Source organism: Melanotaenia boesemani, chromosome 10, assembly GCF_017639745.1.
Source record: "Melanotaenia boesemani isolate fMelBoe1 chromosome 10, fMelBoe1.pri, whole genome shotgun sequence".
NCBI lineage: Eukaryota > Metazoa > Chordata > Actinopteri > Atheriniformes > Melanotaeniidae > Melanotaenia > Melanotaenia boesemani.
Genome location: NC_055691.1, coordinates 37,276,005 through 37,403,531, shown reverse-complemented (window position 1 = coordinate 37,403,531; position 127,527 = coordinate 37,276,005). Strand labels below are relative to the sequence as shown.

The 127,527-nt window shown below is 45.2% G+C and overlaps 3 protein-coding genes across 9 annotated transcripts; all 3 read left to right on the top strand.

The window, feature by feature from the left end:
* Positions 1-5,552: 5,552 nt before the first annotated feature.
* Positions 5,553-21,228, top strand: chst6 (carbohydrate sulfotransferase 6). 3 transcript variants are annotated; one of them, XM_041997592.1, is made up of 2 exons: positions 5,553-5,729; positions 16,630-21,228. In XM_041997592.1, exon 2 carries the CDS (start codon positions 16,691-16,693, stop codon positions 17,906-17,908), a length of 1,218 nt encoding a protein of 405 aa, XP_041853526.1. In that variant the 5' UTR covers positions 5,553-5,729; positions 16,630-16,690; the 3' UTR covers positions 17,909-21,228. The 3 variants fall into 3 exon arrangements, with proteins under 3 accessions (XP_041853526.1, XP_041853525.1, XP_041853527.1); XM_041997591.1 differs by having other exon boundaries at positions 5,554-5,699; XM_041997593.1 differs by lacking the exon at positions 5,553-5,729 and adding an exon at positions 7,488-7,557.
* Positions 21,229-23,625: 2,397 nt separating this feature from the next.
* On the top strand, positions 23,626-74,525 carry spire2 (spire-type actin nucleation factor 2). 5 transcript variants are annotated; one of them, XM_041997521.1, is made up of 15 exons: positions 23,626-24,057; positions 47,009-47,052; positions 47,654-48,028; positions 50,866-50,946; positions 51,041-51,205; positions 53,663-53,749; positions 54,270-54,387; positions 55,351-55,511; positions 63,801-64,023; positions 66,508-66,638; positions 67,191-67,462; positions 69,137-69,164; positions 69,528-69,540; positions 69,759-69,856; positions 73,269-73,405. In XM_041997521.1, exons 1-14 carry the CDS (start codon positions 23,760-23,762, stop codon positions 69,854-69,856), a joined length of 2,094 nt encoding a protein of 697 aa, XP_041853455.1. In that variant the 5' UTR covers positions 23,626-23,759; the 3' UTR covers positions 73,269-73,405. The 5 variants fall into 5 exon arrangements, with proteins under 5 accessions (XP_041853455.1, XP_041853457.1, XP_041853458.1 ...); XM_041997520.1 differs by lacking the exon at positions 69,528-69,540 and having other exon boundaries at positions 23,633-24,057; positions 67,191-67,328; positions 67,395-67,462; positions 73,269-74,525; XM_041997519.1 differs by lacking the exon at positions 69,528-69,540 and having other exon boundaries at positions 23,632-24,057; positions 73,269-74,525.
* A 2,331-nt stretch (positions 74,526-76,856) lies between these two features.
* On the top strand, positions 76,857-119,972 carry sntb2 (syntrophin, beta 2). The gene is made up of 7 exons (XM_041997567.1): positions 76,857-77,828; positions 103,153-103,372; positions 109,881-110,091; positions 113,694-113,836; positions 114,942-115,138; positions 116,027-116,217; positions 117,880-119,972. Exons 1-7 carry the CDS (start codon positions 77,105-77,107, stop codon positions 117,970-117,972), a joined length of 1,779 nt encoding a protein of 592 aa, XP_041853501.1. The 5' UTR covers positions 76,857-77,104; the 3' UTR covers positions 117,973-119,972.
* Positions 119,973-127,527: the final 7,555 nt, after the last annotated feature.

Here is a 127,527-nt window from a genome sequence, read left to right as displayed (position 1 = left end):
ACTCATTTCCCTTCCAGTGACTCGCTGACTGTCCCAGGAGGTGTTTGGCTGCATGTGAATGCTGGCTTGCTGGTCTTGGTCAGTCCCTCTGTATTAGCTCATTTAAAATGACTCATTGTGGAAAATGACATAAGAGTTACACCATCGATGCATGTTTTGGCTGGTTGCACACATCCTTGTTTTAATTTAACTTGCTATGCTGCGTGACTCCAGCTTGGTGCTGTTTACGTCCTTCAGAGAAAATAACACAGCTTTACTCATGATCAGTACTACAGCTGTTTGTCAGGTCATCTGTTCTCAGATGGATTTCCCCCTAAAAAACCTTGACTTAGAGTATTAGTTGAACATTGTTGGATTCAGCATTTCAGTCATTTCCACAATTTTCCCGTCTGTTCATGACCAACTCTCACCACAGCCTCCCAAATACGTTTCCTTCCCTCACTAGACCTCATGTTTGAGAAAGAAGTTTAACCAGATAAAGCCACCGTCTTTGGGCTCTGCAGGTTTAGCAAAGCAGTGAAATTCTTGTGTGCATGTGATGGAGCATAGTCAGGCTTACTGTTCAAGGCCTTTTTGGATATTTGTGATTCCCTCCTGTACTGGGCTGTTGGTTTAGGTTTTCATCGTGAACATGAGTACTTGTGTTGTTCATAATGGTACACCTCCACCATCATGCTGGTACCGGACTTGAATTGGTGCATTGTGTCCACTGCTGTACATCTGGGTACTTCAGGGAAGTTACAGTTCCTAAATATGGTGATACTATTTATCAACATGGGTTAGATGTAACATTCCTGCATGTCCTAAACTTTGTTTACTGGGTGACCTAAGTGACATCAATATAGACACTAACAAAGCACACATGGTCCTCATGGCCTTATGTATCTGAAGAAAACTATTCTAGATCTAGTATCGACCTTGGGGTCTACCGGCCCTGGTCGTTTCTCTGGGTCGGTGGTCGGGTGGGTCATTGTGTGGGAGGCTGTGTGTTTGACCAGATCCGGGGCCTTGGTGGCCCGGGGACTGTTGCTCCCTGGGGGGCACGTCGGGGGGCGGCTGGAAGTTCGGGCTGTTGGGGGCTGGCTTTGGACTGAGTGGCCAGGCCGCTGTTGTGTTGGGGGGCCGGGGTCAGGGGGCTGCCTCTCTCCGGGCCGGGGAGACCTGGGCCTAGGGGGGCTTGGTCACCCTGGGCATGCCATGGGGGTAGGGCTGATCTGATGCCCGGCAGGTGTGTCCGCAGGGGTAAAGGGTGGGGTGGGGAGGAAGGGGACAGCGGGGGGCCTTTGTGACCTCTCTGTCCCCGATTTTATTTACATGTTAGACACTACCACATTTAACACTACAGCACTACACACACACTGAGGGGGTCCTGCTGCCTGGCAGCAATGGTACCCACCACCATCTCATGGCTCCTTCCAGCTTTTAATTGCAGTATAAATAGCCCACACTCATACACACACAACTCAGGCGGGGGGCAGAGGGGCGGGGGTCTTCCTATGCCCTCGTGTCCTGGGACATGCTCAGGGTCCGGGGTGGGGTGGGTGGGGGTTTTCTGTGTGGGGTGATACTGGGCACTGTTTGCCCTGGGGGGCGGGGTCCTCGGTGCTGCGTTGGGGGGCTGGTGAGACCTCTAGGAGGATGCATGTGTTTGTGTGATTCTGTGAACGTGGAGAGGGTCGTGTATGTGGCCCACCTTTCTCTGACCTGTCTGAGCTGTCCCTGGTGGAGGGGGGAGGAGGAGAATGGGGAGAGGGAGAGGGTAATAGATGGGTTTGAGAGGGGGGGTAAGGGTTGGGACCGCTGCTCTTCCTGCTTTGGCTGTCCTGGACTCCGTGGACCCACCGGGCTCCTTCCTGTCGCCTCCTGATGCTTCGAGGTGCGGCGTGGTCACGACCCCCTCGCACACATTTCATCCTGGTCGCATGGTCACAAACGTGCTCGTCTCTCCATTCGCTTCCGACTAGATGTTGCTGATGTTTGTGTGTTTGTACATTTGATGACTGCTGTGCTTTTTCACATCATCATTATCCTGTTTTCTTTATGTATCGTGTAGTACTTTTGTAGTTTATATTGTTTTTGTGAATATTGGTGTGATTTCGGCAGCCTGGACAACTTTTACTTCCACATTTCAATTCTGTCCTTTTCTCTTCGTTCCTTTAACTCTTCTGTTCTTTTCTTTCTCTTCCTCTGTCTCACGTCAGGTTTGGCACCAACATATCAAGACTACAGAAAATAAGATTACATTAAAGATAATAAAAATATTTCAAACATCAGGGTAAAAAAAGGAGGTTCTAGAGGGTCTTGGGCTCCTGTTGGCAGCCATGTTATATGGGGGGGTCTAGTAATAAAGAAAACCTTGTGGTCCTCTTTCTAACTCTGCTGTGATGACTGCTCACACCTGAGATAAAACATCTTTACTTTAATAACCTGGATCGGTTCTGGTCTACTGCCTGGTGGTGGTGGTAGACTGGACCTGGTGTGGTAGTAGGGGGATTGGTTCTGGTTTATGATCCAGGTTCCTGGTTTCTGTGAGAATTGGATCAGCAGGGTTCTGGACTAACTGGAGCCGTCTGACTTTATGGAGACCTGTAGGACAAGGTTCCAGTGAGATCCAGGTCTGAGGACTAGTGCAGAAGGCTGAGGTCCTTCGGTGTGTACGGAGCTCTGCTCCAGACATGTTATGGCGCCGTTGTGGCCTCTGCAGCCTCCTGTACCATCATGCTGGGGAGGAAGGAGCACACACAGAGACAGGAAGAGACAGAGCTGGGTCTGTCCTGGGCTGCTCCCTGGACTCAGACAGACGGATGCTGACCAAGCTAACATCCACCATGGACACCTCCACCCACCAGATGCATCCTGCTGTAGCGGCTCAGAGCAGCTCCTTCAGCGGGAAGAGCTGCTGCAGGTCAGTCCTTCCTACAGCCTGTTTAACACCCGGTGCAGAGTTCCTGCCACCCCAGCACCCCTGTTGCTTCCCAGCTCACTTATCTGTAAATAACTAATTATTATTTTGTAGTTGCTAATATAACAGTGGAGAATATGTGAAGCTAGCTAGTATTACTGCTGCTGCAGAATTCCGGCTGATCTGGTTTTTAAAGCTCTAATCACCAGGGCCCGGTTGTTCAAACACGATCCGATAAGACTTCCGTTATCGGATAGAATCAGATCTTGAAAATGGGTTCAAAAGGGAAAGCCGGAGTCCGAAATCTGCTTGAATCACATAGTCCAGTCCTGGTTTTTATCCGGATAAAACCCTCTGTTTGGGCTGTTCAGAACTTCTGAGTCGGATCCGGAAACCAGGCTTACTCTGATTGCAGCAGAGGGAGGATTACAAGGCGGATTTTAGGAGGAAACTGCAGTAAAACCTCAGATTTGAACAAATAACAGGTGCATATGCTAATATTTCTATGTTGCACCGGACCCGTGGATGCAGTAGCAGAGGCTGCTGTTAATGCTGTCAGCACCGTACAGCAACAACTATGTAATAAATAAATGTTTGACTTCCGATGGGAAAACATTTACACAGAAATGGTTAATGGTTCCTGTGTGTTGTCAAAGTGAAACTAAGCCCATACCGGCTGTTCCTCATCTAGCCGGAAGCACACCAGTTTTAAATGCTGGAATTCTGGATTTGGTGGATCCTAAATCATGATGCATGATTCTGGTAACAAAGGAAGAGGATTGATCCTGTAAACATCTACATAATAATCAGACACGTTCTGCCTTGCCTTCCATGCTGACATTTTATTTCCAGCAAGCTTTCGGTTGGGCCTCGGCTCGTATTCCTGATCTCACATGTTAAACTTTCTGCTTTCATTGGTTGGGAGTTTTCTTCTGTGTGAAAGGTACAACTTAGTGATGGATGTTCGGCTCTTTTGGCTCCCGAACGGCTCTTAAATTAGCATCTTTTTTAGCTCCATTAATTTACCTTAAATTCTCAAAAATGAATCAGTTGTGTTTTGAAAACCCTTTTGTGTTCAAAATTTTTACGAGAAGCCTCATATTTGCCTCCTTCTGTGCAGTTATTCTGATACAAAACCACTGACTTTTGTTTAATATTTCAACAAAACTTTTATATTGCACAAATGAACAAAAAACAGCAAACAAATCCACAAAACAGAACAAGAAGCAAACTCAAAGCAGTCCTCAGTGCAGGTTGGTGTTCAGAACAATAAGGTGCCTCATCTTGGATGGCTGATCCGGTTTCCCCCCTCTGTGAGTCGGGTTTGATGACACAACCACTCACTCACGTCCTCTCCTCACAGCTGTCTCACCTGCAGTGTCCGTATGATCCTAGATCCTCACGTAGGCCATGCCCATCCAAACAAAGCAGTGCCATGGACAGAGCTGGGCCGAGCACTGAGAGCTAAACATGCAGCAAAAGGGAAAAAACTGGGAACCGGCTCTTCTGATTCACCACCAAGCATCGGCTCTTTCGTGCATGGCACATCACTAGTACAAATATACTTTCCTGACCTGTGATGGGCATGGATCTAGACGTCTGATTTCGGACGGAAAAGCAACTTCCTGCTGTTTCTGACTTCATGCACATCTTCCGTTTACCGTGAAGTCCTGCTTTTATGCCCTGAAATTGTCTGTAAATCCTCCAAACTGTTGGAAACCACATTAAAGCTACACAACCATAGCAAAGCATTTAAATTAGCAACATTAACATTAGAAACGATAACATTTTCCACCAAATGAATTTTGACCTGCTGATGGTTGAAGGGGAAAACTCCGGCTTGGATTTATCGTCTTCCCAATATTTCTAACGTGTTTGTATAAAACCTCCTGAAACTCCGTTCTGGGGGGAAAGAAAGAAACATGCAGCTGATAACAGTTGTGATGAGAACTTATTGTTTTCCTGTCGATGTCCGGTCAGTGCTCCCCCTGCTCCTCCTTTCTCTGGTGACCACAGTGTGTTTCATCGGGACAGGATATGAGTGGGCTTCACACAGGAACCAGGTGCATCCTTTTCATTCATGGCTGAATATCTCAGCGTACAGTTCATCCACCACAGGCCTGGAGAGCCCGGCTCAGTTAGGATCTGTAAGGAGGCTTCTCAGACCCGGACCTGGTCTGGCCAGAGCATTCCCACTGTTGCAGCCGTTGCTGTGTCGGGGCAGGGCATTAGCCCCAGATCCAACACAAGCTAGGACCGCTACTGCTCTATTTTTATGATCTGGCTTTGATGAGACTCTTCCATTCTTTTTTTTAGTGTTTATCGCTTTATTTCTAATTTCTGTTTTTACTTTGTGTTTTATTTGACTTTTATTGCTTCTCTGCTGCGTTCAGCTGCTGTTAAACTTCTATGAGTGAAGCTGAGTTTACCAGGAGGTCTGAAAGCTGTGGATGGTTCACGGAGGGCCTCCGACACTGAGCAGCAAATACAAACGGCAGGAATTAAACTAAAAAAATCAAATCCACTTCAGTTCGCCCTGACTCAGCAGAAGTCTTTCAACCATCACAGGTCTGGTTGCAGCACCTGCCTCCTCCATGCTGACGGACTGAGGTCCCGCCTGCTCCTCAGCACCCCCCCGCCCCCCCTCCCCGCCTCCAGCCTCGGTCCATCCCACCGCCAGCCCGCTGCTCGGAGACCCAGGCCACGTCTCACACAGAGGACGGTACCCGAGCCGCTGGTGGCGAAGACGGCGGAGAGGAGCGGAGCACCGCGGGGGGGACGACACGACAGCCGCTCGGTAAAGTCTTTTTTCATGAATTAAATGAGGGTAAATGACCTACCCGGTCCTACCCGCCTTCTCCGCGAGGACCGTTTTCTTCTGTTAATCTTCGAACGGACTTTTTTACGAGGGACAAACTTTCCAAATTCATACAAAAACGCGATGAAACTAAACTAAAACTAAACGTACTGCTTCTTATTGATAACTGTGTGACCAGGTGGGCAAAACGGCTTTAAACACCACATGAATCCCGCTTCAGTGGGCCGGGGGTCGCAGCGCGAGCAGGGTGTTACACCCAATTCTGTTACCCATTACATTCTGTTCCTGATGGAAAAGTTCAGCCACAGCTAAATCTGAGATGTTTCACTTCTCCCTGCAGTTCATCTCGATCATACAGTTAAAACAAGTAAAGATGAATTAAATCTAGTGAGGTTGTAACAGATAAGATGCACACCAGGGGTTAAATGTGGCTCGTTTATGGTTCAGGCAAACAAGCTTGTTTATCATCTGTTTTTAGAGATGCAAAATAATAAAAGTTCAGAATAAGTATGAGAACAGATGAGCAACGAATTGCATGTTAATAATTAATTAAATAATTGTTCATTTAACTGAATAAAAGTTCAGAGTAAAGAGGAAAACTTGCCTCGTTTTATTGGAAAAGGGGGAATGTAGGTCCTTATGAACTGTTATAAAACGTGAAGCAGAGACCTCAAGTGTTCAGGAGCAGCAAATTCAGCTGGAACCAACACAAGAAGAAAACTTCCTTCATCTTTATTCTTCCCAGATATGCTTGGATTTCGGGACAGCAGACATTTTAGCATTCAGAGGAGATGGAAAGATGGAAAGTAGGGACATAAACTTAAATGACTTTCCTGGTGGGATCAGGGTCAGATTTTTTTGGGTTAAAGCCAGAAAATGTGTGACTGTGTAATTAAAGTAAAGTTGTGCAAATAGAGCCGTAAAAATGAACAAACACCTTGAAAAACTGTTGTCTTTGTAAAGAAGGAGTTGCCAGGAGCCTCCAGGACTCCTCACACACACCGAGTGGCCGATAATAAACCCTGCAGAGGAGGTAACATGAGTCCGAGCGAAGGAACAATGGGACCAGTTTACAGTCGTGTCCACACACGCAGGAAGAAGGAAAACACGTCTGTTTGACGTTTTTAGTATTTTCTTCCAATGTGTTTAACAATAAAGGAAATATAGTGAACACGGTCCATAAAAACTGTGTCAGCTGTTTTCTGTCTTATTCTAACCTACTCATTCAGGTATCAAGAGCATTTGTCTGTATTATAAAAAGAGAATTCTTTAACTCATTTTACTAGCAGGTTAAAAACTTTTACTTATATGTGTATTTAAAGCTCCTCACATCCCACCGTGGTGAAAAGATGCAGCATCCTCACAGATTTATGGAAATAATCTTGAAAAAGATCTTCAGTTGCAGTTCAACATTTGTTCCCAGGTCCAGATTCTGATGATTTCCTGCATTTTGCCATCTGAACGGCAGGTATTACAATCATTTGTTCACATGAATTCTCCTCCCAGATTTACTTGAAATGTGAAGATTGATGGAAAGAAAACGTCCTGTAAACGCGTCCATGATGCTCCTCACAAACACGATGGAGGCAATGCAGAGAAATCATGTTTTAATTAAAACTGAAGGTTTGTCATTCATGTAAAAACACTGCTTAGCTGGCTCAGAACAAGTCAAACATGAACCATCAGAATGACTAATGCGCCACCAAACACACCCAACATGCCACCGTGCCCGCTCTGCGTTAACGTGCACGCGGCCGGACAAGCTGCAGCTCTTTTGTTCGGCAGAGAACCTGCTTGTCATCGTACCAGCTGATGTCTTTGCTTGGGCACGTAGTAGGTCAGTGTTCCTCCTCCATCTTTCTGGTGACGCCGGGGCAGCGCTCACCTGTGATGACGTCGGGTTGACGTGCTGGTGTGGCTGTTTCTGAGCTTCCTCATCAGGCTGCAGGACTGACTTTGAAACCCAAACATGAGCAGTCTGTTGGTCCTTGCTCTCTTTGGCACGAACAGGTGATTCCTGGCGGGTGGATTGATCACCTGGTGGATTCTCGTCCCCTCACGCTGCTCATGTCAAAGGTGGTGCTGATAACTTTGTTAGACGATTTCAGGTAATTATTAAATGCGCTCCGGCCTATTGCACCGCCCCATCAGCCGACAACCTCCCTCCTACTGCGCGACTGCTCTCGCATAACGGGTTTATTTTCCTCATGAGAGGATCAACTTGCACCTCAGTCTGTCCAGTGATGACATCTGAAGCGTTCATGACCTTGTTTCTTACAAACTGTGTTAAATTCTCACAAACCGGAGCATGATTTTATCATGAGAAAAATTCCACGTGGCCACTAGGTGACGCTATACTAATTTTTCATGTATAACCATGTTCAGGTTGGAACTCTAATGAAAACAGGAAAATATCAGCTCAATTGGTCAACTGACATCAGGGTCAGAGCCACTTCCTGTTTCATGGCGAATGATTTAACCATCACAGGAAGCCATTTTAATCATGACGCTGCAAGAAGGCAGTCATATTTTCAACCATGAGTTCATGAAGGATGATATTAATGAGTTTTAATTGGTTTTACAGGTATTAAAGGGTTAAAATGGTGGGACTTCTTGTTCCCAGGGGGCGGGGCTATGGCGTTGACAACATCAGAACATGAAGAGGCTTTTTTGTTTGTCCTGGCATGTTATATAAATATGCCATATTTTATCAATGTCGTTCAAAGCAGTGGTTGGAGCTGATAGATTAAATATTTATAGGGGGCGCTATAGAGCCATATTGCCAGCATATGTCTAGTTGAATCAGTTCCAGGCCTGACCACTGTCCTCCCTGCCGAGTTTGGTGGAGATCGGGAGTACATTGGGTCAGTTACAAGTACTTCCTGTTTCCTGGCGGTGGGCGCCATTCGCTATGGTTTTGCTTGAGGAAGGAACTTGAGTTTTTTTTTCTGTAGTATCATGAAAGGGTTTGACCTGATCTGAAGCACTGTAGAGTGTGTGAAGTTCATTCCTGGGAAGAGGGACCCCGGTGTCTGAAAAAGGCACTTCCTGTTTCAAGTGGGCGGGGCTTAGGCCAAGACCAGAAGTAGTAACATGTATCTGTTCAGGAGCAGACCCTGATTAATCACTGTAAGTGTCATATTGATTGGATGAAAATTGAGGGATTTATACTGATTAATGATGTCATGGTGTCTTATCCAACCTTGTCATGGCGCCACGGTCTCGCCATGCAGCGTTGAGCAATGTCCAGATGACAACATCTGGACATGTAGATGTGGTCGGCATGGAACTGAAGTGAAACATGTGCAGTTTGGTGCAGAATGAGTGTTGTATGTCAGAAATAATGGATTCCGTGCTTGATGGCGAAACATCAAAACTTGATGAGGCAACACCACCTCCTATTACAAAATTTTCAATATCGAAGTTCGCCATGGCGCCACGGTCTCGCCCTGCAGCGTAGAGTAACAGTTTTCACCTGGTTGTGTCCAAAACGCCAGAGAAGTGGGTCTTCGAGTAAAAACCATGACATCCTGTCGCCAAGGGGCGTGGCCAATTCATAACCTAAATATTGACATGTAGCTGTGTTCAGGATAGGACTGGCATCATACATGGCCATTTTGGTTCAGATATATTGTTTTATGTGGAAGTTATATCATTTTCATTTTCATGGCGAGACCTAACACTTTGAGGCCCCGCCCCCTCTACGCCCTTTCTCCTATTTCTTTCAATAACTTTTAAAGACACATGCCTTTTGAACATCCTGAGCTATTTTGGAAGCAGTGCGATAAAATCTCTAGGAGGAGATAGATTTGAACAATGTCAATAAAACGCCAAAATGGCGACTCTGACCCAAAATGGCCGACTTCCTGTTGGTTTTAGGCTGTTGCTCCAAGCGGATTCTTTGTTCGCCCGAGCATTTATAATATGTGTAACGATTTTCATAAAGATTGATGACGTGCAGTGGCGGGGCATCAAAAATAGGTGGCGCTCTCGTTCAATTTTGCCCGAACAGTCCAGAGCACCCCAAAATACCAAAATTTACGCATTCCCTTGGGGGGGAGCATGTTCAGGTCCCCTCAAATGCAATTTACTTTTAAGAAGAAGAAGGAAGAAACGGAGCAATTACAACAGGCCTTCGCACCGCCGTCGGTGCTCGGGCCTCATTAGAATCGTATGGCCTACACTAACCCTACACTTCCTGAGGAAGTTGATTATGTGGCCCTGCGGACACAATGACACTGAGTGTGTTTGTCACCAAGAAGGCGTGTAAAATACAAACTGATATCTGAAATCCATTTTATTAAAAAATGAAATGTTGCCACAAGCAAAGAATCACCCACACCAGAACACATGGAACCTCACCAGGGGCCTGATTCCTAAAGCCGGCGTTGGAACACAAACCAGCGAACGCCAAATATAGTCAACTTTTTGGGATTTATGAAAACCAGACTTGGTGGGAGAATGTTCCTACCTTCATTAGTACTCTGACGCAGGCGTACGCACAAAATCTAGAGAAACGGGAAACGGCGACGCCAACGGTCCAGAATAAAACCAAGGAAATGATGTGAAATGTGAGACATTTGTACACAATCTACTATCACCTTCCACACCACATGTTAGAGATTTAGAGAAGTTTGACGTCTCCCATTTGCATCCGTGTTAGGTTTGATGTTATCTTACCACCATCTGCAGAACTTTCTGCTGCCTTCGATAAACACCAGAATGCTGACGTAAAGACGTAATGTTGACATGTGCAGCTGATGGCAAATATCAGGAATGATGACATCTATTCTAAAGAATAGACTATTTTCTCGAATTATCCTGTATTCTGTTGGCTGGAGGAGGTTTGACAGACAGCTCGTTCAGCAACACAAGAGAGAGGAAAAATATCCCAGAGCAGAAGTTTTGAGAGCAGAGAAAGTTTCTGAGGGAAAGAGACCAAGTCTGAGCAGAGTTTTGAAAGGAAGAACTATATATTTGACAGCATGAAGGGACTTTCTGAGTTTTGAGAAAGAGCAAGATGGTATTTGAGCATGAAAACCAGAAATCAAAGCAAACAGTTACGCTCTTGATTAAAGATAGAAAAATACCCCAGAACGAAGTGGTTTAGATGGATGGATTCATTTCTTGTATGACTGATGCTGTGGTTTTGGATCTTCTTTGGTTTTGAGCATCCTGGAATGAATGAATGATGATGAGTTTAACAGCTCACAGACCTTCATTCACACCCTAAATAAACATATTGGGCACATTTTACAGCGAAGGTTAGAGAGATCTCCTGAAGAAATTGTTCTGTTTGGATAGTTTAGGATGCTGTAAATCCTGGATGGAGAAAGGCTGGACCTTGTGACAGAAATAATGTCGTTCTTAGTGATGATTGGTGTTCCTGAAAGTGAGTTAGATTTGAATCTGTTTGCTCTAAGGTGTTTATCAAGGGCAGGTTCTATTTTCACGTTTTTGTTGAAGTTGATTAATGGTTTTTCTGGTCTCGGGATTAGAAGACAATATAAATAACCTTTCACGCAATGACAGCAGCAGAAATCTATAAGTAAATAATAAAACAATAGAACCAGGATGCTGTATGTGATTTGATAAATAGCTGCAGTGGAGAGATTGGCTGAGGGAGAAGAAGGATCTGTCATGAAGTCTGGTGTTTACCCAGAGGGTCTGACGGTGAGGAGCTCATGTCTGGGCTTGTTCACTAAGCACATTATGTTACGCTTGCATGGATCAGCTTGGTTAGGCATTAGGTCTAATCTCTGTTGTGTATGATGCTAAATTCATAGCAGTCAGAACTTTATGTTCTAGTGCAAAAAAGAAAACATAATGCAAATTAAAAATGCATCAGTTAACTATGAATATGAGAGAACATCAAGGCATCCAGATTATTTCACTTCTGAATGCCTTTAGTTCCACCTCAGGAGTTTCCTTCATCCCATTCAGTTCTACCTAACTACCTACCTTCCTTCATCCCGTTCAGATCTACCTAACTACCTACCTTCCTTCATCCCGTTCAGATCTACCTAACTACCTACCTTCCTTCATCCCGTTCCATTCTACCTAACTACCTACCTTCCTTCATCCCGTTCAGATCTACCTAACTACCTACCTTCCTTCATCCCGTTCAGTTCTACCTAACTACCTACCTTCCTTCATCCCGTTCAGATCTACCTAACTACCTACCTTCCTTCATCCCGTTCAGATCTACCTAACTACCTACCTTCCTTCATCCCGTTCCATTCTACCTAACTACCTACCTTCCTTCATCCCGTTCAGATCTACCTAATTACCTACCTTCCTTCATCCCGTTCAGTTCTACCTAACTACCTACCTTCCTTCATCCCGTTCAGTTCTACCTAACTACCTACCTTCCTTCATCCCGTTCAGATCTACCTAACTACCTACCTTCCTTCATCCCGTTCAGATCTACCTAACTACCTACCTTCCTTCATCCCGTTCCATTCTACCTAACTACCTACCTTCCTTCATCACGTTCAGATCTACCTAACTACCTACCTTCCTTCATCCCGTTCAGATCTACCTAACTACCTACCTTCCTTCATCCCGTTCAGTTCTACCTAACTACCTACCTTCCTTCATCCCGTTCAGATCTACCTAACTACCTACCTTCCTTCATCCCGTTCAGTTCTACCTAACTACCTACCTTCCTTCATCCCGTTCACTTCTACCTAACTACCTACCTTCCTTTATACTGTTCAGATCTACCTAACTACCTACCTTCCTTCATCCCGTTCAGATCTACCTAACTACCTACCTTCCTTCATCCTGTTCAGTTCTACCTAACTACCTACCTTCCTTCATCCCGTTCACTTCTACCTAACTACCTACCTTCCTTTATACTGTTCAGATCTACCTAACTACCTACCTTCCTTCATCCCGTTCAGATCTACCTAACTACCTACCTTCCTTCATCCCGTTCAGTTCTACCTAACTACCTACCTTCCTTCATCCCGTTCAGATCTACCTAACTACCTACCTTCCTTCATCCCGTTCAGTTCTACCTAACTACCTACCTTCCTTCATCCCGTTCAGTTCTACCTAACTACCTACCTTCCTTCATCCCGTTCAGATCTACCTAACTACCTACCTTCCTTCATCCCGTTCCATTCTACCTAACTACCTACCTTCCTTCATCCTGTTCAGTTCTACCTAACTACCTACCTTCCTTCATCCCGTTCACTTCTACCTAACTACCTACCTTCCTTCATCACGTTTAGTTCTACCTAACTACCTACCTTCCTTCATCCCGTTTAGATCCAATCTGGGGTATACTGCTGAGACTGAAACACCATATAATAAAATCTTTATAATATCTAATAATAAATAAATAAAAAAGATCTTTCAGTGTGCTTTGGACAGTGTTATTAGTGACCTGGACTGTAGGTTCCAGACCACAGCAAATATTTTTGCTGTTGGGCAGATTAATGGGGACAAAGTCTCTTGTGTGTGCCAACCACTGATCACAAAGTATTGTAGTGATCTTGCCCCAGATTTTGAAGATGAAGTAAGACACCTAAATAGTGTGCATGCTTCCAGTTTCCCTCCTAACGTGTCCCCTCATGTACTCTGGAATATAATTTATAAGCTGCGGCTGCACAGCATCTTTGGAGAAGTGTGTATTGTTTTGCGGGTATTTTGCACACTGCTAGTCACTGTTGCTGGTGGTGAGAGAGCTTTCAGTTAAAACTAATTAAAAACTACTTGAGTCAACTCTGTCACAGGACAGGTTTTGCAGTCTTGCCATGTTGTCCATAGAGAGTCAGCTGGCTAGAAAGCTGGACTCCCAGGACTTGATAAGTCGTTGGGCTCTTGGTGGAGACGGCTGAGCAGGGGCCAGTGATTGTGAATGAGATTGCAAGAGCTTGACTCAGCAATAGTGCACCTTTACCACTCGTTGATATTTTATTACACAAAGTTCTACCTTTTAAAATGTGATTATTTAACTTTAAAGACGCTCCCAGCCGTTGTTTGGCTGTAAATCTCCACAGTAGTTTGCTTGTGTACTGCTATCTCTTGTTTTTGAGCCTACTTAATTTATTTTACCATTTGCTTCAATTTCTTTCAATGGGATCCAAAATCCCTGTCAGCGACCCTGACCATGTGTATGTTTTTTTAATGCCCAAAGAAACTCGCTTGACTAACGGCTCACTCAGGCAAACTGACTAACCCAAGCATTACACATGGTGCCTACATTCACTGCGTTTCACGCTGCGTTAGACGTAGTTCATACGTTGTCGTTACAGTGTTACAGGTGGTGCGTATGTTCACGTGTTACGTGTGGTGCGTACGTTCACGTGTTACAGGTGGTGCGTATGTTCACATGTTACAGGTGGTGCGTATGTTCACGTGTTACGTGTGGTGCGTATGTTCACGTGTTATAGGTGGTGCGTACGTTCACGTGTTACAGGTGGTGCGTATGTTCACGTGTTACAGGTGGTGCGTACATTCACGTGTTACAGGTGGTGCGTATGTTCACGTGTTACGCGTGGTGCGTACGTTCACGTGTTACAGGTGGTGCGTATGTTCACGTGTTACGCGTGGTGCGTACGTTCACGTGTTACAGGTGGTGCGTACGTCCACGTGTTACAGGTGGTGCGTACGTCCACGTGTTACACGTGGTGCGTACGTTCACGTGTTACAGGTGGTGCGTACGTTCACGTGTTACAGGTGGTGCGTACGTCCACGTGTTACAGGTGGTGCATATGTCCACGTGTTACGCGTGGTGCGTACGTTCACGTGTTACAGGTGGTGCGTATGTTCACGTGTTATGCGTGGTGCGTACGTTCACGTGTTACAGGTGGTGCGTATGTTCACGTGTTACGCGTGGTGCGTACGTTCACGTGTTACAGGTGGTGCGTATGTTCACGTGTTACGCGTGGTGCGTACGTTCACGTGTTACAGGTGGTGCGTATGTTCACGTGCTACAGGTGGTGCGTATGTTCACGTGTTACGCGTGGTTAATGTGTTACAGGTGGTGCGTATGTTCACGTGTTACACGTGGTGCGTATGTTCACGTGTTACAGGTGGTGCGTATGTTCATGTGCTACAGGTGGTGCGTATGTTCACGTGTTACGCGTGGTTAATGTGTTACAGGTGGTGCGTATGTTCACGTGTTACACGTGGTGCGTATGTTCACGTGTTACAGGTGGTGCGTATGTTCATGTGCTACAGGTGGTGCGTATGTTCACGTGTTACGCGTGGTTAATGTGTTACAGGTGGTGCGTATGTTCACGTGTTACACGTGGTGCGTATGTTCACGTGTTACAGGTGGTGCGTATGTTCATGTGCTACAGGTGGTGCGTATGTTCACGTGTTACGCGTGGTTAATGTGTTACAGGTGGTGCGTATGTTCACGTGTTACACGTGGTGCGTATGTTCACGTGTTACAGGTGGTGCGTATGTTCACGTGTTACGCGTGGTGCGTACGTTCACGTGTTACAGGTGGTGCGTATGTTCACGTGTTACGCGTGGTGCGTACGTTCACGTGTTACAGGTGGTGCGTATGTCCACGTGTTACAGGTGGTGCGTATGTCCACGTGTTACACGTGGTGCGTACGTTCACGTGTTACAGGTGGTGCGTACGTTCACGTGTTACAGGTGGTGCGTATGTTCACGTGTTACGCGTGGTGCGTACGTTCACGTGTTACAGGTGGTGCGTATGTTCACGTGTTACGCGTGGTGCGTACGTTCACGTGTTACAGGTGGTGCGTATGTTTACGTGTTACGCGAGGTGCGTACGTTCACGTGTTACAGGTGGTGCGTATGTTCACGTGTTACGCGTGGTGCATACGTTCACGTGTTACAGGTGGTGCGTATGTTCACGTGTTACGCGTGGTGCGTACGTTCACGTGTTACAGGTGGTGCGTATGTTCATGTGCTACAGGTGGTGCGTATGTTCGCGTGTTACGCGTGGTTAATGTGTTACAGGTGGTGCGTATGTTCACGTGTTACACGTGGTGCGTATGTTCACGTGTTACGCACGCCACCTACATTCATTGCATTACATGCCGCGTAAGTTTACTGCGTTACAGGCTGCCTACGGTCACAGTGTCAAACGTGGTGCGTACGTTCACTGTTACACGTGGTAAATTTATCTAAATTTAGGTGTGATTTCGGTATGGTCTACATGGCCGGTCCCGGCCAGTAAGCAGCATGTCCAGAGAGCAGCATCTGGAAAACTGGTTGGGTCTCGTTCTGGACCTCTGCTCCCCCAATCAAGTTCCTTATCAGAAAGTAGAGTTGCATTACAAAAGCATCAATAAATATTTAAAAGAGATTAAACATGAGTTAAAAAAGTAAAAAGTTGCAGTTAAAATTCACAAGTTCAGCGTTTATAAAGAAAGGAGAACAAAGTGTGTTACTTCCATCCAGCTCAGCTCAGTGCAGGTTGTACATACAGTTCAGATGGAGGATGGTCGGGTGTGAGGTGGGGTGGGGCCAGTTCTCCTTAGTCCGCAGAGTGCATGAGGCCGGCGCAGAGTGCACAAAGCCGCACAAGAGAAGGGATTTTCAGGACGATCTGGATCCGGTTCTTCATCCTGCTCTCAGCCGCTGTCTCCAGACCAACCACTGAACCGGCCTCCCTCACAAGTTTGTTGGTAAAGGTGGCCTAGGAGATGCTATCACCTCCGCTTGTCCCTACTAAGAAGAGGGCGCTGGCCACCACAGACTGGTAGAATAGCTTTAATAGTTTGGTTTACGCGCTGAATGACCATTAGTCTCCTCTGGAAAAACAGCCTGCTCGGGCTTTTCTTGTAGAGGGCTTCAGGTTTTGTGCTTCCAGTCCAGTTTGTTGTTAATATTTACTCCATGTATTGGATCCTGTTTTGGAGAGTAAGCGTCCTACTGTAAACTCAACATTTCTCTTTTTTCTTGTCTTTTTCTGCAGACTCGTCATCTCTCTTCTTCACAAAGGACAAAAAAGAGGCAGATCTCCAGTAGCAGCAGCCATGGCCCCCCGCTGCAGAGTCAACGTCAGTGCTGTGTTTTTCCTGGTGGTCCTGCAGGGGGCAGCAGTCGTCCTGTTCTGCAGCTGGTACGTTCAGCTCAGTCCCTGTGACCTTCCTCCTCCCAACAGCAAAGTTCACGTTCTTCTTCTGTCATCGTGGCGATCAGGCTCATCCTTCCTGGGTCAGGTCTTTAGTCAGCACCCATCTGTTTTCTACCTCATGGAACCAGGCTGGCATGTGTGGACCAACCTCCAGAAACCTGGAGCACGGGTTCTGCGTATGGCTGTGAGGGACCTGGTGCGAAGCATATTCCAGTGTGATTTCTCAGTGATGGATGCCTACCTGCCTGAGGACCACAACGTGTCCTCCTTGTTTATGTGGAGTCACAGTCGAGCGCTGTGCTCGCCGCCGGCCTGTCCTCTCACGCTACGAGACCAGTTCAGCAACCAGACTCAGTGCGCCCAGAAATGTGATGCTCGAGGGCTGCAGAACGTGGAGGAGGCCTGCACCACCTACAGTCATGTGGTGTTAAAGGAGGTACGGTTTTTTGAGCTGGAATCTCTTTACCCCCTTCTGCAGGACCCAAACCTGGATCTCCGCATCATCCATCTGGTCCGAGACCCTCGGGCCGTGATGCGATCTAGAGAAGAGTCAGCCACAGCCTTTGAGAGAGATAACGCTATCGTTCTGGAGCAGAGAAGTACTCGAGCACCCGAGGTTCAGTTTCAGGTCATGCAGGAAATCTGTCGAAGCCACGTGCGCATCAATGAGAGGGCCATCCTGAAGCCGCCTCCGTTCCTAAAGAGCCGCTACAAAATGGTTCGCTACGAGGACGTAGTGCGCAACCCGCTTAAGGAGATAAATGCTATTTATGAGTTTGTAAGTTTAAAGATGACTACACAGCTGGAGGATTGGATCTACATGGTGACCCACGGAAAGGGCAAAGGCTCCAAGAAGGAAGCTTTTCAGATCACCTCTCGCAACGCTGCTGACGTCTCCCAGGCGTGGCGCACCATGCTGCCTCACAACAAGGTCAAACGTGTCCAGGAGCTCTGTAAAGGAGCCATGTCGCTGCTCGGCTACAGGACAGTTAACAGCGAAAAAGAGCAGAAGAGACTTGACATAGATCTGCTGGTGCCTCAGGAGCCGTATCAGTTCAGCTGGGTTCCAGCTAAAACACAGCAGCAAGAGTTAAAACAAGAGACGAGGCGCGTGTGAGGCCACAAGCTTCACAGACTGCTCAGCTCTGTGAGGGAACACTGGCATCATGTCCACGTTAAAGCAGGAATTTATGGAAATAAAGGCCCACATTTTGGCAGCAACATTCACAAGATGTGAGTTCAGTACAGTTTGAATTTGCATGGCACTGATGAAAAGCAGATGAAGACCAGCAGCCATGTGGCCTGGTTCCACGCAGAACTAACCGTCTCTGGGACTGAGACGACTCTTTCCGGCTGTAGGTTTATGCTCTGCACATTTTCTGCTAACAGGAAGTCAGACACAACGTGAAAACGCTTCTCTAGATGCCGTTTTAAACCTGACATGGTGCCAGTGTCCCAAAGCCCTGATCACGATCCCCCAGAGGAGAGGAGGTCCGAGGTCTGGCTGAGGACGCAGGATCTTTGCTCATGTAAAGGATGAACTTTTAGGATGGCCAGAGTAACCGAAGCCCTTTCTGGTGCAGATGTTTTGGACTCGTTTCTCCATGTGGATGATGTTTATTTATAAGAAACCAACTGGTTTTAACACATCTTCCAGCTGTGCCGGCGCGGATCATAGTTGTATTAAAGTTTCTTGGTTCAGGTTTATTTTAGTATTTCTCATCAGTGCATTTCCACTCTGCGTCTCCGCCTCTGTTGTAGAGATTGAGGGAAATGAGCTGTGCAAACGGTGGATTTCAGGATTACAATCCAGATGAAGCAATGTGCCTTGATCCCCGATCTTCCAGCCACACTCAGAAGTCAACATTTAAATAATTCATGTATAAAAACCTGGAATCTGGTTTTTCTCCCACCACAGGAGGTTTATGCCTCTCTTTTTCTAGAAGATGCAGATTCTGGCGAACAGGGATTTATGGGCTTTCATTTCAAGACAAAAACCATCACGCTGCTGCTTCCTACCTATTCGGCTCCTACAATCTGTCCTATGTTTTGACCTGGAAACCTTTTTGAAGGATGTCTCAGTGGCATCACCTCCACCTGGAGGAGAGAGGAGGCTTTCTGGAAATGCTAGAAACAACGATGCACCAGTAAAGTTTGCAGAAGGAAGGAAGTCTAAATGAGGCACTTTAGTTAGAAATAAGATCCAACTGTATGTTAATGAAATAATTATTAGAAGATGCGAGTTTAAAACCCAGATGCCTGTTTATTAAATGCTGGTTTCCTCCTTTCTGCTGGTACATCTGATATGTTTCTGTAAGCGATTCCTTCAGTCTGAATAATGGAGGTGGAGAATGCAAAGTTAGCAACACTTACAGATTCATAAGTCCAGGTTTAGATAAACCTTGAGTTATGCACAATCACAAGGTTACAGTTTATGTTCCTGCTGTTTTCCCCTCATCGGCACAGCTGGATCCAACTCTTCTCTTTTTACTTAGAAGGTACTTAGCGCTACCTCAGCTGGAGTTCCCGTTAGCTTGAAGCTTCTGCTACATGGTAAACCCTGCAGACCAGGAAGTGACCTAGAAACTCTTCATTCTAAGCGTCTCCAGCAGCATTAAAGTCCCATGCAGCTGTTTCATCCTGCACATGGACAGCCGAGTGGAGACGTACATCTGGTTCATCCACTTTCTGAGACCTTTTCCCTTATTTTATGGTAAAGACTTTGTTCAAAACCCTGTTTAACACAATCTGAAACTTGTCTTCTGCCCCCTGGTGGACACCTTTTGCACTACAAGTATTTTGGAATATCACACAGTGATAAAAAGTAAATCTATCTAAATTATTTTTATTATTTTTATATTATTATTATTAATAATTTTTGGCTCTTTTTCTGGGGTTAGGGGTTTTAGGGCTGGGATATACTTGCTGTTAGTGATGCGTCTGCGTACGTATCATGGCTGCCACGTGTTCCTAGCGTTCGTTTGGCACATTGGCCGCTTGCGTTGACGCGAGGTAACGTGTCACCTGCACGAGCTGCAATATTGACTTGAACACTAGACTCGCTCATGTGAACGAGAGCCTGAATGCGAGGTCGGAGGCAAACATGATGGCGGCTAGTTTTGAAGACTGGTTCTCGGACCTTGTCCTCAGCTCATCTTCCCTCCCCGTTGCGCTGCGACTCCTGAACAGCTGGCAGCAGACGGAAGCGCTTTGGAAGTTGATGCCCGCAAATACAAAGTGACCTTTTCACTTTTTCGAAGTGCTGTGTACTGCCCCTAGTGGTGACCTCCGGTATTGAGTGTTTTTCCGCGCCATGCTTCCGTCGTTTGTACTCGGACGTAGAGGAACGGTGACGCCTGCGCTGGCGTTCCCAGCAGGTAAATCCCAGTCCGGAAGGCTTGCTGTTGTAACTGGGAATTCTGCTTTCATCTACCTGCATTCTGGGGCCATTTGAAGCTTGTAAAGTTGTTTTCTGACGGCTGATGTTCAGGATGCAGGAGAGACATTAAGATGTTGTTTATGTTATTGATTTATTAGTTATTGATTCCGTTTTCAGTTGCTTCAGTTTGCTGGTTCTCGATCGAAGCATTCAGTCAGTAGATCATTAGTCATGTTGTTCTGCATGTTCAGAGCTAAGTTACATAACTTTACTAATTAGTAGTTAGTATTCAGGTACTTGGAATGTTTTATGTGAATATATTGATCAAGCTTTCTTTTAAGGTATTAATTGATCAGAATGTGGACGCATGAAGGAAGAAAAGTTTTATCCAACATAAGCTCGAACTTATTTTTCCTTCTCATGGGTTGAATTGGGTTGGAAATCTCCCATTTCCACCGTTCTACTACAACAGATTGTGTTCCTGATAGTAATGTTTGCGTTTTAGGAGCTGAAAGCTGCAGTAAATTATATGGTCTTAATGAAAACTGTGCAGGTTGTTTTATTCTAATAAGATTTTATCTGTTTTCTAATCCGTCGACAGCTCGGTAGAAAGTAGAAACTCCACATATGAAGGATTTTTTTTCTTGTCTGGAAGATGTTGAAGTATTTAATGAAGCTTAATCCTAAGTGTTTTATTCTGGTGAATGAAACGTAAAATCTTTAGTTTCATCACTGAAAAGCATCAGCAGGCTGATTTTAGGACCAAGTTTAATCTAAAACTGGAAGTAATAATTTAACTGATGAGTGAAATTATTGATTACCTTCTCATGCTTTAATCGTAGCTTTCAGCTCGGTTCTGTTCCTGATGTGAGATTTGCAGGTTTTTTTGGGTCATAAGACGAATCTGAAGGGAACCCGAAGCCAAAGGAAAGACGGCAGGATTTTCTTTTATTTATCAGAAATCAAACGTTTCCACACCAAGACGCGTCTGATTATCCTGGTCTAGTTTCCTTTGTTAGAAGATGGTACTCATAACATCAATAAATACTCACATTTGACCTTTTTGTCCTTTTTCTGCTTCCAGAAACACACACACACACACACACCTGTGTGTCATTAGCAACAACAATTACTGAAGAGCAGGGGGGGCTGCTGTGTGTGTGTGTATGTGTGTGTGTGGGGGGGGTCCTGGCTGCTGTGTGTGTGTGTATGTGTGTGTGTGTGTGGGGGGGGTCCTGGCTGCTGTGTGTGTGTATGTGTGTGTGTGGGGGGTCCTGGCTGCTGGGGGGGGGGGGGGGGGGGGGGTCCTGGCCTCCTTCCATCCAGCAGGATGTGGGATGACAGCAGCGTGAAGCAAAAGCAGTCAACAAGATCTCAGCATGTGTGGAAGCTGCTTCAGCAGCTCCTGGTTGAAGAATGAATTTTTCTGATAAATTACAAAGAGGACAGCGCCCCCTGGTGTCTAATATCAACAATGCAGTCAAAGAAATTTCCATTAAAAGACTTTTTCTTTTCTTTTTGCTACAAAAACAGAAGTGATATTTTATTATTGTTGTGAAACTCATATTTCTGATGTGACCATGATAAAACAAAATTTTAGGGCTGCAGTCATGTGGCCTCCACATGATCAGTACAGCATGAACTCAGATTACATGTGCAGAAAATTTCTGTGTGCAGTAATTTCATTAATTTATATTTGTTTTAGCAGGACTGGAGACGATGGGCAAAATCCACAAATAATCAAACATATTTATTGTGTTAACAGATAAATGTTTCCTCATCCTATTTGGGAAAACCCACGCGTGTTGACTAAAAAAATAACTGATATAATACAATTAAACGATAATATTGGGATAGCTAAGTTAGAAAATACCACCATGACCTTCTATTTGCTGGTGCTGATGAAAAGAAAAGAGGAGGAAGCATCTCTGAAGTCAGGAAAGTCTCCACAGAAGCTCGACGACCACGATGGAGCAGAAAATGATCCAGTCGGAAAAAAACACCATTAAAAAACGTCAACATTTAGAGGGACGGAGCAAAAAGGATCGTAATTATAAAAACATGCTAAATGGCCTCAGGGGGCCCAGATTTACTGGAGTCACCATGAAGAGACAAAATCAGCCAAATAAGAGCTGGAATTATTACAGCTGATTCTGAGCCAAGAATGATGAAGTCTTCATGGAAGCAACTAACACTCCATTTACATGAAATCTGATGATTTAGCTGCGTTAAAAATGACAGATAACGTCTGAAAAAGAAAACATTTTGCTGCAGTTTGGGTCAGAGTTGATGTGACTGGAGGGAACCAGATTGAAAAATAAGAACAAATAAAGACAGAGTCTGAACTTCAGGAATATTTCTGACTTAAGAAGGTTTAGTTCACTTTCCCTCATTTAAAAGCAAGTTCAAAAGTAACGTGCTAGAAAAATATAGAAACACGAAGAAGCGTAATGATGAAAATAATGAAGTATTCTGGATTATTGTTGTAATCCGGCTTCCAGGATCGGCGAGATAAGCACGCGCTTCCGCCAAAACCGCTTTAGCTTCGTCTCATTTTCTTGTTTTTGTGGTTTCATTAAAACATTTTAAGACTAATCAGTAAAGAAAATATCTAGACGTGAGAAAATGAGGCGAAACTGTTGCTTTAACTGAGTTAAACCAAGAAGCTAAACAGAGCAGCACGAACATCGACCTGGACACACAAAAGTCCAACAACGCAGACTGAAATGTCTCGAGAGCTTTAACACGTCAGCTCCCGCGTGCACAGGGACGACACATGAGCGCGTGCACAGAGGTGAACGTCTCCTCTGCAGGTGGACGATGCGACAGCTGGAGGACGTTTCTGATTGGTCGACATCTTCCCGCAGATCCGCTCCGCTTCTCTCATTTGCTGATTCAGTGACGAGCGGAGTCAAGTTAGCGCGGAAACGAGACCGTAACCGGAAGTTGTCCCGCTGTTCGATCAAAATTAAAGCACAGAACGTGAACGTGAGGAAACGCGCACAAAGTAATACAAATTCATTATGTTAACGCTTAGTAAATTCCCTAAACATACTTTTTTGTTTAAAAGAAAAGTTACTATAAACGCCAAATTAGAATAACAACACTTTTATCACCAGATTCTATGGAAGCCAAGAGTGGCATGTTTTGTTTCTGTATACAGCATTTACGAGCCGGATCGTTTATCTCGTTGTTTCCGCAAGACAAATTTTGTTTTCTGGGGATAACGCGATAAATTAGGTCGTTATCACGGGGAAAAAAATAAAATAAAAAAACACTCGCGCACGGCCACTCTCGGCTTCCGTAGGGTTAGTGGGGGTCCGAGAAGAAACCTAAAGGGGTTCATTTACTAAAAGTTAAAAATATTAGAACCCAAATTCCCCCTCCCTCACGTTGAGCCTTCAGGCCACTAATAGTTTTATTTTTGAAAATTTCCAACCGGAAGTGCTGCGTTCGCGACCTTAACAACGCGAGAGAACACAAGGTGCAGCTGCGGCAGTTGACAAGCCGGAGACCCGAGCGAGCGGCGGACAGCATCCATGGCCTCGCTGCTCTGGGAGTGAAGCATGGGCTCCGCGGCGTCGCCGTCATGGCCAGATCCACCAACAGAAGCACCGAGAACGCCGATCCGCGTGTAAGCGCCCCCACGGCGCGCGGAGAGGCGCGGGACCTGGCCGAGCCCCGGGAGCTGTCTCTGGAGGAGGTGCTGAAGTCCTACGAGCAGCCCATCAACGAGGAGCAGGCATGGGCGGTGTGCTACCAGTGCTGCAGCGGCCTCAGGGTGCCCCGCCCGCCGGCGGGGAGGGTCCGCCGCGTGAAGGACCCGTCCTCCATCCTCCTGCACCGCGACGGAACCGCGTCCGTACAGCCGGACCCGCGACTCGACGGTAGGGCTGCTTTTTACCCACATCCTCCCTCCCAGGACTCCAGACGAAGCGCGTTTTACCAACTTTCACCAGTTAAATACTCTGGAAGCAGATAAATAAACTGAAGCCATTTTTAATATTTGCTGTGAAATAAAGCTTCAGGTTTTACAGCTACGGGTCCCTGTTGGCTCAAAACAATGTGAGAGCAGCTACTAAACTACCAGGCTGATCAGTTACAAATCACCTGGAAAAGGCCTGAAAAGTTTCCTCTCCAGCTAAAGTTTGGACAGTAAAACGAGACTTTGGTAACTTGTAGGACAACCAGGCGGATTTGGGGACAGAGGAGACGTCGGTGGTTCGATGTCCCGTCCCAAACATTTCACCTGCAGCCGCGTCGTTGGGGGTTTGTTTTTCCTGATTAAAGCAGCTTTCTGCACGTCGTCCCGGGCCAGCGTGGTTTTATTAGAGCCTCTTACAGCCTAGACTGCAGCTTTCTTGTGGATTTTCATCCCCTCTGAATTTAGCCGGAACCTGCATAAAATCCTCCCGCATGTGGACTATTTTTGTCCCACAGCGGCCGATGATCCTGCTCCAGTCTGCAGACACAGCTGGATGCTTTTATTCCACCGTTTGCGTGTTTAAAACTTGACATATTAAAGAAAGAACTGATGTCTTATTTAAAGCTTGTAGTGCAGGAAATCAGAGCATTTTAAAAACAGCTGACCGAAGAGCTGGAGACCAGAGCAGGTCCACGTGGACATGAAGACAGCACGTTAGGATCCTTGTGGTCCGGTTTGAGGGTCTCATTTTAAATCCACGCCTGAGCCCAGGCAGCATCTGGCTGTCTGTGGATGGTGGAGGTGAGGGTGCAGCAGCTGTGTTTGTGCTCCATCCTGTTTCCAGTCAAACATGATGCTGATCCACTAATCCCACCTGGATGGTTGGGGGTCTTCTTCTTCATGGTTCTGGTAGATTGTTCGCTGGCTATACTGGAGTGTTAAAACTAGGGTGGATGGTGGTTTCACTGCTTGAAAAGCCTGAACCTGAAAACTGTGGTTGCATGGAGACTGCTTCGATCTGTAGATGGAGAAGTTGCTGGTTTTCTGTGGGTGGATTGTTTACCTCCCTGCAGCGAGTTTTTACTGTCGATGGCAAAGAAAAAGCAGGCGGTGGTCTCTATTCCACCGTGTGATGCGTTGAGACGGCTGCTCTGGTGGGTGTGAAGCCTTTTTAATTTAAAAGGGCTGGTGCACCTAAGATGTGTGTTTTTTAGCTGTAAACCACAGTGTTACTGAATTGTGATGGAAACCACATGTACTGTTGATAAAGTAAAACCAGGTTGTTTTTCATGATGTGGAGCCGTTCTGGTGCTTCTCTACATCACGAGAACATTTAAAACCCCTCCAGTCCTCTCCGAGCCTGCATCATTAACACATCCACGGGTTTCCGCTGTCTGCAGCGTAGCCAGCGTGAAGAAACCAGGAAGTCATGAAATATTATACAAAGAAAGAAAAACTCTGTTTAGAGCAGGGGGGTCAAACTCTGGTCCCAGAGGGCCGGTATCCTGCAGGTTTTCATTGTTTCTCTGATTTAACACACCTGAATAAAATCAAATGGACCCAACAGCTTATTTTCAACTTCTTCACAATAAGCCATTAATTTCATGTGTGTTGGATCAGGAAAACAATGAAAACCTGCAGGACACCGGCCCTCGAGGACCGGAGTTTGACCCCTGTGGTTTAGAAAGTCCATGTTCTAAACTGGGAGTGGTTCTCTTTGGTTTGGCTGCAGTGGTTTAGAAAAACAATCTTTTCAGGCCAGAAGGGTGGAGCTGAATAACAGTGTCTGCTGGAAGATGATGGGTGGAGCAGCTCTGCAGAGATGGGGGTGATAAGGTTAGATGAGCTAATACAACCCGAGTTTTAACAGGTAAAACTCTACAATGTTTGATACATATATGTAAATACAGGTAATACTGCAGGTAATTACACAAGTAAAATACACTAAAATACATATTACAGCTAATACACATAACAATACAAATAATAATAATACGAGTAATAATACAAGTAATAACACGCTAATAAAACAAGTGATACTAGACTAATAATACAAGTTCTAACATACTAATAATACAAGTTCTAACACACTAATAATACAAGTTCTAACACACTAATAATACAAGTTCTAACACACTAATAATACAAGTTCTAACACACTAATAATACAAGTTCTAACACACTAATAATACAAGTTCTAACATACTAATGATACAAGTTCTAACACACTAATAATACAAGTTCTAACACACTAATAATACAAGTTCTAACACACTAATGATACAAGTTCCAACACACTAATAATACAAGTTCTAACACACTAATAATACAAGTTCTAACATACTAATAATACAAGTTCCAACACACTAATAATACAAGTTCTAACACACTAATAATACAAGTTCTAACACACTAATAATACAAGTTCTAACACACTAATAATACAAGTTCTAACATACTAATAATACAAGTTCTAACACACTAATAATACAAGTTCTAACACACTAATAATACAAGTTCTAACACACTAATAATACAAGTTCTAACATACTAATAATACAAGTTCTAACACACTAATAATACAAGTTCTAACACACTAATAATACAAGTTCTAACACACTAATAATACAAGTTCTAACACACTAATAATACAAGTTCTAACACACTAATAATACAAGTTCTAACACACTAATAATACAAGTTCTAACATACTAATAATACAAGTTCTAACACACTAATAATACAAGTTCTAACATACTAATAATACAAGTTCTAACATACTAATAATACAAGTTCTAACACACTAATAATACAAGTTCTAACACACTAATAATACAAGTTCTAACACACTAATAATACAAGTTCTAACACACTAATAATACAAGTTCTAACATACTAATGATACAAGTTCTAACACACTAATAATACAAGTTCTAACACACTAATAATACAAGTTCTAACATACTAATGATACAAGTTCTAACACACTAATAATACAAGTTCTAACACACTAATAATACAAGTTCTAACATACTAATAATACAAGTTCTAACACACTAATAATACAAGTTCTAACACACTAATAATACAAGTTCTAACACACTAATAATACAAGTTCTAACACACTAATAATACAAGTTCTAACATACTAATAATACAAGTTCTAACATACTAATAATACAAGTTCTAACATACTAATAATACAAGTTCTAACATACTAATAATACAAGTTCTAACACACTAATAATACAAGTTCTAACACACTAATAATACAAGTTCTAACACACTAATAATACAAGTTCTAACACACTAATAATACAAGTTCTAACACACTAATAATACAAGTTCTAACACACTAATAATACAAGTTCTAACACACTAATAATACAAGTTCTAACACACTAATAATACAAGTTCTAACACACTAATAATACAAGTTCTAACATACTAATAATACAAGTTCTAACATACTAATAATACAAGTTCTAACACACTAATAATACAAGTTCTAACATACTAATAATACAAGTTCTAACACACTAATAATACAAGTTCTAACACACTAATAATACAAGTTCTAACATACTAATAATACAAGTTCTAACACACTAATAATACAAGTTCTAACATACTAATAATACAAGTTCTAACATACTAATAATACAAGTTCTAACACACTAATAATACAAGTTCTAACATACTAATAATACAAGTTCTAACATACTAATAATACAAGTTCTAACATACTAATAATACAAGTTCTAACACACTAATAATACAAGTTCTAACACACTAATAATACAAGTTCTAACATACTAATAATACAAGTTCTAACATACTAATAATACAAGTTCTAACACACTAATAATACAAGTTCTAACATACTAATAATACAAGTTCTAACATACTAATAATACAAGTTCTAACACACTAATAATACAAGTTCTAACACACTAATAATACAAGTTCTAACATACTAATAATACAAGTTCTAACATACTAATAATACAAGTTCCAACACACTAATAATAGAAGTTCTAACACACTAATAATACAAGTTCTAACACACTAATAATACAAGTTCCAACACACTAATAATACAAGTTCTAACACACTAATAATACAAGTTCTAACATACTAATAATACAAGTTCTAACACACTAATAATACAAGTTCTAACATACTAATAATACAAGTTCTAACACACTAATAATACAAGTTCTAACACACTAATAATACAAGTTCTAACACAGGGTGCAAACCACAGGGGAGCTTGGGGAGCTATAGCTCCCCTTAATGAAACATGAGCTCCCCTAGAAACAGGATTTATGAAATGTTGGGGGAGCTATATAATACTGACAATAAAATGTATGCTGATTGCTCACAAATTCACTGTAGCCTAAAGTATGACTATGGATGCTGTAATTATTGTGACCACTGAAGCGTGGCGGCGCTCCAAGTTAAACTTCCTGTAGATCTACGTTAAATACAAAATAAAAGAAGTAAATGCGTAAAATGTAAGGTAAGACCTGCTTTAACTATTTACAATATGGGAAACTATCATTGCTCATTATATTGTGTATGGCAAGCATCACTGTGTACGCTTGTGATATGTGGGGAATATTAACTATGTAAGTTGATCTTCGCAAAAAGAGTGTTAAAATTTTTTTTGCAAGGGACATTTGCACCTGTTATGTATTATTGTTGCATAAGAGTTGTTAACCATTATGTATTGGTACGCTTATGTTCTATGGGGCAAGCTGTAATATCAGCTGGCATCATGTTCTTACTTGCCAAAAAAAGATAGGAAATGCAAAAAAGCGGCTCCCCCTAAGCCCACGGTATGGTTCGCACTCTGTTCTAACACACTAATAATACAAGTTCTAACACACTAATAATACAGGTAATAATACAGGTTGCTGGACACGATTGGCCACAACATTTAATTGTCAAAGCTGGAAAATGTTGGACCAGGGTATGGCCCAGGGGCAGGAGGGGTGTAGGGGTTTGAATGGGGGCTGAGGGGGTTCAGAGGGTCGTAGGGGGAGGTGCTGACATGTTTAGGGGGTGAGACTGAGAGGTTTGTGTGTATGTGCCAGGCTGTGAGTGAGGGGTTACAGGGTGGATAAATAGGGGTGGAAGTGTGTGTGGATGGGAGTGGGTAAGAGGGGGGTAGATGGTGCCCTGGTTCACGGGGTGTACAGCTGGAACATTGGGGTGGGTTTTGGCCGGTGCCTGGCGGGGTCGGTGGCTGCCGATCTTGGCTTGTTGGGGGCTGTGCCCCGTGACCATGGGAACTGTGGCTGGGACCTTCGCTGCTGCCCTCTGGGTGGGTTTGGGATGGTCTTCATGGTGGGGGGGCTTGGGTTGGTGCACCAGGATGCTGCTGATGGCCCGGGTCTCTGGGCCGCCCTAGTCTGCCTCTAGCCTCCGTAGAGGTGTGGCTTCATCTCTGATTCTCCTCTTCCTCATCCTCTGCATGCTGACTCAGCACTGAGGTGTCCAGTGTGTTTACACACTCAGAGATGCTTTGGTTCAGGTGTGTGTGTTTCTGGTTCTTTGGTTGTTGTTGTGATATATGTTGTTGCTGTTGTCTTGGTTATTTTTTAGGAACTCCTGATGATTGTCTGCTTAGTTTACCTGTAAAAGCTGTAGGAAATTCTCTGTTGTTTCTGTACAGGTGTAGCAGCTGCTTGTCGGCTGTTAGGTTGGACTGAAGCTCGTTGCTTCTATCTGCTGGATCTTTGTCTCCTCTTCCTGTTTTCTACTTTCCTTTTTACTTCTCTTCATTATTCTCCTTTTTCTTCTGTCCCCTCTGGTCAGGTCCAGCACGATTACATAAATTCCAAAATAACAAATAAATAAGATAAAACAATGTATTTAAAAAAAATAAAAAAATAAATTATCAAGAGGAGCCTTAAACCCATAAAGCTCCTCATGGCAAAGTTAATGTGTTCAGCGCAACACAGCAACCAGACCATCATTCTGCCACCACAGTGCCGGACAGGACAAGGTAAAAAAAAAAAACAGGTCATTAAAACTGCTTTCTTTCATCTCTTATTATAGCAAAGATCAAAGTGATACAGAAAAAAAGAATCCATGTTCCCTCCAGATTGGACTAAATGCTCTAAACCAGGGATGCCTTGTTCGGTCCTGGAGCGCTACTATCCTGCAACAATAGATGCATTTCTTCTCCAACACACCTGAATGAAGTGGCTGAATTCCCTCATGCACGTCATCCAGCTCTGTAGAGGTTGGTAACAAGACCTTCTTTTAGGTGGAGAAGGGATGCATCTAAAAGTTGCAGGAGAGGAGCTCCCAAGGACCTGAGCACTGCTGCTCTAAACAGCCTTCAACTGCTGCTGCGAGCGCTCTGAAGGCGGGAATACATTTCCCCCTAGAGTACCTCTAGAGAGAGAGTGGCACCATCTCCGCTCACTGCAATGGTTCAGTTTTTTCACAGCAATGGCGGCGTATGGAGCCCCTCAAAAGTTCCCGGAAGTTAGCAAAAGCTAAGCGACGGTCAATGTATTTCAATGGAGCAGATTGTCGGAGCTACACTTCTTCAAGGTAAGATGTTTTAATAGTCATATTTACATATCAGTTGTGCATCGAAATCAACTTGACAGGAGTAATTAAATATGTTGACGGATTGTCACCGTCTAGATTAATATATTTAGAGATTATAAACCGATAAAAGTTTATGCTAGCACACTGATAGCAACAGATGCCACAGGCTGATGAATGTAAATTCTGTTCGTCAGTATAAACTCATCCAACGCCGTTGATAGCGAGGTTAATGTGTAGGGAGAGCGATTGTAGTTACATTTTTATTTAATTTTAATGTATTTATAAGGCTGTGGAATAATGGACAAAGATATGAAAATGAATACACAGTATTAGATAGCACAATACTCTTAGTATATATGTTTACAATCTTTGCAACTATAAAACCTGTTAAATGTAACAAACATGTTAACCTTAAGAACTTAACAAAATATACAAAATAAGTGGCTGGTTGTACTTGAGTGCATTTGCTGCACTAGACAGCACTCAGCACTCTCCCAGTGTGCAGGATGAGAGCAGAGAAGCAGAGAGATGCTTAAGGGAAGTATATCACTCTTCCCTCGTGCAGCATTGTCCTGAAGAACTTTCAGCAGTTCTGGGGTTGCCTGACGTTAACTGGGATACTGTTCTTCTTCACCTTCCTGGTTTGGCCACTTTTAAGTGTTTCCTGTCTTTTTTTTCTACATTCTGCAACCTCAACCATATAAATCTCCCTGTGATGTGTTCTCTGTGTTTAATTTAAAAATAAACTTCCCAATGATATGGTCTTTGAAAATGTGTAAATGCATTGTTTTAATATGATTACCTCACATATTTTTTTGTTTTTACAGTCCCTGATGGTGGTCAAATGTATCCTGCTGACTTTGGCCATCCATATTTTCCTTCTGTCCCTGTCTTTGGGGAAGCCATACATACGCACGCCTTTCTCTGAGCGGTTGGAGCATCCCCATGCAGCACAGCATACCATGGTGAAGACTGTATTCAAGGATAGCAGAGAAAAGAAACGGCTAGACATGCTGATCTAGTCGAGTTTTATGCTATTGTAAAGGAATTCTTTTAGGTATTAAATGCATTTGGAAAACAAAGGGTGTTTGTCTGATTTATTGTGTATATGTAGGGAGTAAGTCTTGGGATAGTTAACAAATAGTGATAGAAAGCCATGTATTTTCCATGAATTGAAATCCAAATTTTATTTATTTGCCATGGATTTTCTGTAAGAACACATTATATTGTGAGTCCAGACTTGTGTAGTTATCAGTCTGCCTCAGTCAAAATAAGTCTTAAGACTTAAAAGCAATTCACACAAGTAGATACTAATAAGTAAGAATAGATAACCCATTTATTTGAAATGAATTGGGATCTAAATTTTATTTATTGGATATAGTTTTCCTGTAAGAACAGTTATCATTATGCTGTGAGCCTAGATTTATTGTGTAGTCACTTGGTAAATCATTGTCGTCACCTGTTGGTATGCCTCAGTCAAGTCTGAAAGATAAAGTTAAAAAAACAGAAAATATTACGATTTACATTGCTGTTGATGTCATACAGGTTTAGTTAACTTAACATGATTCATATCAATGAACACAACTATAAAAATATTGCAAAGCAAAGCCTTCATTGATCATTATTTTTGGGAGTCTTTCTCACCTATTGAGTTGGGTAAAAGATGGCGCCGGTGTACGTGGCTGCTCGTCTGTTGCTCTCCCTTTGGTTTAAGTTTTTGCTGATTTTATGCTTGGGCTCACTTCTTTCGGAATGTCTGCTGATGTATGATCGTAAGTTTCTTCTGGAACTTCAGTATAATGCTGGAGTTCCATCAACGGTCTGCTACAGCCATCATACAACTCTCCCCCCGTTGCTATCGGGCATTCCGGCTCACCTGTTCAGGGCGTCGGCCCTCCTCCTGCGGCAGAGACGCTCCCGCAAACGCGGCAAACGCGGTGGTCATCTGGTGAGGCTTAAGACATCCCTGGCTCGCTTCTCCTCGCTTTTCCAACTGGGATCTGGATCGTATGCGGTGCCCTGGCGTTCCCTGGATCCTCCTGATGTCTGCCTTGTACCTGTCGCTGGCTTTGTGGGCCAACCCCGCCGCTCCTCTTCTCCTGGACTCCGTCGGCGCGGGGTGAATCCCGGGAATCTGAGGATTTGCCGTGCAGCTGATCACGCTGTGGTAGCCCGCCTGGCTAGGTTGGCTAACCCCGTCACCACACTCCACCTCGGTCTGCTCAACATCCGTTCTCTTACAAACAAGGGGGATCTCATCCAGGATCTCATCTCGGACTGTAAGTTGGATTTTCTCTGTTTAACTGAAACATGGCAACAGCCCAATGACTTTATTCATCTGAACTCATCCGCTCCACCTGAGTTTGTTTACATGTGTAAACCTCGCGGCCGGCAGGGGGGGGGTGGTCTCGCGATGATTCACCGCCAGCAGTGGAAAGTAAAGCCACTTGAGGCTCTGGCGCTTAATTCGTTCGAATACATGGCCTTACAACTCTCTGGTTCATCTCCTATTATTCTATGTATTGTGTACCGACCACCTAAACCCAACAAGGACTTTTTGAATGACTTTGCTGCTCTTCTGGCCCATCTATCCTCACTCTCTCCAAATCTGATAATACTTGGTGACTTCAACATTCATATGGACAAGGACAATAATCCTCTTTCCAGAGACTTTGGTTCCTGTCTAAACAGTTTTGGACTGCACCAATATATAAATTTCTCTACTCACTCCAAAAATCATATTCTGGACTTGGTTTGCTGCTCTGGTGTAATTCCTACAGATTCTATAGCCCATCACATTCCATTCTCCGATCACAAATTAATCTCCTTTAAAATAAGTGTGTCTCTTTATAAAACCTACCCTCCCCGTTTAATTTCCTTCAGGAAAATTAAGGATATCAATCTTGACACACTGTCTTCTGCCATAAATAACCTCCCAACTCCCTGCAATGTTTCCACTCCTGATAATTTAGTTTCTCAATACAATGGCAACCTCAAGAACCTTCTAAACATCTTTGCTCCACTAAAACACAGATGTGTCTCCTTCTCCCGCTCTGCTCCATGGTTCACTCCCGCCCTGCGCCAACTTAAAGCCGAAGGACGCCGGCTTGAACGCCTTTCCAAGAAAACTGGACTCACCATTCACAAGGACATGTACAATAGCCACATTCTTCTATATAAGGACTGTATTGCTTCAGCAAAATCCACATACTATTCTGGTTTAATCTGCTCTAATGAAGGAAATTCCAAATCTCTCTTTTCACTGTTCAATAATATCACCAAACCTCCGGACATGTTCCCTCCTCATCTTTACTCAACTGACGTCTGCAATTCCCTTTTGTCCTTCTTTACCTCAAAAATCTCTGACATCCATCAACAGCTTTCCACTGGAGGAGCTGCTGTCTCCATCACAGACCCTCTACCTCCATTTCTTTCTATCCCACACCCGTTCTCAGATTTCACTCTTCCATCCCCATCTGATATTTCTGAACTGATTCAGAAATCCAAACCTTCCACCTGCCTGCTCGACCCTCTCCCTACAGTCCTAGTCAAAGCTTGTCTACCTTCATTGGTTCCTCACATCACTGCCGTCATTCCTTCCTCCCTCAACACCGGATATGTTCCACTAGCCTTCAAGACTGCTGCTGTCACTCCGATCATCAAAAAACCTGGTGCTGATCCATCTGACTTCAATAACCTTCGTCCCATTTCCAATCTTCCCTTTCTCTCCAAAATTCTGGAAAAGGTTGTCGCCTCTCAGCTCCACAAACACCTCACTAACAATAACCTTTATGAACAATTCCAGTCTGGCTTCCGTCCTTTTCACAGCACAGAATCTGCTCTGCTAAAAATCACCAACGACCTGCTGATGGCGGCTGACTCCGGTCTCCGGTGACTCCTTACAATCCTCATCCTCTTAGATCTCAGTGCAGCATTTGACACCATCTCACACAACATCCTCCTAAATAGACTGGCAACCCTCGGTGTTTCTCATACTCCTCTCACTTGGTTCTCCTCCTATCTCTCTAACCGCACACAGTTTATTCAACTCAAGACCCACACTTCAGAGTCACTCCCTGTCTTAGCTGGTGTACCCCAGGGATCAGTCCTGGGCCCCTTCTGTTCATCACTTATCTTCTCCATCTTGGCTACATTTTCCATAAATATAATATCAACTTCCATTCCTATGCAGATGACACCCAGCTCTACATCTCCTCCAAACCGTGCTCCTCTCTTACTCCTTCCTCTCTCTCTGACTGCCTCCAGGAAATTAAAGCATGGTTCTCTTCCAATTTTCTCAAACTCAACAGCAGTAAAACTGAAGTTCTACTTGTCGGCACTTCCTCCACTCTAACCAAATCTCACAGTTTCTCCATCAACATTGACAGTTCTACCATTTTCCCCTCCCCTCAGGTCAAGAGTCTCGGCGTCATTCTCGACAGCACCCTATCATTTCAAGCCCACATCAATAGCATTACTCGGTCTGCTTACTTCCACCTTCGTAATATCAACCGTCTACGCTCTTCACTCACGCCACATGCTGCTGCAATCCTTATCCATAGTCTTGTCACATCCTGCATCGACTACTGTAACTCACTCCTCTTTGGTCTTCCCAATAAATCACTTCAGAACCTGCAGCTTCTCCAGAACTCTGCTGCTCGTATCCTGACTTGCACCTCTTCCTTTCAACATATTTCCCCTGTCCTTCAACAACTTTACTGGCTCCCAATAAAATACAGAATTAATTATAAGTTACTGGTCCTCACTTTCAAAGGTATTCACCATCTGGTCCCTCCTTATCTGTCTGATCTCCTCCATATTGCCCCTCCCTCCCGTGCTCTCAGGTCATCCTCCTCCATTCACCTTACTGTTCCCTCTGCCCGTCTCTCTACCATGGGGAGCAGAGCGACTGAAGGCTCTGCTCCCCAGCTCTGGAACTCACTTCCATCCGAGATTAGGAACATCAACTCCCTTCCATCATTCACATCTGCACTCAAAACCCACCTGTTTAAACTGGCATACTCCCTATAACCCATGTATACTGACTGTTTTGTGTAATTTTTATATCATGTCCGTTATCTCTTTTAACTCTTATGTAATTTATATTTTTATTGTCTTTTTATTTATTTTTTATTTTTGTGTACGGTGACCTTGGGTGTTTGAAAGGCGCCAAGAAATAAAATGCATTATTATTATTATTATTATTATTTACCGATTATCATAGTTTTCTTATTATATTTTCTTATTGTATTGGCCGCCAAGCACTTCCTGGAACTTTTGGAGGCTACATGGACCACGTGATCGGCAAGTGTTTTGAGTTTCCGGTGGTGCCGCTCTCTCTCTAGAGGCCCTCTAATTTCCCCAGTCCTGGCTTCTCTTCACTGGCTTCCTGTGAGTTCCAGGATCTAATTTAAAGTTTTATCTCTCACATATAAAGCTCTAACCCACCTCGCTCCATCATACCTTAAACTCTAGTTACCTGTAGGTTCCCCCTGTTCCTAGAAGCAGATGGGGAGGCAGGGCCTGCGGTTTTCAGGCTCCTGGTGGAACCACCTCCCATTCGGTGTTTGGGATGCAGACTCTGTCTCTACTTTTGAGACCAGGCTTAAACTTTCCTTTTTATAAAGTTTGGGCTCAGCATGGGTCAGAGTTTACTTTGTCTTTTGCAGGACTTTGTGGTCAGTTAGTTTTATTATTTTTACACTTTTACTTTTTAATGTACTTTTGATTAATCACAAGTAAATGAAAAAGTCGCTGCCGTGTACATTTACTAATACATTTTAATGTCATTAACTCGTAGCTGTTTTAGATCTCAATGTCTTAGATTGTTGTAACGCTGTTTTTTTAAAACTGTTAAACAGTTGTGCTTTTAAAGGTGCTGCATAAATAAAGTAATGATATCCACCATGAAACATTTTAGAAAGAATTCTATCAAATGCAATCAGCTAAGAGAAAAATAAACAGGAAGTTCCTCCTTGTTTAAATGTCTGCCAGCCAGCCACAACATTAAAACCACCTTTCTAACGCTGTGCTTTGTTGTGTTTGGATTTACGAGCGTTTTTTGAGGTCTGGTCTCTCTGAAGACGACAGCGAATGAGGTCAGCTGATCTCATTATTTTGCTGAGGACCCACAGGAACCTCCGGGCGCCACTGATCCTGGTGAAGTTCAAACACTGAAGCAGTGATGCACTGAACTAGGATGAGTCTGCTTGCATCGCGTCGCCTTCATGTGGTTACGTTTTATTAGAAGACCTGGATACTGGACCTGGTTTCCACAGCTGGGCTGAGGTCTGAATTTAAGTAAAAGACTAATTTATCTGTACATCACATTTCATGTACAAGACACTTCAAAGTGCTTCACATCAAACATTCCAGCAGGTGCAGAAAGCAAAACAAGCACATTAAAAACAAAGATTAAAAGAAATAAAATAATTCAATAAAAACAGAAATAAATAAAATGCAAGAAATAAAGTTCCAGTGTGGGTAAAGACAATATTAAAACATGATTCCAGCTTAAAGAACCAGATCCAGATCTGGACTCTAAATAAAAACTAGTCCATGCAGCAGAGAACAGGTGGGTCTTTAACCTGGATCTAAATAAACTGAGTGTTTCAGCTGATCTGAGGCTTTCTGGGAGTTTGTTCCAGACATGTGGAGCATAGAAGCTGAATGCAGCTTCTCCATGTCTGGTTCTGACTCTGGGAACTGATAAGAACCTGGATCCAGATGACCTGAGGGTTCTGGTAGGTTCATACTGGGTCAAGAGGTTTCTGATGTATGTTGGTCCTAAACCATTCAGATCTTTCTAGACCAGCAGCAGAACTTTAAAGTCTATCCTCTGACAGACCGGCAGCCAGTGTAAAGACCTCAGAGCTGGACTGATGTGGTCCACTTTCTTGGTCTTAGTGAGGACTGGAGCAGCAGAGTTCTGGATCAGCTGCAGGAGTCTGACTGATGTTTTAGGTAGAACCTGTAAAAACACTGTTACAATAATCAAGCCGACTAAAGATGGAAGCTGGACTAGTTTTTCCAGGTCCTGCTGACACATCACATCTTTTTCCCTTGATATGTTCTTAAGCTGATAGTAGGCTGACTTTGTGGTTCCCTTCATGTGGTTCTCAAAGTTTAGGTCTGAGTCCATCAATACACCCAGATTTCTGGTCTGGTTGGTGGTTTTTAGTTGTATAGAATGAAGCTCTGTGGTGACCTTTTAATCGTTTCTCTTTGGCTCCAAAGAGCAACAGCATCCATAAAATTTAGCATGTTAGCATTAAAACTAGCAACACGCTCATTGGCTGAAGCCCCTGATGGGACAGGTGTTAAAGAGAAGACCTGGTTAAACATCCCACTCCTATTTTCAGCTATACAGTGTTTTGTGATGACCTCTGTTGAGACATTAGTGTGAACAGGAATCGTATCTCAAAGATGGTCTGTACTTATATAGCGTTTTTATCCAAAGCGCTTTACAAAGAAAACACAGTAATGATCAGACAGGCCACATCACACACAGTAACCATGGAAACGTCCACACCCTTCCACACCAGTAAATCTAGAGTGTGTTCTTTAGTGTGTGTGGGCTCTGTTATATGCTGAGTCAGCCCAACGTTGTCCAGACTGTGACTCAGGTCTTTAGTCCCTTTAGTATAATGAAGTGTGTGTGTTTAAACATTTGTTTTTATTCCACTTGCATGAACACTGCACATAGTTTCATGTAGGAAGGTTTTGTTTCAAACAAGTACAGTATCTCACAAAAGTGAGTACACCCCTCAAATTTCTGCAAATATAAAATTATATCCGTTCATGGGACGACAGAAACGACTTTGACCCAGTGTAAAGTCGTCTGTGTCCAGCTCATTTAATGGAGTAAATCCACTTTCCCCTCAACATAACTCAACACACAGCCATTAATGTCTAGGCTGCTGGCAACAAAAGTGAGAACACCCCTAAATGAAAACGTCCAAATTGGGCCCAAAGTGTCAATATTTTGTGTGGCCACCGTTATTTTCCAGCTCTGTTTAAACCCTCTCGGCAGGGAGTTCACCTGAGCTTCACAGGCTGCCATGGAATCCTCTTCCACTCCTCCATGACGGCATCACGGATGTCAGCGCCTCCTCCTTCCGCTTGAGGAGGCCCCACAGATGCTCAGTAGGGTTGAGGTCTGGAGACACGCTTGGCCAGTCCATCGCCTTTACCCGCAGCTTCTTTAGCAAGGCAGTGGTTGTCTTGGAGGTGTGTTTGGGGTCATGTTGGAATACTGCTCTGCGGCCCAGTTTCCGAAGGCAGGGATCATGCTCTGCTTCAGTATGTCACAGTACATGCTGGCATTCATGGTTCCTTCAATGGTGCTGGCAGCACCCATGCAGCCTCAGACCATGACATTCCCACCACCATGCTTGACTGTAGGCAAGACACACTAGTCTTTGTACGGCTCACATGGTTGCCACCACACACGCACGACACCATCTGAACCAAATAAGTTTATATTGGTCTCATCAGACCATAGGACATGGTTCCAGTAATCCTGGTCCTTAGTCTGTCTTTAGTAAACAGTTTGCAGGCTTTCTTGTGAATCGTCTTTAGAAGAGGCTTCTTCTGGGACGACGGCCGTGCAGACCAGTTCGATGCAGTGTGTGGCGTCTGGTCTGAGCACCAACAGGCTAACCCCCCCCGACCCCTTCAACCTCTGCAGCAATGCTGGCAGTTCTCACACGTCTATTTTCCAAAAACAACCTTACGGTATGACGCTGAGCACATGGACTCAGTGTCTTCAGTCTACCACGGCGAGGCCAGTTCTCAGTGGACTCAGTGTCTTCGGTCTACCACGGCGAGGCCGGTTCTCAGTGGACTCAGTGTCCTCGGTCTACCACGGCGAGGCCGGTTCTCAGTGGACTCAGTGTCCTCTGTCTACCATGGCGAGGCCGGTTCTCAGTGGACTCAGTGTCCTCGGTCTACCACGGCGAGGCCGGTTCTTAGTGGAGTCAGTGTCTTCGGTCTACCACGGCGAGGCCGGTTCTCAGTGGACTCAGTGTCTTCGGTCTACCACGGCGAGGCCGGTTCTCAGTGGAGTCAGTGTCCTCGGTCTACCACGGCGAGGCCGGTTCTCAGTGGACTCAGTGTCTTCGGTCTACCACGGCGAGGCCGGTTCTCAGTGGACTCAGTGTCTTCGGTCTACCACGGCGAGGCCGGTTCTCAGTGGACTCAGTGTCTTCGGTCTACCACGGCGAGGCCGGTTCTCAGTGGACTCAGTGTCTTCGGTCTACCACGGCGAGGCCGGTTCTCAGTGGACTCAGTGTCCTCGGTCTACCATGGCGAGGCCGGTTCTCAGTGGACTCAGTGTCCTCGGTCTACCATGGCGAGGCCGGTTCTCAGTGGAGCCTGTCCTGTTAAACTTCTCAATGGTCGTGGCCACCGTGCTGCAGCTCAGTTCAAGGTGCTGCAATCTTCTTACAGCCCGTCCATCTTTATGTAGAGCAATAATTCATGTTTCAGATCTTCAGAGAGTTCTTTGCCATGAGTGGCCATGTTGAACTTCCAGTGACAAGTATGAGAAAGTCTGAGAGAGACCACTAAATTTAACACACCTGCTCCCCAGTAACACCTGAGAACTGGTAACACTAACGAGTCACATGACACCAGGGAGGTAAATGGCTAATTTAGGGGTGTACTTACTTTTGTTGCCAGCAGTCTAGACATTAATGGCTGTGTGTTGAGTTATATTGAGGGGAAAGTGGATTTACTCCATTAAACGCTGTACACAGACTTTACACTGGGTCAAAGTGTCGTTTCTGCAGTGTTGTTCCATGAACACATAAAATTAAATATGTGCCGAAATGTGAGATACTGTAAATAAAAAAAACAATACAATTTCAATAGTTGGTATTTTAAATGTTGTATTTGCAGTTTTCCCAATAAGACATAGAAGGAATTACAACTCGTTCAGGATGCGGTTCATAAAACATTTTTGAAGCTCCTCTGCAGGCCGGCAGCTTTTCCACGTCGGCTGTGTGAATTCAGCTGATTTCTATGAAGGGTGCCATCAGCGCTCACGCGAGCCGGCTCGTCTCTCGCATCACTTCCTGTTTGCTGGAAATGGAGGGAGGGGGAGGAAGTTAATGGATCGTGGTTTAAGCAGCACTTTTCTCTAAAAATTCATGTAAAAACCAAAACTAAGTGCATTTAGACCTTTTTTTACCCACCACGCTGCTCAGGGGTGAACCTGACTGACGGCCCCTGATGGTGAACCTGGTCTGAGGATGCAGATCAGCTGACCCCCCCCCCCCCCCCCCCCCCCAGTCCCTTGATGAATGGAGCTCAGCCTTCACCTTCATTAATATATTTATGACTCGGTGCATCTAATGGAAATCTATCATGAGTTGATCCTCCTCCTGCTTGAGGAGAACTTTTTCGTTGGTGGTTTTTCATGTCTGGGTCTGAACAGGACTGAGGCTGAATCACCAAGCCCTCGCGGTCCCAGCAGGAAGTCAAAGTCCAGATGCTGGCTGATAAAAAGCTTCCACACCCACATCTCGACCGCTCTACTGTGAGAAGAAAAACAAAAAGCAGAAAAACAAAAGCAGCTTCCAGCTCGCTGATCACCCCAAATGATGCCAACGTGCCACTTCACAGATTTAACCAAAAGCTCCTCATATAAATGATTATTTTTAGTGATTTAAACATATTAATGAGAGCATTCCTGCATGAAGTTAACTGAGGAGGACAAAGGTGCAAAGGCCACACCCTTTAAAAGCTGACGTGTATCTTGGCAGGTGGAAGCAGATGAATGTGTCACAGGTTGAAGGATATCTGGTCCCTCTGCTGATACCACAGCTGTATAAGGAGCTAATCATCTGGACAGTGATAACAGTAACAGGGTGGTCCATGAAATCACCACAAGACTAATCCGGCCTTATCTGACACTGCATCCGTCCTAACTCCTGGTGGAGGTTGTGGTTGTCTCGGACGAGACGCCTGTGTACGCTGCGCATGAGGTGCACCATTATCTGAACCCTGTCACATCTCCGCCGCTCGGTGCCATCGTCTGATGCGTTTTACTGGAACTTAAATTTACTGCCAACTTCTCTGAAGTCTGTTATCTTATACAAACACAAAAAGAGACACTGCTTCACAAATACCATGTATTCATTTGTCCAGTTTCCATATTTATTCAAAACCAAATGGACATTTGGTGCATTTTGACTGTGTGTTTTAACAGAAACAGTTTCCATCTGAGCTGCAGGTGTTAGAACATAAATAAAGCTCAGAAATCTGGAGGCTTTACAACAAAAGAACATTCATGTGCGACTACATCTCTGCAGGATTTAGTGATTCAGACATTCGCTCCACTACTGGATGTCCTGCCCCGGCTTTTACCTGCTCTGTCTCCGATCTTCAGTTATCAGCCCTGCTCTGACTCACTTTTCCTTCTGTCACTGTCAAAGCTCATTTCCATGGCAACAGAAGGCAGAGTCTAGTGTGTGTGTGTGTGTGTGTGTGTGTGTGTGTGTGTGTGTGTGTGTGTGTGTGTGTGTGTGTGTGTTTTTGGATGCAGGAGGGTGTCAGGCGTCTGAGGAAGCAATATTAGCCAGAATAAATACGTCAGAATGAAACTGAGAAGCGGCTCTGTGGGGTGCAGGGAGGGTTCCTGCAGTCGGCTCAGGAATGCGATTAGATATTTGGTGGCTGGTTGGCATGGAGACGCTCGGGATGGCCGGCAGATGCTGGTTGTAGTTTCTGTTGTAAACAAATGCCGGTTTGCCAAACTGAAGACACCCTGTATAAGAATGCAGGAGGATCCGTGCAGCATCAGTAGGCCAGAAGGAAAATGAGACTTATTTCCATCCATCTGCACCACATGTGACAGCTTCTCTGTCCAAACTGTAGTAAATGTAAACTGCTAATCATTTTTGAGGAATTTAGACACCAAGGAAAGTGAAATCTGATGCAGCATCCTTTAAATGACCCGAGCTGACCTAATGCACCAGGCCGTCGGTCCTGCAGCCGGTCTCTCTGCTAACTTTAGCTGCTACTTCCCTTTAGAGTGCTTGATGAGCATAAATCATCAGATGATGCAGAGGTTTGTATTCCTGAGCAGTGGGATTTTAAAATGATGATTACCTGGAGTCTTGTTCTGCTCAGTGTGCTGCTTTATGTTCTGAAGTGGCTCATTAGCATAAACTGCTGCAGCTGTGAGATAAAATGGGTGTTTTATTATATTCATGGCTACTCCCTGTGTTCAGTTCATAGTAAATATGTTGAAGTTTGGTAGATAAAGATGTGTCCCAGCTGCCCTCCCTGGCCTGTCTGTGTTGGTGGATAAAGTCCAGCCGAAGGTTCTTGCTTGCAGATTTGTGTTAGTTTTACGTCAGCGTTGACAATCCTGGTACATCCCAAAGTTCATTTTCCATCCATCATCCATCCATCCGTCCGTCCGTCCATCCATCATCCATCCATCATCCATCCATCCATCCATCATCCATCCATCCATCCATCTATTTATTTTCTACTGCTTAGCCTAAGCAGGGAAACCCAGACTTCCCTCTCCCCGGCCACATTCACCAGCTCATCCAGAGGGATCCCGAGGTGTTCCCAGGCCAGCCGAGAGATGTAGTCCGTCCAGCATGTCCTGGGTCTTCCCCGGGGCCTCTTTCCGAGCCCGGACCACCTCACCAGGGAGGCGTCCAGGAGGCATTCTAACCAGATGCCTGAGCCACCTCATCTGGCTCCTCTTGATGTGGAGGAGCAGCGGCTCTACTCTGAGCCCCTCCCGGATCACCGAGCTTCTCACCCTATCTCTAAGGGAGAGCCCGGCCACCCTGCAGAGGAAACTCATTTTGGCCGCTTGTATTCGGAATCTTGTTCTTTCGGTCACTACCCACAGCTCGTGACCATAGGTGAGGGTGGGAACATAGGTCGACCGGTAAATCGAGAGCTTTGCCTTTTGGCTCAGCTCCTTCTTCACCACGACAGACCGATGCAGAGTCCGCATCCCTGCAGACACCGCACCGATCCGCCTGTCCATCTCCCGCTCCATCCTTCCCTCACTCGTGAACAAGACCCCGAGATACGTGAACTCCTCCACTTGGGGCAGGACCTCATTGCAGACTCGGAGAGAGCACTCCATCCTTTTCCGGCTGAGGACCATGGTCTCGGATCTGGAGGTGCTGATTCTCATCCCAGCTGCTTCACACTCGGCTGCGAATCGCTCCAGTGAGAGCTGAAGATCACGGCCCGATGAAGCCAACAGAACCACGTCATCTGCAAAGAGCAGAGACCCAATCCTGAGGCCACCAAACCAGATCCCCTCAACACCTCGGCTGCACCTAGAAATTCTGTCCATAAAGGTTATGAACAGAATCGGTGACAATGGGCAGCCTTGGTGGAGTCCAACCCGCACTGGAAACGATTCTGATTTACTGCCGGCAATGCGGACCAAGCTCTGACACCGGTCATACAGGGACAGACAGCTCGTACAAGCGGGTCCGGCACTCCATACTCCCGGAATACCCCCACAGGAGTCCCCGGGGGACACGGTCGAATGCCTTCTCCAAGTCCACAAAACACATGTAGATTGGTTGGGCTAACTCCCATGCCCCCTCTAAGAACCTGAAGAGGGTGTAGAGCTGGTCCACTGTTCCACGACCGGATGAAAACCGCACTGCTCCTCCTCAATCCGAGGTTTGACTATCCGACGGACCCTCCTCTCCAGCACTTCCTCCTTGCCTTAGCGACCGCCAAAGCTGCTCTCCGCTTAGCCCTAGCATCATGCCCTTGACGGCATCTCCTACTGCTGGTGTCCACCAACGAATTCAGGGGTTACCGCCACGACAGGCACCGATGACATTACAGCCACAGCTGCGGCTGAACTCTGAACTGCTATTTGGTGCATAAGCACAAACAACCGTCAGGACCCGTCCCCCCACCCGAAGGCAGAGGGAGGCTACCCTTTTGTCCACCGGGATAAACCCCAATGTACAAGCACCAAGTCGGGGAGCAATGAGCATGCCCACACCTGCTCGGTGCCTCTCACCGGGATCAACTCCAGAATGGAAGAGGGTCCAGCCCCTCTCAAGGGCAGTGGTTCCAGAGCCCAAGCCGTGCGTCGAGGTGAGTCCAACTATATCTAGCCGGAACCGCTCAACCTCGCACACCAGCTCAGGCTCCTTCCCCGCCACAGAGGTGACATTCCACGTCCCTAGAGCAAGCTTCTGCAGCCGAGGATCAGGTCGCCAGGGTCCCTGCCTCTGGCAGCCGCCCAGCTCACACTGCACCCGACCCCTATGTCCCCTCCTGCAGGTGGTGAGCCCACGGGAGGGGGGGCCCATGTCACCCTTTCGGGCTGAGCCCGACCGGGCCCCATGGGCAAAGGCCCGGCCACCAAGCACTCGCCTCCGTGCCCAACCTCCAGGCTTGGCTCCAGAGGGGGGCCCCGGTGATCCACGTCTGGCAAGGGAAACCTTCGTCTGGTCCCTCCCCTAGACACCTGTTTGCCATGGGTGACCCTACCAGGGGCATGAGCCCCCGACAACAGGATTGTCAGGACGCACAAACTCCTCCACCATGATAAGGTGGCGGCTCAGTTTGTTTTATTAGCCTTAAATCAGATGTTTGCATGGACGTTGTTTTTTTGCAGGACATAGTTGCACATGTCCGACGCATAAACGCGACATAAAAGCGTCTACGATGTCGGATTTCTATTTTAGCCTAAAGCAACAAGGCGGTCTGCGTTGTTTGTGATGCGACCAGAGTCTGTCCTTCAGCCATACACAAACTTTCTTAAGGCTTTTCTAGAAGTTTATAAACCAACAAAGAGGGAATCTAATGACAGCGATGTCAGTGGATGCGCACGTACCCACTACCAAGTAGAAATCTGTTTTCATTCTTCCTTCTTCTTCTTTGCTTTTAATTAGATTTTTTCATATCTTTAAAGGATATAAGCGCTATAATAAACTATTTATTTGTCAGCAAACTGATGAGCTTACTTCTAATGGGGCTTTGGCCTTCAATGATCATAAAAACCACAACATGCTGGAGAAGCGTTCACCTCCAAGTCAGGAAGAAGTTCAAGTTTCTGGAACTTTTTAAACTAAAAGCCCCTGAAGGTGCAGCATCAGTCAGCTGTTAACTGGCTGAAAGGAACCTGATTCCACTGATGGCTGCTGGGCTCCAGGAACGCAGAATAAAACAGAATAAATGCTCCTGTGACACGTAAGAAAAAAACCCCACATTTTTCCTGAATCTGAAATCTGAGCATCAGATTATTTCTACTGGAACTCTTTGATCCCCAGACCTCCAGGACCTTAGAAACCGGCAGTTTGCGAGACTCTGAGATCAGAACGAGTTGAATCATTAACACAAAAACTGGCTCAGTATTAGAAAAATGCGCCTGAGAATGAAAACTGTGATAATCTGAACACCGGCCATGAGGAGAGAATAATAGATGTCTTTCAGTAGCGGAGCTGGAGGGTCATGTTCACTGGGCGGCAACCATGGGAACTGGTTCAGTCTTTCAGGCCAACCAGTCTGACAGGTTTCAGGGCCAGGTGTGGAGGGACGTGTGGAGGACCCGGTATGGAGGGCCGGTGTGGAGGGACGGTGTGGAGGACCCGGTATGGAGGGCCGGTGTGGAGGGACGGTGTGGAGGACCCGGTATGGAGGGAGGTGTGGAGGGCCGGTATGGAGGGACAGTGTGGAGGGTCGGTATGGAGGGACGGTGTGGAAGGTCGGTGTGGAGGACTGGTCCTTTGCAGCGTCTGCGTTGTGCTGAGGTTCATCCTGCTGCTGCCTCCACCTCCACCTGCACAGTGAAAACATCCTGTTCGTTAAACTGTGCACCTTAACCTGCAAACACGAAGAAGCTTTTTCACATCTTGTATTTCTGAAAACATCACTGTGTTAATTATGTTCATCTTAGAAGCACCAAAGTGTCACACATTTTCTTTCATTGTTGCTTAAAGTTGCTCAAGGTCTTTAAATGAGCTTCATCTTCCCATCAAAGCCACACAAATATAATTTAAAATAGTTAAATAAAATTAATTAAACCACCACGAAGTGTAGTCTGGTCCCCAGAAAACTGATAGAAACCGGATCTTTGCTGAGAAACAGGACATCTCATCTTTTTCCTGCTGATCCGTCTCGTGTCCGTCCTCCCTGATCGTCTCCGTCTCTGCCACGTCTTCAGTCCTCACTTCTGTTTCTGCAGCCGGAGCTGCTGATGGAGGAGTTTCCAGCCTCTGGGGTGTCATTGCTGACATCTGAGCCTGGAATCTTACCAGCAACCTGGAACACCAACCTGATCAAATGTAGAAGTTAATAAAAATGTTTAAAAGCTCTTCTTGTCTCTGCAGATGAAGCTGATGGTCCTCCTCTTCCTCCCAATGCAGAGCGCCAGGTGAGAAGGACATAAGAGACATTTTACTGTCAGAAGGACTTCAGGTATCAGATCATGTAAAACATTCTAAGATCAATAAATTTCCCTTCAAATTCAGATGTTTATTGCAGGCAAACACGAGTTAACAGCTTCCTCTAAGCAGGTTTAGGCAACGATAGCAAAAGAAAAGGAGGATGAGAAGTGAGACGGAGTCCGCGTTCTGGTCCCGTCGTGGATCTTTCTGGCTTTTCTCTGCAACTTCAGTTTGTCGCAGTTTAAGCTGCAGAGCCAGGAGACGAAATCCCAGCTCTCACACACCATTTTACTTTCTAAGTAGTGGTAACATGATGTTGACCTGGTATTTAAAGGGTTAAAGTACTTTGAAAAAGCGTTTTTGGTTGTTTGGATCAGCACTGAAGTGGACAGAAAGATCTGAGGGACAGATCCGTTTGAACTGAGGTTTCTGGGAGATGGTCCTCCACCTGAAAGGTAACTTAGACGGACCGACAGGGAAAGACCAATGGTTTGTTGACCAAGCAGCGTCTTGTTAAAATTTAGTTTGAACAGATGAGTCTGCATCTGTTCTGGACTTGGTCCCTGAATGCCTCGTGTTTCAATGCAGCTGGTCCAGTCGCTCGGCGTGGCCATCTACCGAGCTCTGGACTGGGGGCTGGACGACAGCGAGGAGCGGGAGCTCAGCCCACAGCTGGAGCGCCTCATCGAGCGAATGGTCGGCGAGGACCAGGACCGCGAGGGCAGCGGCACCTCGGAGAACGGTGCCACAGACGAGGGCTACAGTGGTCAGGAGGAGGAGGAGGAGGAGGAGGAAGGAGCGACAAGGCCGGTGTGGACGTTCCGCCAGGTGATGGTGCTGTGTGCGTCGCGCCTGGCCAACCCAGGTCTGGCTCCGGAGCACTACCAGGCCGTCTGCAGGGCTCTGTTCGTTGAGACGCTGGAGCTGCAGACCTTCCTCATCAAGATAAGAGATGCGAAGGAGGTAAGTCAGGCTGTCACGTGCACGTCTTTTAACCACATTTATTAGACTCTTATTAAAGTAAAATAGGCAACAAGATCAGAGAAAAATGGAACGAAAGCCGAGAAACTTGAATAATTATTGAATAATTCATTAGAAAATTTAAAACTCAAACTATTCAGTCTAGGATTTTTAAGGGGCCCCCACCATGCCGTGGGCCCTGGGTAAATACCAAATCATTTTATTTCTAAAGCTCTTTAAAAACAACGTACCAGCTGAACAAAGTGCTGCGCAATAAAATAAAAAGAGAAAAAAGCATAAAAAACACACAAATGAAGAACAAGGATAAAAATGCAAATGAGACCAAAGAGGAGCTGTTAGAAATGTAGAATAACACAGGAACATAAAGGGTCAAAGACACAGATGGCGACTCGTACTGGAAAGCCAAAGAACAGAAGTGTTTTTAAAGGAGAATTAAAAGCAGCCAGAGAAGGAGCCGGTCGGACCTGCAGGGGGCGTCCTTCCAGATTTTGGGAGCTAAAACTGAAAAGACTGTCACCCTGGATTTATAAAATGTTTTCAGGACAGTTAAAAGCTTCTGGTCAGCTGATCTAAGAGCACGTGGTGGCATGTGTGGGTGAAGCAGCTCAGACAGATAAAAAGGGGTAAAAAAACAAATAAAAGAATCTTTAAACAGATCGCTGGATGAAACCAATGAAGGCGCGCTAAAACCAGAGTCACATGCTCTCGTTTGCTTTTAATTCCAGTAAAATCAGAGTTAAGCATAGATAACCGTCTCTAGGTGGCGTCTTAACAGGGGGGGCTGGATTTTTTTTACAGCCACCTGACCTGAACTTTACCTCAGCACGGACTTGTGAGTCGGGTTTTAGGCTGGGGTCCGTTTTTACACCGAAAGTAGTGATGCTGGATTTTTCGTGTGGAAAAGTCAAAAGAAGGGGTACGGCTGGAGCCAGTGGATTTTAACAGCATGACCTCTGTCTTCTTTCCATTAAAACTGAGGAAATTCAGAGCCAGCCATCCGCTGATCTCACTGAGACCAAGGAGAGGCTGAACAGAACCACCACGCTTTAAAGGAAACAGACCTGACAGTCATCAGCGTATAAGTGAAATGGCATGCCATGCTTTCTAAAAAGAGCTCCAAGTGGCAGCAAATAAAGACAGAACAAGAGAGGACCGAGAATGGATCCCTGCAGCGCCCCCCAGTGGAGGGCAGCAGAAGCAGAGGTAAAATCATCCATCATGACTCAGAAACTCCGATCAGAGGTAGGACCTGGACCACGGCAGACCTGAGCCAGTCATGCCCACCCCCTGCTCCAGCCTGGAGACGAGAATGTCCCGGTCCAGTAAATCTGAAAGCACAAAAAATACATAGAACCTAAAAATCTGTCATTAAAAACCTGCTGCTTTGCATGTTAAACAGCAACGTGGCACGAAGCCCGTTTACATGCAGATGTTAAATATTCTGCTTTTACCAGACGTCCAGTTAAGCTGATTCACAGTAGCACACAGACGGCTCACTGTCGTCCCCGTGATGAGATTTTCCTGTAATATAGAAATGTTTCATACCTTTTCAGGTAAACATGACAGCGTTCATAACAATTACAAAACGACATAAAGTCATCTGTCCCACAGAAGCAGAAACTCAACATTTTTAACTTAAAGGTGAAAACAGTTTTTCCTTTTGCTTCCATCGTTTTTCTTTTGTTGATGATGGAAACACAATAATAACTGACGCTGGTCATTTTGAATTTTTAAGGCTATAAACAGATCCAATGTCAATGTTAAATATCTGCTGCTGGCAAATCTCCATCCCTGCAGAAAGAAAGCTGTCCTCATGTTTCACGCTGTGATGCAGACTTTATGCAGCTATTTTAGGCAGGTAGAGTGTTGCTGGTGGCCCTTGTAACCCGGTAATGGGGCCATCAGTGCAGGGATCTATTTTGCTTTGTTTTGCTGGGTCAGTGCAGAGTAGCCATCAGTGACTCATTGATGCCGAAAGGATTTAAGCTGTCGAATGATTTGCAGCTTCTGCAAAATTGCATTAAAGTTTAAAGTGGAGGAGTCTCGGGGTCTTGTTCCGGAGTGAGGGAAGGATGGAGGGAGATGGACAGGCGGATTGGTGCAGCGTCTGCAGTGATGCGGACTCTGCATCGGTCTGTCGTGGTGAAGAAGGAGCTGAGCCAAAAGGCAAAGCTCTCGATTTACCGGTCGATCTACGTTCCTACCCTCACCTATGGCCATGAGCTGTGGGTAGTGACCGAAAGAACAAGATCTTGAATACAAGCGGCCGAAATGAGTTTCCTCTGCAGGGTGGTCGGGCTCTCCCTTAGAGATAGGGTGAGAAGCTCGGTGATCCGGGAGGGGCTCAGAGTAGAACCGCTGCTCCTCCACATCGAGAGGAGCCAGATGAGGTGGCTCGGGCATCTGGTTAGGATGCCTCCTGGACGCCTCCCTGGTGAGGTGTTCTGGGCACGTCCCACCGGAAAGAGGCCCCGGGGAAGATCCAGGACACGCTGGACGGACTACATCTCTCGCCTGGCCTGGGAACGCCTCGTGATCCCTCCAGATGAGCTGGTGAATGTGGCCGGGGAGAGGGAAGTCTGGGTTTCCCTGCTTAGGCAGCTGCCCCCGCAACCCGACTACGGATGGATGGATGGATAGATGGACGGATGGATGGATGGATGGCTAGAAAAAAAGTAAAATCCAGATTAACATAATGAAGCCGGAGCGGTTAAATGAGCGTTTACATTGTGGGGGGTAAGGGTAAAGGGTAAAGGGTTTTTGTCTGTGGAGGGTAAACGGCTGCTGGTTTTTAACGTGTCCTGCTTTCTGTTGCTCAGACGCTAAAAAAGATTTCAGCTGAAGAAGCCGTGGAGGACCGATCTACAGCTGAGCTGGATGCCCTGAAACACAGAGACTGGGTGAGATGAGACAGACTTCCCTCTGGGGCAGAGACGATCCGACAGTGTGTTTTAGGAGAGAGAAATGCTGATGTTGCTGTTGTTTGCATGCCAGGCTCGTCTGTGGGTGCAGCTGATGAAGGAGCTCAGGCAGGGGGTGAAGCTGAAGAAGGTGCAGGAGCAGCCGTTCAACCCTCTGCCCACCGAGTTCAGCCTCACGCCCTTCGAGATGCTGATGCAGGACATCCGGGCTCGAAAATTCCAGCTACGCAAAGTCATGGTGAGATTCCTGCCCTGTACATGTCCATCAGCATGAAAGCAGGTTGACTTTATCAAGGTTCAAGATTTTTATTGTCATTATGCAGCACATTGAAATTTTGAGGAATCTGACTCGGCTTAAGCACAAATAAGAGAGCAGAAATATACCAGGCATACATGAATAAGTAAAAATAAAGATATAAAAGATGTAAGAACATGTCTGTATTTACAGAAAATGAGAGAATTCCCAGCAGACAGTCATATTTACAGGCTGGATAAAGTTCATTCTGCTGCAAGGATGGAGGTGTGTGTGTGTGTGTGTGTGTGTGTGTGTATACTGTAGGGGGTGTAGTGATGAACTACAGGGGGCTGCTGGGGAAGAGAGGAGCGTGCTCAGTCTTCCTGGACCTCCTGGAATCTACTAGGACCTCCCTGGTCTTGTTGATACGAACCAGATTGTTCCTGGACCAGCATTATCTGAGACTCTGGACCTCTTCTCTGTAGTGGTCTCATCATTGTTGGATATGAGACCCACCACGGTGGGATTGTCTGCAGACTTCCCAGCCGTGGTGGTGGGTGGATGGCAGAGCGGGGCCGAGCACACAACCCTGCAGCGTTCCAGCGGTGAGGATCAGTGGTGAAGATGCTGACTTCCCTATCCTCACCACCTGGACCTGAAGGTGAGGAAGTCCCTGATCCAGGTGCAGAGTGATGCTGGCAGACCAGGTTGTGGAGCTTCAGGACCAGCAGGTCCGGGAGAACGGTGTTAAAGGCTGAGCTGAAGTCCACAAAAAGCGTCCTAACACGGGTGTTGCTGTAGGTGATTCAGGACCATGTGAAGCGCTATGGAGACAACATCCTCTGTAGAACTGGTCTCCCTGTAGGCCAGATGCAGGCTGTCCAGCCCGGCAGGGATGGCGTCCTTCATGTGCTTTAGGAGGATCTGCTGGAAACCTTCATGATGACTGGGGTGACGGATGGTGATCATTGAGGCAGGAATGCTGGTTTTCTGGGCACAGGAACAAAGATGGAGGACTTCAGGCAGACAGGAACCCTGAAAAGCTGCAGGAACAGGTTGAAGACGTCCAGAGAAACTTCTGCCAGCTGGTCTGCACACGGTTTTAGTGTCTGACCCGACACCTGATTTGGACCTGCAGCCCTGTTGACGTGGATCCTCCTCAGGGTGGAGGTGACTTGGTGCAGCTGCAGGGTAAGAGGCTGACTCTGCCTCTGGCTGTGGAGGTGAGCAGGACTTCTGCTGCTGGAGAGGCGAAGCCTGGAAGAAGCTGCTCCAGGTGTCAGACAGAGTGAGGTCCTGCTGACCTGCTGGTCTCTGGGCTCGGACTCTGTGATGGTCCTTTCCACATGTTACTGTGCTGTTGTCATTGAGGCGTTCCTCAGCTGCTTGGACCTGAGTTCTGCCAGCTGGAGACCCTTCTTCAGGTCTTCGTGGGTCCTGCTAGAAGCCGGTTTGTCTCCTGCTCTGTAGGCTGCATCCCGGCTTTTAACAGGACTAGACTGTGCTGTCCACAGTACTACGACTTGTACATACGACTCTTTACTTGTACACAGTACTACGACTTGTACATACGACTCTTTACTTGTACACAGTACTACGACTTGTACATACGACTCTTTGCTTGTACACAGTACTACGACTTGTACATACGACTCTTTACTTGTACACAGTACTACGACTTGTACATACGACTCTTTACTTGTACACAGTACTACGACTTGTACATACGACTCTTTGCTTGTACACAGTACTACGACTTGTACATACGACTCTTTACTTGTACACAGCACTACGACTTGTACATACGACTCTTTACTTGTACACAGTACTACGACTTGTACATACGACTCTTTGCTTGTACACAGTACTACGACTTGTACATACGACTCTTTACTTGTACACAGCACTACGACTTGTACATACGACTCTTTACTTGTACACAGCACTACGACTTGTACATACGACTCTTTGCTTGTACATGTTGGGCTGGATGGAATCGTTCTTGCAGGAGTTAAACCTGCATGAAGTTGCTGAGATCAAGTCCTCATCATGTCTGAACGTTAACGGCTGAGGCCTCAGGAAGGTTCTGGATGCGGTAGAGATGTGGCGGGAGGACTCTGAAGGAAGACGGGAGGGAGACGTGCGTCTTCCTGTCCTCCTTGTCCTTGGTGTCTCAGTCCATAGAGTCAAGGCTTTGCCTCAAGAAGAAAATGATGTGTATTTGTCGGCATTTGGCTCCATGACTCAGGTTCATCCCGAACATTGACGAAGGCCTCCGGCAGCCTTCTGTTTATTTCTCACACATTTCAGCTCAAGCTTAGAAGACATGGGTAGAGTTTAGATGTTGTCTGACTGGATCATTCTGCTGAAGTCTAGTCGCTACGGTTGATGTTTCACTGATTAAATATGCTAACGAGGTGTTAAACTACAGCCGGGATGTATGATTTCTGTCCTACCCAGGTGGATGGAGACATTCCTACCAGAGTGAAGAGGAATGCCCATGAACTCATCCTGGATTTCATCCGGTCCAGACCTCCACTTAAACCAGTGAGTGGATGTTTTCATCCCAGAGTCTCCACAGCAGCGTTGCCATGGTGATCGTACATCTGGATTCTGTGTGGAAGAACCGGGCTGTGTTTGGTTTTCTTGGGCTGCTTCCACTCTGGTTTCCACCAAAGCTGCCTTCCACATTTATTTGCTCCCAAAAGAGATTAAAAGGCGACTATTTTCACCATTTTTGAATCGCTGGCCAACAAGGTGCTTGTAGGGCAGAAAATGCAAGAATAAATTTTTGCATTTAATTAATATTATTTTAGCTAAAACTAATATTTCAGGAATCCTTCAGTTGTCCTGTTTTTACCTGCTGTGTGAACCAACTTCTCATGTTGCGTAACAGTTTGGTTCTTTATGTCTGGAGCTTTTTATCCACGTAGACGTGGTGGCTGCTGGAGTCCTCATCTACAGACACTGTTATGCTTGATTGCATCATATTTCTAAGTCATGAACGATGAATAGTTGAGCCCTGCAGAGCCAAAGGTGGCTGGTTTTAATGTGTTTTTCCCGCCAGGTGTCCGAGCGCAGCCTCCCCCCTCCTCCCCCGCAGCAGCAGTGCCTCCATGACCGGGTCCTGGCGGAGATCAAGCAGGAGAGGAAGCTCAGACCTGTAGTTCCTCACGGCACCAGACGTAAGATGAAACCCAGAGAATGCGCACATTTCTTTGATCAAACCAAAGTTCCAGCAGAAACAGCTGATGGGATCAGATAAACACAGAAACTCTGCCGTGGCTACGCCATGAGCAGCTTCTGTCTCTGTCTGTTGAACCCTGACAAGCATCAGTGGATCCAGCTGGACCACTGAGGCTACCAGCTGGTCCTCCAGCCTCCAGCACAGTCCACCTCCTACATGGAGCCGTGATTCGGACTTTATGCAGCCAGAAATCGCCTCCTGTTGACCAACAGACAGAAAACACGTTTAGCTCACATCAGCTTCATTTTTCATGTAACTAAAAATAATAACCGGCCGATGGAACATGGAATAAAACTAGTGGGCAGGAAATATTGTTATTCAGAGCTGGGATATAAGGGAAAGGGAATAAATCTGGAGAAACAGAAACGTGAGGGAGCCCCGGGGTCCAGTTTCATAGGTGGCCCGTACATGTTAAGCACACTGGAACTTAGCGGATCACTTCTAACATACACGCCAAAGCTTTTGGGTTTTTATTTTCTAAGCCAGTTTTAGTCTCTTTAATGCCACTTCCCAAACAGAGAGACCATGCATTATGCACTCAGGTCGTGGGATGTTTGTACTCTGTGTGTTTGCTGGGCTTACAGTGTGTGTTTGTTGCTCTGAGCTGAGTCAAACATGTCTGTAGAACAACCCTGTGAATGCCGAGCGAGTCCAGCCTGGGGTCACATTCAGCAGATCAGGCTCAGATGATGCTGATAAAGCAGAAGTCAAAGAATCAGATATCTCAGCCTTCAGTTAAAAGCACCTGCAGTCAGGTCCCAGGTGTGCACCCTGATCCTCTGTGTTTGTGAGGTGTGGTTAGTAAAGTCCTGCCAGTATCCAAGGTCGGATCAGATTAATGGACATAAGATTCTCACCTGGGCGGCTGCCTGCTGATCTGATGCTGCTTTCTCTTCCTCAGCGTTTGGCTCTCTTCCCTGTTTGGCCCAGACGTGTCCCTGTAACGTTAAATCCACGTCATGCATGGACCTGTCCCTGTCCGAGCCCCGGCCGCCATCCCGGCCTCGCGTCCTGCTCAAGGCCCCGACGCTGGCTGAGATGGAGGAGATGAACGTATCCGAGGTGAGGAGCACATGGATCACATTTCTCCATCAGGCACCATAATAACACCACTTTTTAACTTTTAGCTTTTCAAAGGAAATTTTTTAATTTTTTTTTTTTTTTTGCGATCAAATTTTTATTAACTTTTATCAAAGAAAGAAACAAACAGATCCCAGTTTCTACAAACATACATTGGTCCAGGACATGGAACGTATCATGGGAAAACAGCATATTTATGCATCAAATGAACACCTTGACAGAAAGACACACATCCACAAGACAGACAAAAAAAAAAAAAAAAAAAACCTATGCAGATGTACGCACACACACATATACACACACACAAAAATAATAATGATAATAACAATAATAATAAACAATAATAATAACAATTTGGTGGAGGGGGGGACTTTACATCTAATGACAAGAATAACAGTGATACTGTTATGAAATGAAAATCTTACAACATGTTTTTCAGGGAGTCAGCAGTGCAACGCCAGATGTTAAGAGTGCTGTCATTAGCACCATTAATTCTGGCGGTTGAAAGTTCCATAAACACAACATCCAGAAAAGAGAGAATCCAAGCTGATGTACTGAGAGAATAAGGTGCCTTCCAACGTGTGGCAATCATTTTCTTGGCTGCTGTAAGGCCGGCAAAGAGTACACGCTTCTTCAGTTTAGAAATATTAAAGGTTGTCAGGTCATTCAGAACCAAGAGACGCATATTGACAGGTACAGTTTCTTGGGTCAAAACAGATAATTTGGATGCAACATTGCTCCAAAACTGTGCAACAGGAGGGCATTCCCAGTACATATGAATAAATGTGCCTGGCACTTTTAAAGAACATAGGCTACACAGGTGGTCATTAATAATTTTCATCTGATGAAGTTTGACAGGGGTGAGATATGTTCTATGTAAAAAATTAAAATGAATTTGCTGATGGTCTGGGTTGCGTGATGCCTCATAAGTGCTAGACCACACTTTGTTCCAATCAAAATTTTCAGCTATATCCGGGCAGTCTCTTCTCCAGATCCTCTCTATCGGAAGTGTGGAGATGTCCGTTACCAGTAAAAAATTGTATAATTTGGATACCATTCCTGTAGTTTTAGCCTGCTTAGTAAATAGGTCTCGGAGAGGGTGAACCGGTAAAGAATATTGCAATGGGATACCATGTGCCTTCAGCGCCGATCTTAACTGCAAATAAAAAAAAAAGGAAGAAGCTGGGAGATCAAATGCATCCTTAAGATCAGAAAAAGAGAGCAGGCCAGAGGCCCCATAGATATCTTTCAGATAGTGTACACCCCTTCGCTCCCACTGTGGGGCAGAGATAGGTCTTCCACCTATCAGGAGTGCCTTATTGCTGAATACTGGAGAAAGGGTGTGCCACTTGCAAGTGAGACCACAGTGTGATTCAGCTAACCTCCATGTTAGTAAAAGGTGGGAGACAATAGGGCCGAATCGAAGCTGACATTGCTTATTAGATATGCTGACAAAAGGGACATCCTTAAGCACCCACGGGTATACTATGTTGCTTTCTAATGTGAGCCAAGGAACAGCAGGGCGTAAGTCAAACCAGGACAGCAGAGGTCTAAGCACAAACGCCCATGAATAAATTTTAAAATTAGGAACGGCTAGGCCACCATTTTCTCTTCTTCTCTGTAAAGTAGACATTTTCAAACGTGGTCGCTTTCGGTTCCAGATGAACTTAGAGGTTGCAGATTGGAGTTTGCTCCAGTAGTCCGGTGGAGGAGGAAGCGGAATCATAGCGCTGACAAAATTAATCCTAGGCAAAACACTCATTTTAACAAGAGACACCCGAGCCCGAATAGATATAGGAAGACCATTCCATTGCTCCATGTCCCTCAGAACCTTACTTAGAAGATGAGAGTAGTTGTGTTTAACAATTTGATTTAAAGAAGAGAAAATCTCAATTCCCAAGTATGTAAATTGTTGCACAATAGGGATCGTAACAGGCAGAACTGACATTCTGGCCGAGTCATTTAGATGAAGGAGAGACGATTTCGACCAGTTGATTTTAAAACCTGACATACTTCCAAACCTCTCACAGATGGACAGGAGGTGTGACATAGATTGAGCAGAATTCTCTAGAAATATTAATATATCATCCGCATATAAAGACAGCTGATGCCGCGTATTATGAATAGTGATGGGTGAAATCATACTGGATTGGCGAATCAGCTGAGCTAATGGTTCCAAAGATAGGACAAATAAAGCAGGGCTTAACGGGCAGCCCTGGCGAGAAGATCTTGAGACTGGAAAGGGAGGAGAGAAAATTTGACCAGTTAACACCTGGGCTGAGGGATTTGAATATAAGGTTTGGACTAATCCAATAAAGGGTTTACCAAAGCCCATTGCCTCCAAAACAGACCACAGGAACGACCACTCCAGCCGGTCAAAGGCTTTCATGGCATCAAGTGACAACACAGACATAGGTGTGTTTCCGTTTGGTGCTGCATCAATGACATGAAGAAGACGCCTTACATTGTCTGTTGCCAGTCGTGATTTTATAAAGCCTGTCTGGTCAGGATTAATCAATAACGGCATGTAACGTTCAAGACGGCGAGCAAGGAGTTTGGCAAAGATCTTAAGATCTGAATTTAGTAGACTAAGGGGGCGGTAACTAGAACAATCAGTGGGGTCCTTATATCTTTTTAATAGAAGTGAAATAAGAGCTGTGTTAACATCCCGAGAAAATTTGCCTTTTTCAATGGAGAAAACAATCATATCCATAAGAAATGGCCCCAGCTGATCCCAAAACCTGACATATAATTCAGGAGGGATCCCATCATTACCCGGCGATTTGCCTTTCTGCATGGCCTTTGCTGCGTCTCTCAACTCATTAAGTGTGATTGATTTATCTAAATCAGCCGAATTCATCCTCGAAAGTTTTGGTAAACCTAATTTATTCAAAAATTGATCACATTGCTTTTTGTCTGGGAGCATCTCTGATTTGTATAGATCAGAATAAAATGTTTGAAATATTGTATTTATCTGTTTGGGATCAGTGCAGATACTGCCATTGGGAGATTTGACGGCTTGGATGTCTGAAAAGTTTTCACTATTCCTAATCTTCATAGCCAAAAGACGGGATGGTCTGGCACCATGAAAATAATACCGTTGCCGGGTCCTGTGAATTTGAAATTCCGATTGCTGTTTCATTATGTTATTAATTTCTTTCTTGACTAACGTGCGCTGCAGTGCCACTTGATCCGTAAAATTCTTTTGTAAAATGGAGTCCAACCTGGTGAATTCTGTTTCAAGATCTTGCAACTTAAGGGACCTGGTTTTACGTAAGTTAGAGCTGAATAAAATGGTGTTACTTCTGATAAAGCCCTTAATTGCATCCCAGAGGATTCTGGGATCCTCCACAGAGCCGGCATTGAAACTTATAAATTCTCTGAACCCTGCAACAAACTGATGACCATATGCCTCATTTTTTAACAAAGAAGTATTGAAACGCCATCTAGGTGCGCGCATAGACAGTTGGCCCATGGTTGCAGAACAAAAAACACCTTTGTGGTCTGAGAGAGCAATTGGAAGTAAAACAGCTGTACTAATGGAGTGAAAAAGTTGGGGGGAAGCAAAAAGAAAATCTATTCTGGAGAATGATTTATGTCTACCAGAGAAAAAAGTAAAGTCCTTAATAGAGGGGTTGACTAATCGCCATAAGTCAATAAGTCCCATATTGCCTACCCAGCGTTTTAGAGCTTCTGTGGCCTGCCCCTGCTCCCCCGAGGATGTTGCATTGGACCTATCAAGAGCTGGATCCCACAATTTTTTAATTTTTTGTGTTTTCTCTTTTGTAAAAACTCTGAACCTTTCGAGTTGGTTAGAAGAACAATTTAGTTTGACCCCCACTCACACACTCACACACACTCACACACTCACACACACACACACACTCACACACACACACACTCACACACACCGTGACTGCCTCCTGCCGTTCGTCTTCTCAACCAGCAGCGCCAGCTCTTTAAGAATCAAACTTTTGTTGTAGGACATAGTTTTGTAAGTTCTGTAGGACTGAACATGGAAACTTAACCTCCATCATGAGTTTTTGAATCTGTGAACAGTTTTCGCCGTCAGAAGTTTTTCTTCCTGAAGCAGCGAAGCGTCACATCCTCACAGATGGAGGCAGAATTTCTCAGATTTTAGAGTTAATTTAGTTTGGGTTAGTTTAGTTTAGTTTAGTTTAGTTTAGTTTAGTTTAGTTTAGTTTAGCTTAGTTTAGTTTTTAGTTTAGTTTAGTTTAGTTTAGTTTAGTTTAGTTTAGGTTAGTTTAGGTTAGTTTAGTTTAGTTTAGTTTAGCTTAGTTTAGTTTAGTTTAGTTTAGTTTAGCTTAGTTTAGTTTTTAGTTTAGTTTAGTTTAGTTTAGTTTAGGTTAGTTTAGGTTAGTTTAGTTTAGTTTAGCTTAGTTTAGTTTAGTTTAGTTTAGTTTAGTTTAGTTTAGTTTAGCTTAGTTTAGTTTAGTTTAGGTTAGTTTTTAGTTTAGTTTAGTTTAGTTTAGTTTAGCTTAGTTTAGTTTAGTTTAGCTTAGCTTAGCTTAGTTTAGTTTTTAGTTTAGTTTAGTTTAGCTTAGTTTAGGTTAGTTTAGTTTAGTTTAGTTTTTAGTTTAGTTTAGTTTAGTTTAGGTTAGTTTTTAGTTTAGTTTAGCTTAGTTTAGTTTAGTTTAGTTTTTAGTTTAGTTTAGTTTAGGTTAGTTTTTTATGCTGCTGCTTCGCAGGTGAGGCAGGTGTTATAAATGTCCAGGAGAGGGGGGGTGGGACACCGGTGATCTTCCCCGCTGTGTTCTCTATGCCCTGGAGGGTTTCTCTGTTCTGTACGGGGACCCAGCTGGTCAGGATGCTCTCAGTGCTGCCTCGGTAAAGTGATCATAATGGGGGGGGTCCCTCTCTTCAGCCTGCGGAGGAAGTAGAGGCGCCGCTGGGCTTTCTCCACCAGTGATGTGCAGTTGGCTGCTCGCTCTCTCCACAGCAGCGGCATTGATGGTCAGGGTGGGGTGGTCGGTGAGGCCTCTTCTGAAGTCCAGAACAATCTCCTTGGTCTTGTCCACATTTAAAAGTAGATTGTTGCTGCTGCACCTCATGGACAGGTGGCTGACCTCCTTCCTGTGGTTTGTCTCATTGTTGTGTGAGATGAGACCCACCACGGTCGCATCATCTGCAAACTTCCCTCTGTGGTTGGTGTGCAGTCATGGGTCAGCAGGGGGAAGACCAGGGGACTGAGCACACGTCCCTGCGGGGCTCCTGGCTCAGTGTGATGGAGCTCGAGGTGTTATTGCTGACCCGTACTGCTTGTGGCCTCTCACTGGGGAAGTCCAGCGACCAGCTGCACAGTGAGGTGTTGAGTCCTCGTTGGTCCAGTTTGGTGAAAAGCTGCTGTGGGACGAAAGTGCTGAATGCTGAACTGAAGTTTATGAACAGCACTCTGGCTAGTCATGCTCTGAGCGCTGTACTCCCTTCAGGGACACAAGCTGAAACCCGAAGAAGTGAGTCCAGCAAGATCTGTCCAAAGACAAAACCTGGTGTTAAAGGCAGAGGAGGAGTGTCCCTTTCTGGGACCCCTGCAGGAACTGGGCCCAGAGCCTACAGGGTCTCACTGCTTCCATTCATGTCTAAACTACTAGAGCGTGCCGTCTCCAGTCAGGTCTCACAGTTCCTCCTAGACAACAACCTGTTAGATCCATATCAGTCTGGCTATAGGCAAGGCCGCTCTACTGAACCTGCTCTCCTGTCAGTTACTGATTCCCTACGGGTTGCCAGATCTGCTGGTCAACCGTCAATCCTTATGTGGTGAGGTGGTAAGACAACAAAATAAATTATCAAAAAATATGCAGGACAACACCAACTGGGGGAAGTCAAACCCTCAGTAAAACAAACAAAAAAAAAGGTCCAAACAAATCCACCTCGGCAAATGGATTCCCATAAAAAAAAGTTACATTTTATGCTACTTCTCGTGTCCATACATCCCCAAGATGAGGAGGGAGAGAGGAAAAGAGACCAGGAATATCGCAAAAGGCCCTGATGAGCTGCCCTGGCACCAAACTCAGTCCCGACCCAGAGTACAACGCAAAGGTAAAACCGCTCGTCATGCGACTTTCCACACAGCTGCAACAATTGACACACCGCAACAGATTGCAGGGTAAAGCTGACACTCTGGCACGCTAGCCACCCGAACCGTCAGCGTACGGCGCATACCAAAGGGACAAACACCTGCCCAGATATAACAGCGCTCTACTCCACCCCGCAATTACTGCCATTATCAGGAGGGAGAGAGGAGCTAAGGGAAAACCTACTCCACCACACTTATACTGCTGGACCTGTCTGCTGCCTTTGACACGGTCAACCATCATATACTGTTCTCCACACTCTCGGAGCTTGGCATCTCAGGATCTGTCCTCTCGTGGTTTACGTCCTACCTCACAGGAAGATCCTTCAAAGTATCTTGGAGAGGGGGCGTGTCCAGATCACATGGGCTGACAACAGGGGTACCTCAGGGCTCGGTGCTTGGCCCTCTTCTCTTTTCACTATACACCTCCTCACTCGGTGCATCATTAGCTCTCATGGTTTCTCCTACCACTGCTATGCAGATGACACTCAGCTTTTCCTTTCTTTCCCACCTGACGACACAACGTCTCAATGTGAATATCAGCATGTTGCTGATATCTCTGCATGGATGAAGGATCGCTTATTGTCTTTCCAGCCAGTCCTTCCTTACCGCCACAGACAAGTGTGCAGCTTGACTCTATCACACTTGTGCCTACGTCTTCTAGCAGGAATCTTGGTGTCATGGTAGACAACCAGCTGACCTTTAAGGACCATGTTGCCTCGGTTGCTCGATCTTGCCGATTTGCTCTCTACAACATCAGGAGGATCAGACCCTACCTGACTGAACACACGGCCCAGCCCCTGGTCCAGGCTCTGGTCATTTCACACATTGACTACTGCAACTCCTTACTGGCTGGCCTGCCTGCATGCTCAGTTAAACCTCTGCAGATGATCCAGAACGCAGCAGCACGTCTGGTCTTCAACCAGCCCAAAAGAGCTCATGTCACTCTGCTGCTAATCGCTCTCCACTGGATTCCAGTTGCAGCGCATCAGATTCAAAGCTCTGCTTCTGGCTTACAAAACAATAACCCAAACGGCTCCGGTCTACCTCCACTCCTTAATCCAGAGCTACACTCCCTCTCCACAGTTACGCTCTGCCAGTGAAAGACGCCTAGTGCTCCCACCACAAGGTGGCGCCACATCAGTAGCTAGACTCTTCTCCTCTGTTGTTCCCCGGTGGTGGAACGATCTACCAAACTCCGTCCGATCCGCAGAGTCCTTATCCACTTTTAAAAGCAAGCTAAAGACTCAGTTGTTTAAGGAGCATTTCGACATTTAGCTTAACTCTTCTACTCAGAATGAGGTAGAAAGATTTGTCCAGCTCTTTAGCTCAACCAGGTACTGAAGAAGCTGCTGCACTTATGCCCAAGATGATATTGTTTGATGAAATCATGATCTTGTATTTAAACAAAGGACTTTACAAAAACACTGCACCTAGGTACCTGACAGCACCTGAGTCCAACTGGACTCCTGCAGTCTATTTAACTATGATGTCTGTGAGGGCGTATACATAACGTATACATAGAGGGAAATACATAACCATCTTCAGCTAACTTAATAAACTTAACTAATTCAAAACAGAACTTAAACAATTTAGATTCATAACTCATTAGGTAAAACAGAAATCTAAATAATCATACTTCTACATAAAGAACAAATAAAGTAATACAAAACAATAGAAAATCTAAACCCCTCTCCCACTATCTTTTTGCAAGATGGATGAGTCCAATTAGGCTGTAGCCTCGTCAAAGGAGATCCACCTCAGCTGGGACTCTTAGCAGGCTTGGGCCTCCCACACAGCAACTTCCCCAGGAACTAGTAACTCAAAGAAAATGCATAATAACTGAAAATAAACCAAAGTAACAAGGTGACAAGAATGAGTGAGCTAAAAGTGAGCACCCAGTTATCCCCCCCCTGCCAAACTTGCTAAGAAAAATGTGAAATATAAAAGAAATGGTAAATATTACAAATAAAATGATTTAACTGAAATGAAGAAAAAGGTTACCAGACCTGGCTCAGTGCGTGGCTGCCTAGGCGGCGAACAGACGTGATGACGCTTCGTCCCAACTTCTGATAACAGCTTGAATAAATAAATAACTTATTATCTGGGGTGATTTGTTTTTTGTCTTGTCTCCTTTTCCTCCTCTTTCTTCTGTGTCTGACCTCGAACTCCACCAGGAGGAGGAGTCTCCTGAAAACATGGAGCTGAGGAGAGCAGAGAGCTCCCCCACCCCTTTGAAAAGGGATCGATCCTTCTCGGAGCAGGACCTGGCCTTGCTCCGCGGGGAAATGCTTCCATCCCTGTTGCAATCAGCCTGTTTGGAGGAGACGGTCAGGCTGCGGGATGTGAGACCTCGGTCCAGGACGCTGGCTAGTTCTGGGCCGCCTCCTCATCACCGAGGTCAGACTGATTATCCTCTACAGTCGGTCATAAAGTGTAATTACATAATTCATAGAGATCCATCTAGAGTAGGATGTACAAGCAACATGTGCATTTATGTATGAATTCATTCAGATGATTGAGTCGGTGTGGACAGTCAGATCCAGTGTCTCTGTTACATCCCGGGAATCATTTCTGGGTAAATGACCCTCCAGCAGCATCATCTCATTTACAGACTTGTTTTGGTAGTTTTGGAGGCTCAGTTATTTTCATCCTGACGTCATCCTGAGTCTGTTTGACTCGGACTGAAAGGAAGCTGATTTGCCACGTTCATGAGCTCCAGCTGTGCTGACAGTTAATAACTGCACATAGATGTGAGGTTATTAAATCCTTCCTTCAGTCCAAGTCAAAGAGAAGTAGTAAAAAGAACATCAGCTGCTGTTTTCCAACCAGAATGAAAAGATTCACTCTGGATTCTTCTTCTCTTCCTTCAGACGGAAACAATCAGCCAGAATATTAGTTTAAAATTTTACACTGACATTTGTCAGAGAGGTGAAGCTGGTCATGAGGCTGCAGAGGAGAACATTTTTTAACTAATGTGTGTGTGTGTGTGTGTGTGTGTAATATATATATAAACTCTTTCTTCATCCTCCCATCTCTCCTGGGTAGGCTGGGTCCATCTCCAGCTCTGGGAGCTTGAGGGTCCTCCAGTTTCTTAGCTGTTCCTAGGACTGCTCTCTTCTGGATGGAGATGTCTGATGGTTCTCCAGGTTTCTGTTGGAGCCACTTCTCCAGTGTGGGGGTACTACTGTTGCCTTCACCTTCCAGGCTTTCTCCAGCTCTTCCTTGAGTCCTTGGTGTTCCTCCAGGTTCTCGTGTTTCTTTTCCTGATATTTCCATCGGTGGAGATGCTACATCCATCACTACAGCCTTCCTTTGCTGCTTATCCATGATTACAACGTCCAGTTGGCTGGCCACCACCATTTAGTCAGTCTGTATCTGGAAGTCCTGCAGGATCTTAGTCCTCTCATTCTCCACCACCTTGGGAGGTGTTTCCATTGTGACCTAGGGGTCTCCAGTCCATATTCTGCTCAGATGTTTCTGGACACGATGCCAGTTACTTGGTTATGGAGTTCCATGTATTCTTTGTCTGCCAGTATCTTGCCCGGTGCGGTAAATCTGGGGTCCTCCTGGTGTGGTAGACCTGGGGTCCTGCTTTGTGCGGTAGATCAGGACCTCCATTGCCCTGGTTCTCCTGTGCTGCCATGGTTACTGCCTCTGTGCTGTCCTTCAGTCCAGCCCTCTCTAGCCACTGGTAGGACTTGTTCATATCCACCACTTCAGCTCTCTGTCGGTGGTACATCCCATGCAGGGCTTGTCCTCCATGATGGTTCCTATATGTGTGTGTATACACACACATACATGTGAAACATACAATTTGAATATCATGCAAAACTTAATTTATTTCAATAATTCATCTTAAAAAGGGAAACTAATTTATGATATGACACATTACATATTTTAAGCATTTATTTGTTAGAAATATGTTTGTGTGTGTATGTTTATATCTACACTGCTGGTCAAATGGGATCAGTTTCTCAATGGATATGGTTGTACACATATTTATATGTGCATACAATATTTATACAGGCCTCTGCTAAAAATAACACATGATGTTTACTCTGTGTACAACCTTCAGAGCCATGTAATGGGTTGGTGGCTGTGGGGACATCATGTCGCCACTGTTTCTCATCTCTACCGCGGTGCAAACTTCATCTAATGTTACCTGACTGAAACAGAGCGGCGTCAGTCCTCTGTGGTGCAGCACTCATGGACAGAGGGTTGACATCAGCCTTGTGATGGATTCTAATTAGATATAAAGATGTGCTGATGAAGTCTGACTTGGTGAAGGAGGGTAGAAGCTAATGGATGTGAGTCGTGTCTGCAAAGCATATTATCTGTTTTTATGGCCATGACTGCTGCATTAGCAGCTTTGCTGTGCATGTGCAGAGGTAATGGTTTGAAAATTGATCCAGACTTCTGTTCATTCTTGGCCTTTAGACGGCTGCAACAGAATCCACAGAATCCACAGCGCTGCATGCCTCATACATCAGACAAGGCTGAGTAATGCCAGGATGGAGGTTTGTTATGTAGTACACAGGTCTGCCAACAGGGGGCTCTCATGTCTGAACCATGCCTGTGTGAGGATGTACTGATGTCTACCAGCCTGGTCCAGCTCTCCTCCCAGTTTGTTTACTTTCCATTAGAGCCACATTGACAGCTTCCATTTGCAGGATGGTCTGATGGTCAGACGCTTACAGATGTAGCAGCAGGAGCTGAAAACATGGCAGCGTTGGAGTCGACGAGGCGCTGACAGCTGAGACGGGGCTGATGTGGAATTCATGTCCTTGTTAGGCTGGGATGTGTGGCCTCTTGTTCACTCTCTGCTTGTCCCCATTTGATCCAGTCTCACTACATTCACCATTTCTTTTCTCTTGACCCCAGCCTCCTTCCCAGTTCATGGCTGGGTGCCGCCCTCTCCCGCCCGCCTGTCTCTGAGTTCAGTCGACGAGGCCACGGAGGGACCTGAGACGATGGCGTTGGGCTCCAGACCTGAAGACAAGCACCAGTGGATGGTGAGTTAAAACAGCAGCATGGAGGATGTCACCACAAAACCATTCATTCATTCCTCCCGCCATCAACAGGTCCTTAAAATCTGATTTACTTTAAGTGTCCCGAGATAATTTCATCCCGCTTCACTGTGACAGAGCTACGTCATCCAGGAAGATGTGTTGTGGAATTTTATTTATCAAAGATCACACACTAAGTGAGAATCAAACAAAGTATTTTTAATAAGAGCTGATCAGCAATGAGAAATCCACAGTCAAAGACATTTTGGCTGTGCAAGTCTGAACAGATGCATTTGGGTTTGGTTTATATAAACTAACATGAGCTGATCACATCAAGACAAATCATTAGTCCTCTGTTTCAAAGGAATGTTAGAAGATTGGAAGGGGAGGTAAATGAAGCTCACTCAATTCTTATCTGGGTACAAGTCATCCTCCTTCCTCAGTAAAACACAAGACAAGGTTTTGTAACAATACAAAGTGCATGTGTATAAAATTTTCCATTACAGATGACGTGAAGCAGATCAGATTAAAGATGGCGGTTTTCTCCTGGTTGTTTAGGAGGAATTCAGCCACCCGGTGGAGAGTCTCGCCTTAACGGTGGATGAAGTCATCAATGTGCGGCGAGTGCTGGTCAAAGCAGAGATGGAGAAGTTCCTTCAGAGCAAAGAGCTCTACAACAACCTAAAGAAAGGAAAGGTAGCAGAGCTCCGTCTCTCTGCTGTTTACACCAACGTCTTCAGTAACTCTCAGTCTGTTTTTCAGCTTTGCTGCTGCTGCAGAGTCAAGTTTCCTCTCTTCTCCTGGCCGGCCACATGCTTACTGTGTAAAAGGTAAGAAAGGAAACTTTCTGGAACATCTTCTCAGCCTGTTTTAGCTTGAAATGTTAGCTGGAGGACACAGAGAACACCCGCTCCTCAAACTACCACCTTCAGGGTTAATTTAGATTTTACATCGTCTGCTAGTCTCTGGAGATTTTATTTTACGATACGAGGCCGCGGCATGGAAAGATGACATCATTAATAATCATTTTTACTTAATGAATCCTGATTGGTAACCAGAGCACAGTGGGTTTCCATGTTCCGGTGCCCAGTTGGGAGGATTAAGGCAGTGGTTCTCAAGCTGGGGGGGCACATGGGATTGGGAAAATGAACCTGACCAGAGGCCCGAGCCTCCTCATCTGGCTCCTCTCGATGCGGAGGAGCAGCGACTCTGATCTCCTCCCGGATCACCGAGCTTCTCACCCTGTCTCTAAGGGAGAGCCCGGCCACCCTGCGGAGAAAACTCATGATCTCATTGATTCATGGGCTGGGGGGGTTCAGGCTGCAGAACAGCAGCAGAGACGGAGCTTCTCATTGGTTTGTACCACATCTGATGGAGACTTGTGCAGCTGGCTTGAAGCTGGCCTCCAGGGGGGTCTGTACAGCCTCGTTGAGTCTGCAGTGAAGGCTCTTAGTGTTGATCTTGTACAGATTCAGGCTTTCCAGGATCATGTATGGCACTGAGTCAGAGGTTTTCTGGTAATCAATCCAGGCAGTAACAGGTTGGTCTGTGTTGGGCTCCTCTGGTACCTTTGCCAAAGCTTTCTGTATCTCACTTATCTTTATCTTAGCCGCTATGGTGCCCGACAGCAGCGTCCATGCGGTGGAGAGACGGGTTATCTGATAGCTGGATGGGACAGTTCCCTTCTGTCCGTCCCTTGGTCAGCCATTCAGGCCCCAGGTGCTCTTGGAGTGAAGTTATCATCTTTAACCAGTAGGTGTGGATCAGGTCCGGTCCAGGTGCTGACCAGTTCTTCATACCTGAGTCTTTGCTGGATATCTGCCACTGTGATGGTAACTGGACTTTTTCCAGGGAGGGAGATGTGGTCCACTCTTAGTTCTTTGAACCACTGTGCTTCACTGTTACGTGTTATGGAGAACAGCCGGTTTATTTTCCTGGCCTCTGGTTCTCTGGCAGGTTCCAGCCCTGCTCAGGCCGAACTGGTTCAGGTCCAGGCCCAGTGGGAGCTGTTTTTCAGGCCTTTTTGAGTCCAGCTCTCCAGTTTGGTAGAAGAATTTTTTCAGTGCTGAATTTTATGAATAATTTGTGGAAATAAACGTGAAACCTGAAGCGTCTCGGTTTGTGTTTGTTAGCCCGTTTTTATTCCACTTCTTTTATCAGCTGTTTGTTAGAAAACTTTGATTCTTGTGTTAAAGATTTTTTCTTGCATTTGTTTTTCCATCTGTTAGTAAAATCACAGCTTTCTAGTTTATTCTAAGTTCTATTTAAAACTATTGTGTGCATCATGAGGCTTCTGCTAACATCAGTTATTCCTCACTGGTTTTATTTGTTAGTAAAATAGATTTATTGGTAATTTGATTACATGAACTGGATCCAGAGACGCCATTAATTTGTCCATTTGTAGTCTAACGTAAAGCGAAGTCTTCTCAGCTGCTCTTTTCTTGCTTCTTTCTGCTTCCATGTGATGAAAGAAGACGAGTGTTTTCTTCTTGTTCCTCTTGCAGGTCGGTCTGCGGCTCCTGCAGCGCCAAGGTAACCTCCACCTTCACCTCCACCTGTACGGCTGTTTCTTCAGGCTGCTGTAATCAATTAAACGTCTTCCTGCAGTTTGACTTTCTATCAAACATTTGGCTGCAGATTGGATTATTTTCTAACAGCTTTGTGTCAGTTGTTCTGGATTTCAGATTATTAATAAACGTGTGTTTTCTTCTGAGTTGAATGTGCCAGTTTTTCTTCATTTAAGCCACAGTTGCTGTTTTAGTGGTGTTGTCATGCCGTTAGCATAAGAAACGGGTTAAAGTGCATATTTCACCACTTTTTTTCCACTTCCCTGCCGGCTGGTTTCTCTGTTGGTCTTCTTCTTTTTTCTTTTGGCGGTTTTGCTTGTGGCTTCAGGCTTGTGGGTTCTGTAGGTTTGGATTTTGCATGTTTTTGTTCATTCTGGGGTGATGTGTCGTGCTGTGGCTCATTTCTGTGTTCTTTGGTCAAACATGTGCATTTGTTTTAGATTTCCTGTTTCTTTGTGTGTGATTCATGTCACGTCTGGATTAAATGGTGATAAATTGTCTGTGGACAGCTGGATTTTAGTGAAATTGTCACTCTTTTCCTCCTGTTCCTCTCCTCCAGATGAAGATTCCCTCCAAGAAGATGGCCCACATTCCCGTCTACACTGTGGGCTTCCACAGCGCTCCGAAAGGCCACGGACACAGAAGCCAAGTCTATAAGTGAGTCTTTGTTTAAGTCCTCTTCTCCAGCACTTGAGTCAGAGAATTGATTCTCGTGGTCAAATCTTACTCAACTACAAGTAAAAGTTACTCGGTCAAACTTTCCTGAAGTACTTTTAAAAGTACACTTTGTAATATCAGAACATTGCTGTGTTGTTCTGTAACCCTCTGAAACCACCTGCTATAAACTCTGCACCACCTTTAAAAACAGCAGCAAAAAACATGGAAATTCCAAAAGATGAAGCAGTTTAGTCTTTTTCCTCGGCTTCAGTATTCTTACACAGCACTGCGTGTGTGTGTGTGTGTGTGTGTGTGTGTGTGTGTGTGTGTGTGTGTGTGTGTGTGTGTGTGTGTGTGTGTGTGTGTGTGTGTGTGTGTGTGAGCAGTAGCACTGATACCTGAACATATGGCCATAATTCAGCATCTGTCTGTCTGTCCATCCGTCGAATTTTGATCCTTTGAACTTGTATTTTTAGTGTGATGTTTTCTGTTCTCGTCTTTAATGTTTTATCTGCGTAAAGCTCCGGAGGGTCGCTGGAACGCGGATTACAAATAAAATATTAATTATTTAAGTATTCAGAGAAATTTCAGCATGAACCAACAGTTCAACATCAAGGAAATCTGTTCATATTTATTCCAGAAATCTCTCCTGTTCTCCTGTTTAATGCTAAGAAGGCTGATGATTCTGCACAGAGCAAAGCTGAAGTATTTCTGATTCAGCTTGGCCCAGTTTGCTGCTTCTTCCAGGGACGAATGCAGGCTGGACTCGGGTTCAAGTCTGGTCCTCCAGCCAGTGATTGCTAACCTGGAACCGGCTGTTTCTGCTTAGGATGGAGATTGCCTTCTCAATCCAATCACCAGCGTCCACCCACCTCCCCCACCTCTTCATTCTGCTGTTGCGTAATCGGAGCCACGCCTCCTCCACGGCCTCTAAGCCGTCATTATGCAATAATTACCAGCTGTCGTTACCATCCCCACTTCTCATGGAAGACAACAAGCTGACGTGTTGCCCAGCGAACACCTGCCATCTGAACCGGAAACACTCGCCTTCATGATGACAAACATCGTCTTTTATTCACAGCTGACCTTCGTGTGCTCATCAGAGCCCCCGCACCACGGTGGCTTTTAGTAAGCTGAAAAACTCAGCTTCCTTTTTCCAGATGTTTGGCTGGTTTACTGTGGAAAAAAGTCGGTGTTCAGAACTTCTGATGAGAAACTGCCATCAAAGACGAAGGGAAGACAGAAAAGAGAGACACAGGAAAGAAAATAAAATAAAGATGAACATGTTTTAGGTGGAATTCGATTCATTTAGAAAAATAAATAAAATGAAATGCTATCATTTAAAATCAGGACGGCTCAAACACTGAAACAGTTAAAATAACTCAGGTCTGTTAGGTTGGTGTCTTCAATGATCAGAGACAGGAAAGTCTTTCAGACTCTGTAAAAAGACTCAATATAGATAAAAATAGTTTTATTATCTTCAGAATTTCATTGTCTGCTTTAAAAATTGTTGAGCTGAAAATTCCCAAAACATTTCTATTTTAATTCAGTTTCTCAGCTGAGTTCAAATAAAAGAGGCGAAGCGACACATTTGGTAAACATGAGCTTTTACAAACCTTTTAAATGATTTATGGTTTGTTTTTTCGTTTTTTTTTTTAACTTGTCCTGTCCATCACGCTGGGGGGCGTGGCCTTTCTGTGTGAAGCCTGCATGTTCTCCCGTGTATGCGTGTATGCGTGTATGCCTGTATGCGTGTATGCGTGTATGCGTGGCTTCTCTCCGGCTTCCTCCCACCGTCCAAAGACATGATGTTATGTTAACTGGTCTAAACTCTCCCTAAGAGGGAGCAGTTATTTTTCTGTATTTATATACATATAGACATATATTTAAATATATATATATATGTATGTGTGTGTGTGTGTATATATATGTATATATATATATATATATATAAATATATTTGTGTGTGTGTATATATGTGTATATATATATATATATATATAATATGTGTATATATGTATATAATATGTATATATATATATATATATATATATATATGTGTATAATATATGTATATATATATATATACATATATGTATATATATTATATATATATATATATATATATATATATATATATTATACCTCTTCAGATTTAAAAAATCCTTATGTGTCCCAGGCTTTAGCTGAGCATCTTGTTTGAGCTCTTAGGTTAGGTAAAAACAAGTATTAAAAAATATAATATAAACCTTTAGTCCTAGATGCATTATGGAGTTTATTAGATTGGGACTGAAATTTGAACTGGAATGAGGTATGGAATAATATTTCATCTTCTAGAAACGCAGATTATCAGATTATTCACTGTCAGTTTGTGTATAAAACTTATTTGACACCCTACAGCTTTACCAAATGAAATATATATCAGAAGCGTAGCGCCTAAAGGTGGAATTACACTGTTTGTGCCGCAGCGTGTATCAGAAGCGTATCAGAAGCGTATCAGAAGTGTATCAGAAGCGTATCAGAAGTGTATCAGAAGTGTATCAGAAGTGTATCAGAAGTGTATCAGAAGTGTATCAGAAGCGTATCAGAAGTGTATCAGAAGTGTATCAGAAGCGTATCAGAAGTGTATCAGAAGTGTATCAGAAGTGTATCAGAAGCGTATCAGAAGTGTATCAGAAGTGTATCAGAAGCGCGTTGTCGTAGCACTCCGCTAAATTTATGCACCGAGTCTAGTTTGACTTTTCATGCACCCAGAATGCGTCAATTCTGCAGTTCAGATAGGGGCAGTCAGGAAGTCAGACACGGGTGCAGCGTTAAAGCTTCCGGTATTTTTCAAAATAAAAGCCCCTGTGCAGATTTGCGCTGCTGAACCATGAAAATATTCCGTGTTTAACCGGTCAGGGGGTCTCAGTGTTTTTTTTTTTTTTGTTTGTTTTTTTTTGTCATCATGGACGAAACGTTTATCCTGGAAATGGAGAATGTTGTGATTCTCCACTTCTCCTGTGATTTTGTGATCTCGCGGTGGACTGCACTCATGGGCGCTCCACACCTGACATGCTCCTGGTATAAAATGCTGTGCCACGCAGGTCGTAACAAAACCGTGGTGCAGCTGTAACGTGACGCACACACACCCGGTATAATTCCGGTGTAAGAAGACATTCCTTCATCTTCAATTTCCTTTTTATTCCTTTATTTTTCTTTTGTCCAATAAATACAAAAATTCTACACATTGAGTTAGAAAGCAACACAAAGCAGAAAATGACTGTTTCCTAACTGCATTACAGAAGATAAAAGTCCGACTGCCAGATGAGATCATCCCTGCACGTTGGTCTGTAGGGGCAGGATTCTTCCACATGGACAGTGACACCTCTGTAATACCATAAACCTTTCTTGTCCTTGTATCTGTCTGCAGATCCCTGCGCAGTTTATCCCGCCGCTCGGTGGAGGAGGAGTTCCCACACCTGTACGCTCATGGCTGCACGCTGCGTGACATCTGCTCCGAATGCACCAAGTTCGTGGCTGATGTCATTTCCTCCAGCCGTCGCAGCCTGGACATCCTCAACAACACCCCCAAGAGAGAGGCCAAAGCTGCTGCTCAGAGACCACAGCTGCAGCGTCAGTCCCACTTCGAGGCTTTCCCTCGACCAAACCCTCCCCCTGCACCTTACCTACAGGCACAGGGCTGCCTGCCTCCCCTCCAGCACCAACGCCTCCACACATCATCGCCGTCCTCACCGCAGCATCACTGCACTGAGATGATCAGCAACGCGAACCAGTGAGCAGGTTGATAGACTCTGTCCCACTCTGACCACACTGTGCACACACTCAGAGGTCTGGTTGCTTTTAAGGGTTCTTGTGGGCTCATGCACAGCAGCAACAGCTTGCAGAACTTTGACTGGTTTTAACTGATATCAATAAAATATATATTCCAGTGAGGTGCTTCAAAATTCTTTAAATTGTGCTGGGGTGGAGCATCAAATGCATCATTTAATGGTAATGGCGTGCTCTGATGCAAAAGCAACTGTAGAGCTGCAGGAAACCCTTTTTAATAAGAACCTGATGATTGTAAACCACTCAGCCACATTTCCTCCCACGTTTTACTGCACACACACCTGCACAGAATGAGGTTTGAGTAGCAGCTCTCCTTGTATCTGCCTTATCTGCTACACCATGACTTCACTCCCCGACACCCGCAGCTGCTGGGAGGGCAGGCGGAGAGGCAGGCGGAGAGGCAGGCGGCGTGCTGGAGGTGGATGGCTGTGCATGATGTGAGGAAGAAGGTGAGGTGCTTTGGTGGTGGTGAAGCCATGCATCATAGCATCAGCTAGTTTAGCTCTGCGAGTTTGCCTTGTTTTTGTCATGAATGTAACTTAGAAAACGAGCAGAGTTGTAAAATTATGGCTTGTACACAGCAAATGACATTTATTTTTAAAATGGTTGCTTTTTGAAATGCCTGTAAAGTCCCCGGTCGGGCTGGAAAAGGTGTGACGTGGGAGACACTGAACGTAACGGAGGGGGTGAAGCTGCAGGCTGCAGCATGGCGACCCCGATGTGAAGCGAGCTGATGAAACTCCCACCTCTCACACTCCCCGTGGACGCTTGCAATCTGCTCTAGTGTTGTAAACACAACATGAACCTCAGCTGCAATAAAGTCTGATAAGAAACACAAGGCTGGATCTGTGAGCTCCCTGGTTGCTACTTTCAGCTGTTCTGTGGCTGCAGAGGTGAAATTACTGAGCTTCATAAAGAAATGTGCACCAGTAGGTTCTTCATTATGTCTAGAAAGAAAAATCCCTTCTTTTGAAATAAAACATTTTCTTTGTAAATCATACAAACCTTTAATAGTCAAATATAAAATTCAGTATCCATTGTGGAATCACAGAAACTGGCAGGAGGGACAATAAACCCTGTTTTTCTAATTGTTTTATGTGGGAGGGTTAAAGAAGTACACCTTCACTTCTAAACTGATCAGGATTAAAATGAGAAAGATTCAACCTCAGACCATCATGTTACACTGAAATGATGTTTTTAACTCGAAGGAATGGAAAATGTAGAAGCTGTTCCCTGTTTATACAGTTAATATATTTCAGCATTAGATGTTTTTATTTGTAGATACCTACCTGAGGTAGTCTGGTCTTCATTTCCAAAAGTTAAACGTGGACAAAGACTGTGGCTGTTCCTCAGTCTGCCTCCCCTGCATAACTTTTGTATATGAAGACCAAACGTCCTCATATTTATCGTCAAAATTAAAAACTGAGTCAAATAAAACAGCTGATGTTAGGATATAAGCAGTCTGGCAGAAAGAAGACTACCTCCATCTTTAGTAAAGAAAATGTCAACTTCTTATTTTTTAAAGTACTAAAGAAAGTGTAAAACTCTTTGTGTCGGAACACAGACTGAGCTTGAGAGAAAGAGGACATGCCATGTATGCACAGTATGATGGTAGAACTTACTGGTATCTTTAAAACACTCTAAACGTAAAACCTTTCAGGGACTAAGTGTTAATTTTTCTTAAGAAAGTTGCCTTCATTGTTAAATGAATATTAAAACTGATTTTTGGAGGTAAATGATTCAGGTCACAGGGTGATTGGTCTAATGTTCGGGGGGTGATTTGAATTATTTGAAATAAATATCCTACAGTAATAGCGACCCACTCCGAGACCCGATCTCGGATAAGATGGACGGATGGACAGACAGTAGCAGCCTACCTACCTACAGACCTACAGACAAAGCGGAGCAAGTATAGAAGTAAAAGCTGCTAGAAACTTAGCAAACCCTGCTGACACAACAACAACCATCAAATAATAATTTAAGCACCTTGTGTGTTGTTGTTTTTCTGTTTACGTGCTGAAATCCAACATAGTAAAGACGATTACGAGCTACTCAAGGAGTGCGCGCTCCCGCGTAAGGGGGGACAATTTCTGTAGGGGATGATTGTCTTGGCACGACACCTGCTCCTGTCATCCAGCTTTGAGTTCCCTCTGCAAACACAAGCCCCCCCCCCCGAAGTCAAGCAATCTGACTTATAGACGGAAACAGGAAGTACAAGGATTATACTTTCACAATAAAACTACACAAATTCAATAAACCTTTATTATTGTCTTTTTGTTACGGGTTTAATATTCATCCAAGGCCCAACTGTTACGAATACATCACCTATAATTATTAATTATTTTTTACAAAAATCTCTGGTGCTGCAGTTCTTCCTGATCACAGCTATAACCAACCAGATTTCTGGGAGGACAATCCATCCCCCATCCATCCGTCCATCTGTCCGTTCATCCATCCATCTGTCACTCCGTCCATCTGTCCATCCATCCCCATCCATCCATCTGTCCGTTCATCCATCCGTCCGTCAGTCCATCCATCATCCATCCATCCGTCCATCCATCCGTGCTACCATCCATCCGTCCGTCCATCCATCCGTCCATCCGTCTACCCATCCATCCATCAGTCCATCCATCCATCCATCCGTCCATCCATCCGTGTTACCATCCATCCGTCCGTCCATCCGTCCGTCATCCATCCATCATCCGTCCACCCATCCATCCATCCGTCTGTCCATCCTCTCCTTGTCTCAGTACAATTTAATCCCATTTAGTAAATTAGGCATTTGTCTGATCTGCATGCAGTTTTTATTCCACGTTTTCACCACAAAATGTATTATAACATAATAAGATTCACGTTTTTACAATAAAACTATCACGTTATAACGTAATAGGGTTCTTTTTTATTTTGGGTGACAGCTCTAGGCTTCCATACATAACAAATAAATCAAAATAAACACATTTGAAAAAAGCACGAGAACCAAAGAAAAAGCTGAACAAGAAAGCGTCACTTATGAAAGTTTGAAATTTATAAGATAAATAATCTGAATTTGTAGAAAATGTCTCCCATACCAAGTGTTTTAGACCTTTTTGGATGAATTTGTTTTTATTGTGACAGGTCATAACGGAAATGACGTCGTCGCGCGCGTGCAAACTTTGCCCTGGAAGTTGGGCAGTTTTACAGTTTTACAAAAACAAGCCCTCCGAGCGAGGCTGGCCCATCCTCACGACCGCTAGTCCTCCTCCTCTTCCCCGGGAGTCCCCCGGTTCTCCCGCCTCTCCCGCGGCCGCGCGGGGTGGGTGTGTCGATGCGGACCGGAGGAGTTTAGCTGCTGCTCGTGCGCAGAGGAAAAAGAGGAAAAAGTTGATGATGAGTTTAGTGTGAGAGCGGCCCGCTTCGAAGCAGGCTAACCGTCCAGGAATGGCAGTTTGGACCCGAGCAGACAAGAACGGTCAACTGGACCTTCTGCTCCGCGACCGCTGGATCCGAGTGGCCGCCGAACTCACGCGCGAAACGCTGACTTTAACCGCCGAAGCGGAGGTAACCGGGCAAGGGGCCAATCACTGGGAGTACTCTCCGGTTGGCCTGCGAAATGGCATGTCGAACGGAAACGACCCAGGAACGAGTCCGGGGAACCCTAGCCGCAGTCCTTCCTCGGGTCCAGAACAACTTCAGAACCAGAAGCATGGAGTTCGGGGTCGCAGTAGCAGCCCGGGGCACGGAGGGGGCACTCGGGGTCAGTACGACGGTAGTTACGGCATGAACAGCCCTGAAAAGTACCCGAACAACGGCACAAACTCTGAATTCGGAAGCCCCGGCTCCAGCTACGGTAGTCCCGTGTCAAGCTTCGGGTCGAGACACGGTGACCTTCCCGTCAGCCTGGACGGCTCCTCAGAGGCGGTGCGGAAAGTCCGGGTTGTCAAGCAAGAGTCTGGCGGGCTGGGGATCAGCATCAAGGGGGGGCGAGAGAACCGGATGCCCATCCTCATCTCCAAGATCTTCCCGGGACTCGCCGCGGACCAGAGCCGGGCGCTCCGGGTGGGCGACGCGATCCTGTCGGTGAACGGGAACGACCTCCGGGAGGCAACGCATGACATGGCGGTCCAGGCGCTGAAGAAGGCCGGGAAAGAAGTGACGCTGGAGGGTAAGTTGGCCAACGCGAGAGCGGGGATTAGAAAGGCCGAGATTAGACTCGCGGGGTCGGGCCCACACCTTTACCTGTTTCCACGCACTGGCAGGGCTGCGGCTTGTTGCTCTTTATTTCTCACTTTGCTCCTCTGCTCCTAGAGGTGAATTTACATACAGACAACAAACCTTAAAATGAGCTCAACGCGTTAAAAATGTCTCATGTTGAGACCTGCAGCAGCAGCAGAGCCAGCCAATCACAGCTCCGGGATCTTCTGAAGCCATCTGAGCTCTGGAGACCAGTAAAGCATCACATCAGACCTCTTTTAGATTCATTTCAGGATGACCCATGTTGGTGTGAACTTTCTAGATTTCTCCACACATTTTCAATAATTGATGGCACGCTGTTTGATACAAAGAGCTAAAATAAAGCAGTTTCTGGGTCGAACACAAAGCTTCTGGTTAGTTAAGAACTGGTCCCAGAGCTGAAGATAAGATGCCCCGTAGACGCCAGTAGAGGAGATCTGCTGCGGCTCCTTCAGGTCAGAAGCAACCACTTTCCAGTGGAATTAAATCTGCACTTTTATTGCTAGAATTGAAAGTGGAAGAAATTTATTTTAAGATCCGGGACTTGGTGGGCATCAGTGAAAACTCTAGAGCTCTTTTCTTTGGCCTCTGGTGGCTTTTTAAAGTCACCTTTAAAAAGGGAGGTGGTAATCTGGGAACACCACCACCGGCTGCTCTGTCAGCGCGGTGGAAACTTTCTGGTGTGTTTCTGTTTAGGTGCAGCAGCTGGTTGGACTGAAGATTGTTGCTTCTGTGTTTCTGGCTCCTCTCTCTTCTTTCTGTTTTCCTTTTTGCTGTCTTCCTTTGTTTTTCTGTCCCCTTCAGTCTTAAATCTGCTTTTTATTCACTTCTCTTGTTTTATGCGTAGTTGTGAAGCACTTTGGGATTTTATATTGTGAGAGGTGCTGTATGTATAAAGTTTTACTTCTGAAATTGTGAAGGAAGTTCTGGATTTTGGAGCTAAAGAGACATGTGTCACCACCTGATGGAGACCAAAGCGAAGCTAAAAGCAGAAAGAAACCAGGTTTTCTGGCGCGTTAACTTGCAGTATTTCTAGCCTGAACATCAGTCACGGTTCCGTCAAAGTTTCGGTTTTTATCTGCAGAAGAAAAACCTCAAACTGCAGTAATCTGGACACAACAGGCACCGTCCTGGTTGTGCTGACTTGAGTTTGAGCTTTTTAAGCTGACATGTTTAATAGGAGATGGAAAGCCTTTTTTCATGTATGTTATCTGAAACATGATTTATCTGGATGCAACGGATGGTGTCCAAGAAAAATTTGAGTATATCCAACAGAAAAAATCCAGAACTCCGTTTTTCTCTCTTGTGATTTTGTTTATTTCTTCTAAGCTTTACTTGCAGCTCTTCAGGCTTGGTGCAGCCGTCGTTGGCGTCTTCTTATGACTGCACTGTGTTTGTTCTAAAGTAGTTAACGGAAGCAAGCATAAGTCACTCTTTGTTTATAGAAGCATGTCAAAAGTTTGCTTGACAATTACAGGGAAACACTGCAGCTAACTCATCTGAGAAAGGCAGATTACTGAGCAGGGTTCGTCTCCAGCAGTGCTCCTCACACATGCAGCGCCACGGAAGGCATTAACAGGCCTGCTGGAGATCAGGTGTGCAGCCATGCTCTTCTAAAGTTATGCAACAGTCAGTCGATTCAACAGTTAGACAACGTGAATAAATCTGCAACGTTTCTCAGAAAAAACAGATTTAAAGTTCTAAAGTCAGCATGAGACATGTGGTGTAAAAGAAGTCATTGGAAGTGGAATCTGTGGAGCATGTTGGATCTCAGCGGAGCTGCACGGATCCTCCATGAGCTCCCAAACTGTGCTGATGCCTGAAAAAGCAAGTTGCAGGCTGCAGCCTCAGGGTCTGGAAAGTTCAGGTTGGGAGCAGCTAAGTGATGTTTAATGGAAGGAACGCTGGGTGAATGCTGATGAGCAGGAGCTGATCAATGTGTGACGTTTTCACTCGGGTCAAAGTTGGGCCTGTTTTCTGCCTCCCAGAATAAAGTGCTGCCTGCTCCGCTACAGAATTTCCGCTTTAAATCCACAGTTTGACTCTGACGTCTGAGGGGAAGACGAGCCTTTCCAGCGCTGTGGCGCCACAGTTCAGACGTCCGTTTGCAGGAATGTGTCACTGGGCTGTTTGTGGATCTCCCACCGCTCTGAGAAGAGGACGACACACAACCCATAAACCAGATCCTGGGACAATGAGCTCAGGAGCCCCGCATTCCTGACCTCCGCTCGCATGTGCTGATGTAGCGCAGAGGTCAGAACTGCCGGCTCGGATGATTTCTGCTGCAAACCGGCGGCTGTTCACAGAATCCCGTTGGCTTGTGGGCCAGTGGGGGCAGGAAAATCTGGTCCAGGGAGGACTGGGAAGTACGCATGGTTCCTCTTCCTCCTTTAGATAAATAGTCTGCAGTTTAATGAAGGTACTTTCTGCCCTAAAGGGAAGGATAAAAAGCCTTGAAGGTTTTAAAACATTTATTCAAATTGTCTCTGAAAAAAGCTTTTTGACTTTTACACCTGACTGAAAAACATTTAACACTTTAAGCCGTGAACACCACCGCAGCTACGGGGAGGCAGATGCTGGTCGTATTTTCCCCAAATAATTGCGATATTTTGGGAAAATATCTGGAGAATCCCGCAGCACACTGCCAGGATTTATGCAACAAACCCTCAGATCCCATGGACAACCATGACTGTTAGCGGGAGGACATGGGTCCCAGTTCCGGGTCGACACACTTGGCGGCGTGTAGACTACGTAGGCCATGGAGGACGCTGGATATCTGCATATGCTGGGACATGTTGGTGAACGTTAACACCGACAGTAATCATGTAAAAGAAAAAACTCTTCATTAACCCTTAAAAACCCAAGAATGTCAAATATTACAGAATTTAAAGCCAAAAACGTTTGAATGGTTTTGTCAGTGTGGTTAAATAAGAACGAGCTCGGCTGCTCATTCGCCACCGTCTTGTGTGAAATGAATTGTGGGAGAAAAGAGGCCATGAAGGATGCGCCACCGGCAGCTTCCTACAGGCCAAACCAAGTGCAGGTTTGTGGGCTGGATTCGGAGGCTCCTACGAAACGGGACCGTGCTTGGCGCCACGATGACGTATGTAGCCGACGAAGCTGCACCTGGACGTGTGCAGACCCTGAACCGGACAGCGACGGTCTGAACATATTAAGTCCAATCAGCGGTTTTATTTCTGTTTCTTAGTCATCGCTTTAATTTTAAAATCATTGTTTAAAGAAGAAGCATGTTGTAAACCTAGCGAGTTCATGTTCAGAAGAAGAGCATCATGTGCGAGGACCTAATGACCCATGTGCAGGCAGAACCCAGATTTACCTTTAAAGCCCCTTTTGTACTGGGAAAAAAAGCACATGAACTCCCACTAACATCTGTCTGGAACAACTGTCTGGAAAGGGAAAATGTTCAATCTTTCAGTCCTGGACCACATGGAGCTCTGAATCGACTCCATCTCCAGCATCGATGGTAGCAACGTCACCTTAACAGACCTACTTGGTCCGATTCTTGTCAACGTCCCAGCACTAGAAGGTGTAAACTCACCTGAACACTCCTTAGATGTCGATTCTTTTCTATCTTTTTAAGCTTAAATGAGTCATTAATATAACAACAGAGTAAAGTAACAGAGAAGTCTGGTTCCAGTGACATCTCCTCTCCTGTGTAAAGAAAAAATACATTTAATCCAAACTAATGTGTATTTATCTTTACTGCAGCACAGAAAGCTGCTGGTTCTCCTGCAGGTGCTAGAACGGATGTTTCCTCCTTTCTCTGCAAACCTTTTACAGGCTGGTGAGCCGTCCTCCACAATCACACCTCGCTCGTCTTTTTTCTTTAACCCAGAAACAAAGAAAATCCGCCAAACGTGTTTTAATCCGCTAGTTTGGAGGGAAAAACTCTTCCTCTGTCGTAGCGTCGCACCGTAGCGTCCCACCGTAGCATTGCACCCAGACTGTGCAGCTGAAATAGGGCTGTCAAAAATAACACGTTAGTGGCGGTAACTAATTAATGTCATTTTTTAACACGTGCGCGGCATGACAAGCTGCATACATCCATCTTTTCTCTGAGATGGCGGCGGGACGTGGAGGCCAGATGGAAGAGATGAGCCACACCTTCAACTTTTCCTGCATCCTTTTTTAAACTCATCCTGCACCAACATGGCTGCTCTAGAGGATCTCCGTCGTCTCTGTTTGTGCAGCAGCTGCTTCCTCCCTCTCCTCTCATGTTGCTCCGTGAATCATGGCGGCTGTCGGTGATCAGCTGATCGGCTTTTCTCTTTTGCTGCGTGTGTTTATGGATCAGCTGAGAAGGAGGAAACTAGCGTTCATGTTCACACCGTCACATATTTGCCTCAAAGTCTTGTTGTTGGCAGGACCTTCTCTAACAGTAGCTGCTGGTGGTAGACAGGGTTTATACTTCAGCTATGCAGGGCCGGGTCTAGAAAAGTTCTGATGGGGGGCCAGGAGCCCTGACCAGGAAAAGGGGGGCACAGATGAGACCTTTTTAGGTCTAGATTTTATGAAATATTGAACTGATTATTACAACTTAAGTGATCATCTGATGTAAAAAGTGAATAAAAACTAGTAAAACAAGCAGCCAGTGATGTATTTTATCAGCAGGTGTTTACTTTGGGTGAAGCTCCTGGAGGACTTTTATCACTGCTGCACAAACACACTTCAATGTTAAAAGGAAAAAGCTGTTTTTATCCAGATCATCTGTTTTATCAGTTTCTTCATCGATGTCGGCTGTTTAACTTCAGTCGTCACATCTGCTGCTTTTAGGACAGAAATTATCACCATGGAGACGGTTGGTGAGATGATGATGTATGAATTCTGAATTATGATCTAGAACATAGTAGAGATGATGCAGAACAACATACAGAAATTCATTACATGCTGCATTTACTGACCCTGGGACATCTGACCTTTACCCAACAAAAGTTGAACAGTAAATATTTGTAGCATCGGCTCGTTCTGGTGATACGATGCAGTTAAAACGGGCAGATTTCAGGCGTAGTCACAATTGGTGATTAATCATGATTAATTTGTAAGCTGTGATTAATCTGAATAAAAATGTCAATCATTTGACAGCCCTAAACTAAAGTAATAGCTAGCTTATAATAATAGCTTACAGCCCTCATCACATAATCTTTTACAAACCAAGTATAAAGCAGCAGTTACAGCCTTGTTTTCCACAGAAACGAAGTCTAAACTTCGGTTTGTGCTGCCTGAATAAAAACAAACATAGGTGGATAAACCTGAAGTGCTAGAGAACACCCAGACAGCAATGCAAGAGTGAGGCTAGATGATGCTGTCATGACAATCCATGCTGGGTACTATGAGCCTAAACCAGCTGTATAGAAGCCAGAGCTGCTCGGACCAGGTCTCTGGTCTCTGGTCCTGCTGCAGCATCACAGCTTTGCCTGCTGCCAGTAAAACAGCCAAAATGTCACCTTGGTCATTCTAGAGTTTAAAAAATTCTGGTCAGATTACTAGCAAATGTAGTCATTCAATGTCTATATAATAACAGGCTCCAGTAATCTCAGATTTAATCATTCACACAGTGAACCTACCACAGTCTGAGGTAGGCTAAATATTTCCCTTTTAATATAATAACCCTGCTATAATTTCATTTGAAAATCAGGTTTAGATAAATTTAAATAACCACTTCATTTGGTTGTACCGTATGTAACACCGGTGTCGATCAATCAGTGCTCCTCTGCTGTGTGTTTGCTGCTGCGGCGGCCATGTTTGCCTCTCCGAGTCCGACTTGCCGGGCAGGAAGTCGCTACGGTCCGGTCCTCCGTCATATTTCTCTTCGCAACACTCGTCTTAACTGGAACTGGCTGATGATTCCACCACACACACCAGACTTGATGTACTGGAAGCGTCATCCATGTTTTCTACCACTTCCATCAGATGTGTGGATGGCGAGCCAGCCAAGCTGTTCTCCCGCTGACGCCACAACATGGCGGGTTCTCCATCCCCTGGTGCGGCGCTCTTTCCAACGTGGGATAAGAAAACAAGCCTGTTTGAACAGTAACTGCACAGAAGCAGCGATTCATCGTGTTATAATTAACGGGTCGCTGCACTCTGGGCTGCAGGACTGGAAACAGTCTTTTTTTTTCACATTTACTGACGGTGGCGTCTCACATGGAGGCTCTGAGACTGACAGCATCATCATCCTGCATTTCACTGGGGATGAAGATGCTGCTGCAGGCAAAAAAACAACGTAAAAACCCTTCAAGATGATGGTTTAGGTTTTTCATGTTGAGCTTCATGCACCGAAGCATCAGCGCAGCAGATTGTCAGAAGCTCGGAGATGCTGCAGACTTCAGTGTTTCATGGCTGGGGACCAGATGTGTGTAACGTCTGCTGCGTCCATCTACAGTTAAACTGGTTCCCTCAGATGTTTTCTCACAGTCCAACAAAGTCACGTTTTCTTATTAGTTCTTATCAAAGACAGGTGATCCCGTCCAGCACAGACGGGTGAGCGCTTGGCCGGATCAAAATGGACCCTGTTGATGTTCATCACATGCTTCTGGAAAATGTGAGAATCTGGGCAACAGTAGGGGAAGCTGACGTCGGGTCGGCTCACATGGAAGCTGCGTGAAACACTTGGAGAATTTAAAACAAGTCGTCCTTAAAAATTGAACTAAAGTGTAATTTTTAGAAAGAGTTTAGAAGTGGAGCAAAGACCGCAGTCCCAAGTTCCATCACACGGAAAGCCTGAAGGCCGAGTTAAAACATCAGAATTTTGGCCAGTCGCCATCGGGCCGGTGGTTTGTCTGTCCGTCCTCTAATCGTGCCGTTTTATTTATTTATTTATTTATCTATTTATTTATTTATTTATTTATTTATTTTTTTTTAACCTGTCTTGTCCAGCATCGTTGCAAACAGAATGATTGTCTGGCTGCCGTCTGATGCTGGGCAATTTTACTCTATCAAGCAGGGATTTATACTACATGTATAAAGTCCCTCTTGATGACATGAAAAACTTTATTAAATCAAACTCTTAATGCTGGACTCGACCGGAGGGGACAGAGAGAGAGAGAGAGAGACAAGAAAGTAGAGAGAAGAGGGAGGGGAGAGAGAGGGACAGAAAGGGTGTGGGGAGTGCGGGTGGGGACTTGAAACATCATACAGAAGACCATGTAATCCATACTACTTACAATATATATAGCTACGATCATCCTAGCCAGTAGGTCATTACACAACTAGTTGATAATAGTAACAATAATAATAATAAGAGTAAGAGTAATAATAATAATAAGAGTAATAATAACAATAATAATAACAGAAATAATAATAAAATTTTAAGAATAATTATAAGAATAGAGAGAAAAGGTATATTGAGGAAAAAAAATATGATAATAGATATAAGTGAAACTGCTGTATTCAAGAACACGCGCAGAGAAACCTGTGTGGATGTGCTGGAGGACTCGGCTACACGGCGACGCAGAGACTGTGTCAACATACCGAATATACGGAGTGGAGACATTCAGGAAGGAGTGACCATGCAGAGTGATCATGCAGATGCCACCTCACCTGAACAGAGGCCAGAGTCAGGCCAGCGGTCCCGAGACCCAGGCCACCAGCCCCCCCGTAGGCAACAGACCCCGACCGGTCCACAGAGACGACCACTCGTCCGCCCAGGAAGACAGCAGCAGGAGACCCCAGCAGGAGCCCCCTCGCGGACACAGGGCACCGGCCCCGGCAGGCCGAGGCCAGCAGTCCCCGACCCCCCCGAGCACCGGCCGCCCGGGACAGACGGGGCAGAGGGCCCGGGCCCAGGAGCGCAGGGACACCCCCCTCCCCCACAGGCCGAGGGCCAGCACGCCACCCGGGGGGACCCGGCCCGCCCAGACGGCCACCGCCAGAGACCAGCCCCACACCCCAGTGCCCAGCCGCACACCCCGAGAACTAGTCCTGCCCCCCCCCCAGACCAACACACACACAAACAAACACACACACTCTCCTTCCACTCCTCCATTCATCCTCCCACGCATACACCATCCATCCCTCACATACTCTTTCCTCCCACACACACACACCATCCTTCCACCGTCCATCCTCCCACACACACACCATCCTTCCACCATACATTCTCCCACACATACCCCATCTTCCCACACATACATCATCCTTCCACCATCCATCCTCCCACACATACACCATCCTCCCTCTCATACACCATACATCCACCTTCACATAAATCGTGCCGTTTTAAAAGAACTTGCTGATTGCATGAATCTTTAAACTGATTAGGCTCCAGTATCAAACTGAGTGGGCCAGTCTTGCTTCCAGAGCGACTTCTGGATCTGGACCCTGCTATGTAAACCGGGCTATCCAGGCTTCTGCTGCGTCCCGGCCCCTGTGCTCCTCTTAGAAACATCCTCTGGTACTTTCATCTCTTCCTACAGAGCTCCATGATGGTGGGAGGAGCAACAGGCCGGCAGAGGAGGAGCATCCTTCTCTTCCTCTAGGAATCTGAGGAAGACTCATCTCTTCCAAGAACAACTGGCTCTAACATCTTTAACACGCCTACGTTTATTTAGCACTTCTTTACGTTCTTAGTAAGTAGCTTTAGCCCTTTATTCTCACGCCAGCGTTTCACTGCAGTGTGAGCAACACTGAGGTGGGATCAGGTCGGACTGGACTGGCTTATACTAAACAGTCTTTATATTGATCACATGATCGTCATACATGAGGATTACAGGGAATAGAGAAATAAAGTCATGGATAAGAACAGGTGTTCTCATTCAGAGCAGTGACTCAAAACCACGGCTGAAACTTGTTAGTCAGTGTTTAGCCTTGACCTGAAGTGACAGGATTAGTATCCAAGCAACCGCATCCCTGGTTACTCGTCAGATCTAAGAACATCTGGATGATGGACCTCCATCCTACCAGAGAAGATCTTATGAGCTTTTGGTCCACGTTTCCAGTCTGAAGGTTAAAATAAGGTGTTGTAGCGGACTGGTGCCTGGCGGGGCTGGGGACCAGTATGGACCCGGGTCCTGCTAGTAGACCAGTATGGACCCGGGTCCTGCTAGTAGACCAGTATGGACCCGGGCCCTGCTAGTAGACCAGTATGGACCCGGGCCCTGCTAGTAGACCAGTATGGACCCGGGCCCAGTATGGACCCGGGCCCTGCTAGTAGACCAGTATGGACCCAAGCCCTGCTAGTAGACCAGTAAGGACCCAAGCCCTGCTAGTAGACCAGTAAGGACCCGGGTCCTGCTAGTAGACCCGGGCCCTGCTAGTAGACCAGTATGGACCCGGGCCCTGCTAGTAGACCAGTATGGACCCGAGCCCTGCTAGTAGACCCGGGCCCTGCTAGTAGACCAGTATGGACCCGGGCCCTGCTAGTAGACCAGTATGGACCCGGGCCCTGCTAGTAGACCAGTATGGACCCGGGTCCTGCTAGTAGACCAGTATGGACCCGGGCCCTGCTAGTAGACCAGTATGGACCCAAGCCCTGCTAGTAGACCAGTAAGGACCCGGGTCCTGCTAGTAGACCCGGGCCCTGCTAGTAGACCAGTATGGACCCGGGCCCTGCTAGTAGACCAGTATGGACCCGGGTCCTGCTAGTAGACCAGTAAGGATCTGCACTCATAATGAGGTGGATTTCTCCTCTGCAGCAACTGGCTGCAGTTCTTTCTACTTTTCATTGATTTTGATGATGTGAACACAGGATTTAATGTGTGTGTGTGTGTGTGTGGCCCACATACGGGACATGTCCCTGTCTTAGCAGCCGACTGAAACGTTCCACATGTCCAGGTTAAACCTGCAGTGGCTCTGATTGGTTCAGCCGGCTGCTCGGTGGAAGGAACCCGGTCTGAGCCTATTGTGTGAGTAATTGGAGGAATAAATGAGCACATACCAGACACAAAGGACTCTGATGAAACAAGGACAACCCTGATGAGGAGCAGTTCTTTTTCCTTTTGAGCCAACCGTCCTTTTACAGCACGGGGCGAGAGCTGCAGCGAGCGTCTGCGCCGCCTGAAGTAGGCCACATCCGTGGTGAACTCTGCCAGCTCTGACTTCCATTTGCAGAATCATCTCTGGTGTCCAGCTGTCTAGAGAATTATAAACGACCTTATAATGAAACTGGAATGATGTGTTTCACATTAGCTTAACAGGATGTCTTGCAAGACTTGTGTAAGACCCCCGGGGTGAAATAAAGCTCTGCATCTATTTGTGGTCATCGGGTCTTTGAATGTAGAGCTGGGCGATATGGCCTAAAAGTAAAATCTCCGATTTTTTATAACCAAATCCGATTTCCGATTTTAATCAATATTTTTTTCTTTTCTTTTACAAAACATAAATAAACTTATTAAAAACATTTGTTTATATAGATGAATGCCATCAAAAATAAAGCATATAATGCCGTAGCTTTTCCACCATATAAATGACTTCATATCTTACATAGAAACACAATGCTTCCATGATCTCTGTCCATCTGGATCCTTTTCATACAGGATCCACTGCAGAAGTAATTCCCCTGATGAAGGTTGTCTCTTAACGAGAGTTTGCAGCATTTCTCACTGCAGTTATACACACAGCTAAATCCCAGGCGTGAGTGAAGGACCACTTCACTGAACATCTGTCAGACACCGTTCTGGTGTGGAGAGAGGGCGAAATCTGCTGCTAACTATGGAAACAAATCCAGATTTTCATAAAAGTAAAGGTCCAGAAATGGAAAATTTGATTTATCGATTAATCGCCCAGCCCTACTTAAATGATTCAGTCACTGGATCGGGTTTTTAGTTCTTCTGTATCGCCATGATTCTTTTCAGTGGTTCAGTCTTTCTCTTTATATGGCATAATTTTGTGGTCCTTGTGTATTCTTCCTCTCTCTTTCTAGTCACTCTTTCACTAGTTCATGGCCTGTTTTGGTAGTTTTTCCATCATTCTTTGGATTTTTTGGTTTTCATGGTACTTTTGTGTCTCTGCAGGTGTTTTGGGTTCATAGTCAATTCTGTCTACTTGTAGTCCTGCTACATCTACTTTCAATGATAAAGATCAGTGAGAAGATAAATGTGTTGCTCATGCTGCGGAAATGGATTTTAAAGGATGTTTTCTTGGTGGATGGTTTGGTGAAAGCAGGTGAAACGGACGGACAGTTTCGTTCGTCTCCTGCGTCTGTTACTTGTGTAATTTGGTCTGTTTTCCGTAATTTTGAGCTTAACCATCTGTTGCTTGACACAGAAGACGAAGCAGTACCACCAGAAACCACGGGGGCAGCGCTGAGCAGAATAGCTGACATACAACCAGCAAAAGAAACAAATCAGAGAAGAAGAAGATCAGGAAGGAAACACAGAAACAGAAGAAGGACAACAACTGTGGAAATTGCACGAGCTTCAGTAGAAAGACTACGCGTGAGGAAGGGGGGCTGGCCCAGTGCGTCCGACTCTAAAACATCAACAGCTTAGTGGTGGCGAGCAAACCCCACCGAGCAGCAGCTTACGGAGTTCAGCCATTTATGTTTGAACCAGACTCCGACCCTGAGAGAGAAGATACCGAGATGGTGGAAGAAGCACGTTTGCAACCAAATGTTTACAAAGATTTACGTGGCAGAGCGCTTCACCCACTTATAAAAAAGAAAACACGGGGCTCATTTGGACGTTACAGAGGATTAAACTTCTAGGCTCGGTCCTTAGCATTAGCATTAGCTGCGTTAGCAGTGAAGCTTGACTTCAGGTGTGGAAGAGGGGCTGGCTTATTGAAATAGCCTCCTAGCCAGAGTTTACCTTGTTGGTGGTTCTGCTGTGAACAAAGGGCCCAGACAGAAAACCTCCACCATCTTCAAATGAAAGGCTTCAGGAAAGTTAGCACTTCTGTCCAACACCAGTACACATGTTTTAACTTGGAAAAGTGTCATTTCCAGGTGATGACTCCTTTAAGAGTTTTCACAAAGAGTTTATGTAGGAAAGCAGTAGAGGAGGAAGAGGAGGAAGGCTGTTCAGGCCCACCCGGTGCTGGCCATTGCTGGGACTCGACATGTTGCTGAAGGGTTAGCGATACATGTTGATGTGTCTGGAAAAGTGCCTTCCACCAAATAACCAGGTTCTGGTTCTGGTTCTGCTCTCCAAGACATCAGAAGCTGACTAACCTGCTCCAACACTGCAGAAAGCATCACCTGACATGGAAAAGCTTCACATTTAAGGTGATTACATGATGCATCTGTCCGCCAGAGTCATGAGCAAACTGCAGCCTCAGAGCTGGGATCGGTTCTGTCCCGGATGCGAACTTGGGAATCTGTGAGCGTACCTGCTGCAGGTAAACCAGCATCGCTCTCAGTGCAGGAATGGTGATGACTGAGTATTTTTGGCCATAATCTGCTTTATCCTGTGTAAAATGGTGACACACTTTTAGGCCAAACTCTGAATGCGCTGACCTTTTAGAAAAATGATGTAATTAGTAAATGCGATGGCAGATTAAACAGATTCTAGCTGCGTGATTTCCCAACAGCGGTTTCTCTCATCTGGGGTGGAAGATGCTGAAGATGCTGAAGAGGCACACAGGTGTGAAAACACCCAGATACAAGCTGATTAAGGCTGTGCTAGCTGAGCTCCTGATTGTTTCCATGACTACCTGACCAGTTCATCCACTAATGGTTGCAGCTCTGCTATACAGAGAGATTCTATTCTTTTCTATTCTATTCTATTCTATTCTACAGTCATTTAACAGACGCTTTTATCCAAAGTGACTTACATCTGAGAGGAAGAACAACACAAGCAAGAATTCAGACAAGACGGGACGTCATCACTATAGTGCTAGTCAGACTGCTGGCAGTCCAGTTGGACAAAGGTGGACCCAGGTGGACTCAGGTGGATCCAGGTGGACTCAGGTGGACCCAGGTGCTGTCATGTAGTGCTAGAGGCAACGCAATTTTTTTTTTTCTTTTTAAATACAAGATCATGATTTCACCACACATCATCTTGGGTATAAGTGCAGCAGCTTCTTCAGTACTTGGTTGAGCCAAAGAGCTGGACAAATCTTTCTAACTCATTCTGAGTAGAAGAGTTAAGCTAAGTGTGGAAATGCTCAGGGTGGCCGGGCTCTCCCTTAGAGATAGGGTGAGAAGCTCGGTGATCCGGGAGGGGCTCAGAGTAGAGTCGCTGCTCCTCCACATCGAGAGGAGCCAGATGAGGTGGCTCGGACATCTGGTTAGGATGCCTCCTGGACGCCTCCCTGGTGAGGTGTTCCAGGCACGTCCCACCGGAAAGAGGCCCCGGGGAAGACCTAGGACACGCTGGACGGACTACATCTCTTGGCTGGCCTGGGAACGCCTCAGGATCCCTCCGGATGAGCTGGTGAATGTGGCCGGGGAGAGGGAAGTCTGGGTTTCCCTGCTTAAATCAAATCAAATCAAATCAAACTTTATTTATATAGCACCTTTCATACGTAGAAATAAAAGGAGGACTCGCCGTGGGTTTTTGTTTTTACTCTGGGAACAGTTAAAAGGCCAGTACCAGAGGACCTGAGGGGTCTCCTGGGCTCATAAGATAAAAGCAAATTAGATAAATAAGGTGGGCTAAGACCATTAAGAGACTTAAAAACCAATAAAAGAATCTTAAAATCAATTCTGAAGCTGACGGGGAGCCAGTGCAGAGACTTTAAAATGGGTGTAATGTGGGCCCTCTTTCTGGTCTTTGTCAACAGACGTGCAGCTGCGTTCTGTACAAGCTGCAGCTGGTTCAGGTACTTCTTTGGAAGACCAGAAAGAAGAGCATTGCAGTAATCTAATCTTGATGTGATAAAAGCATGAATCAGTGTCTCTGCACTGGCTCGAGAGAGAAACGGCCTGATGCGAGAGATGTTCTTTAGATGATAAAAAGCAGTCTTAGTTATATTTTTAATATGTGGCTCAAAACTGAGATCTGCATCTAAAATCACTCCCAGGTTTTTTACTTGATTAAAATGGTTGAGTGCTACTGTTTTCAGCTTGGCCTCCAGTTTCTCTCTCTCAGCTTCAGGTCCAATCAATAAAACTTCTGTTTTGTCCTGGTTAAGCTGCAAGAAGTTTTCTGCCATCCACCCTCTGATATCTAAAATACAATCTAACAAGGCATCAATGGGCCCGTGCTCATCAGGAGTCACGGCAACATATAACTGTGTGTCATCAGCATAGCTGTGGAAATTTATGCCGTGTCTCCTGATGACATCACCAAGAGGAAGCATGTAAAGATTAAAAAGGGTGGGGCCTAAAACTGAGCCTTGGGGTACACCACAGGTTAGTCTATAGCTCTTGGACGAGGATTCCTTCATGCTAACAAAAAACTCTCTATCTGTTAGATAGGATTTAAACCAGTTAAAAACAGTACCAGTGAGGCCAACCATGTCGTGGAGTCTGTTTAAAAGAATAGTGTGGTCAGCTGTGTCAAAGGCTGCGCTGAGGTCAAGCAACACTAAGACAGAGTTTTTTCATGTCAGTATTGAGCCTAAGATCACTCACAACCTTGACCAGTGCCGTCTCAGTGCTGTGATTGGTCCTAAAACCTGACTGAAACTTCTCAAATTTATTGTGTGAGATTAAAAAATAATTTAACTGATAAAAAACAGATTTCTCTAAAATTTTGCTTAAAAACGACAGGTTGGATACTGGTCTGTAGTTGTTGAGGACTGAGGCATCTAAATTGCGCTTCTTCAGAACAGGGGTCACCATGGCTGTCTTTAGGGAGGAAGGGAAGACGCCCGTCTGGATAGAGTAATTCACAATGCTCAGTAAATCCTCCTCACAAGAGCCATAGACAGTTTTAAAAAAGGCAGTAGGGATGGGATCTAAAAAAACAAGTTGCAGATCTTAACTGTAAAACAACATCCCTAAGCATTGCTGCATCAACCAGGGCAAAACTCTCCAGTGTTTCCTCACAAGTAAACAAAGCCCCAGACCATTTAAAATCTACAATGTGATGTTGACGCAGGTTAGATCTGATTTTCTCTATTTTATCTGTGAAGTGGGCTGCAAACTCCTCACACCTGGCATCAGTGGGTGTATCAGCAGGACTGTTAAAAACAGGGTTAATTAGGCGGTTGATTGTGGAGAAGAGAACACATGGTTTGTTTTTATTGTCAGTTATGAGTTTGAAGAAGTGGGCCTGTCTTGATATTCTAACAGCTTTGTTGTAAATACATAAGTGTTCATGTAAAATTTGATAATTTATTGTTAGTTTGTTTTTTCGCCACCTCCGCTCTGCTATTCTGCAGTTCCTTTTTAACTTTTTGATATCTTCAGTTTTCCAGGGAGGAGCTGGTTTTGTTGTTACTTTCTTCAGTTTTAGTGGGGCCACTTTGTCCAGGGTAGCACGTAATTTACTGTTAAAATGGTCAACAATAAAATGACAGGATGAGGGTGAAATAAAAGTTGGGGCGCTGTAAAGTTGATCAGTAAAGTTTGCAGCCACTTCAGCATTAAGACAGTGTTTCCTAATGGTCTGTTCAGGGATAGCTTGTTTCATAAAACCTTCAACCTTAAAAAAGACACAGAAATGGTCAGAAATACCTAGATCAACAACTGATGTTATGTTGGTAGACAGTCCATAAGTAATAACAAGGTCTAATGTGTGGCCCTTGTTGTGCGTAGGTACTCTGACATGCTGGGTAAAATTCATACAGTCTAAAAGATTTAAAAAGCCATGGGGGAAAGAGTCTGACTGATTATCTATGTGCAAATTAAAATCACCTGAAATAACAATCCTCTCATACTGGTTGTGAATGATTGAGAGCAGCTCTGAAAAGTCTGTTATGAATGATGAGCACCTTCCAGGAGGTCTATATACTGTTACTCCAAGGACAGGTGGGCTGCTAAAAACAATGGTGTGATATTCAAAAGAGGAGTATTCTTCAAACGAAATGTCTTTAAAACCAATGGAAGATGACAGGATAGAGGCTGTCCCACCACCCTTTCTGCCCTTCCTGGCCGTATGTGTGAACATGTAGTTATGTGGTGATGCTTCAATTAGGGTGATGGGAGCATCTGTGCTGAGCCATGTCTCTGTTAAAAACATACAGTCAATGCTGTTGTCTAAAATCAGGTCATTTATAAGAAAGGACTTATTTAAAAGTGATCTGATGTTCAGCAGGGCCATATTCAGGGGACCAGGATGAGTGTCCTTAGAAACCGGGTGTGTGTTGGGTGGCCTGTTGAGTGTCTGTTTTGACATGAGGTTAGCAGGGTTTCTGTGGGACTTTTTACTGAGTATCTGTGTTCTGTTCGTGATTATGGACTGTATGGGGAGAGACACAGGTGTGGGTGGTGATGCCAGGTGGTACTGATAGGGGGCGCTGGCAGGGGATACAGTGCTCAATGGTGCAGGTAGGGTGTTGTGGTTGATAATTATTATGGGACGCGTTTGTAGTGCGTCAGGCCTACAGGGGGCGCTAAAGGGGCGGTTGAGTGTTATGGTGTCAGGCAATGAAGAAGCATGTGCTGAGGGGGTGTATGGTGTAAATAGTCAATCATGTGGGAAAACCTGCACGACGTGTTGCAGATTAGCCGCTAACAAACGGCTACCAAGCTTGTTGGGATGCAAACCGTCTGAGCGAAATGAAGACAAACTCCCCCAGAACAGATTAAAACTATCAATAAAACACATGTTAAGAGATCTGCACGTGAACTGGAGCCATGTATTAAGTGACAAGATTCTGCTGAACCTGCCACTGCCCCGGCGTAGAGTTGGGATAGGGCCAGAGACAAACACGGATAATCCGTGGGAACGAAGGAGAGAAAAAAGTTCACGGAAATCCTTCTTAGTTATTTCGGATTGCTGGTGTGTGGTGTCATTCGTACCAACATGGACAACTACCCTATGGATTGTGGCCGGGATAGAGTTGAGGAGAGATGGGAGTTGCTTCAATAAAATTGGTACTGTGGCTCCAGGAACACAGTGAGTGACTGCATTAAAAAAGCGAATGTTTCTAATGATGGAGTCACCGACTATAAGTGTGGACGGGACAAAGAGTGGACGCGGCAGGGAGGGAGATTGTGGTGGTACCTCGGTGCTGGATGGACTGCCATGTTGTTGTTGGCCCGGGCAGTTGTCAGGCTGAGGCGGATCATCTGACGGAGCAAGAACAGCCACGGGACCGGGCGGCTCGGTCACTGGAGGTGTCCGAGCGGGGAGGCCACTGGACCGCTTCAGAACAGCCTCCTTGAGAAACCTCCTCCGAGCAGAAGACTTAGTACGGCGGCATTGCGATTCTCTGGTGGATTTTGCGGACTGGAGCGACTCTGATGTCGGCGGAGCATTACGCACAGGACTTGGCGGTATATCACCCAGATCTGGCGAAGTGACACTACGAGGTACACCCGCAGTCGGAACCCATGGACAGCCAGGATCACTTCTCAACAGAGCCGGGAACTCCAAGGAGGACTCCAGGTCGGGAAGCACCTGTGCCGCTGGAGCAGCAGCTGGGGAAACCGGTGAGTCCGTGGCAAGGGCCGCATAGCGATTGGAGAGGCTCAAGCCGGGATTCCGAACCCCGACCAATCTCCTACTCCCGCGGACGATAACCTCTTCATCCAACTGCTGCTTTGGAGTTGAGCACAAAGAGGGCCGTGGACCAGTGGATTGATCCCAAACAACTGTGTCATAGTAGGCAGCACTGAGTGAGGCCAGGCGCTTTTGCTGACTACATGCCACGTCCATAAGTTTGGAAATAAGTCCTTCTTTCTCCTGTAACTCCGCAGAGAGCCGGCGAACACCAGACGCAACACCAGACGCCATGTCAGCCATTTTTTTAGGCAGCTGTCCCCGCGACCCGACTCCGGACTTAAATCCGTTATCGTGACATTCCTAGTCTAACGTGGGTCCTAACTTTCTTGCTGGGCGTAATTTGGTGCCCTTCTCCATGGAGGGCTCCAGCTCAGGTCGAGACGGTTTGGTTCAGCTTGGTTTGTTAAACCTGATCTTTGTAGCGTTTCCACAGCAACCGTACCGTTTCCTGGTAGGCAGGTGTCAGCCAAATAGCAACAGATGCTTCAGCTCCGTAAAGTCTTACTGGAATCATGACGAAGAAGGCGGTGACCCGAACCAGAGGAGGAGAATGGTGGACATTTTTTTCTTCTTGGCTTTAAACAATAAATCCACCGTCTATTCAAACTTGGAGCTGTTCCACGCAGGAAGTGATGATTATTTCCACCAATATGTGGACTGCAGCATGTCAAGCTCTACCCTTTTTTTTGGGGGGGGGGGGGGCCTTGGAAATTACTGTTCTTAGCCTGGGACTTTAATAAGGAATGGAGTGGGATGTTATGAGACTGGGATTGTATGGTTTTGATTTATGATGATCTGGTTCGCACTATGCAGATCAAACCTGATCACAGCTGGATTCTGTAGTCCTACGGTGTGATGTCCAGGGGTGAGTTTCTAACATGGTTGGGTGTCATCCTACCGAAAATTCATGCAACAGAATTGATGACACACACATTGCTGATGCATCTGCATGTGTGTGTGATGGAGGAGAAGCTGCATGAAATGCTGTATTCTTACACATTGTTCTCATTATGTTTCTGGCTGAGCGGCTTTCAGAGCAGTGAGCACTGAGCAGAGGAGGAAGAGAGGGGGAAGGACGGAAGAAAGACAGCAGAGGAGAAAAACAAGTAAAAAGCGAGTGAGGCCAGAGTGCTGAGCCAAACCACAAGGGAATTTCTGGCCAGTTTTAGGGGAACATACAGAGGCTGGGGTCTGACTCGCTGCTCTAAAAATTGATTTCAGCCATGCTGTTATTACTGCGTTTGGTAAGGAAGAATAGTTTTACTGCTCACTTCAAACCACAAGTATTGCCACAACCAAATATGTGTAAAGTCAGACTGCTTTCCTCTACATGCTCCTCTTTTTCTTCTTTCATCCTCTCTCCCTGCAAGCAGACGAGCCGGCCTCACGGGATGCTGGTCAGCACCTCTGGGGTATCTGCCTCCTGCATTCACGCAGAAACAAGCACATCCTCGGTGGTCGAGACTAATTAGACACATAAGTAGAGCTCAGAGAACCGATCCAACACACCAACATGATGCAAGCAGAAAGCGTCAAATCTGACTGGAATGACAAGAAGGGAATAAACTACTTTATCTGGGTTAAAAGTAGAGAAATCTACAACTTCTTCAGGAAAGAGGTCTTCTAAACAGTCCGTGGCAGACTCCTGTAGACCTGCAGACTGCTGTAGACCTGCAGACTCCTGTAGACGACTGCTGTAGACCTGCAGACCCCTGTAGACCTGCATACTGCTGTTGACCAGCAGACTCCGGCAGACTGCTGTAGACATGCAGACTCCTGTAGACCTGCAGATTGCTGAAGACCTGCAGACTCCTGTAGACACCTGCAGACTCCTTTAGACCTGCAGACTCCTTTAGACCAGCTGACCCCTGTAGACCTGCATACTGCTGTAGATCTGCAGACACCTGCAGACTCCTTTAGACCTTCAGACTCCTGTAGACCTGCATACTGCTGTAGACCTGCAGACTCCTGTAGACCAGCAGACTCCTGTAGACCTGTAGACTCCTGCAGACTCCTGTAGACCTGCAGACTCCTGTAGTTCTGCAGACTCCTGCAGACTGCTGTAGATCTGTAGACCCCTGTAGACCTGCAGACTCCTGTAGTCCTGCAGACTCCTGCAGACTGCTGTAGATCTGTAGACCCCTGTAGACCTGCAGACTCCTGTAGTCCTGCAGACTGCTGTAGATCTGTAGACCCCTGTAGACCTGCAGACTCCTGGAGACCTGCAGACTGCTGTAGATCTGTAGACCCCTGTAGACCTGCAGACTCTTGCAGACTCCTGTAGACCTGCAGACTCCTGTAGACCTGCAGACTTCTGTAGACCTGCAGACTCCTGTAGACTTGCAAAGAGGCCCTGATCTGTGGACGGAGTGTATCTCAGCACCATCTGAATATTAGTCTGAGCAACAGACCTCGTCCTCAACACCCTCACACATAAACACAGGCCTCCAGGAATGCTCTCATGCTCGCTTTTCTCTTACATTAGCAGAAATGGTCCAGACCTTAATGGTTTGGGCGGTGCGGTTGGGGTGGACGGTTCAGACCTTGCTGGTTTGGGCGGTGCTGTTGGGGTGGACGGCTCAGACCTTGCTGGTTTGGGCGGTGCTGTTGGGGTGGACGGCTCAGACCTTGCTGGTTTGGGCGGTGTGGTTGGGGTGGACGGCTCAGACCTTGCTGGTTTGGGCGGTGTGGTTGGGGTGGACGGGTCAGACCTTGCTGGTTTGGGCGGTGTGGTTGGGGTGGACGGGTCAGACCTTGCTGGTTTGGACGGTGTGGTTGGGGTGGACGGCTCAGACCTTGCTGGTTTGGACTGTGTGGTTGGGGTGGACGGCTCAGACCTTGCTGGTTTGGGCGGTGTGGTTGGGGTGGATGGCCTTGGCTCGTTTCCTCAGCATTACTCCTGCCCAACCTTCGGCTCTGAGTCACGCATGGAGTAATCTGGAAAGGATCTTGCAGAGACTTGAGCTCTGTGCAGCTTGTATCTGCTGATTAGTCATTGATCTTTTATCTGACTCAAGCACACACACATACACACACACACACACAGCTGCTGTGGTTTTTAACTTTTTAGTTTACTGTACACCACAGCCGGAGTACCCTCACTGACACCGCCCATCACTAAGTGCATTTAAATAGTTTTAAAAATGTAAATCAGCCACTCATTGGATTGTCAGTAGTGGGGCCCAATTCCTAAAAAGTTGGAACAGGAGCAGCTTAAAAAATTTTTTAAATAGATTTAAATTAAATAAATCCAGTATTGATTCATAACACTTGTTGATTGATTTTATTTTTATTTTTATTTTTTTTCGATATATGTCCTCATTTCCGGTAATGACTGGAAACGGTGAGAATGCTGGCATTCATATTAGCAGCTAAGGCTGTGGACATTCATATTAGCAGCTAACGCTAAGGCTGTGGACATTCATATTAGCAGCTAACGCTAAGGCTGCAGGCAGTCATATAAGCAGGTAACGCTAAGGCTGCGGGCAGTCATATAAGCAGGTAACGCCAAGGCTACGGGCATTCATATTAGCAGCTAACGCTAAGGCTGTGGACATTCATATTAGCAGCTAACGCTAAGGCTGCGGGCAGTCATATAAGCAGCTAACACTAAGGCCGCGGGCATTCATATTAGCAGCTAACGCTAAGACCGCGGGCAGTCATATAAGCAGGTAACGCTAAGGCTGCGGGCATTCATATTAGCAGCTAACACTAAGGCCGCGGGCATTCATATTAGCAGCTAACGCTAAGACCGCGGGCATTCATATTAGCAGCTAACGCTAAGGCTGTGGACATTAGGGCTGCCACAAACGACTATTTTGATAATCGATTAGTCATCGATTATTTTTTCGATTAGTCGACTAATCGGATCATATATAAATTGGATACAAAATCTAGATTTTACATCTAATTTACATATGATTATATTATGAGGTATATGCTAACTAAAATAAAGACGATTAAGATGGTAGTTCATTAAACCTTTAATGAAATATGCAGCCTGTAGCAACAAACACGTATCATAAAGTGCAAACAGTTGATGGAATAAGGATAAGGCACTGGCCAAAACAACACAAAATACTTTTTTTCCATCATTCGTCTCTGGCTTCAAACAGAGCTACATTCACATCAAATGAGGTAGGCACTTGAAAATAAGGAATATTACCAGTAATTAACTTTTGGTCTCACAGACTGAACTGTAACAAAACTACATAAAAAAAGTGCATTTTACTCAGTACTCACAACTGTAGTCAACTTGACCACACGCTCTCTCTACAGTCCCAAACTACAGAAGGCTCTTGTTTGTAGCCAAGAAAGTTAGTATTTCTACATGTTTTGTTGAAAGGCTTGCTCTCTTTTGAGAGCAGATGTTCCCTGCTGCAGAGAAAATCCGCTCTGATGGGGTGGATGTTGCAGGGATGCAGAGAAAAGATTTGGCTAGCTTTGATAATGTGGGGAAACGCCCTTCATTTTCCCTCCACCATTTGAGGGGATCATCCTTTTTGGAGAGCGAGGCCTCTCCAAAGTACAGCCGAACTTCACTTATCACAACTTGGTTCTTTCGGTCCTCCTCAGATTCTCCATCTTCATTTTCACTCTGACTGTCGGTGTCAGACTGAAGGAGGATTTCCAGAGCACTCCTGTCTGAATTATTGGCCCTCTGCAGTTTTTCATCTTGTATCCCAGTTGTTTTTGCTTCTTTGATAGCAAGCACTTCAACACTTCCCTGCAGCCTGATGCCATCTTCAGGAGTCAAAAACTTAAGCTTTCTGTATCTGGGGTCCAAGGCAGCTGCAAGAATACCTGGGTTTTCTTTGTCTCCTGAGAAAGTGCAAATACTCCCCCATCTCTGTGATATTCCTTTTTCAGCACTGGTAATGAAAGACTTTCCTGAAGTTGTCTCAAACTGGCTTTGGTGTACCGCCCGTGTCAGCCCTTTGACCACCTGTGGAAGACCTGAATTGGTTGTGTACTGCTGACCGCTAAGGTAAACAGTAGCAGTTTCAAAAGGTGCCAACCCTTGCTTCAGTTCTTCAAGCAGTTCCCACTGATCTGGCTTCAAGTCGAAGTAGTGTTTCCCCCTCGGAGTTACCTCGGGATCCGAGAGAGTGGCAGTGAGAGGCCAGCGCTGTTCAAGGAGCCTCTCTATCATATGGAACGTACTGTTCCATCTTGTGCTGACATCCTGGATCAGTGCATTTTTCTTAACATTCATTTGCTCTTGTTTCATCTTAAGTTTACTACTAGCCAGCTCACTTCTCTTAAAGTGCTCCACTAACTGCCTTGCAGCACCTAGTGCTCTGCTGATGGTGGTTTCTTTGAGAGCAGTGTTGACAATGAGCTGGAGTGTGTGTCCAGCACAGCGGATAGAGGCCCATCCATGTTTTTCTGTAAGTAGTCGCATGGCTGCCACCATATTGGAACCACTGTCATGAACAACAGCTTTTATTTTGGTGGGCAAGATGTCAAACTTTGTTAAAACCTCTTCAATCCATGTCATTATATTTGCACCAGTGTGCCTCTCCTCAAGAGGCATGGTGGAGAGGTTGAAGGTCTTCATCTTCCAATCTTCATCCAGGAAGTGGCAAGACACACCAAGATAGGCCTCTGTTGCACGACTGGTCCATACATCAGCAGTTAGGGTGAGAAGACTTTTGACGCCCCTGAGGGTCTCCTTTACCTTTTAAAAACATGAGATGATTTGAAAGAATAGTTAGCATTTCAACAAAAAGTTATATACTTTATTACCATTTTTTTTTTATCAGTTTATGCATCAAGCTTTAAAATGTATTTACCAATTCAATATTTCAGTTATCAGATACAGCTAAGTAGGTTAAATAACAATCATATAACTTTTTTTTAATGACAAATCCCTTAATCAAGGCTCAATCAAGATTATTTTGGTTGCTCAGACAGCAAGCTCTTATTTCATCATGAAATTTATAATTTTTTAATTGATGCTAGTGTGTCTGTGTGGCACTGAGATCTATAATCTTTCATGTCTTTAATGTTGCTTGTTTAATATATAATTAATTTATTTTACATTGTTATTGTAGCTTTGTCAATATTTCAATACATTCATGCCTAGAGAGAGACAGACAGAGAGAGAGAGAGACTGACCTTCTCATAGGTTGCATGATATTTCTTCTCCATCATTGTGGTGACCTGGGATCTGCCTGGTAAATAGTTATCATGATAATCCGAGTTGAATTGTTTTATCATTTCTTTAAACCCCTCATCTTCCACCATGGACAGAGGTCTCATGTCCGTCACCAGCATGTTCAGTATGGACTCAGTCAGGACATTTGCTTGCTGAGGTGTGCATGTAGCTGGCTTAATAACAAAGGCGTCCATTGAAGAACGTACTTTCTTAGCACTGAAACACGAGAAAATATCTGCTGCAGCAAACCGTTACAGAACGAACATTTCAGTACATCCAGGATGAGCTCATCTCCAGAGCCTGCGCTCAGGTTTCAGAGTCCAACCCACAGACCCAGAAACTCCTCTTCTTTCCTCACAAACCGAACATTAGAGCAGAGACGGGAGGAAACAGCGAGGAGGTGTAACCTGTTGAGGCCACTGTGGGGAAAATGAATCCATCACATCAGAGCAGAGGCCTCCGTTTTTTTACCGGCTGACCTCACATCTGCACAACCAGAGCCAGCTGCTGTTTTCCTACGATAACTCACCAGAGAGCTTTTTGTGCTTTTAAATCTGTGGAAGACGTGTGGAGCTCTTCCAGCCCATCTTTGAGCTGGAATATTAGGCCGTTAGTTGGGTTTAAACTGTTCTCTGAACAAAATGTTCACAGAATCACAGATTTCCTACTGGTCTAAAAGCTGGACCATAACTGGCCCCAGAAGTCTTTATTAAAGTTCTGTTTCTACCCCTGTCTCCAGTAACCAGTTGGTCCAGCCGGTCCAGCTGTTCCAGCTACCAACATGGCCTCGGCTTGATGAGTAGAAGATGAACATGGCTGTGGCTTATGGAAGAAATTTTACTTATTATGCTCTATATATAATATTATAATCACACCTATAATTACTTCCTTTACTATATTCATTTCTAAATCGTATTTACACTGATTGTTACCATATTACATATTACATGGTACATTTTTACTCCTCATTCTTTAATTGACTTTTAAGGTTTATTCTCTTCATATACATGCTCTGTTAAAAGTTCACTACGAGGGTAAGATGAGCTTTATCTGGTCCTTCCTCAGAGTTGGAGTTGTGTGTCCACACAAGGTCTTCAGGAAGGAGGATTCTTTCTACAGAAATGTACAACTATTGTTTTTCCTCGTGCCTCCCAGAGTCTCTCTCGACCCCATGCGAGTCGGGACGACCACTCTCATTACTTGCAAGTAATTCTGTATTCAATACTTCTCCTGTAATAAACCTTATATACTTTTACTCGTTTCAGACTCTCGGTAATTTTTCTGCAACAGGCTCCAGGTGCGTTGAGCTCGGTGCTGATCGTTCACGTTAAACCCTCGAGCTTGTTCAGAGCTGGGCGTTGCTTTGGATTTACTTCTGTTACATAGTTGATGCTGATGGACTATAAAAGGTGTTAAATACCTGATCCAGTTGTTTTATAAATTAGTTGTAGGCAGTAAAACAGAGAAACAAGTTTCCCCAAAAATAAAACTGGATTAATCCATCTGCCTCAGGCAGTCTGTCCTGCTCCCGCCTCCGCTGGACCTTATCTATTCATCTGCATCTTTTTCTTCTTCCTCCACAGTGAAGTACATCCGGGAGGTGTCCCCACTTTTCAAGAAGCCGTCCCTGGTGGCCGACCTGCCGTGGGACGGCGTCCGGCCGCAGTCGCCTAGCTACAGCGGCAGCGAGGAATCCGGCTCACCCAAGTACAGCAGCTCCTCCTCATCCAAAGACAGGAAAGTCATCAGCCTGAAGATGTGCTTCATCAGCAGGAACCTCACCATGCCAGATCTGGAGAACAGGTCTGATCTCACCGGCTTCCTGAGTGTGTGTGTGGGAGGTTTGGTGTGGCTGGGTGTGGGATTATTTTCTGACTCACTTCAGTTCTTCAGATGGGAATATTTCTTCTGAGACAGTAAGAACAGTAACTTTTCTCTCCAGGTTCTACCGGACACAGCTGCTTCTGCAGCTTCAAACAGACAGGTTTGTCCATTCAGAGACACCGTAGTAAAAATGTATGTGGACCCACGGTGAGTTGATAGGAACGGCTCATAAAAATATGATTAGATACCAACAGAAACCCAGATTTTAATGATATATATACAGGGCCCTATAATTTCCACGATCATGGAATCGCGGAATTGGCCAATTAAAACGAAATCTATTTTTTAACGCGGAACATCGTGGAATTCGACTGCAATGCTGTTATCGTGTGGAGGAGGAACGTATGTCTGGGGAAAACTGCATGGAGGTAAGCAAACCTGAGTGGCCTCAGACTAAGCCCCTCCCCTTTCAAAACAACGGACACATGGCGAAGCGGCCGCCTGTAGCTTGTCGGCGAAAAACTGCGAAACTCAGTGCTAACCCGTCAGTACAGAGCCGAGCAATTCCCGAACGACTAGGTGAACCGTTGCTTTGCAGATTCTGTCAACACTCCATTGACTGGAAACGTAAAACTACACGTAGTGACCACATGGTGTCCGAAAGTCACGCGAGAAACGAGGACGCTCACTGAGCACTAGACTGGCAGTCATGTTTTTCAGTGGTGATGTCTCTGATAGGTGGAAAACCTAAAGAGAGGGTAGCTCACAAGGACTAACTAGGCCTACAGCTTAAATAACTTGTTTAGGTCACTTTTGAAAACATTAAAAATGTTTGTTTTTATGACTCTCAGCTGAAGTTTAATTACTTGCTTGTTTTTGATGCACTTTAATGTCTGTGACTGTACTGAGGAAATGTGTGTCGCCTCAATGAATTTTAGTCCATTTCTATTTCATTTCTGTACATTTTAGTCATTTACATTAAAAACATACTGGTTTTGGTAGTAAAATAGGAGTAAAAGTTAAAAAAAAATGGGATTCCCAAAATATATAATGGAAAAAACGGAATTTGGGAAAAAAAATGAAAGTGAGTTTGTAGGGCCCTGTATATATCATTTTCTGTTATTTCTGTTCCGTGCTGCAGCTTTAACCGCTTTGCACGGACGACATTTCATCTTATCAACTAAAACCAAGATTTACATCATATATGTGATGTAACTGGGTTCACATCCCGGCCGGGGCAATTACTAACACCTAGTGTGGGTCCTTAGGCAAGACCCTCATATGATTAGAGACAAGGGAACATGAGACATACCGGCTCAGATGTCGCCCGTCAGGGAACCAGAGCACCCTGGCGAGAAATGGGCTACTGGAACAAGACGGAAATGGACGAGAGGCGAGAACAAGGCTCTGTTACTATTCCAGTAACCCTAGTCAGAGGGGTTACATGCGGAGAATGTGGGAAATATGGAATCTTCGACACCCACAATCAATACTCACTGCCAAGCAACTAGTAGCTCAACGTTCCAACATCCAACATCCACAGTTACCGTCAGTGGATGTTGTTGGAACAGCTATAAGCTTGAGATTGACGAGGTACAACACAAATGCTACGGCAAGGGGGAGCCAGGACCCCAGGTCAGGGAAGAGTTAACAACAACTCCCCATCCAGATATTAGGTACAATAAGCACAATCACGCTGAGTGAGGCAGCGACTGACCTAAGAGATAAGATCATGGCAAAAATTAGCATCAAGCAACCCCGACGCCAATTACAGAGGCTGAGTGGAGCACCATCGGAAAGTCTCCTGGAAGATGTGAATGCAGCCTTGAGAACGATTCCTGCAATGACCATCACTGAAACCAATGAGCAGATCTACACCTCGACAGCAGTGATCCTTGAGGTGCTTGGCTATCAACCAAAGAGCAACCATAAAGGTACATGTCCACCCTGGAAGAGGAGGTTGGAGGCTAAAATCAAAGCAGCTCAGAGAGAAGTGAGCCAACTATCAGAGCTCCAGAAAGGTGCAATGAAAAAACAGGTACCCAGGAGGTACAGCCAGATGCCCATACCTGAAGCACTATAAACTGCCAAACAACGACTCCAAGCCTTGGCCACCCGCCTAAAGAGGTACACGAGAGAAATTGAAGCAAGCTGAATAAACCGGCTGTTCTCAACTCAACCAGCTAAAGTGTACTCTCAGTGGCAGGGTAATAACAACAGGACAGACCCGCTAAGGCTGGAGACTGAGCAATACTGGAAAAGCATATGGGAGAAGGAGGCATCACACAACAGCGGTGCACAGTGGCTGATGGATCTAAGAGCAGACCACCACAACCTCCCTGAACAAGAACAAGTAACCATCACAGTGGCAGACATTCAACAAAGAGTTTCAGGTATGAAAAACTGGACAGCACCAGGGCCTGACATGGTTCACACCTACTGGCTGAAGAAGCTAACTGCACTCAGTGAGCACCTGGCAGCACAAATGACTCAGCTGCTGAAGGATGGGACCCACCCTGAATGGCTAACTGAAGGCCGGACAATCCTGATCCAGAAGGATTCCCTGAAGGGAACAGTTCCATCCAACTATCGGCCAATAACCTGTCTCCCCACCACATGGAAGCTCATGTCAGGCATCATAGCGGATAAGATAAGTGGGCACATGGATCAATACATGAGCACAGCACAGAAGGGCATTGGTAAAAATACCAGAGGAGCAAAACACCAGCAGCTGGTAGATAGAACAGTCACTCGGGACTGCAGAACCAGGAATACCAATCTGTGCACTGCCTGGATTGATTACAAGAAAGCCTATGACTCAATGCCAAACACATGGATCATGGATGCTTGGAGATGTATAACATCAACAGGACTCTAAGAGCCTTCATTGCAAACTCAATGCAGCAGTGGAAGACCACCCTTGAGGCCAACTTCAAGCCAATTGCACAAGTGTCCATCAAATGTGGCATATACCAAGGAGATACCCTGTCCCCTGTTCTGTTCTGCAAAGGTCTGAACCCCCTCAGCCAAATAATCACCAAGACTGGCTATGGATACCGACTCAGGAATGGGTCCACCATCAGTCACATCCTCTACATGGATGACATCAAGCTGTACGCCAAGAGCGAGCGAGAAATTGACTCACTGATCCACACAACCAGGATCTACAGCAATGACATCGGAACGTCATTCAGACTTGAGAAGTGTGGGCGGAATGTGACAAAGAGAGGGAAGGTAGTCCATACAGAAGGGGTCTCACTCCCAGACGGCAGAATAGCAGACATTGAGGACAGCTACAAGTACCTTGGAATCCCACAAGCAAATGGCAACCTCGAACAGGCCACAAGAAAAGCAGCCACAGCCAAATACCTCCAACGAGTAAGGCAAGTCCTAAGGAGTCAGCTCAATGGCAAGAACAAGGTCCGGGCAATTAACAGCTATGCCCTGCTGGTCATCAGATACCCTGCGAGAATAATAAGCTGGCCAAGGGAAGAGATTCAGACTACAGATGTGAAAACACGAAAGCTCCTGACCATGCATGGAGGGTTCCACCCCAAATCCAGCACCCTGAGACTGTACACTAAGCACAAGGAAGGAGGCAGAGGACTAGTGAGGGTCAGAACCACTATCCAGGATGAAACATCCAACATCCTTGAATACATCAGGAAGATGGCCTTAACGGACAAAGTGCTCGGTGAATGTCTCAGATAGTGGAAAACAGATCATGTGGTGATGGAGGAACCATCATGGGAGGAAAAGCCCCTCCATGGGATGTACCACCGACAGATAACTGAAGTGGCTGATATCGAGAAATCCTACCAATGGCTAGAAAGGGCTGGACTGAAAGACAGCACAGAGGCACTGATCATAGCTGCACAGGAGCAGACCTTGAGGCCCAGATCTACCATACAAGACAAGACCCCAGGTGTAGACTGTGCAAAGAGGCCCCTGAGACAACCCAGCACATAACTGCAGGGTGTAAGATGCTGGCAGGGAAAGCTTACAAGGAGCGTCATAACCAAGTGGCTGGTATAGTGTACAGGAACATCTGTGCGGAGTACAGACTGGAAGCCCTGAGGTCAAGGTGGGAAACACCTCCGAAGGTGGTAGAGAATAACCGAGCTAAGATCCTGTGGGACTTCCAGATCCAGACCGACAAAATGGTAATGGCAAACCAGCCGGACAATGTGGTGATGAACAAACAGCAGAGGAAAGCCGTTGTGGTTGACATTGCAATACCAAGCTATTGCAACATCAGGAAAAAGGAACATGAGAAACTGGAGAAATACCAAGGCCTGAAAGAAGAACTTGAGAAGGCCTGGAAAGTGAAGGCAACAGTGGTGCCCGTGGTCATCGGAGCACTCGGGGCAGGAACCCCCAAACTGGAAGAGTGGCTACAGCAGATCCCAGGACAAACCTCAGACATCTCGGTCCAGAAGAGTACAGTCCTAGGAACAGCCAAGATACTGCAGAACCCTCAAGCTCCCAGGCCTCTGGTAGAGGACCCGAGCTTGGATGGATGAGAGACCGCCCACAGAGGGCGAGGGGACAATTTTTTTTAATTTTTATATATGTATCTATCTATCTATCTATCTATCTATCTATCTATCTATCTATATATATATCTATATATATATATAGATATATATATATACACTACCGTTCAAAAGTTTGGGGTCACTTCCCTATTGAATCCCATGGCAAAGTGACCCCAAACTTTTGAACGGTGGTGTATATATATATTTATTTATAGATATATATCTATATATGTAGATATATACACAAAACTAACACTCTCCAGGCGCCAAATGCTAGTAAATTTTTCGTTTGGCGAGTAAATCTCAGAGGGCTATCCGCCAAATGGCGAGTAAATGTTTGTACCAAATTAGTCATGTTTTTCTCCTTGTGGTGGATTTCTTCTTCATGTTTCTCTGCTGTCTGCATGAACGACGCACACAAACATGCACTGACGCAAACACTCATGTGACACGAGAACGCGCTGCACTGTTTCAGCACCGTTTAGCTCAGGCTAATGAAGCAGGTGTGGAGATTTTTAGCAGCAGCCGGCCAGCTTTCCAAAAGAAAGCAGAGAGAACTGGAGGATAAATCAGCAGCTTACAGCCCCAACCAGAAAGTTAGTGAAAAGTGCTGGTTTGGACAAAGCGATGTCTTCTGTCTGCTTCACGGCCCGGTTCCGCTCGCTTCTCATGCGTCGACTGTAGGCGGTTCTGGAAAGCCGTTTTAGCCAATAACGTGTGTCCAAATGCGCCTTATGAGTGCATTCTGAATATAAAGCATTTTATATCACAAGCAAACACTCCTAATTTCCTCCCAGATTTTTTCAAGTGTTGCCTCCTCCCTCAACTAATGGTAAAGCACCGTTAAAACTCGCGATTCGGTGGAGGAAGCCACCTGCAGGCCAGTGTTTGGAAAGAGTGAGCAAGAGTGAAAGTGGAAGAAAGTCTGCGGGAAGGAGGTTTAAATGCAGCGGTAGTGGCGAGTCCCCCCTTCACCTCAACCAAACTTGTACCCAAAAAATGTTGGCATTTGGCAGCGGTGTGGAAGTATTTAGGATCTAAGCCAGACGATGAGAAACAGCGTGAGCAGCATAGTAAAGAGTGTTTAGTCCTGGTTGCAGCACCGCAAACCTCTACAGTCACATTGTCTCCTCCTGTTTGAACACTTGCTTGTGTTGTTCTTACTCTCAGATGTAAGTCGCTTTGGATAAAAGCATGGTGAAGCCGTACAAAGCAGGAAACAAGGCTGCCGTTCAGTGCAGTTTAATTCTTTGTTTCTTCTTCTGCTATAACCACATTTTATAAGGAATGTCTGTTGAAAATGTTTTCAGTTGGAATGACTGGAAAAAATGCAAATAGAGCCACAAGAAATGAACATACCAGATCTGAACAGACTTTTTTAATTTTATATTTAATGATTAATGTTGTTTTATAGGTAAGAACTAACAGGCTGTTAGTTCCAGGTTCAGTGTGCAATAAGGTCATTTTAAAAGGTTTTAAATGAACATTGACCTGGTCCACACCTCAACTTGGTCCAGTTTTTTCTTGTTTTGTTAAAGTTTTGTGAAAAATCATGCCAGAGAATTGTATATATACACACACATAGATGGATGGATGGACGGAAATTCACATTATTAAAGTTAATAATTAATAACTGTGTTAAATAATCGAGATTTAAGTCAAAATCATTTCGCCGAAGTCGAGCAGCCCTACCTTTAGCATCGCTTCATGGCAGCTTTTTAGAAACCCTGTTGTATATCTGATACTCGTCTTCTGCCCCCTGGTGGACCTCAGATTATTGAAAAATGAAAATTTTTCGCCCATTACTTCTTGGGTGGGGCTTTAAAGAGTAAATAGCAGCTTGTTTTTGACTGAAACGACTCTGCCTGTAGGTTAAAGGGTCTAAAGTGTTTTTTTTTATTAACCCTGGTGATTGTTGCTCTGATGAAGCTATTGTTTCTGCTCTGTAGACTGCTGGAGCTCCATTCCCCAGACGGCCAGCACACAGTGGTGCTGCGCTGTAAAGACGGGACCACCGCCAGCTCCTGGTTCACTGCCATCCACACCAACATAGCCGCGCTGCTGCCACAGACCCTGGCACACATCAACGCCTACCTGGGGGCTTCGTCTGCAGCCTCCACACACCCTCACCTCAAACACATCGGCTGGCTGGCTGAACAGGTATATTTTTCTGGGTAACTGGCACAAACCTCCATGGTAGTATGGAAATGGTGTTTCCAGTTCTTCCAAAGCTATAATTCAACCACATGTTCTCAAAAAGAAATCCAAGTGGGTTTTAGGTGTAGTCTGATTACTTTACTTCAGCCACAAATGCTGGCTTTTTCGCTCTAACAGCCAGGGTGGCACACAGGAAGGTTTTCATGAACTAGCTTCAGAAGACACTCAGGCGCACAATCATGCCCTCTGATTGGCTGGCACTCAAGTCATGACTCAGACTAACACTCTGATTTTACCACGATGCTCACACCAAGTTCTGGTCATTGAGTCAAATCCAGCCTGAAGAGCTGATTTATAGTTATCCATAAATGTTATTTATTTGTGTGTTTGTAGGTGCCGGAGGTAAATGATCATATTATCCCTTTTTAGATGAAAATATGTTGGATCACAGGTTTGCCTGGAAAGCCTCAGTGTTGTCTTAGATGTGTACAGACGGAGGCCCAAAAGTAGTGCGGCCCAAAAGTAACATGGCCCAAAAGTAACACGGCCCAAAAGTAACATGGCCCAAAAGTAACGCGGCCCAAAAGTAACATGGCCCAAAAGTAACGCGGCCCAAAAGTAACATGGCCCAAAAGTAACGCGGCCCAAAAGTAACGCGGCCCAAAAGTAACGCGGCCCAAAAGTAACATGGCCCAAAAGTAACGCGGCCCAAAAGTAACGCGGCCCAAAAGTAACATGGCCCAAAAGTAACGCGGCTCAAAAGTAACGCGGCCCAAAAGTAACATGGCCCAAAAGTAACGCGGCCCAAAAGTAACGCGGCCCAAAAGTAACGCGGCCCAAAAGTAACGCGGCCCAAAAGTAACGCGGCCCAAAAGTAACGCGGCCCAAAAGTAACATGGCCCAAAAGTAAGGCGGCCCGAAGGTAGCATGGCCTGAGCTGCTGTGACGCCACACTGCAACACGATGCTGCAACACTGCGCTTATCAAACATACGCCGGAACAGCGGCCTGAAGGTAACGCGGCTCAAAGGTAGCGCGGCCCGAGGGTAGTGTGGCCCGAGGGTAGCGCAGCCCAAAAGTAGCGCGGCCCAAAAGTAGCGCGGCCCGAGCTGCTGTGATGCCATGCTGCGACACGACGCTGCGACACGACGCTGCAACGCTGCGCATATCAAACATACACCAGAACAGCGGCCCAAAGGTAACGCAGCTCAAAGGTAACGCGACCCACTGAGAATCCTCCTGAACCTCTCCATTAGCCGGCATCGCTCTTGTGTATTCCAGAGTGAGAAATCAGAGGTTTTGCGTAAGAAGCCACTCAAATGCGCGAACCCCACAGCTGATGCGTGACAGTTGGCAGCCCTGCAAACCAAACATGGTGTACCGGCTCGTACAGGTTAGTGCTTCACCACGGTCTCCTGCTGCTGTCACGTATGACATGAGAGAGATCACTCCTCAGAAACCAGAGTGTTCAGTCCAGATTCTCCGTAGTGAAACCTGCTGTCATACATGGTCTGTGGTAACATAAGATAGAAAAAAAATCCAATGAAAACTATCGCGGCCTGCAAACCTATCGCACTCATTTTTTCTTACCGTGCAATAATTGACTTATTGCTTATCGTGACAGGATGTGTGTGTGTGTGTGTGTAGGGGTGTGTATTAAGCATTTGGGGTGAGTTGTGCTGAGTGATCACGCATATGCAACCGCACCCCTTCCAAGGATCAGAGGCAGACCAGGAGGGCCCCGGGCAACCAGGAGCCACCACAGAGACCAGAAGGAGGTGGAGGAAGGTCACCGGCCTCCTATGCATGAGGCCGCCAAGGGCCACCTACCACCCCAGGGAAGGCCCGGGCTGACACCCGGGTGGACAGTCACCAACCCTGGGCCAGCGCCCGTCCTAGCACCTCCAACCAGGCACTCCAGAGATCACAATGCCCCTCAATCCCACCCATCCCTCTAAAATTACACCCCAGTCTAACCCATCCCCCACCCCCCAACACGTTCCACACCTCCAAATTCGTACCCCAACCAACCATCCCTCCCAATCCATATCCATGCCACCATCCCAGTCCAGCCCCCCTAATCCCATCCAGCCACTAGGCTCCACCAACCTTTGAGGGAGCAGCCCAAGTGAGCCAGAGGGCAGGAAGTCCCAGACAGCCACAACAACAACCGTACACACCTCCACTTCATCCATTCTGTCCTCCACCCCAACATCCAGATACATTCACCCCTCACCCGTGTCCAACACAGATGCCCATACAGACACACATCACACAGCGGTGATGCCAGCCCGGACCTCAAGCCAGCAGACCAAACCATTCCCCGCCCCAGGCAGCCCCCAGGAAACCCCCCTCACCCCCCTGGTGTTTGGATGGTGTGTGTTTGTAAAACAGTTAAAGTTGATAACACTGAGGGGCAGACACCCGTGCAGCTCTGGTGGTGACACCCTCCAGGAAGACCGCTCAAGGAGCCCCGCCCACCATATACCACACAGCCCCCCCCCCCCCCAAAAGCCTTGTGTGTCTGTTTTTGTAGTGTCCTTGTTTTCATATAAAGATGACTAAGTGTGATTAAAATTGAGGAGTAAGCCATCCCACGGTGCAGGAGAAGCAGCCACGAGGCCTCTCCACCACAACCCGTGTAACGTGCACGCTCCCCAAAGCCCCAAGTGTGTGGATGTAAATGCAAGAGCAGGGGAGGGAGGGGTGTGAGGAGTGGCATGACCGGGAAAAAGGGAACCTCCCCCGGGAACATGAGCCGCCCCATTGGTGGCAGTAGGCTCCTTTATTTCCCAGGACCCCTCCCAGGGCAGGACGATCCCCACCAAGCCAGAGACCCACAGCACCCCCCGAATAGCTCCACACCCTGGAGGGAGGGGAGTACCAGTAGTAACATTGTTGTTATTATTATTATTATTATTTTATTAATAATCATAATATAATAATAAATAATAATAAAAAACATACACATGTACAACACATGCATTCAGCTTCCTAAACATACATCTAAGGATCATGAGCATTCCGCATCCACGCCCACCCTATATAGGACACCACCCCTCCCAGCCCACTCAGGCTACTCTCCACCCACCCAACCACCCTATCCAGTCACCTGCCCTCCACCCTCACCTGTCTAATGTTTAGTCCAGTTTTTATAAACTGGACTAATGCGAGTTTGGTTTAACTGGAGCAAAATTAATTGGTATGAACAGATTATGTTGCAACAGGTAACACTGAGGATCCGGAAATTCAGATTTATTGAGCAGAAGTTTAAAGATGGTGGTTGGCAGAGGACTCTGGGATGGCAGCCTGATCACGGGGAAGTTACAGTTAAAGCTCCAGTCCACGATCCAAAAACGTAAACAGGCAACGATCGAACTCAGGAACGCAGATTTCAGGATTCTCCGGATTAGGCGAGAATCTGTAGTCAGAGCATGGGTCAGAGTCAGAGAAATGAGGATCATGTCTGGTGCTGTACAAACAAACCATCAGCAAACATAGAAGCATGTTCAGGCAGAGGCTTCTGCAGCTCTGCAACATACAGGAGGTCGTTACCAGCCTCAGCTGTCGCTGGAACTTCACCGACATCCTGACTGTCCTCTACAGGTCCAGCTGGAAGGTGGCCGGCAGCAGCACCGGCCGGTGGTGATGGCGCTGACGGAGAAGGACATCCTGCTGTTTGAATGTGTTCCGTGGAGCAGAGAGTCGTGGTCCGGACCCCTGCTGACACACCCGCTGCTCGCCACCAGGTAACCACGGCAGGTGTTTCCCACCAACACCCCACGAAGCCTTTACCCCGGGATTTAGTCACAATCTCTAAAAAACTAAAAAAGTACAGCAAAAAAAAAAACCTAAAGACTGGAACAAAATTAATATTAAAAAATAATATAGAAATAAATTTGAGTGAATAAAAGCAAATTAATAGATCAAATAAAAGAGAAATAAAATAAAGGCCAGAAGTGGTTTTACTCCCCAGGTGTGAACAGACAGTAAAACTGGAATTTCTGTAGAAAACAAGAAGAAATTGTTCCAGAATTTATTTCTGAACTTTTCTCAAAACTTTCTCTGCATATTGTTCCACCTGTTCAGTTCTTTCATTAGTGTTCCTCATTTTCTCCATCAAAGTCAGTTTTAAGCTTTTTCTTACTCTAATATAACGTCATGGCTCATGCTGACGTTTCTGTCCAGAGCTTTTAGATTTTAGATAAAGCTTTATTCTCTGGATCATTGTGATGAACTTAAGCTTACCTGTTAACCTACCTGTGCTCATCTTAAAGCAGGTTCTCACCTGCATTGGAGTCCTGAAATGCTGCTTTCTGCATTTGAGAATGCGAATGTCCACGAGCCTGGACCAAACCAGAACCAGAACCTGGCTCATCTGTTCCTGTTCTCTCACTCAGAACTCCTGCTGCAGGTAGACCTGCAGAACATGAAGAGACGCGTTGCTGTTTGTGGACAGAGTTGTGAATTTACTAAGTGCACTTGAATGCACCATGAAGGTGGTGATTAAGGTATAGTGTCCAAACTAATTATACAGTGATAAGAGATGAGGAATCTGGACATTTTAAACATATTTATGGCGCATCTGACCTTCGGTTGGAGCCAGATTTTTCTAAAAACCCCAACACATGACTCCAAAACAGCTTAGATTAGAACAAGGTCCTGAAGAAACTGATCAGGAAAAGGAAGACGTGGATCAGACTGGAGAGTAGTGATGTACTGAAGGATCAAAGTGCTGGGTTATGAAAGGTCACCTGGTTTTTGTGGGAGGAAAGAAATCCAGACGTCAACCCAGCCTCCTCTGGACCAGAACTGGTCTGCAGCTGTCTCTCTGTTCATGTGTCTTTCATCCAGACTGGTTCATTCTGGGGGTGCCCGGGGTTCTCCCTCCCAAGGATCGGACCTCGTGTTCGCCACTCGGACCGGCACTGGGCGGGGCATCGAGTCCCACATCTTCAGAGTGGAGACTCACTGGGATCTGTCGTCATGGACGCGAGCTCTGGTGCAGGGGGCGCATGCTGCTGCCGAGCTCATCCAGGAAGTCTCTATCGGTAGGTGGCCCTGCAGCAGTCTGAGCGGAAGCTTCAATCTTTATCTTCTTTTTAATTTGTGAATCCCTGAAACCTGGAGCCAAAACTTTCAATCCAACTTCAGCTGAGTTGGTCCAGCTGCTCTCAGAGACAGCAGACATACGAAGTCAGAAGCAGTAAGTGGATCAGAACATGATCGTTTTCCACATAGAAGACACTTAGCTGCAGCTTAACGTGTAACAGAAAAACACTGATCAGTAAAAAGATATCTGGAGTTGGACTGTCTGGATGTTAACTGAAAACCATACGGACAGCACCTCAGGCCTGGAAGCTACGACCGTGCTGACTGAGCTGGTTCTGGGATGCCGGGCTTGTGTGTACATGGTGTATCAGAGGACCTGCTAGACCCGGATTATACCCGTCTGCAGGATTCTTCTTTGAGCAAAATTGAAGTAAACTCTGTAAAGATCTTTAAATGCCTGGCAGGCAAGCAGCTCTGTGTTGGTAGGGGGGGCAGAACAATGGTTGGCTGGTGGAAGAGCCTCCGCCTGCTTCTATTCTCCCTCCCCAGCCATGCAGGAACATCCTGTAACACATGGAAACGCTTTCCGAGTCATGCTGCACTGAACTGGCTTTCTTTCCTGTCTTGGATATGATGAACATTGTTAATTATGTGAACTGGACTTGTTTCCCTTTAGTATTTGGATCAGTTTGTTCAGGTTTGCAAACAGAATTCGAACGTTTGAGTCCCAGAACTTTATTTTGGAGCCTGTTTAAACAATAATCCGTCTTTAATGAGCTGCTCTGGTAACAGCTGGACTCCTGCAGCATGTTTTTTATTGGTTTTGTAAAAAGCTGAACGTGCTCGTCCGTTAGCATCTTCTTGTTTTCTGGGTTTTTCTCTTTTAGGCTGCACGTTGAACAGGCAGGATGTCCGGCTGACGCTGCACTATGAAAAGGGCTTCACTGTGACCAGGGAGCCGGCCGACCCCCCGGGGGGCGCTGTGCTTTACAGATACCCCTACGAGAAGCTGAAGATGTCCGCAGACGACGGAATTCGCAACCTTTATCTTGACTTTGGCGGCCCAGAGGGTGAAATGGTGAGTTCATCAGAACAGACGATGTTACACGAGTTTGTTTTAGAACTGCAGCTTCTGACAGTCAGTAAGAAAAAACCTCACATCAGACCTGCTTCTGCATGAGCTGAGATATGAGATACGTTTTCACTTCCTCCTCCATCCATCCATCATAAGTCCATCCATCCATCATCCATCCATCATAAGTCCATCCATCCATCATCCATCCATCATACATCCATCATACATCCATCATAAGTCCATCCATCCATCCATACATCCATCATAAGTCCATCCATCCATCCATCATCCATCCATCCATCCATCATAAGTCCATCCATCCATCATCCATCCATCCATCCATCATACATCCATCCATCATCCATCCATCATAAGTCCATCCATCCATCCATCCATACATCCATCATACATCCATCCATCCATACATCCATCATAAGTCCATCCATCCATCCATCATAAGTCCATCCATCCATCCATCATCCATCCATCCATCCATCATCCATCCATCCATCCATCCATCCATCATCCATCCATCCATCCATCATAAGTCCATCCATCCATCCATCATAAGTCCATCCATCCATCCATCATCCATCCATCCATCATAAGTCCATCCATCCATCCATCCATCCATCCATCATCCATCCATCCATCCATCCATCCATTCATTCAATCAATCATCCATCCATCCATCCATCCATCCATCATACATCCATCCATCCATCTATCATCTATCCATCCATCCATCCATCCATCATCCATCCATCCATCCATTGTTTTTCGATCCATTCAGAGCAGATAAACATTCCAGCTGCCATAGTTTTAGTCTTTCTGGTCTCTTGTTCCTTCCAGGTTTTTCCTCTTTAGTAATATCTGTCCATCCATCCATACATCCATCATAAGTCCATCCATCCATCCATCCATACATCCATCATACATCCATCCATCCATACATCCATCATAAGTCCATCCATCCATCCATCCATACATCCATCATACATCCATCCATCCATACATCCATCATAAGTCCATCCATCCATCCATCATAAGTCCATCCATCCATCCATCCATACATCCATCATAAGTCCATCCATCCATCCATCATCCATCCATCCATCCATCATAAGTCCATCCATCCATCCATCCATCATAAGTCCATCCATCCATCCATCATAAGTCCATCCATCCATCCATCCATACATCCATCATAAGTCCATCCATCCATCCATCATCCATCCATCCATCCATCCATCATAAGTCCATCCATCCATCCATCCATCCATCATACATCCATCCATCCATCCATCCATTCATTCAATCAGTCATCCATCCATCCATCCATCCATCCATCCATCCATCTATCCATCATACATCCATCCATCCATCTATCATCTATCCATCCATCCATCCATCCATCATCCATCCATCCATCCATTGTTTTTCGATCCATTCAGAGCAGATAAACATTCCAGCTGCAATAGTTTTAGTCTTTCTGGTCTCTTGTTCCTTCCAGGTTTTTCCTCTTTAGTAATATCTGCCTTTTTCCCTTTTTATTTTAAAGCAAATCTACCTTTTATAGGCCTCCGTCTCTCTCTTTTCCTGTTGTATTTTTTTTTCTCTTTCCTTTATTCCTTTTTAACCTTCCTTCCTTCGTCCTTCCTGCAGGTGTTCGACCTCCACTCGGGTCCGAAGCCGGTGGTGTTCGTCCTCCACTCCTTCCTGTCGGCCAAGCTCACTCGCATGGGCCTTCTGACGTGAAGAACCCAACAGAAGCAGCGCAGACACCAGGATTTCTTTTTAGATTTTATCTACTTTCCCAGTTTTCCCATTGACAGCTGAAGTTTAACCCATGAGTCGTTCTGGTGATAGTTTTTAAAAATGTGCCTTTCTCTCGGACTCCTGCAGCCGTCTGCGCTGCGAGGCCAAGCAAAGGAAGTGGCACTTAGCTTCAAGTCATGACTTTGAAAACGATTACTTCTGTAAGCAAAAAAGAAAATAGCTGTTAACAGTCTCATAACATTCCACATGGTGAGGTTCCAGCTCAGACAGGATGCAGCATAAGGATGCAGGGATGCTCTTCTTAGGTTGCAGCATGTGTCCTGTCAGTGTTAGTGAAATATTTCAAAGAAACAAAGGTTTTTAGTCCAGTAGTTAAAACAGCTAAGCACTGATTGGTAAATGCTGCATGTTTTTACTCTGCCTATCAATCCATAACAGCCTTCTAATGTACTTTGAGCTCTTTTTATTGTGTGTATGCGTGGAGGAAAAATGCATTTTTAGAGTGGCAGTGCAGTTACCTGAGCAGAGATTGTGAATGAAGGATGATGTGTGTGTCTGCACATCATCCCAAACTACTGTTATAATCAGGATCACCAACTGTGCCTTTTTACATGTAGAGAAAGATGCTCTTTATAATCTTTCTTTTTTATTACACATAATGAGATGATTTAAGCTTCAGACCTGCACAAGCAATATTACTCCTGTAGTGGAAATCATGTTACTGTGTTTGTTTTTTATCTGTATATCTCCTGACAGCATGACTCTGACATTGAGCCCTGTATCACATGATAGTATGTTACCGCCCCTCTTTCACACCTTCTCCTTCTATCTGTCCACTTCCTCATCTCATTTTAACAACGATCTCTGGCAGAGGACGGTTTAACAGGCTCGTCCTAAAGTTAGACCTTCACTTGACGTTTTAACAACAGCTCACCTCCTACAAACCCTGCAGCGACTTCGGATGCAATGCCTTTCATCCCGTCTTGGCCTTTTGTTTCCATCGCCTCAAAAAAGAAAATTCAAACAACAGATTTCTTACTTTCATGTTCACAAAATCAGAAACCAATGAGCTGATTTCACTTCACACCCTGCAACATTTGCAGAGTAAAATTAGAAAATACCCCATGTTTGGTGTACGCTGACAGTGAAATGTTTTAGATTTAAGCCTTTTTAGTGTCTGCAGCAGTTCCATTAAAACTCACCTGCCATTAATGTCACTAAGAATTTCAGAAAACCAAAGAACGTTTGTGAAAATGATCCACCAATTTTTCAACCTCATTTTACTGTCTTCATCCTTACAAGGTTTGATGGTTATAACAGTGTGATTTTCAACTACAGGCAATGCTAGCTAAGGCTATAAAACTAGCTTTAGCTAAGGCTATAAAACTAGCTTTAGCTAAGGCTATAAAACTAGCTTTAGCTAAGGCTATAAAACTAGCTTTAGCTAAGGCTATGAAACTAGCTTTAGCTAAGGCTATAAAACTAGCTTTCGCTAAGGCTATAAAACTAGCTTTAGCTAAGGCTATAAAACTAGCTTTAGCTAAGGCTATAAAACTAGCTTTCGCTAAGGCTATAAAACTAGCTTTCGCTAAGGCTATAAAACTAGCTTTAGCTAAGGCTATAAAACTAGCTTTAGCTAAGGCTATAAAACTAGCTTTAGCTAAGGCTATAAAACTAGCTTTCGCTAAGGCTATAAAACTAGCTTTAGCTAAGGCTATAAAACTAGCTTTAGCTAAGGCTATAAAACTAGCTTTAGCTAAGGCTATGAAACTAGCTTTAGCTAAGGCTATAAAACTAGCTTTAGCTAAGGCTATGAAACTAGCTTTAGCTAAGGCTATGAAACTAGCTTTAGCTAAGGCTATAAAACTAGCTTTAGCTAAGGCTATGAAACTAGCTTTAGCTAAGGCTATGAAACTAGCTTTAGCTAAGGCTATAAAACTAGCTTTAGCTAAGGCTATGAAACTAGCTTTAGCTAAGGCTATAAAACTAGCTTTAGCTAAGGCTATAAAACTAGCTTTAGCTAAGGCTATGAAACTAGCTTTAGCTAAGGCTATAAAACTAGCTTTAGCTAAGGCTATAAAACTACCCTGAGCTAAGGCTATGAAACTAGCCATATCGCCACATAAAATAAATGTCAGACTTTTGTTTACACTAAAATTAATGCAAAAGATGCATTGACAAAGCCCTATTTTGAATTAAGTTAACTGCCTGCCAACCGTCCCACAATGAAATGAGATTATTTTTATGTCGAGTGATTATCTCTTAGCAGTGTTACAACCTGACGTTATGTTGCTAACAGACCATATAAACTAGACTATATGGGGAAACTCTGATGAAGACGGATATGAAAGCTTGTGGGAGATCATGTAAGACATAATGACTTTCATAAAAAAAGATAAAAGGAAAGAAAATAGTGAAAATAAACCATGAAAACGATTACTTTTTTTCTAATTGAGGTGACCTGATCCATACATAGATGACAGCCCTCCTGTTTTTACTTAGTCTTGCGTTAGGACTTGACCTCTAAATGATTGTAATGAACGTATTGTTGTTGTCTTCAGCTGGTTCATGTAGCTCAGTTACTGTTCAGCAAGGCTTCTGTTCTTCTGGACCTCGGACAATGTCTCATTGTGTCCACTGACCATGCGGACAAGGAGCACAGTCCCCCTCCTGAACCCTCTGAACTTGATGTCCTTTCTAACGTTTTATGGCTTTTTAAAAGGAAAGTAAAACCACAGCATTATTGAGTCCTTCTGATTGGATTAAAGCAGAAGTAGATTTAGCTTCCTTTTAAACATCATGGGGGCGGCGTGGCTCAGCAAGGTAGAGCGGTCGTCTCGTAACCCGAGGGTTGCCGGTTCGATCCTCGGCCAAGTCGAGGTGTCCTTGGGCAAGACACCAAACCCCTAATTGCTCCTGATGGATGGTTGAGCGCCTTGCATGGCAGCTTCCGACATCAGTGTGTGAATGTGTGTGTGAATGGGTGAATGTGATGTATGATGTAAAGCGCTTTGGGTATCGTGCCAGGTACAGTAAAGCGCTTTATAAATACGGACCATTTACCATCACTAGTTTGTGGGAGGTTTGAGGTCTGTTCAGCTACATTTGAGGAACTTGTGATGTTTTAGACAAAGCTTTCAGTTTCACGTCCATCATCTGGCTGTCACCTGATCTGTTTGTGTGAAATCGGTCAACCTTGAACAAGCTACAGGCCGTCCTTCAACTAACCTGTCGGATCCCTAAAATTGGAAATACAAACCTCCTTCCTTTTTCTGCTCTAAGTCATGGCTTTCCTGTCTATGCAACTCTTCAAAGAAGGGGTTGTTGGAACCAAAGGTATTAACTGTGGCAGCTTGCGTCCTACACAATCAAGATCCTGAAAAGTCACAGAAGGACAAAATGCTGCTGCAACAATTTGTCATATGCAAAGTATTTTAGACTTGCTTCCAAGATACAGTATACGATGTATTATAGCAATGTAGTTATCTCACATGTAAATACCAATAAAGCCATTATAAATCACACTGGTTTCATTTTCTTAACACCTTTCATTTATTATACTACTAAACATGAAAAGTACACCCTGCTCAGACCTGACTGTAACTTCAATCAATTTCTCATCCATCCATCCATCACCCGTCCATCTCACACACATGGAGTAACTCGCTGGTTCTGCTGAGAAGATGCATCATATTGTCTAAGGGATGTAGGGTCCATGGTCAGCCTTTACCAGCATTTATTAACAGCTCTGACCCTAAACTTACCAAATGCTCTGTCCCTTCCCTTTCTTTTCGTTACTGAAGTCAGAAAACCTGTAGATGAATGTGGAAATTTTTTCAGGAGGATGTTGTCTCCATAGCGCTTCACATGGTCCTGAATCACCTACAGTAACACCCGTGTTAGGACGCTTTTTGTGGACTTCAGCTCAGCCTTTAACACCGTTCTCCCGGCCCTGCTGGTCCTGAAGCTCCAAAACCTGGTCTGCCAGCATCACTCTGCACCTGGATCAGGGACTTCCTCACCTTCAGGTCCAGGTGGTGAGGATAGGGAAGTCAGCATCTTCACCACTGATCCTCACCGCTGGAACGCTGCAGGGTTGTGTGCTTGGCTCTCTCTTCCCCCTCTTCACACAGGACTGCTCTGCCATCCACCCACCACCACGGCTGGGAAGTCTGCAGACAATCCCACAGTGGTGGGTCTCATATCCAACAATGATGAGACCACTACAGAGAAGAGGTCCAGAGTCTCAGATAATGCTGGTCCAGGAACAATCTGGTTCGTATCAACAAGACCAGGGAGGTCCTAGTAGATTCCAGGAGGTCCAGGAAGACTGAGCGCGCTCCCCTCTTCATCCACGGAGAGGCAGTGGAGCGAGTGGACAGCATGAAGTTCCTGGACATCCACATTTCCTCTGACCTCTCCTGGACTGTAAACACTTTCCACCTGGTGAAGAAGGCCAACAACAGCTCCTCTTCCTCAGGAAGGTGAAGCGACGGGACTCTCTTCTCAGCTGCTGGTGAACTTCTACAGAACCTCCATGGAGAGCATCCTGTGTCTCAGAGTGATGGTACGGCAGCTGCACAGGACCAGAGGAGCTTAGCCCAGCTGGTGAGGACAGCTCAGGGGATTTTGGGCTCCACAGACCACCACAGACAGACTCAGAGACAGCTTCTTCCCCAACAGCCCCCTGTAGTTCATCACTACACCCCCTACAATACTCTCTCTCTCACACACACACACCTCCATCCTTGCAGCAAAATGATTTTTAATTTTGTAATTAAATTGTAAATAGAAATATTTAAATTGTGGAGTATAATCTTGTAATTGTTTTAATCCTATGCACACTTAAAGTAATGAGTGTAGTTACACGTATTTGGTCGCTAGGTGGCAGTAGTTCCAGTAAATTGAACATCCACCATTGACGTTAACAGAAAAGGCGGAGAATGTTTAGAGAGCTGGGAGCTCTTGGCATGACAGTTTTTAGTGTACAGACATTGCTGCAATTGGATAGTTGGGATAAACTCAAAAAAGTGGTGGGATTTTTGCATCGGATAAATATATATAAGCGGATCTAGGATCTAGGTCTGTCTGTACTTAGATTTATATTTTTTTGTGGCACCTCTGACCTGTGGATGGCAGCAATACGCCATAGATGCGTTTAATCTGCCTAACCCAAAGAAGAAGAAGAAGAAGAAGAAGAAGAAGACGACGTTAACAGTCGTCAAGTTGTGTTTTTTTTAACCCACAGAACCGGATATTCGCAACTAATTTCTTCAAATTAAACACATATAATTTGTCGATATCTACAAGTCCATGATAAAATAATTTAGTAAAGCTAGGCCATAATATATTTCTGATGAGTTTGATAAACAGATTTATGTTAAGGGTATACACTTTCTTGCGAAGTTACTGGTTGCGACGGAAGTTTCGCCCATAACTGTTGATGGCGGGCACGGCAAGTGGCTTGGAAACACAAGCTCATTCAGCACTTGCTTTTAAACGATCGCGATCCAAACCTGAGGTATTTCGGACAGCTGATGGCAAGGTGATTGTAGAAGATGAACTCCTTAATTTTCTTGCCGTAAAAATTAAGACTTTAAGTCAAGATGAGATTGTTTTGTTGGCAACAAACACATTTGACTCAGAAGGGATTGAGGCTTCAAAGAAAGTTTTGTTTGAGCTGTGTCCTGGTACGACGCAGCGTTGTGTGGCTTATAAAGGCCAGCACAAAGATGCAAACAATATCAAACTCTGCCTTAAGGTGCTAAATGAATGCGGGAATGATATCCCTCGTTTTGTGTCTTACTACTTGGACGAGCTGCCTCCGGTGACGTTTTCCAGTTTGGATGTTTCCTGTTTACTTCGGAGAATGGAACAACTACATGCTGAAGTTGGTGTACTGAAACACATTGCCCAGACCCAGACGGCGGTTTGTGAGCACATCCGTGCCGAAGCAGTGGAAATTAATCGCCGGGTGACTACACTGGAGAACCAGGTTGGTGCGACGGATGAGAGGACTCTAAGGCTGGAGACTGATTCTCGCCGTGGGGATCGCCCCGTGGAGCCAGTGGGGGAACGTGGTGATGAACGCAGCTTGGTTCTCGGAACTGGTCCACCGAGCTCAAAGTCGCTGAGGGATGGGTCGGAGCAGCACCTCAAACCTGAGCGCCGCAGACACGATGAGGCTTTGATCATAGCCTCAGGTCATACTGATGGGATCGGTGCATCGGAGAGGGATCCAGTGGGACCAGAATCTGCCACAGGTTCTTTACGCTGGTCTGAAGTTGTGAAGAAAAACCGACCTCGGAAAAGGACACAATTCACTGCAGGCTTGGATGCGCGTACTGGTTCCACTGGTCGTAAAGGGAGACCACATGCGTCTGTTATTGGTACTGGAGCTGTGAGTACTATAAAAACTGTAAAGACTAAATTGGTGAGTGTATTTGTCACGAGATTTTCCCCAGACCTGGATCCAGAGACTCTTGCAGCATATCTTAAAGGCAAATTAAACAGGGAGATCACCTGCCAGAAAATTGATAGCGCGCACAGCAGGGTTGGATCATTTAAAGTGACTGCCGAATGTAATGACGTCAGTGAAATGTACACTCCTGAGCTTTGGCCAGAGGGAGCTTTGGTCCGTCGATATTATGAGCCACGCAAGGCCTATGGTGCTGGGTCAAATGTGACATCTGCGGTGGAAGGAGGTGATGCCCTTGGTGCAAGCTCTTCAGTTTGAAAATGTCCGTCCGAGTGCAGTCCTATAACTGTCGTGGCTTACGTTTAGGTCAGTGTGCAGGGGATAGGGCTCGGCGTCTCGTTGTGGACACTCTGTTCGCTGATTGTGATATTTTATGTTTGCAAGAGACATTTTTAGCTAAGCAAGATCTGGAGAAATTGAACTCTCTTCACAAAGATTTTTTGGGAGTGGGAGAGTCAACTACGGATCTTAGCAAAACTATAGTCAGAGGTAGAATCCCCGGAGGAGTGGCTGTGTTTTGGAATCAGAAGTTTGATGCACTCATAAAGCCCATTCGGCTGAATATGGATTGGTGTATTGGTTTACAAGTTACTGACAAACAACACAGTTTTTATATTTTAAATGTATATACACCATATGAGTCTCGTGAGAATGAGGATGAATACCTCAATAGGCTGGCTTTTATTCATGCTTTTATACAAGACAAGTGCACCTGTAACGTGTACGTTGTGGGAGACTTGAATGCTGATGCTACAGATATTGGCTCTTCATTTGCTCATCATTTGACCCATTTCTGTGAAGAAAATGGTTATATTTTGTCAAGCAAGGTGTTGTTGCCGGCAGATAGTTATACATATATCAGTGAAGCCTGGCATAGTACATCTTGGCTTGATCATTGCTTCATTACAGTTGATGGTCATGCAGCATTAGAAAATATGTCTATCAAGTATGGGCTAGCATTAACAGATCATATCCCCTTTGCTTTTGAAGTAAAGGTTGAAAGTCTACCATCAATAGTAAATAGAGGTAGCTCTCCTGACAATGTTCATGTGGCAAAGTTAGATTGGACAACTCTTACTGAAGAGGATCTCCGCGATTACTATGAAAATACAGACAGATATTAAAGTACAGTTAATTTACCTAAGGAGACCATTCTGTGTCAGGATGTCAACTGCCAACTAAAGGAACATAAAAGTGACCTTTGTTCCATGTATGATGCAGTAGTGGCTGCTCTAATTAATGCGGGGAAACCATTTCAAAAACGGAAGTGTGATAGGAAGTACAAGACTAGACCTGGCTGGAATGAATATGTAGCTCAGTATCATGCTGATGCTCGGGAAGCATATAGACTCTGGGTCCTGGCTGGAAAACCGAGACAGGGCCCTGAGCTTGAGTACAAAAAAATGACCAATGCCAGGTTTAAATATGCTGTGCGATTTATATCAAAAAATGAGCAGGCTCTGAGAGCTGACGCTATGGCTAACAAAATGTTCTGCAATAATATATCAGATTTCTGGAAAGAAGTAAGATCCCTCAATTGTAGTCAACCTTCTCTTCCATGTACTGTTGAAGGGATCTCGGGTGAAGATAATATTGTGACTTTATGGAGACAGTATTACAGTTCTTTGTTTAATTGCATGAAAGGTGATTTATATGAGGAGGAGGTGGTTCCGAGTGAAGAACTGATACATATTAAGATTCACGAAGTGTATAATGCCCTTCAAAAAATGCCTAATAATAAAGCATGTGGCATGGACTCCATTATTACTGAGCATTTGAAGTATGCTAGTCCAAGGCTTGCTCCTCTTTTAGCTCTTAACTTCACTGGCTGTATGATCCATGGTGTATTACCGGACTCAATGATGTCCATCTTGCTTGTGCCTGTTATAAAGAATAGAAGTGGTAAAATTGGTTCTCTGGATAATTATAGACCCATAGCACTAGCTAGTGTTCTGTCTAAGGTTATTGAAAGAATCCTGTTTGATAGAGTTAGTGAGTATATCACCTCTACTGACAACCAGTTTGGCTTTAAACCACAGCATGGTGCTGACATGTGTGTATATGCTCTCAAAGAAATAGTGAATCTTTACAAGGCTAAAAACTCCTCTGTTCTTATGTGTTTTATTGATGCTTCTAAAGCATTTGATAGAGTGAATCATAAAAAGCTATTTATTAAGTTAAAAAAACAGGGAGTGCCTGGGTACATTGTGAGGGTTCTTGCCTACTGGTATGCACACCAGAAATTGCATATCAAATGGGGGGGTTGTATATCTGCCTCATTTGGAGTGTCCAATGGAGTGAGGCAGGGGGGAATTTTGTCCCCTGTCCTATTTAACTTATATATAAATGAGCTGTCTGAGCGATTAAAAGCCTGCAGAACTGGTTGTCTTGTTGGGGGTTTGCTGGTGAACCATCTGATGTATGCAGATGATCTTGTCACTTTTAGTCCAAGTAGTGCTGGGCTACAGCAACTTCTTAATATATGTGCAGAATACGGGGAGGAATACGACATAAAGTATAATGCCAGCAAGAGTGTAGTCCTAATCTGTAAAATTAAGCAGGATAAATCGCTGAATTTTCCAGTTTTTAAGCTTTGTAATAGGAGGCTTGATGTTTGCCATCAGATTAAATATCTTGGTTATATTTTAAGGGATGATATGTGCGATGATGAGGATATATACAGACAATGTTGCAAGTTACATGCACAGGCCAACATAATTGCACGTAAATTTGGTTTTTGTTCTAGGTCAGTAAAGGGGTCCCTTTTTAAAGCATATTGTACACCACTCTATATGGCCCATTTGTGGTCATCTTATAAAAAATCAGCCATCCGAAAATTACAAGTTGCATACAATGATGCTATGAGAATAGTACTCAAGGTTCCCAGAGGAGGAAGTGCCAGTTTAATGTTTGTCTCTGCTGGGGTGAGGACATTCAAGGCGCTGTTGAGGAATTATATGTATAAGTTCTTGCAGCGCCTGGATGTCTCCACAAATGCACTTGTGGTGGCTCTCTCAGATCCCCTCCAGAGTTGTGCCCGTTACTCATCCAGTTTA

What these genes read in the sequence shown, in the direction of transcription:
- spire2 (XM_041997519.1), top strand. Translation starts at nt 23,760, where the DNA reads ATGGCCAGATCCACCAACAGAAGCACCGAGAACGCCGATCCGCGTGTA. An exon ending in GCCGCCTCCTCATCACCGAG is followed by an intron (nt 64,024 to 66,507) that starts GTCAGACTGATT and finishes TCTTGACCCCAG; the next exon opens with CCTCCTTCCCAGTTCATGGC. An exon ending in AAGACAAGCACCAGTGGATG is followed by an intron (nt 66,639 to 67,190) that starts GTGAGTTAAAAC and finishes CTGGTTGTTTAG; the next exon opens with GAGGAATTCAGCCACCCGGT.
- chst6 (XM_041997592.1), top strand. Translation starts at nt 16,691, where the DNA reads ATGGCCCCCCGCTGCAGAGTCAACGTCAGTGCTGTGTTTTTCCTGGTG.
- sntb2 (XM_041997567.1), top strand. Translation starts at nt 77,105, where the DNA reads ATGGCAGTTTGGACCCGAGCAGACAAGAACGGTCAACTGGACCTTCTG. An exon ending in GAAAGAAGTGACGCTGGAGG is followed by an intron (nt 77,829 to 103,152) that starts GTAAGTTGGCCA and finishes CTTCCTCCACAG; the next exon opens with TGAAGTACATCCGGGAGGTG. An exon ending in CACCCGCTGCTCGCCACCAG is followed by an intron (nt 113,837 to 114,941) that starts GTAACCACGGCA and finishes TCTTTCATCCAG; the next exon opens with ACTGGTTCATTCTGGGGGTG.